General features: G+C 36.8%; 2 protein-coding genes across 2 annotated transcripts; both read right to left on the reverse strand.

The window, feature by feature from the left end:
* Positions 1-2,651: 2,651 nt before the first annotated feature.
* Positions 2,652-105,923, reverse strand: POLN (DNA polymerase nu). Its single transcript, XM_059817958.1, has 25 exons — positions 105,908-105,923; positions 104,616-104,759; positions 101,027-101,088; positions 97,310-97,798; positions 96,640-96,830; positions 94,663-94,775; positions 91,394-91,551; positions 85,153-85,221; positions 83,599-83,659; positions 83,325-83,389; positions 82,414-82,497; positions 81,922-82,011; positions 78,673-78,729; positions 77,961-78,014; positions 77,656-77,721; positions 61,737-61,794; positions 59,204-59,281; positions 58,658-58,772; positions 38,712-38,794; positions 34,485-34,616; positions 31,439-31,549; positions 26,490-26,568; positions 14,661-14,728; positions 5,618-5,679; positions 2,652-2,720 (listed from the first exon to the last, which is right to left on the reverse strand). Exons 2-25 carry the CDS (start codon positions 104,743-104,745, stop codon positions 2,652-2,654), a joined length of 2,544 nt encoding a protein of 847 aa, XP_059673941.1. The 5' UTR covers positions 104,746-104,759; positions 105,908-105,923.
* A 502-nt stretch (positions 105,924-106,425) lies between these two features.
* On the reverse strand, positions 106,426-113,426 carry HAUS3 (HAUS augmin like complex subunit 3). Its single transcript, XM_009818334.2, has 4 exons — positions 112,447-113,426; positions 110,886-111,322; positions 108,936-109,164; positions 106,426-107,651 (listed from the first exon to the last, which is right to left on the reverse strand). The coding sequence occupies exons 1-4, from the start codon at positions 113,371-113,373 to the stop codon at positions 107,418-107,420; spliced, it is 1,827 nt and encodes a 608-aa protein (XP_009816636.1). The 5' UTR covers positions 113,374-113,426; the 3' UTR covers positions 106,426-107,417.
* Positions 113,427-116,984: the final 3,558 nt, after the last annotated feature.

Genomic DNA, 116,984 nt, shown 5'->3' on the forward strand with positions numbered 1-116,984 from the left:
CATACAGGATGGAAGGCAGTGGGAATGGACTGCAAAATAAAAGAAATTGTCCTAAAGACTCAGCACTCTTCTCAATATCTGGGATCTTATGAGTTAAAAACTGAGGAACTTTGAAGCCAGTGCACTTCAGTGAGGTCTGAGAAATCTAATAATCCACAAAATCTATACCTTAACACAGTAGCACAGGGCAGATAGTGAAGACTATAGTGATAGTGAGTATCTATACTCTTCTGGCTATCCCAGGAGAACAGAACCAAAAGATCGGAGAACACAGTATTTGTATTCATAGTACAGCAGATGCTGGTTGCATGTACATCAAAGACCTCTGGTGTCCACCTCACTATGCCATAAACCTATATATGCTAATTCACTCACAGGCTGCAATTAGAAGAAAACACAGTATCTTTACTGGAGAACCTGGAGCACTGGAAAGATAAAGTTCATGGTATGCATCCTGCAACTTGTGGGGACTCAAACTGCACCAAGTCTTGAGATCTTGGTCATCAGCAACCCTCCAAAATTATGCCAGTTTGCCTTTTTCCACTCAAACCAGTGTATGCAGAACGAGCCTTTGGACACGTGTAATAAAGTGGTGCCCTTATTGCTTGGTTCTCTTCCTTTTGTTAGCTTACTCTTTGGAAATTTAAAACCAGGAAGAAAAATTGTAAAGGCAGAAGGGGCAAACCTGGTGCCCAGAGGAGCTCACAGTCCCTCTCTGGGAGACAAGGAGAACAAAATATTAACTTTGCCCACTGTATGACAATCTATACAAAGTGCATGCATCTGGGGAACTGTGACTGACAGTCTTTTGTGAAGGGCTGTGTTGAAAATTTGTTCTGTATGGTGACCTCTGCATTTCTGTAACTTCATATTTGAACAGATGTCAAATTCACAAGACAGGATCAAGGTTCTTTATGTTCTTAAGTGTGATCAAGGTTCTTTATGTTCTTAAGTGTGTATTTGGTTTTTGTTAGGTGGAAGGGTATGCCTAGTATTATTCAGGACTTGAAAAAATACACTATCCATCTAGTTTAAAAGTATGCATCCTAAGAAACATACACAAGTGGAAATCAGCTGGGAAACGTACAAAAATGTTGACTTCTTTCATATAGTAGTAAGGTTAGAAATGTAGTCTTAGAGAAGCAAGGCTTAATTAGTACCGGCCTCCTGAAAACATTAGGTCTTCACGAGGAGTGAAACAGATGAGAGAGTAGAACATGTCACATTTAGTCAATGCCACTGCAAATACAGAAAGCTTGAAAATGGCAAAAACAGAAGAAAATTCCTGCAACCTCTTCTCTGTTGGAAAGGTGGAATCAAACACTCTGATCACAGGACCTGGCACAGTGTCACAGCCATCCAGGCTGGACTCTCCTCCAGACAAAGAGCTGACCTCCAATTAATATGTAGAAGGTTCTGACTTGCTTACATGACCACTGCTAATTTTATAACTATAATAATAAATTTTTAGAAACAACTGACTCACTTCAGCTGACAGGTTACATATGATTAATATGCAACATAATAAAACAATGTTTAATAGTTTAATGCCTTTAAGCACAATGCAAAATTGTTTAATGATACAAATTAAAAATCCTGCAAAATCTCTGTAACTATACACTTTTAAAATTTTAATTCTATGACTTTGATCATTTGAGGTCTAATGCTGAAAGATAATGAATGCCTCTTAAAAGTTTTGTGCTTGACTTCAACTTCTGAATAATTAGTAGACTTTGAGGACAGTTTCATATTCCACAAGAACAGAGGCAGAATTTGACAACCAGTAATGTTATGAAACAAGAATAAACTCTACAGAAAACCAAAATATCAATAACAAATCCAAACATTAAAGTAGAAGCCTGAATCCTAAAAAGTATAAGGCTGAATCCTGAAATTTATCTAAACAATATTTAGCATTACATCAACAAAAAAAATAATAGATTAGGCAAAACTATAATACTTCTGCTGAAGTATGGTAAGGCTACAGTGTACAAAGTGAGTTTGAAATTAACTGAATTGACAACAATCTGGTTATTTTTAATGTATTTAGGCAACCAGTTTTGTTTACCTGTGTAGCTCCAAAATTCTAAATATCAATTAAAGTGGAGACTCTTCATTTCCAAAGAACTCTTTTTCTAAGTCTGTGGAACATGACATTTAATATGTGATGCAAACCAAGCAGCTGCCTTCTACTCACAAATTATAAAATAACTTGAACACAACAGTTAAGAATTTGCTGATACAGTTCAAATAGTGTCTTTCTAATGCCAGATTAGAAGTATTTTTACACAAGAACTTCACAAAATATTTAACATTAAAGTCTAATTATCCATCCAACTCAAATATATTTGTCATGTTCCCAAAGGGTTAATACTGTCTTGCTTCATTTCTTATATGAAGTAATTTAGCTCTGAACAAAAGCAGCTCCCTGCTGGTTACCTTGGCTAAAGGAAACACAATGAACTGGTAAAAACCAGTTTTATCTCACTGCTGTTGCCTAGGGCTACAGACAAAATGAAGTAAAAAAATTCACATGCAGAGTATTAGGTGCTTATGAAAGATCCAGCAGCGCTGTTGCCTAGTGATTCAGCGAGGAATCAGCATAGGCCAATGAGGTGTACGGGTAGTGAATAATATCCCCGATGACTGCTTTACATCTCCTGCAATTCTGTCATACACCCCCATGATTTCCCAGTGGTAAGAATCACTTTCAAGGGAACCTGTCAGAAAAAAAAAAATGAAAATTTAAACAAACAAACACATCACATATAACAAGATTACTATTTTTGCTTTTCCCTTTGGATATTGATACTGCTCTAGATTACACGCCTATCCAATACGAAATGTTCTTCAGATCTATTAATACTTAATTATCACTACAATTTTGACTAAAATACCTTAACAATTAAGACTAACCTTCAGTTTTGAAATTGCAAATACATGTTACTGAATTGCAAGGAATATGCTAAAACAAAATTCATCTTACTGAGCTTTTCAAAAGAGCTACAAAATCACAGTGTTTATAATCAGTAACTTTATCAGTAATGCATAAAGATACTAGGGGGTTTTTTACCATGCACTTTTCCAGTTCTGGGGCATTTTTGTTGTTGCTTTGGTTTTATTTCAGTTTGTTTTGCAGTTACTGGTGCTCTGTTACATAGTAGATTTTCTGACATGAAAGCTGCCTCATTAGCAAGGACTATATTTTGGAAAAGAAGCTACTTCAAAGATAAAGCATCCTTTTCCTCAAAGAAGAAAAAGAAATCTCTCCCCATTAAAACTATATGTGTGCTCTACTTTAGTGACATTTTTCTTCCATATTAAAAAATAATTTTCATATTAACAGAGCACATAATATATATTTAGTTGAAGCAAGTGTGCTGAAGGAGAGAAGGAGCATTTCACAAAAATCTTTTCATCTTCAACATCTCTAATCCTAAAAGACATATTCTTACTGTAGAGAAGGGTAAACAACATGAACAAAAATACAGATCTTTTTTTAGAAGATCACTCTCAATTTCTTCTCTGAGATCAAGCTGTTGGTACTTTATGTTTTCTATCTGGCCTCTGCCATCAATCCATTTGTGATGCTTCAGAGGAAGATGAAGTATCTTCATGATGCATGTAGTCTAATGTGCAGCAGGAGTAAAAGTATGTCATGACTCCTACAGTAATTTGCTCAGGAAAAGGAGACCAAAACAAGGGTAATAAAACATGTATCTCCAAATACTTCTACTACCTATTAAAAAGTCCTAATCTTTGAAACCCCCAGACAACTACCTATTGTCCAAGAATGTGTTTCTTTTCACCTATTAAAATGTAGTTGTCATTTAACAGAGGATTGCTATTCTCATAGGAATGACGTATTGAATCCATTTGCTAATGCATTGAGCTGAATTTGTCAGTGTGTGATAGCAGACACCTTAGGCAGAGGTGAAAGAAACTGCATTCTAAGATGGGGTGTCCCCTTTTGTCCATAGGACATTAAAACCTTCTGCCAATTAGTGGTTAGTCTGAAATATATAACACTAAAGTGATATTTTGCCCATATAACTGTGAACACTCTCATTAACCATGTAAACATCTGTCTTTCTTAGAAACCTATTACATTGTTCATCTTTTATTTCATGGCAATGACTTCCTCAGGCAAAGTATGAATCATGTTTTCTCTGACAAAGTCACCAAACAGAGTCTCCTAAAAATATCAAGGAAGGACTACAGTGTTGCTATTCACTTTATATACTGTCAGTAATACCATATTTGATTATTTTAATGAACCTTACAGCAGCATGAATGCCAGGTGTCATTAAAAAAAATTAGATGTAGTATACCTTGAAAAACAGTCTTGCTTCTTTTTTCAAGGAGTTTGTAACAAAAGAAGCTAGGCAAACACAGGTGTACAATGTAAGCAACCTAGAGAAATGCAATTTATAAAGCTTGGGAGTGTCAGTGTATAATCCCAGTACGGCCAAAAGGTCTTACTTGACCAAATCTGGTAAACAGGAGTGCAAGTTCTTACAAGGGTTAAGCGAACAGTGAGGAGGGGGTTCCAGCGTGGGAAGGAGAAAGAGTAATTTAGATCTCAGATACCCCTCCTTCTCTCCTCTCAGCTTTTGTGGGAAAGATGGGCTCCATAAGGACCCAGAAATATGTAACTGCAGGACCTCCAGAGAAAGCCTCACAAAGTGCCTGAGATGCTGAAAGAGATACAGAAGATCTGGAGGAAGAAATACAAGCTAGAACTGATCTAGTAGTTTTCTTTTTCAACCGTTTCCATTAGCGCCTCTGTATGTTGTAACCATTTCTGAAAAAAAATAGAATAAACTATTTTCGTCCCCAAATCTTATTCAGTAATAGTGCTGAATGAGTGATCTGGCAACACCAAGTACTCCATTTCCCAGGAAAACTGGAAACCCTTGGACTGTTGCCCACTTAATCAGTTTAGGGATTCCCAGGAACTATAGTCCTTTATTAAGCAACAAAAGCTGAGCAGTAGGCTAGGGTGAAAGGTACCAATCTTGTAGAGATAAAAATATGATTATTTTATTAAAAAAAACCCAATTAGGTCCAATACATAGACAGATGCAATAGCTGTGTAGCTATCTACTCAGTTTTTACAGGTGTTGTTCTGGTAGATGATGTCCTATACTTTAAACAATGACCAATGATTTTGTCTGCTTTATATGTTAGGCATCCACATGGAAATGTTGAAGAGACCAATTTTCTAAGTGAAAATTACTGAAGAAAGATCTTGTGCAATAATTTTTCAGCAGTAATGAATGCCCGGCACATTTAGAAAGCCTATTAAAGGCACATATTTCTCACTCTACCACAGAAATTTCATAGCAATGAACAAAATAGATTTTGAAATTACCATCCTGCATTGCCAAGACACAGAGGAGATGACAATCACACTTCCCAAAACAGAGGTTGAGTTTCTTTCAGTTATTTTCCTTTAGAATTTTAATAGTAATTTAAAAAAAGCAATTACCTGCAAATACGAAAATGAAACTATTGAAGTGAAAGGCTAGTTGTCTCTAGATTCTTAATATGACGACGATAACATGCAAAGCTAAGTATGCCTGAGACAGTAATGGAAATTCAAAACCATCCCTACCTTTAGTGGCATTTCCAAGGCTGTGGTTTGCTGCAGGGACTCCATTGTACTTTTTACCAGTGCTGTAAGGTAAATTTAAAAACAGCTTTACTTTCCATGGTAGAATTGTTATATAGAAAAAAAAAATCACATGCTTTATATTCTGTTATGTAATAAATACCTGCATTTCTACATAAAAAAAATTTAACCATTTAGAATTTTTTCAGATTTTTTTTTGAAGTTAAATTTTGTCTCTTGTGGAAGGTTCAATTCCTTATTTTAAATTGAATTTTAGGTTGAAATTTTGAGAATTATTTAACCTGTATATCCCATAAATACAGCAATACAGCACTAATATATTTTATATAGAGGTACAGCATGTCTGAGTGCTGTATTTCTCAGCTTTCAAGTTCAGTACTCTTAACTATATATTTGGTGACATTTTGTATATTTTATTGTTTTGTGCAGCCATAAAACTCCATCTGAAAAAAAAAAAAAACCCTAGGAAAAAAATACTAGAAGTCTGAACTGTCTAAAATATCTTATTCTTCAAACTTAAAAGATCAGGGCCAAATTAAAAAAAATAAAAATCTTCCCTGTGGGATAGTGGAGCTATCAAGAATCTAAACAATTAAACTTCAGTATGATTTATGTAACTTAACAACTTACTATGTCATAACACTACGCTCACTATTACTGTGAAAATGCATCTATAATTATTCCAAATCAATCATTTGGGACCAGATTTGTCATCCTTGGTCATGCCAATTAGTGTTTTGCTTGACAAAGATTGCTGATGCAACACAATATGGTTCTAATAAAAATCAAAGTGAGATTCAATGGGTAAACGGCTTTTTTTAAAAAAGTAACTTTTGGCTAGTGAAAGTGAAATAGGAATACCAGGCAGCCCCAGAACAAAAGTTGTTGAGCAACCTCCATTGCTGTGACAGGATGGCTGACTAAATAATATATGTTGTCATGTGCCTTACAGAATTGAGAAATATCAGGGTATGCAATATGTGGTGATAACTGCTGGACCAAAAACCACATGATTACTTAGAAGCTTTCTTTGAAGTTATCCCTTGATGCACATCACAGTTCTTTTGCAGCTGAGGTTAGATGCAAGGGAGCGACAAGAACTCCAAGAAGCTGTGTATGGCTGTTGCTCTGGCTGCTGCCGAAACCTTTTCTAACGATGCCAGCAATGAAGAGTAGTGTGTAATGTTTTGTGTCACATCTGTGGCATCTTGATAATAATGATGAGGATAACTAGCTTCTGCCTGAACAGAAGTGGAGTGCTCAGACTGTGCTGGCTCACTCAGACTTGCGTGCTAATGAGCTGTCATAAGATTTTCCATGAAGCCCAAATTATGCAGTAACTCAAAAGATCAGTGGCTGAAGTGCCAAGGCAGAGGAAACTGAGACATTTGTTGACACATCTACGTACAGCTACACCTATATATTTGCTTCATGTTAGATTTGGGGTAGTTTATGGTCCAGTGTAAGATGTAGAATTGGTTTTGGAGAACAGAAACGAACATGACAACCACCGATTGTGAAAGGGGAAGTGGTGGCCTAAATAATTATCTGTTTAAAATCTAGTCCAAGTCAACATGACTACTAATAGAGTTATAGGCAGTTGGACTGCCTCCGTCTTGAGAAGCCCACTCTGAATTTGAACAAGCTGCCAGCTCAGGGAGGTCAGCAATGCAGCAGACGTCGGGGAACTCCGACCAGGTGGCATGCCTTCAGAAGGCCAAGCGGATTGCCTGTCAGTCCCTGGGTAAACATCTTTTCCGCCGGTAAGCTCTCTATCAGGCTACGACTGCACACATCTTTTGTGAGAGCATTACATCTGGATTCTGCACTTCTCATGCAGAATCACTCAGCTCTGTGTGTTCCACCAAAGCACTTATGAACAACCTAAGGGCACACTCAACTCTGTGCAACTTCACATTTTTTGAGCTGTTAGACAAATAAACAGCAATAGAGCATCAGGGCAATGGGAGGAATAGGTCTTTTTGACAAAAAGAGCTCCAATGGACAACGAAAAAGCGAGCATGAGTCAGCGACATCGATTCATGGATTGAAAGACGTGAGTGGTATGATAAAGGATGCTGTCTGCATGTGCACTGAGTTAGACCACTTTTTCCCTAGTTCTCTAGACCTCTGAATTTGACTAGTTCTCTCCCATATAACTGTTATCCCCAAAAGGGGATTCATGATGGCAGCAATGATTGCAACACCTTTCTCTGTTGGTTCACACAGTTTTCGCTTTAAGGCATCTGGCACCGTCAGAATTCTGCTGCATCCTTAACTGCTCTTAATTTTAGAAAGCACAGATTAAAGTGGCCACATCAGTGAACAAACCTAATGGTTCCTCATTCACTTTGACAACCCCTTAAAAACCTCTCCACGGGTTTGCTCCGTTTTCTTCATTGTTTTTTTCTGTGTCAGTTCGGCTCCCTGTTCTCTTTCTCATGTCACACTGACTTCTCCATCTCTTCCCAGAGTTTAGTGGGTGGCATAGTAAAATCATTCATCTCAAGCAATCTGAAGTTGTTTTGCCTGCATTTCAGCCTTTTGAAATGATACCTTTGAAAGTATCCAAAACATTTGCCTACATCTACTTTACAACAGATTTTGAATGAAACAATAAATAAATAATGGTTTCAGAAATACCAAGAAAAAGCAGCTGGATTAACATTCCTATTCAGTAGTCTGCTAAGACAGTAAACAGCGAAGACAGAAGCATTTAAACTAAATGACAAACTTTGCACAAAAATAAATAGGCAAACTGGCTGAATACATTTAGTTTGGAAATTTAAAGTTCTAGATTTTGGAGAGATTAAATTCTAGAACAGTCTCTCAGTGGGAGTAACTTTTCATATGGAGATGATCATTGGTAAAAGAGACCATATGGCATGGTGGTATGTAATTGCAGGAGAGGTCCCCTTTAGTCCTATGTATGTAATATCTGATTCTCCTGCTACTCTCTCAAATGTCCTTGAAAACTCTCCTCTTTCTCAAGGCTCAAAATAAACAACCCAGGCATACAAAACTGTCTTTTCTTTATCTCATACAGAGTGTGGTCACTAACAAAAGTGACCACAATGTTTAAATAGATCTGTCTCTACAAGTCTTAATTTTTTATTTATTTTCTAAGATTTAGATTGGAGGCTTTTGTGGTAATGATTCTTTCTGTTCATTCAAGAATCTAGTCTATCTAGGGCACATAAATTATTAATTTTAAAATGTTCCTTTACAGCCAGCCATATACTGCAATGGCATCTGTAAAATGCTGTTCTCCCAACCTTTCCAACTTATCTTTCAAAACCCATAGTCAGCAATTATGGGATTTGTTGATTATGCTCATCCTGGTATGTTTTGTGAGTGCTAAGTATGTCATGTTAAAATATTATGTATAAAACAAAATTGGTGACAGCAAAGTGAAGAGATCACAGAGGAACTGAAATTTTAACATGTATTTTAACATCCGTTAGATTTTCTTGATACTGGCCAGAATAAATATGCTTATTGAAAGTGTTGTGAATAGGAGCAAAGACAAGAGATGCATGCCTGCTGTGGAACAAAAGCTTATTTGTCTCTATCGAACTGAAGACATTTTTCAAGCTCATTCACCTATGAAATTATGACTCCAGAAACATGTCAAAGTGGCCACACATATGATCTATGGAATAGGGATTTTTGCAAATTGAAAGCTATCTGGAGACATCTTTAGTTTATGCACCAGTGTTTTTCAAGTTAGAAAAAGGCAGCTCAGAGGACAGAAAATGTCACTACCTTGTGATGACCAGTTCATTCTTCTGTTCATCTGTTACTTGAGTCCCCTTTTGAATATGTGCACTTCTTTATGCAGCTGCCTCAGTACCCATTAACTGGGAAATTGTAGCAGAATAAAATGATATTTTATGGAATTTGTATATGAGCCAAAAATTTGTATTGGCAGATTTAAAAAAAAATCTAAGATATTGTTCTTTAGGTAGTAATAATCTTAATTGATCTTAATATCAAAATAAATAGGCTTAATTTATTCTGATTTTTTTCTTAGACTGGTCCTTTTGGTGTTCTTACATTTAAAGTAAGTATTTCAGCTGAAATATTTTATACCTGGTAAAATATAGAAAAATTGTTTAAAAGTGTATGTTTTACACGTACCAAATATAAGAACGGATGCAGAAATTAACTTTGTTAATTCTATCAATAATGTGTGATTAGAAATGATTTTTAAAAAAACACCTTTAAAAATTGCCCTAATGCACTGTGGTATCGAACGGTCCAACACGAAGTACTGGAATACACGTATTTCTACAAAAATATGTTATTTCAAGTAGCAAGTGTTTTTCATTTAATTATGCTTCTCACTAATGGATGCAATTAAGCAAGCATAGTGAAAAGGAACAATCCACAGTAATCACCAGTGGCAAAGTTCACCTTTCAAATCCACCAGGTATATATGGAATACACATCAGAAGTCAGATTTTAATAGCTGTAACTACAGCTATCCCTGTACTGTAAAAAAGAAATTATTCTGCATTTCTTCACCCCGAAGTGTGTTCCCCCTTTTAGCAGTAATGTATTCAGAATAATCCAAGGGCAAAGAGGCACTTCAAACAGCGCATGGAGAGGTAGTCTTAGAAATAGTCTCCACAAAATGAAAAATTGGGTTCGCAATTCCTGAATACTCTTACAGAGTCCCTAGACAGACTCACAGTTTGATTTGTGGACAGTCTGTCTACCTGATTACACAGACTTCAGCACTCAGAGATGCTGAGCCCTCTCAGATCCAAGAGCCCAGTTTTTGGCATTCCCAAAATATCATTTGCCTTTCTGCTTCCTGGGCTGCTGGAGAGCTCAGGATGTGAGGAAGCCAGACAGGCAAGCTGGCTAAAAACCAGGCATATTATTGACGGTATAGCTGGCAGTCTTCTGCCAAAACCAAACCAATTTCTGCCAAATGTTTTTATTTGATCATTCCAGGCACCCTCCAATAGAAAATGAGGATTTTTTAGAAGCTCTTTTGCCATCTTTTTTTTGCCCTAAATAGAGAATTGAGGCAAATAATATGCCATATCTTTGTTGAAGATTACACAATTCAGAGTAGTACATGCTTTATTGTATTTCAGAGTACATCAATGTTTGGACACTCAAAGCCTTGTTATAAATAAATGGTGTTTTGCCTTGTCCATTCAGAGTGAACTGTATGCATACCATAAAACTGTGGGTGATGGATTCTGTTTAAAGAAGGTATTCTTCCAAAATACAGATAACACCTAACTTAAGTTACATGCAGTATTTTGTGCAAAAATAGATATTAGAAAAAAAGAACACCTTATTGCTTGCCCCTTGTTTATCAAACTCAAAAGATTCAAAATCATCTATTGGGCATAGATTATTAGGTGCACTATAAATTGGATTTCTGTATACTGAAAAGTACTGAAAATTCTTATTGTGGCCTATGACATCCTAAGCAGGAATAGAGAAAGCACCAGCATTATGATTGCCTTGTGGCAATTCTCAACCTCCACTCAGTCTTACAAGCAAATAGACATTTTAATGTTGTAAAACAATACAAAAGAGACACTTCCATAAGAGAAATGCTGCTGAGAAGGCTTACATTCTGCACTACGATCTGATTGAAATAGTACTATTTACCTTTATGCTCTTCATTTCTAAATCTTTAAAGTATTTTAAGATTTCATATCCATTCTGCAAGTAAGAAAACTGAGACACATATATTTGCTGTTGTTTTCCTGAAAAAAGTAGACCAGAAGCATGACTGGAATCAGAATGCAAACACGCTGAATAGTAGGCCAGTGCTGCTTGGATCACACTAAGTGCAGGAGACTAACACAGCACTGAACTGTAGTCTATTAAAGCCATCAAGCACTGCTGTTTAGATTTAAGTCCACGTCTTTCCCTTTACCGAGCTTTGTGACTGTACAACTGAGATTTCTCTCTGGATCATTAAGCTGCAGGCTGGAATCTGCAAGTCAGCAGATTCTGTAATTTAAAGTTTCTGAATGGACAAAAGCTCATTAGATATGTAAAGACAAAGCTGACAGCTAAAGAATACCAGCAAATAAAAGTAAGAAGAGTAAGGACTTCAAAAAAGAGAGAGAAAGAAATTTGGGTAAAGCGATGAAAACCATATTTGGACTTTCAAAGCACTAAAGTGAATTAGGAGCACACATCCTACTGACAGTCCTTCTTTGGTTTAAAACTCACATACCTAATTTGTTACCTCAGTTAGCAGCTCCTGAAATAACTGGAAAAGGTTAGGAGAAAAGAGTCTTCCTATTTAGTTTCATCTGAAAGGAATCTAGGTCAACTGCTCTCAGACTGCTCCATGATGTGAACCAAAACTATTCACACCATGGACTGGGGACAATAGGGAGATCTGCTTCATCATCATACTCCTGACTGGAAGTTACATGCTGATGCAGATGCACCCTTTCTCTGCCTAGTCAGATCAAGCAAAACCCTTGTTAATGACACTGAAGGAAGAGCCAACTTCAGGCACTTTTAAGCCAGCTTGGATTAGTTCTTTTACCAGTAGCAGAACTATTCGCAAAACACAGAATCACATAATGGTTGAAGTCGGAAGGGACCTCTGGATGTCATCTGGTCCAACCCCACTACTCAAACAGGGCTGTCTAGAACCAGTCGCCCATGACCATGTCCAGACAGCTTTTGAGTATCTCCAGGATGGAGACTCCACAGCCTCTCTGAGCAACCTGTGCCAGTGCTTGATCACACTCACAGTGAAAAGGTGTTTCCTGATGTTCAGAGGGAACCTCCTGTGTTTCAGTTTGTGCCTGTTGCCTCTGGTCCTGTCACTGGGCACCACTGGAAAGATCCTGGATCCGTCCTCTATGCTCCCTCCCTTCAGGTATGTATGTACATTAATAAGATCCCCCTTAGCATTCTCTTCTCCAGGCTGAACAGTCCCAGCTCTCTCAGCCTTTCCTCATAGGAGAAGTGCTCAAGTCCCTTCATCATCTTTGTGGCCCTTTACTGGACCCTCTCCAGTATGTCCACATCTCTCTTGTACTGGGGAGCCCAGAAGTGGATGCAGTATTCCAGGTGTGGCCTCACCAGTGATGAATAAAGGGGAAGGAAATGAATGAAGAAATGAAGAAGGAAATGAATGTCTTAGGTTGGTCTTTAGTGTTAAGGAAAAGACATTTTTTTACTCTTCTGTTCTGAGGTAAGTGAGTATATCTGAAGGTTACTGTATTGCAGAATTCTCTCTTTTTCTTTGCCTCTTAGGGAAAAGTAGAGACAAACCTAAAAATCAAACGTCAGTCAGCAGAATGAAACAAACTTCCATCTTGAACACTCAGCCTTGGCAGCCTGTTACGTGCAATGACAATTTCCAAGGTATCTCAGACTTCTAGACTGCCCAGATCCATTTCCTAAAGGTCATTTTAGCAACCTCAATTACATGATGATAGGTTTGAAGCAGAATGAAGAATTTACAGGTATGTTTGTTCTGCAAACTGCAGCTAGACGTGGAGATATACCAACTAGTTAGTTACACTGTGGTGTGTAGAGCAGACACATCTTGAGTATTTGAACTGGACTCTTTTTGTGTTTTCAGAAAAAAACCCTCTAGTCATCATGCTTATATATTCACACGATGGCTAGAGGTTTTTTCCATTATACTGGAAAAGCATTGATTTTGCTGAATTTACTATAAATTCATACTAGTAACAGAGATAAGAATTTGATCCGATGAGGGCAGAATCTGTGATTTTCTGTATGTATAAGCAACCCTAAATAATTTGTATCTTTTGGGTATAATATTAGTTTTATACTTAATGCAAATTGATGTAAAATAAGGTAATAAAAATAATTCTATGCTGTCTTACAGATCTCATTCAATACACTATACTTCCTAACTCTGAAACTACGGCACTTTTAGACATTAGCCTTTTCTGAGTAGATACTGCAATCTCTGATAAATCGTATGGTGTTTTTTTAATTTAAACCAGATTTGAACTCCTGTATTTAGAGGTCAAATGTTAATATATTAACCTAATTCATTACAATGCCCCTAATATATTGAACTTAAATATTTCCCAGGTTCTTTGTTTTGATTAGATGGAGGTTTAATGTTCTCATTATGAACTAATACTCACAAGAGGGATCAGTGATGAAATGAGACTAAAACGGCAAATTGTACTGTTTAAATGAATGCAACCAGGAAGGTGAAATTAATTTTTTCTTAGATGCTTAGTTTATAATGGAATATATTCTTATATTGGTTCATTTAAAATATTTGTGACATTATGCCAATTATTTTAGCCAAAGGTATTGTTGAGCTTCAAACTAGACTAAAGTTTGTGAATAAAAGTTTGGTGCCTACAGGAATAAATCCACTGCTTACTGGAGAAGAGACTCGACAGCCTCCTATGTGCCCTTGTCTGCTAGCTAAATTTGTACCAGATGCTGAGACAATCTCTGGCTTAGGAAATAATGTGTGGAAGTAAGCCAGATGAGAGGATAAAAACGTAGGCAGGAACTTTTACTAACCCTTAACCTTGAAAGTTCCATTATAAAGTTCTCTTAATATAAAAAGGGCAGTAAACTAACTTAGAAATTACAGTACATTATATTCTTACATTAAGAATTTCATACTTCTTCATGTAACAGGCCCCAATCATAAGTATTTAGGAAGTTACTTTCCAAGCCATTCTTTTTAAGCTGATTTATTTCCTTCTAAAACCCTTTGAAACCCTGGAGAAAGTATTATTATTTAGCTTTACAGGATTCACACATTGGATGAGGGAATCTTGATAAGAAAACTAAATACAAATAAGCATGTTGATGAACTCCAGATGAGGAGTATATCACATTTGATCTACATAAGAGCCAGTGGTGGAAAACATTCAGAAAAATCTGCTTAGTATACATTTTCTTAATCATGAGAATCAGTGTGCTGCTTCTTGTTACATTAATTCTTTATCCTCTGAGAAATCACAGGTTATAGGGGGAAAAAAGGGGGTGGGGGAGAAAGAGAAAGAGAGATTGTATTTACTTGAAAATTCCTGGATTTGAGAATCTTCTACTTCAAACAACAACTCGTCATGAATCTGGGCAATTAACCTGAAAAATTTCAGAGACTTTAGATAACACATGCAAGAAATTTCTAACCGTGCTTTCCATGCATATCATCAACTAATTGTCACATGCACAATAGATATGTTAAAATGAAAATAAACATCCGAAGAAAATGAAAAATTCATTAATGGAGTTAAAAGGATTGCCACTCCATATATTCTGAAAACATAAAGGCCATGGTTGTAAACCCAAACTGTGCTTGCTAGCTTAAAGATGTCATTCAGGGATTTGATGATGTGACAAGGCATTACTTAAAACGAATGTAAGTTGCAGAAAATGGCAAGAAATTATAGAAACAGGCTATGTTTTGCTAATATACCTTGTTTTTTTCAAATTGAGCTGGAATAAATGTGGTTGTACATGGACGGTTTTACTAATGCAAGTTAGGTCAATAAAAAGAGTACTTGGCTTACTGGTATACCAATATTAACAGAGGGCTGGCCAGAGACTTGAATCCTTTCCAGGAAATAATCTTTTCACTTAATTGCAAAGTAGGTATCCTCATGCTGACAAACAAGTGTGTTGAAGAATGAAAATGTAGGCCTAGATACACAACCTGATCTGTTGCCTCTGCTATCGGGACAGTTGCCTTCATAAGAAAAAAGTGTACAGCTGAAAGCTGTAACATCTTGAAAGTCATGCAACTACACAGAATCACAGAATCATTAGGGTTGGAAAAGACCTGTAAGATCATCAAGTCCAACCATCAACCCAACACCACCATGCCCACTAAACCATGTCCCGCAATGCCTCATCCACACGTTCCTTGAACACCTCCAGTGATGGTGACTCCACCACCTCCCTGGGCAGCCTCTTCCAGTGTTTCACCACTCTCTCAGTAAAGAAATTTTTCCTAATATCCAGCCTAAACCTCCCCTGGTGCAACTTGAGTACCTGAGCTCTTAAATTAGAGCAGATCTGTAATGAATTTATACTGCTGCTTTGTTTTTCTCTTTGTCTGTATTGGTTCTGTATCGATAGGTCTCTTGCATATGGACTGTGACTTAATTGTTCAGTGCTTACAGGAACAGAACCCTAAATTGTTGGTTTGGGTGCAAAAGTACTTTCACAATAGAATTAATAAGTGTATTTGATTGAATCAAGTCCAAGGCGTAATAGATATAATCTAGCACATATGATCCCTGAGTGTAGTTCTCACTCAGGAAGGAAAAATACTGCATATCTGATTAGACAGTATACCTACTAGGTTTATTTTATTGCTTCTTTAATTATTGTAGCTGGGAGTCTAAGTCATGAAACTGTAACACCTATTTTCAGATTGCTTTGCAATTTGTATATAACATTTAAATTAAATGCCCACTGTAGACTTTTCTTAATACCCAGCAGTTATTCAAGTAAATATTTCTTTACAAATGGCTGAAACATCAATATGGTTACTACTTATAACTTTTCACAGCTTTCAGGAAAATATTCTAAGATAGTTTCACACTGCCTTAAATTACAATGTGACATTGACTAACAGTGTGGTAAGCTCTAATAATAGATCTTAAATTATTAGTCACTTACAACACGGTCAGAAGCAGAATGAAACAGATTAATATATTTCTAATAGGAAATTGGGACACAGGATACAAAAAGAAATAGATGAAAAGACCAGGATCATCTGTAGCAAGAGAATACAGTTACATGAAAAGTTATAATTTCCAATGCAAGTAAATTAATTAAAGCAAGAGATTCCTCATAATCATTGAAATGACATGTAAAAAGATATAAATCAGAAAGAACTGTGAACATTAAAACCTCTGAATATACTGTGAATCAATGGAATAAGTGAAAATAATTGATTAAACCACTGCAATAAAAATGTGATAGACTGGTTATTATTTGTACCAGAGTAGTGTCTCATGCCTTCAATCAGGATTAGAGCTCCATATATTCTGAATATTTGGTAAGGAAAAGTCCTTTCTTAGAAGAACTTACAATATAAATTTAAAATTTCATCATAAATATATCAGGATTTAGGAATGGAGGAAAAAGAATTGGATTTTCAAAACCACTCGGCATTGGATCAACTGATCATCTCATCTCCACGCTAAAAGTAAAACCGAGTTCAGGAGGAGCAGGGTCGGACCAGACAGAGATCAGCCCTACCTTATGTGAGTCAGAAAACCTGTGGAAGCAATGTGAAATGAACTCAAAATTTCTGTCTGGGCAGCGCAATAGACTTAACGCAACTCTGCATGCTCCAGTTCATCTACTGAAAGCAGCACAGCTATTTTGGCTTGGTTCTCCATCTGGGCTAAAGAATCCTCTTTCTCAGTGCTTATCATCCTGAATAGCACAGCCTATCAGCTCAGTTATATTGCCAGTTAACTGAGGAACTGCATAGAGTTGCAGAATTACATCGACCCCATCTTAAACATCCAGTGATTAATTTGAAGTTCAGGACAACATTCCGTCTGCTAAAATACTGAACCAGAAGTTAGCATTGCTGGTTCTTTGTCTAGCTCTGCTACTCTCCTGCTAAGAAATGCAGAATCAGTTAGAAAATGGGGATAATATTTATCTCAGATATGTGAGACCTAAGAAATAAGTATTCCTAATACACGTCTATTTTCGAATGAAACATACTACATAAGTTTTAATTAATGCTAAACACGCTTTCCTAGCTTGATGCCAAGAAGTGGAATAGTATACACTATTTCCTCCTCAATTTTCTTCAAACAAGTTAGAATTTTTTTTATGATCTCTTATCTCTTTTTCTTATCCATTTCACATCAACTTAATGGGTTCTATTCTTGCAGGTCTATAGTACAAGGCCACCTGTATTTTTTCAGAGTTCTTAAAGTAATAACATTCACATGCAATATGCTGTTCCAAAGAAGGAAGCATTCAATTTGACATCAATGCAGATGAAAGAAAAATCAAAGCAATTTATACATTCAAAATTCATAGCTTTCACCATTCCAGTGTGTGCACACACCCACCCATTGCACACCTTGAGTGAAATAAGTTTGAAAAAACCCCTATACTTTTGCTTAATAGCTTAATTGAATCATCTTCACTTTGAAGGAATATTGAAATAGCAAGCTCCTCTCATTATCTTTTGCTGAAAGGTATGGTAAACTAGATTAGAGACTGCAAACCAAGCAGAGGCTAGTATTTTTGTTGTTCTACAGATTATAAGAATGACTTTGATTTACAAGCTAATATTTCATTAACTATTTTGTTGATTGCCTGCAGATTAAGCGTCATTTTTTATGAGTACACACATGATTTCTTTTACTGAGAAACATGACCTGCGTCTGAGTATGACTGGTGGGGAATGGAGATACTGCTACAACCTGCACCTTCAAATGCAGAAGTATTTCTGTGATTGCCAGTCTGGACATGACTTTTGACATCAGTTTAGTGTGCACAGCACACAATATTCTTCTTAAACTTTTATGCTGTACTATAGAATTTTACAAAGAAAATATTTTTTATTTTCTTCAACACTACATTCATCGTTCTCCCAGTTTCCTACAAAACAACACAGAGACTAAACATCTCAGGCCTTCAGTGGATCCACCCAGTTATCATTACTATATCATAATCATATTATTGACTTAATATATGCCAAAATAAATTAAACGATCATCAAGAGATTTTTTTTCATAGTATTCTATTTGAGGCCATATTGCCTCTTTATAGTTTATTTTTTCCTAGTACCAGGCTAGTTCATCTAATACAAGAACAAATGAAGATTTTGTTTATTACTGTAAAGCAATATATTCCAGATCTGGACCTCTCTGTTCTGAAGTACAGAATTGCAAGTTTTTCCACAACTACTTCAAATGTGTTGCCTAGAAATAAGTACACTGCTGAACAGACTTCAACAAAACAGCTATTACCTTATTGGCGAGCAATTGTATTTCTTTACCATTAAAGGAAACAACATTTTGTCTAAACTGCAAACAAGAGTGCTGTGGCATGACATCCTGCAGACTCTGTTGTAGGAGTATCCCGTAGAAAAGGCGGTGTAGGACAGGGACAAAAAAGACAAGATAGTCATAGTAGTCTTTCTGTTTTTTAACAGCCATGTGCAGTGTTTCAGGCCATTACAAGAGATGCTCAAACTAATTAAATTCATGCTCCTTCTATAGTCAGGGGCCAAGGTAGGCTCTGACTTAGGTGTTCTGAATTGACATCTGGAAAACCCCAACTCTATGCATTGACTTTGTGGGGGTACCACCTCCTAGTACAGCTACCTACATTGAATACCTGAAGTTAGACAGAGAGAACAGCCCTCTGTACTTTTTGTGATACATTTTTGTATCACCAGGGAAATTTTTACTGCTGTTAACAACACATCCAAAGCATAATATGGTCTAGTTTTCCAGACTGGTCTGCATGAAGATAATGCAAAATATAAACGACCGATAAATTCCTACAGACTAACTGCAGGTTAATTTACTCCATCGTTTGGTAGCAGGCAATCTGGACCCACCACATGCCAGCTCCAGACCACTCAAAACTCACCTCAATCTCAATTGCTGTCTCTATTCACTTCCCTCACCTCAGCCCCTGACGCTCCCATGGGAGGTCTACCTAAGCGCAGGCAGCACAAAGGATGGGAATGAGACAGACTCAGTCACGGGTGTAAGGTGCTAAGTATATTGCTTAAAGCATATCTGAGAGGAGCTCACATATTACATTGAGCTGGCTGGTTTAAGAGTTTGAACAGAAAATAATTAAAGTTTAGAATTGGATAAGTGGGAAAGCTTTAAATAAGAGAGGGTCCAATTGTCATGCATAATACAGTTGGACTTGACGATCTTAAAGGTCTTTTCCAACCTAAATGATTCTATAAGGAATTAAGGGCACATTATTCTGACTAAGAAGCAGGCTGAGAGCCCAGACTAAAATAGTTTAAGATGCTTCCTGCTGGTTAGCTCTATGTCCTCAGAAAAAAAAAAAAGGTGTAGCACCATTAGCTTGTCCGATTCTGAGCTAGAGTACTCAAGTGTAAAATTTCCATGAAAAATTACACATTTTATTTCTAATTTGAAGACATGCTGAGGCTTAAATCATAACTGAACAAGAGATTTTCTGAAGCCAAAGGATTCTCTTTGGAGAAGGAGCAAAAATGATAAGTTATTTGAAATCGATCATAGCTTATTTGTTTGAGTAAAAATTCTAGTTAAACTTAAAAAAATTCCTATAATGCATTACTTAAGAACATAAGACAATGCTAATAGTTAAGTTTTTATATAGGTACAATATAAAATGTATAAACATTAAAAAAAGTTACTAAAAGCACACTACTTTAAAAAGGGTATTAATGATCACTTGGTAGCACCATAAACATTTAGAAATACTTCAAAAAATCATTAATTTTCTATACAGACATGGTTTTCTTCTTATTTAAAAAAGCACTATGTCCCTGATCATTGACATTAATACCATTTTCTGACAAAACAGTATCAGATTTATATTAATATCCTTATCTGTCATCCTATGTTATCCCCTTTTTTGACGAATAAAATAATCATCCAACTAGTAACATCACATTTTTTTCATTTTGAATTTGAAACTTCTAAATGCATAATGGGAGACTTCAAAATTGCAGATAGGAGAGTACATGGTTAAAACCTTTGTATATGATAAGTTTAAAAAAATTCCCAAAAGAGTGTAAGAGCTGTTAAGTGGTTAGAAAAAAAAGATAAAAAGAATAAGATAATTTTAAATCAGATAAATGGGGCAATATGAAAAAATGTATACATAATAACAAATGTAAAGATATTTTAAGTTCTGTAACTGAAAAACAAGAACTTAATGACTTGAAAATTTGAGAAATTAATACTTAATAAATTAATATTTAATAAAACAAAATATTCATTTACAAGTCATTTAATGAAACACATTGCCAGAAAAAGCCAGAATGGTTACTCATGTAACAAATACTTATATGCATTTCAAGAACATTTAGAAATGATGACATACAATGATTTTGGGAGAAGACTTTTAAATCTTCTGTTTCAGATCTTAGACTCATCCCCATAATCAGAGCAAGATGAAAATCTGCAGACAGACAGGATATCCTACTACAAATCTTACACCTTCCTCCTGAAGCATCTGCTACTGGCCACACTCAGCGATAATGGACCAGATGGATGTTGGATCCGATTCTTTTTAGAAATCTCTATGTTCCCTACACTAAAACTGTATTCGTTTTTTCCTGGTACTACAAATACTACCTGTTATTTAATTGCTGCACAGTTTCCCCACAAAAGTATACAGATTCCAGTAGAAAGAACGCCTATTAAGTTGTCATGTAACTAAGGAACAAGGTTACGATAATTTTGTAACATTTTGTAGATTTTTCAAGTTTCTTTTGAAGCTGCATTTATAAAGATTTCTAATGCGGTAGTATAAAAGCTATAGCTTAAGGTATATCATGCCTGCATAGATGTTACCTGCATTAACTTTAATCTACCTCTTTCAGTGTTTCCATAATAAAGAGCAACAAGATATTTTGACATGTTAACATTTTAACTACAAAAATTCAGCTAACTTGTGAAATTTGTTTTCTCAGCAGCTACATCATGAAGAGCAGGAAGCTGAACAGATGGTTAATTAAAGAGAATAGAATTTTCACATGTACCCAAAGTGGTTTAAAACATACCAATCTAAAAGGTGACCTACAAAAGGCTTTTATAAACAAAAATTATTTATTTGTGTTGAATGATCCACATAAAGTAACACTGAAAAACCTGCTACATCATGAATGCCCTTTTTGGATGTGATATTTAAGCATATTAAATATATTTAGCTCTTTCTATGAAGAATAAATCATTCTGACTTGTTCTGGCTCACTATGCAGTGAGTGTTCAGGTAACAGTTCACCATCTTGTGGATACATGCAAAATACTGCTTTGAATGCTTGAGGGAAGTAATTTTGCTAAGTCACAGAACACCTAGAAATACAATGTTATTTGGCCACTTTGGGAAGCAAAGAGCTACATACTGGACTGGCACAGCAGCTATGGAGAGCTCACAGTCATTTCTGACATAGCATTATGATCTAGGATGTTTTGTTCTGCTACTGAAACAAAAGCATATGTCTGTGAAACAAAAATCTTATTTCCTCTCAAGCAGAATCCAAAGCTTTTATTTCTTCCTTGAGATTGTATTTCTCCAGTATTAGGCTAAGGATAAAAGTTGACAATCTTGCTAGATTTAATCCTTTAGAGCAGATCTGCAATCATATACTGGGAAATGTGGGTGGAGTACCAGAGGAATAAGTATTTACTTGAAAATCCTGGATAACTGCTACAGAAGAAACATGAGTAAAACCAATTCTTTAATTCCTGAAGAAACAGATAAAGGGACATAAGATTTATGCCCAGAATTAAAGAGAATCATCACACATCGCAGCAGCACTAAGCAGTTTACTGAATGTATTTGGTTGAATGGTTGAAGCTATGATGTAATCAAGAAGTTGGTTTTATTAGTATGTCCTTTTGTATGAATCTGAGAAACGATAAGCAGTCAATAAAGTACTAATGCTTGAATCCTTACACACCTTATAAAAATGCCTCTAGGTTCTTGTGTCTAACTAAAACTGAAGCCACTTCCAACAAATGAATCATTTGTGATTTATCACATGATTTGTATCTGAAAAAAATCCAGGTCACATAACACAATGCTTGTTCCTGGGATGATTAGGGCTGTTTTAACTAATGTAGCTATCTGCGTAGAAGTGAACTGCATTCACCAACTCAGAAAATCATTAGGTTGATTAAAGTGTTTGTTCCTTGAGGAAGACATACAAAACCTCCAACATCCACTGCTATTGAAAAGCAGCTGGGACCAAGAAAATGAGATCGTGCCTTTTCCTTTTATTTGCTGGTGGCTCCTCCTTTTCAGATCATTCATTTATATCTGCCCTGTTGCTGAACCTGTCTCTTTAACTACACTCCGGACATGCTGAGAAATAAAGCTGTGTGTTTGTGGCACAGGTCCAGTGCTGAAGGAACAATAAATTGGTGAGAAAGCAGAATTGCTGGATTCACACCAAATTACTCAATAGTTCCATAGACTTGTTAAATTTAATTCGCATGTTGTTGGCATATTATCATCTTTAATGACTTTCTGAGAAGTCCGTGTAGCACCAGTTAGACTTTGGGTAATGTCAGTGCATCTTCAGCTTACAAAGTGAGAATTTTTTACAAGAATTGCTATAGGCAGCAATTCTTCCACAGTTTCCCAGCGCCTTTCTTTCTTACCAAGTTGCCATGCATCTGCCACTGCAATGATGTTTTAAAAACTGAAAATAACTACAACTGTCCATCTGAGTTCACCGAGTATCTTTCCACTCTCATCAATTCCATAAATCTTTCTTTCAGCTGCTACTATATGCCTTGATCTCACTTCAGAGCTTTCTTTGCTATCATCTGCCTGCAGGAAACATTGTGTGGAGGTTCTGTGAATTGTATCAGACAGGTAAAAGCTGGCACTTGAATAATTTATGTCAGCAGCACATTTTCAGTAAGCAACTTGGCCATCAGCGGCAGAACAGCATCTTAACAAAGATCTAGGTAATATGGAAGAAGTCTGAAGAAATAATTTTGATTACTCATCAGTGCCACACAAAATGCAGAGATGTTAAGACTGATGCCAGTAGCTAACCCATACTAATATCAGTTCCTTACCATAGGTATTGCATTTAATGCTACTTTTCCCCATTTCTGTAAAATTATTTCCAAGTAACTGATTGACTTTTTATTTTCAACAGCATAAGTTGTTAGGCTGGCATTTGAATTAAAAGATGAAGAAACACAAAGAGAAAAATGAGACCGCTAGTTGACAGAACAGCCATTGATCAGTCACAGTGGAATATACTGTTTCATCAAGAGGGCCTCTCTGATGAAGCATCATGAAAATTTGACTTGATTACCTTCCCCTGACTTCCAAATGCAATATCATTATGTGCAAACAATAACTGAAAATCTACTGACTACTAGTCCTGCAAAAATGAATCTTCATACTGTTGGGTCAGAGATTGCTCACAGCTGAACAGCTTACAGTGCATGCAAACTGAATGCCGTGCTGTCAGTGGAGAAGACTGCAAACATGCCTGCAAACTAAGACTAAACCCAGTAAGACCTTATTTAGACTTTACTTTTTTTTTTATTTATTTCCAAGGTAAGGAAGACAAAATGTTTAGTGTTAGCCACTGCTTGACTATGCCTTATACAATACTGTCTCCCAGTGTAAATGTGGGGTTCATAAACACTTCTAAAGCATTTATAAAAGTTATTTCTCTTTGATATGCTGTTCAAAGTGAAAACCCTGTTTCCAAAATTAGAAGTTCTTAATAGTGAAAAAAAAATACTAACAAGGGGGTGAAGATAGAAGAAAAGATAGTAGTGTGCTATCTTTGGAATGAATATGATCTGATGTGATGATAATAGGAGACTGATTGTATTTCTCATTTTGGAAGAGCTACTGTGCATTCCTACTCTTACAACAGGAGCACCAATTATGTACACACTTCCTTTTAACAATATTTTTCAAAGCGCTTTACAAAGGATGTTAGGAACATTATCTTGACTTGACTGGTAAGAAAATCAAGAAATAGACCCCTGGAAAAATAACTAACTGCATGTCACCTGGCAGACAAGTGGAAACACAAATTTTCAAGTTTCGGTCCTGTACTCTTTTGGTGAGACCACAGTGATGCTTTCAAATGCCTAAGCCACCGTCCAACCAGATGAGTGTTCACAGAATTTATAAAGGCATTGATTGTGCTTTTCTGACAAGCCTGGCTTGTAAGTACCTGCTAAATATTACAGCAAGGAGCCATTAGTGACTAGTAAAAGGCTCTCCTTTGGCAAAGCCATCCAGTTGTTAACGGCTGGCAGAAGTTCAAAATTCCAGTTTAAAACAGTCTGCCTCTTTTAGATGCCCTTGCAGTCTTGGTCTTTCCCAGCTGTGATATTTATGACAGGAATAAGAAGGATAGGCAGTGATACTTCTCTGATGTCTGGTGTAGCCATTCCTCTATGCTTTCACAACACAAGGAAATTCAACAATATTTCACTATGTCTGTTACCTCCTTAGCCATTTGGTGACATTACTTTAAAAGAATCAGTTTTGAGAAAGGATAATGAAGTAAAATTTTCTGTTGAGAGAAGAAAACATTCACAAGCTTTATCAGACGTGGCATTGGTCGCAAAAAACTTGGCTTTCACAGAATTACAACAAAGAGCTAGTTACTGAACCTAACGATCCATGTGCTAGGTAGGAACTGAAGAAGGGAGTATGTTCTTTGTCCTCTCACCACCTCCATTTGCCTCCTCCAGTAAAGACTGTTGGCTGCTTGTCCTGAAGGCAGCTGCTGTCTTGCTAATCTAACTCAAAGTTACACCTGCTAAAGAAATATTCAACCAGGCCACAGCTGCCAGATTCTGGCCTTTTCGTACAACTCAGGCAGCAGAAAGAATTACAGTCAGTGCAGAGAATCTTCCCCAAAATGTACAATGTAATACATTATAGCACATCATCCAACGTTTAATACATAAATGTATTATTGTCTGGCTGCACGCAGTATCTCCACCAAAGAACTATTTCCCATGTCAGATTTATACTAGAGGGCCACTTATTTTTCTTTGTTTGGTAATAGTTCAATGCTATTTTGCTCAAAACTTTGCAAGAACACTTAACAGTGTTACTCAGAACAAGTTTTATTTTTGACATGGGAGTGACTCTACCTTTGAATTCAACACATACAAACTATATTTGTAATTAGAAATTGTATTTTGAAATATTGATCAAATAAGACGACACTGCTCTGTGTAAATGATACACACACAAACACACATAGAGTATTTATAGTGTTAGATATTACATATAATAGCAAAGTCTATTTGGAAGGCCAAACCCTATTACTTTGTACTGACCTAAACTCCCACTGAAGTCCTTAATACAAGATTGGTACAGCTAAGTTTTTATGATTTCCCCTTCTGGACAACAACAGAAACACTGATGTTCTGCACTGCCCACTATCTCTGCTTTTATCTGAACTGCAAAAATCCGTATTCTACTTGATCATTTACTACAGCATTGCAAAAGATGAGAATCCATTTTGTTTGGGGTTTTTTTCTGCATGTATGCCTTCAAAGTATCTTTCTATTGCAGCAAATAGTAACGCTCACTGACTCTCTGCACCATCCCCTCCATTCTTTATTACAGGAAAAGCAGACTTCATTATTTCTGCTTGTGGTATGAAAATCTTGAGGACATTCTGTGATCTCCTACCCAGCTATGAGCAGTTACAACAGAAGAGAATCATGATGACCTAGCTTTTCTTTAGCAAAGGAAAGCCATCTATACAAGAATAAAAAATGTTCATTTATTTTCCTTGAGCACTGGTTTCCTGATTCCTGTTTTTTTCCCAGGCCATTGAATGTTCAATTCCCATTGTACAATACACTCAAAATACAGGAAGGATATGATCAGTGGGCTTGATTTCAAAGATGCGGAACTACCACTGAACTAGATCTGACTGAGTTTAAATGGCCCCAGGGCACTTCATCGCCATGGGATGGATTTATAGATCCAACCATTTAAGTACAAAGATATAACTTTGAATGTATAAAACCATCCCACAAGTCCTTGCTTGTTAAAAGATTCAGAGGCATACACAATATTTCTACAGCTGCTTAAAATGCCAAAACCACAATAATTTCAACTAATTTTGTTTTAAAATCAAAGAGTTTTGCAATCATTCATTACTAACCTGGCTGTTAAAGTCGGAGAAATTACAACAGAGGTAAAAATCTTCACCATAGCCATTTTACAAAGATCAGCTGCAGATCCTATGAAAGAAAGTGATCTACTTTTAATTTAAAGCATGCAAAAGGAAAATGTTCTTCTTGGAACTACAGCATAGGAGTGAAAAAGATCTGAAGATTCTGAATTATAAGAATTTGCAAAACTAGCAGATTCAATTCATGTAATACATGAAACAGATCATAGGATTAATAAATAACAAACTTATTAACATGTAATTAAAACCAGAAAATAATAATATGAAATTATGTGCTAATTAAAGGTGGATTTGTCAGTCATGACCATGAGTTGAAAAACTGCTTGTATAAAAAATGTCTGAAATTATCTAACTCTAAATTGGAATTAAAATTTACCTAGAAATCAATTAAAATTTAATGTCACAAAAGGTTAGAATGTGGCTTCAACGCTACATTTCCATTTGGAGATTTAATTTTATGCTTTTTCATATTTCCATATGTATGTAATGTATATTTATTACAGCACAGTGTTAAGAGCAGTGGTGCATAAAACAGTGTTATGTTACATAATAGATCATGCATTTCTGGTGATCAAGCGGCAGAATGATTCTCCAGGCCTGCAGTTTGGTGAAGGGGTCTGTTCTGAACCATGCAACGGGGGTTTAATACATTTTATGTAAAGATTTATCGGATAAAACACAGAAACAATCCTTTAAGTAAGGGTTGGAAGCCATAATTCTCCTTGTCCCATCAGATATCCTAAATGTACTAGGCCATAGACAACTTCCTTTTTGCACCCGCTATCTCAGTGAATGTTGAATTCTTTTTTCCAAATGGTTCAACTTCCACAGTAGGGATAAAGAACAGCCAGGCAGGCAAACAGTAAGGAGGTACTCTGCTGGGAGATAATCATAGAATCACAGAACATCTCAAGTTGGAAGGGACCCATAAGGATCATCAAGTCCAACTCCCTGCTCCTTACAGGCCTACCTAAAACTAAACTGTATGACTATGAGCATCGTCCAGATGCTCCTTGAACTCTGACAGGCTTGGGGCCATAACCACTTTCCTGGGAAGCCTGTTCAAGGACTGACCACTCTCAGTGAACAGATGCAGCTCCGTTCCATTTCCTCATGTCCTATTGCTGACCACCAGAGAGAGGAGAGCAGCATCTCCCCCTCTGCTGCCTCCCCCCAACACCACTGAGGAAGTTGTAGACTGCGATGAGGTCACCCCTCAGCCTTCTCTTCTCGAAGCTGAATAAACCAAGTGACCTCAGCTGCTCCTCGTAAGTCTTGCCCTGGAGACCTTTCACCATCTCGGTCGGTCTCCCCTGAACACAATCCCGTAGTTTGATGTCCTTCTTATATTGAGGTGCCCAAAACTGCACACAGTACTTGAGGTGGGGCTGTGTCGAGTGGGACAAACACCTCCCTTGACCGGCTAGTTACGTTGTGCTTGATGCACCCCAGGACACGGTTGACCCTTTTGTCTAAGAGAAAATATCCAAGAGATCGAGGAGATAGACTTAACACCTCTTCTTTCTTCATGGTTTTCTACGACAAACTGCCTCCTCTGAATCCCATACTGAGCCTCTGTTTTACTCACTAACTATATCAAGTGCAGATCCACAACTGATTATTGAGATGGCTATGTCCAATTATGAATTTAGGCTCAAATACCTATCTTGTTTTCCTGTTCAAATGATGTGTCAAACTGATTCAATACAACACAAAAAGGGACACATTGATATAAAAAGTAAGAAAGGATGTTTCAGCAAAGTTTAGGTAAATATCTTCTTAGTGATTGTGAGAATAAAATTATATAATTGAGCATTTAGTTCATCACAATATATATGTTGTATATGTATTCTTCATGAAACAATGTAAAGTAAAAAAATACAAAAGAATTCTCAAAATATTTTTCTTCTGAGGCATGATTTTTAGAGATATGCTATTTTAAGTATTTTAGAAGAAAATAATTATATCCTTCTAGTTGATTTTGCCACAATTATAAATAAATAATAAAAATTAAAATAAATGGTTTACTCTATGCGGTTAGGTAGAGCTGAATTATAACTGAAGAATATTATGCTGTACATTGGTAAAGACTGCAGAGGGATCTGGACAGGCTGGATCGATGGGCTGAGGCCAGCCGGATGAAGTTCAATAAGGCCAAGTGCCGGGTTCTACACTTCGGCCACAACAACCCCAGGCAACGCTACAGGCTTGGGGAGGAGTGGCTGGAAAGCTCCCCCGCAGAAAAGGACCTGGGGGTGTTGATTGACAGCCGGCTGAAGATGAGCCAGCAGTGTGCCCAGGTGGCCAAGAAGGCCAACGGCATCCTGGCCTGTATCAGAAATGGTGTGGCCAGCAGGAGTAGGGAGGTGATCATGCCTCTGTACTCGGCTCTGGTGAGGCCGCACCTCGAATACTGTGTTCAGTTTTGGGCCCCTCACTACAAGAAAGACATTGAGGTGCTGGAGCGTGTCCAGAGAAGGGCGACGAAGCTGGTGAGGGGTCTGGAGCACAAGTCTGACGAGGAGCGGCTGAGGGAGCTGGGGTTGTTTAGCCTGGAGAAGAGGAGGCTGAGGGGAGACCTTATCGCTCTCTACAACTACCTGAAAGGGGGTTGCAGAGAGGTGGGTGTTGGTCTCTTCTCCCAAGTGACTAGTGACAGGACTAGAGGAAATGGCCTCAAGTTGCACCAGGGAAGTTCAGGCTGGATATTAGGAAAAATTTCTTTACTGAGAGAGTAGTGAAACATTGGAACAGGCTGCCCAGGGAGGTGGTAGAGTCACCCTCCCTGGAGGTATTCAAGGAGCGTGTGGATGTAGCATTGTGGGATGTAGCTTGATGGGCATGGTGCTGTGGTGTTGGGTGGGTTGGTTTTTGGTGTGTTGTTGGGTTTTTTTTGGTTTTTTTGTTTGTTTGTTTTTTTGTTTTTTTTGGTTGGACTTGATGATCTTACAGGTCTTTTCCAACCTTAGTGATTCTGTGATTCTGTGACTATTGAGCTGGAAAATATTCAAAAAGAGAAAAAACACTATGAAAAAACTGTGGGAAATCCAGTTGTAGTAAGTTAAAGCTGGAACTCAAAGTTCCTCTCTATATTGTCATGCATCAGAAAAAGTCTTCTGCTGTCAGTTGCTGCTACCATAACCAAAACACAAACTGCTTAAATTAATTAGACTATTAGATATAATCATAAAACATATATTAAATGCAGTTTAGTACACTGCATCAAATGTTTTAGCATAATTCAGAAAGTTTTTATAGTCTTAAAATATTATCTCAAAGCTGAAATCCTGAAATTAAAAAATTGTTATAGTCTAGAATGAAATTTTTTATAAAATTTGGGAAAACTGAATATTTTAGAGTTTTTAATCCTTGCTTCATCACACCTTCTAATATTACATGTTCTGAATAACAGTTACACTATTTTTCATCAGATTTGTCCTCCAGTATTATTTGAACCAACCATGAAATATGATAATTGTAGGTACATATAAGTGAGCGTTTTGTAGACGGTCCTGTGATAGCTCTGCCTCAGCTCCGAGCTCTTTGGACAGATGGACATAAGCAAGCGCTGCTCAGAAGGCCGTGTAGCTTTATTAATGCTACACTGTACACTCAGCAGGACTCGCTGTATTAGCTCAAGCATTGTGCCTTCAACTGGAGAGGGCTGCTGGCCAGCTGGATGGAAACCCAGGTAAACTGAACACAAGTCTCTGGAGAAGGTTGTACAGGCATGCCCAGTGTTACAAATGTGCAAGCTTTGCTGCAGATTTTATAAGGATATTTTAAAGTTCTGCATTTGGGAGCTTAATACAGCAAGGCAGCCACAACTTGAGCACAACTATTATTCAAGCAACAGGGTATATATTAGAATTCTAGAGCTGTACATATCCTTGCAGAGATAGTACTTAAATTCAGTTACTAGTTATAAGGAGTGTCAAACCTGACATAAATACTTAAGTCATTTTTAAAATGAGCAATTGAAGAGGAAAAAAAAGAAAAAACACATGATCGTTTCAAAAGGTAAATTCAAATCACTTTATAAAAAGCATGCCATCACCTTGTCTAGAAAGCACTTTTTACTTGCCTGTAAACTGTACACGTCCAATATAACTTAATGAAAACCCTGTCAGCATCATCCAATTAAAAAAATAATTCTTCCAAGGGGTAGCTTAGTAGGAGAGCTCTCAGTCTTGGACTGCCAGCTCAGTTTTTAATTTTTTCTTTAGGTGGCTAAATTCTGTACAAGACTGAGCCCCAAGCGATTTAAACAAAGTATGTTAATGAACCAGTTAACTAACATTTGAACACTTCATGCTGATTTTTACATTTCTAACCTATATGGCAAATTTGCAATGTTTTTCTGTGAAAAAACACCTTTTTTCTTGCCCTCCACAGAATTAAGTTTGAATGTTCCTTACAAAGAATGAGTTGGGTTACAAAACAAATAATAATAATAATGCACGCTTCTTATAATATTGTACATTTCTTAAACTAAAGCCATCTGACAAAATAAAAGCTAGAATCTATACACAGCAAAATCACAGAAACTCTTTTGGGGTTACAAACTATCCAAGAAACCAGAAAGGAAAATGTTTTAAGACAATGATACATCTGAAGCACTGAATTCTAGATATTTTCTCTATACATTGTTTGTATCTATACCTATGTTTAACTACCACAGAGCACTATAGTATATTAGAACATTGTGTTTTATGATACTGTTTACCGGCAATTTCCAAGGTAGATAGAATACACCATTTAAACTTCTCTTTTATAGTAAAACTCATGTCTCAGTAGGCTACTCTAGTAGACTACTAGAATATTCATTCTTTTAGATTATCAGAGTCGTTGTCCGCTAAAGCCAAGCATAGATCAAGAGATCGGTAGGTAAGTAGGAAGGTAGGCAGGCATTTTTTTACCTTGAACGACAAAATTGACAGCCTGCCTCTCTGCTTGAGTGCGTAGTTTGTAATCCTGTGCATTGATATTAGCCAGTGGTCTTTTACGTCCCATTATGGAAACCACATAACCTTGTAGGATTTAAACAGAAATTAGTATTCTTAGAGTGATTAAAATTAAATTTCAAAAATTCTTTTTGAAGATAATATAGATTTTTGTAATTATGTGCTGCCTGAGTCAATTTAATATTTTGCCCTCTGAAAATAATCAGAGCTTCTCTTATTTAAACTTATTGTATTTTTGGTTTACGAATTATTTCATTCAGAGAATTGGCACATGTTATACAAGGAAAGCTTCTGATCATTAAAGCTGCATTTTCATTAGGAATGTCTACTGATATATCAGTGAACTCTCTCTCTGTGGGAGATGAAACTATAAATACCTAGCAGAATTAGCTATCTATTAGCAGCCATAATTAGAGCTTTCCATGCAATGAATAGTTTACTTGGGAATAGCAAAGAAAAATCAATTTGTAAAGCAATTAAATCATTAATGACTATTTCCCAAAATTATCAATTAGTTTTTGGGGAAAAAACCAAAGTTCTAACTTCTTTTTCATTTTCTTTAAGTGATATTTTCTTGTCCCTTTCACAGCCAAACTTCCTTAACTCTAGTGTGGTGGGGTTTTTTTAGTTTAAAAGAAACACATGAAAACACAGTAAAAGCTTTGTGTTAGGCCTAATGACATGTTTTGCCAAAATAACTATTTTGGAGGGCAAATGAGAGGAGTTGAGAGAGGCAAAGAGATGTGAGGATCCTCTTGTCAAAATAACACAAACAAAACCTTGTCTCAGCTTATCTTCAAAACTAAACTTCTTTTCTTATTTTAAGGAAAATGAAAAATCATCCATGTTAAAAATATATCTTGATAAAATCTTTTGTTATACTTCTGATCATCTTGACTATCCATGAATTGTCATTAGGTACCATGGAAGTTCAGATTGCCACAGAGTTTCATCTCCTTTTTGGCAACCAAGGTATGCAAGCACTTGTGGTAAGGAGACCTCTCCAAACAGAAAGTGATGACCTTATTATAGGCAACACATACCCAGACTTCTGTGCAGAGGATGAAGATGGTTCTGCTGAATCAATACAACTTTCTGCAAATTAGTATATTTCCACAAGTGCTGATACCAAAAATACCCATTTTGGGACGAGGAGCTGAATTATCTGGAGGGTAGGACACTCTTTGGCAAATGAGTCTTCCCAATTTAACTAAGATTTTCCATAAGGAACAGTATCTAAAGATGGAATTCTTGAAACATTGGTTTCTCAGGGAAAAATAGATTTACTGTAATATCCTTATTCCTGTGTGGTATGTTTCTGCAACAGAATCACCTTTGCAATACCCATAGCTGATTAGCATCCCCAAACAAATACCATCTTTCACATCACAGTGGCAGAGTATGCTTCTGCGGTCAAAGATTAATCTGCAAATACATATTTGAACGAGGTCTTAATGTAGTCTTTTTAATATGTTGATAATTTCATAAAATAACAACAACAATATAATAACATATATGCTAATAAAAATATTTGCCTCACAAATGAATGTTATTTATCTGTTTATCATGTCTACATGGAGTATCAGACATTCGTAACACCTAAATAATATTAGTCAGGTGGGTGCTGTTCACCTTTGAACCACAGATAAGTAAAAAGAAGTTACCTTATAATGAGCTCACTAGATTGGAATGTTTTTGTTGAAAAGCTGGAATCTGAGGTGGATTAACAAGTAAAATATTAAATAATGTTGATGTGCTGCAGATTTTTTTGAGCTTGTATAACCAAACCAGATTGTTCTTCTACCATTAACGGTTAAAACCATGGTTGATAGATGGGAGTGAGAGGAGGAGTAAGTACTAATTAGACAAGTGTGTTCTGATGACAATCAAGGACATCAGTTATGACACTCTTGTCTACTAAACTCATAAACACGATTCTTTATCACAGAAGTTTGGTTACTGAAACTCATTCACCTTTAAGAGAAGAATGCTATGTTGTTTAAATAGATCGAGGAAATATACAGTATATGTGTAATATTTTGCTAGATATGTTATGTTGGGCTTAATTATAGCTAAAAATAAGTTTTCAGTAACTTTAATTTTCTTTAGTAATATTAATGAATGAAGGAATGCACCTGCGTGACACAATGACAGTTCATGCTTCCAGTAGATTTTTAAGCGCTACAAAGTACAAAGAAGGAATACTATCCATTTTCATTACTAGAAATCAGTTACATGTTTCCATCATGACACTCACCCGTACAATGATGCGTAATATTATATTGCAAATTTATTATTTATTTCTACAAAATGTCTTAGTACTGTTTACTGTACTAAGAAACAAAAGAAATCAATTATGACAGTTTTGCTAATAAGCTTTTAAAAGAAAATATTTCAAGCAGCTATATTTTCTATCCTCAAATTACTGCACTCCTAGGATTCACTAAATATAAATGAATGTGTAGACTAACAACAAATTTGATGCAAGAAGAGTTTGCAGCTGCTGGCTCCAAGAAGCACTCTGCACACATCTGTCATCACAGATACCACCTGAAGTTCAAGAACATAAATTATGACTGATGCAAAGAAAAAATACGTTTAAAAGAATTGGCTCTGTAAATAGGCTCTTTGACTAAATGGCTGAACTTCCACGGTCCAGCAGCCATGTAGCATATTTAATAAGTAAAAGATTCCTTGGGCTTTTTTGTGTTAGAGTACATTATATGTCAAAATTATGCAGTGTAACTTGACATTAAGTAGGGTTCACTCTGAGAACAGATGTCTTATTCTGTTAGCATCTTTCTGAGAAAAGGCAGACGGGTTTAACCAGCCCCTTTTAGGGTTAAAAGAGAAAAAAAAACATGATTCACCAAGAAATGATATTCCATCTTTTTTCTTGTCCTGTAATTATTTGAGTTTTGGTCAAGCTGAATCTTTGTCTTCACCACTGTCATACAGTGCTGATCAGTAAACAAAAATCTGCGTACAGACTTTGGATTACCTTTATTTCGGCATTGCTCAATGGTTTTCTTTGTAAATTCATGTACTTTCTTGTATTTTTGCATAAAACTCTCTATAAATTGACTGGCTTGAAGAGGAGTAATTCCCAGGCAGTCAGCAAGACGCTCTTTACCTGGTGGTAAGGAAATTATCTTTATTATGCAATAAAGCAGAAGAAAAATCCGCTACATACAATAGCACTGTTACATTCACAATTAGTGGAATTAGTCAACTTTACTTACCTGTATGAAAGAAGACAGATCTGATATACTACAATCATATTTCAACAAATCAAATGTTTAACTTTGAGCTTGAATGCTTTACTGAAGTTACTGGATTAAGAATATACTTTATAAGAAGTATGTAATTAAGAAATTCCTAGTTATAATTTATACCTATAATGTGACTGAAATACCTTTTGTTCACAGAATAACTTTGTTGCTTTAAGTATCATTTCACTAGTTCAGTGTTGAAATCTGAAAATGTTGAGGAGCAGATAAAGAATTTGAAATCAATTTTAAACAAACACAAATTTGAATGAAGATCTAAAAAAGGTTGGAGATGTGGATGGTTGAGTTTAGCTACAAGTTTTAAAATTGGTGTAGAAGTCACAGAAAAACTTAACTGCTGAAGCAATCAGACCAAGTAGCCTGATTTTAGAAAGTCCGTTAGGAGTCTGAGTCCCACAGATTTCAAACAGTCTTAGGCTCCTCAATGTCTGTAAAAATCTGGGTCCAAGTGGTGAGATAAAAGGGTTAGAAAAAGAAAAAACAGAAGAAGTGTTTCAACAGAGAGAGAAAGGAATAACAGCTTTTGGATAAGATATAGGTGCACAATATATATTATGTTGGATCTAAGAGCATGTATAAGATAAATTGGAAAAAAGCTGAAGACAGTTTTCCAGAGTGTGAAAATATAAACTAAGAGCTACAGTTTAAACACATATATAAACCAAACAGTTCCAGTAAAAATAAAACATACATCTACATTAGTCATATGAGATTTGAAAGACAGATATATTTGTCAGTTGCACAGCAACACAAAACCAGCATGGTGCCTGCAAATAATGTAAGCTGAGGGACGATGTCTCAAGGCACCAAAGGCATAGAATAGTTACTGTCACAGTAATACTGTCAAGAAAAATTATCTAGCATTTTTGAAAGGGAGAAGATTTCAGCCACCTAAATGCCATCATTGTCAGTCTGATGTGCATTTCAGAACAATTCTGTAGCACTTAGTTCTCAGTCATGCCAGGATCTGCACTGAACTGCAGGAACACCAGTCTGGACAACGTGCTAGAAGAAATTCAGAAGACATCTAAGATGACTCTTGCTGAGCTATTACAGGTCTGTACTTTTATCTGATGTCTAATTAATTCGGGTTTTCTTCCTGGGTCAGCAAATCTATCTGCTAAAGCACACACTGTTAACAGCTAGGAGACTGCTGTGGCTTCCTTAGACAACTGTAACATCTAAGTTTGTCCATGTTATCCATCTAAAGAACTATTGATATACAGAACAAAGTATTGCATAAAATAGTAGGAAAATTAAGCCACAACATCAGTAAGGAAGTCTGAAAGGTTCCAGGGAAATGCAGTTCCTGGGAAACAAAAAGAGGGGACTGTACAGCCACGTAATTGTGTCAAATCATGTTCTACAACGCAGGAGCATAGGCCATGCTAAGCAACACTCAGGAGTGTACCAAAGCTTCCCTGAGCACTCCCCTTGAGTCACCTGTGCCAGGGGAATTGTTAGCAGCAGCCTATGAGTTTTAGTGTTCTTCATTCTGTAATATCATCTTTCAAAACTGAAAATATCATTAGTTTCTCTGCTTTTCATTTAAACAGCTTGACATCCCTCTGTGTCAATTCAGGGCTTGAACATACTGCCACTGAATAGAATTAATTCCTTATTTCACAGACGTTTAAGTTGTCTGTGCTTTGGTTTTACAAGATGACTGAGGCAGAAGCAGGTGAATTGAATTGCTCCAAACCAAGCAAAAGACGGTAATACCGTCATCCCTCTTGATATTTGGTGTATTTATTATAAAGTACCAGCTCCTAGACATAATGAGACTCTTCCTTCTTTATTATACTATTTTCTATCCTCCAGGGTTATAGAAAAGACCTTGAAAATATGAACCAAGTGTAACCTAAAGCTAAGAAAACAAAAAGAAAAAAAAAGATCACTACATGAAAGATTTTCATTAACTCCTATAAGCATAATACAGGCAAGCTCCTCAGGGAATATGTCTGTATTTTTCAATCCCAAAAGAAGTGAAATAAATGTCATTCACACCTTCCAGTTGTATCAAAATGTCTCCTCAATGAAAAGTTAGCCATCTTTTGAAGGGAGACAAATTGTGGCTGGAATTCAGTCCATCAGTTTCAGCTATCTAACCATTATTTTTTGTCAGCCCAGTTTCCATCTAAATAGTTTAATGATGTCACTCCATGTTATGTCTTAATTAGGATCTGATCACACTGATAATGAACTCAAGCATCTTCTTATCTTTCAGGTGCTTCAACTGCCCTCGTTTGAGAGAGAGGGAGACAAAGCATAAACAAATAAATGGAGATACTTAAATCAAGCAGTGCTGCACTGAAATGTTTAGTTCCTGGTACAGAGCAAGTGAGGGAGTGCCAACACTCTCCTTAATCTACTCATCTAAGCTCTCTATAGAATGAATAGACAGATGTAGGCTCTACTGAGGGAGGCTCTAGCCCCAGTAACTGAAGCATTTCCTTTTCTCCACTGACTATACAGAACTACAGGGCATTCAACCAGTGGTGATTCAGTCTGATTAAGTCACATATCTGCCTATTCGACCCAGAGTGAAAGGAACAGATAGGAAATGTGTAGCATCTGCATGGAGCAAGGGGCAGGGGTGCTAATGCTTGCATTTTGTAAAATAATCTAGTGATGGGAGATTCGATTCCAGTCTCAGCATGGGAAGGTCTGAATTTACATTGCAGGGAGCTAGTGCTGGGCTTTTTTGATATAGATTTTAAACACAGATGTTTAAAATGCAATACAGCTTAAATGTAAAAATGTGCATGCGTGTATGTATATCCTTATATGTGTGTATATAATCTACACACACGCCTATACATAAAATAGATATTCTGGAGAGCTGAAATGGAAGTGTTTTTCTCCCCTTCCCAGTTGAATGCCCTAAGCAATAAATCGAATGCCCTTGGCCAACTCTGCCTTTGGTTCAAGGACTATTGATGACTCACTGCAAAAGATGGTTTAGAAAGCATTCTCACCCAGGAACCCAAGATGTAGTTTTAAGTTCTTCCAAGTTAAATAAAGCCTGCAACCCATGGCTCTCATTTCCTAAGGAGTTCTTCCTCTGTAGAGCTTTTGGATTTCTCCAGAAGACCTACATAAAGTTTAGTTAGCTGTTTACTAAAACAAGAGCTTGTAGGCTGATGATACATATGCATCTGTCTTCCCAGAAAAGGTAATTCTAAGCATGTATGAAGCATAAGGAGAGATGGGCATCGTTTAAGAAATGGTAGGCAGTTTTGGAAAGCATGTAGAATGTCTCGACTTACCTAGGAGCCGGGCAGGACTTAGGCAGAATGGGTAACAGTGTGGATTTTTGCATTTTTTTTGCAGTTGTGAAGAAATGGCAGCAAACATTAAGATCTAAAGTAAGGAAACGCTTTTATAATGACAGTATGAGTGAGCACTGGCACAGGTTGCTCAGAGAGGTTGTGGAGTCTCCATCCTTGAAGACATTCAAAAGCCGTCTGGACACGGTCCTGGGCAACCCGCTCTAGATGTCCCTGTTTGAGGAGGGGGGCTGGATCTGATGACCTCCAGAGGTCCCTACCAACCTCAACCGTTCTGTGATTCTATAAATGTGTTTTGAGACAATATTGGAGTTCTTTTAATTTCATTGCAGTTATTCTCATCTCTGTCTATATACTGACAGAATGCAAAGTCCACTCAAAATTAAACTCATTTTAGATAAAGACAAATGCTTCACTTACATCAGCAGCAAATAAATACAAAATCAGAGTAATTTTTGTATATGTCAATGTGGCTGTATTAATTTGGTAATTTTGATACTAGGCAGACCATTTAATAATCCTTGATAAAAATAAAAATGTAATATTCTGACAAACTTTATTCACCTTTAGAAATTCAGTCTACTTATATAAATTATGTATAAAGTATGAATCTACCATAGCTGGTTTTTTTTTTCTAAAAATGCCTACCTGCTCCATAAACCACTGAGTAAACTATACGCTTTGCTTGCTCTCTGTCAGCCTGTTTCACTTGTTCACTTGGAATCCCCTTCCTAAACAAACAGACAAAAATCATACATTTTTCAGTTAAAACTAATTTGGTATCCCCACAGAAAATGTATTTAAAGTCAATAACCATTTAATAACTACAGACTTCTTGTAAGATATGAACATAAGCACTTAAGGGCTTTTGTCTTTGGCCAGGCATGCACAACTTCTTTGCAAATTTTGGTGGTGATAGTCCATAGTAAATTAAACTCTTAATTTTAATCTTCATCTTCTCCTTTCCTTTTCCTTTTAATCAAATTCTTGGCTAGGAAGAGTCCTACTACTATATTATTAGTTCATTAGGTTGAAGAGGATTCAATATTGACCCATGAGAAAAATTAAATCTTTCCAGCAACAACATTTCTTCAAGACATGACGTATATAGACACTCAAAGCATAAGTCTGACCTAAAACTTATTTAAACAAAGGCTATATCAGGGCTTCACTAACAGGAATATCCAACTTTTTATCAAGAATAATGAGTGATAAAAGCATGCACTGAATCTCTCCATATGTCTTACAGAGTTCCACAATAGAGATGCTTCATAAAACAGAAGCACTGGCTGTTTCTTAATTAGAGAGCGTAGCTAGTTTACTCCCAGCAAAGTATCATCCTTCCTGGTTCCCATTCACTCACCAACTGATCTAAACAGACCTACGAAAGGGCTAAGGGATTTAGCAATTTGCAAATAAAAAGCTAGGACTCTGCAATCATCAAATATGTGCCACCTATGCTTTTCCTTATCCAAATGTAGCCTCAGAAAGAACGCTGACATTATTGACAATTGACAACACTGAAGAATATTGATCACTTGGTTTAAATGGAAGAGCATTGGGGGAAATCTTGATCATCTACTCACACTCTGAAAACAAACACCTACACAAATTGTATTTGGAACATAGAGATGAATTGCTATCAGAGATACTTGATGACATACACACAATTTGTGAATAAGTCTCCTCATGAGCCTGTTCATGAGGATTTGATTGCATTTGTAAAAGCAAAGTTTGCTATGCTTTGTTATGAAAGTTTTTTTGCCATGAAAGATACTTTGTCGTGAAAGTTCTGGCTGATGAGCTTTGAGAAAATGGCATATTTCTGTGTATCTTCTTGAAGAAGAGTCTTTCACCATTATTATGATATTCAAACACCTAGAAAATCAGCAGAGCCACAAATTTTTGCTTGCTTGGTCCATACACTGATTTTAGCCAAGTCTATGCACAGTGCTCGTATAATTAGGCACTCGGAATGATAAACAGGTAGATGTTGAGTGCAATCAGATTTAAGCAAGTCCTTATGGCAGTACAGATTTTTTGAAGAGGAAAACCAAAATTTAGTATGATTTCAAACCTTTATTGGGCAAATAGTCTGGGGTTTTGTAGAAGCTCCCATTGCTCCTTTGATGCTACTAATTGATCAAAGATAAAATGGTCTTTTCACTATTCGTTTTAGGCTGAGAAACGTGAAGAACTGGATAATCTAATACACTATGTTTTCCATCTATAATGAAGACTATTCCCACTTGAGTCAATCATTCTGGTAGTTGGAGACTCTTATAATTTGCCTTCTTAGTTATGCCAGGTCAAAAGTTCATGTCTCTTTCAAATAGAGTAAGTTGAGATTCCCAAATGTACCTGAATAAGATGAAAAAGTGGCATTTGGAGCTAATAATTGCAGAATTAGGAAACTAGACATCATTAAGGATTTCCTGAAGCAACCTCTGGCAGAAAGTCCACAGGAATTTCCTGAAGAACCTGGCAGAAAGCTACATATACACTTGAGAAAGCATCTATCCAGAACCAGGAGCGAAAATAGAATCTGGTAAGAGAGTAGATCTTACCTGAGGACCTTTCTGAGATGAAGAACCAAGACTGAAGAATGCTGAAACTAGGGAAACAATACAAAAATGTAATACTGCTTTCCTAATACTGCATAATTTGAACTAGAGGCTTGGAGAAGGCAAAAGATAGGAGTACAGCAATAGAGTTTACTTGCAGGTTTACTTAAGTCTGAGGCTAGAGACAACTGAGAGCCAAGGGGTCAGCAGGGGGTGAATACGTTAGCTGCTCACTTCCGTGAAAAAGAAGGGCTATAATAGAAAGAACACAGTGGGTAAGAAGTCATGGAGATCTGTAGAGGAACATACATACTTATCAGATCATGGTAGTGGGGAAGACACAAGACTAAAGTCTTACTGGGAGGGACCGGTCGTTCTAGAGAAGCTTTAACAGTGAAAGATTACATTAGAACCTGATTATGTGCACAGCGAGACCCACTGCTAGGATTTTAAGGATGATTTTGCATTATCCAAGCTTCAACTTGAAAGGGCTGACTGGGAAAAACAGAAATAGACTTATTGCTGTAATCATGACAGGCAGTGTCAGGAGGAGGAGCCTGTGTTTCCATTGTAAGCAATCACAATAAAACCTTGCCTAACAGAGTTATTGGTGCAGAGGTACATGCATCATGTGAGCGTGGCAATCACAACAGTCACTTAGCATTTCCTGATCTTTGGTTAGTCATGAAATACATGAGAAGGAATTAAAATTTCAGAGCTTTATGTCAAATATTTTTTTAAGTATAATGCTAAAAAAAAAAAATGGTCAGTCAACACCTCCTGGTGTGTCAGAGTGGAAAATGTGAGCACTTGGCAGAGAAGCATTACATCTAGCGCTCTGTGTATTTGTAAATTTATGTACTACATTCAAGAGTCCAGAACAATAAAGTATGAAATTGCCATATAAATCACAAGTGCCTGAGCAAACAGAAGTCATTAGCCAAAACTATGCCTTTTTTTTAATAATGAAAATGTTTTTTTCTGTTTGTATTGATGATGATTTGTTTCTACTTAGGATGCTTGATTCCTTCTGTAATACAGAGTGGCATTCCTGCAGTTTGAGGTGAAGACTGTTTATTCCTTCGAATAACAAAATGCGGGCGGGAGCAATTTCTCAGAAACACAGCAGCCATGTTAGAAATCCCCAGTGGGCTTTCTTTATCCACTTGTTTCCTCTACGAACAAATTTATATTTGTGGTAATTAATTTGTTTTAATGGGTATCGTGAGAAGCTATTTAAAATAAAAGCTTTTATCTTGGCTTTGGACTCGTCATGGAATACCATGATATTGAAAAGGAAACATTGTTATATTCTTACTTGTGTAAGAAATTTTTAAGGTACAATCACTAAGCAAGCTATCTAATGCATGAAAATACACAGCGTTGAATTGTGGTTTGATTTACAATAAATCTATAGTGGAGATGCATTGTTTTTGAATAAATTTGAATCTGAAAAAGGAAGCTGAATGGGCATAAAAAAGCCTTAGCTGCTGGGCCCAGACAGTGACATGGAGGCAGACTTCTGCTCACCCAGTACTGTATGAACATCTGGAAGAACAGGAAGAACATTAATGCAATGTAATAGAAATTGATGCAGAAAAAAAAGCTCAAGAGAAGAAAGAATTTGCTGCAGGTTTTGCTGTGGAAATAGCCCAATTTCTGAAGTCCTGAAGGAAATATATATGCAGTTGTTGGTTCTAACATGAAATATTTTTCCATTTTATGACATCCTCCTCACTACTCTCTCTCTCTCAAATACACTATTTGTTCAAGTTCATAATCAATATTACCATCATCTTCAAATTCCTCCTGACTTGCCATCTTCAAATGTGCAATATTTGACCTCCTACATTCCTGTCCTTGCCTGCATACTTGTCTCAGTCTATTTCCACATCTCTGATTTGTTTGTCCTTTACCTTTCCTTGTTTAGTACTGTTTTGCCAGTACTTTGCTTTATAGCACTTGATAAACATCTATTAGGTAGAATAAAGAATGGACTTCAGTGCTGGAAGACATGTTCAGGATAACAGATCTCATAATTCTTGGAAGAAGTTAGCAGAGCTAAACAATCTGGAAAGGTCTGTGAGGACAGCAAAACTAACAGCCGAAAATTGTAGAAAATCTGACAAACATAGTGAGAGTAGAGATATACAAACCCTTTAAAAAGGTCGTTCTACTAACAATTGGGCTGTATGCCTAAAAGGGAATAGCTGCCTAATTCTTAGAGTGGAAAAAAAAAGGAGAAAAATTTTCTAGCAAAACAGTGAAGAAGGATAACATCGAATTATTAGTAAGAAACATACAGTGCAGATATGAAACTTAAAATCAAGCATATGTAATATATTACTTTTTCAGAGATAATACCCTGAATATTTTCTGTAATTTCTCCATAATTCACTATATTTTTTCATATATTAATGGGGTCTAATGGACAACTCAAGATTTAATTCATCAGAAACTCTTTAAGTCTTTAAAATATATGAATACCAAGTTTCTTTATCCCCAAGAAAAATACGGCGATCATACCTGTAATTTAAAAACAGCTTAACTATAAACTAGAATAACACATTTAATACGGAGTAGAGATCTGGACAGATTTATTTTTAACCAGTACAGAATATTAAAAAGAAAGAATTAATGCAAATTTTAGTATACAGAAATAAGCACACACAGCATAAAGTATATGAACACAAAAAATCAAAAAGGCCACAGGGCATAAAGTTTGAGCAATGCCAAAATAAAACTTTGAGAACAGGTAGAAATGGAAGGAAATCAGTCCTAAAAGAATGCGATAAGACATTTCATCATTTCTGGGAAATGTTGTATGGTGACGGAAGTCGTCTGTTTATGTACAGGAAAAGACAGAACAAACTTCTGAAACACAATATCTGGCAGACATGTGTTGCCTTGATCTGCATTACATTCCAGCCAAGCTAAGCTCAGTCATAATAGCCACAAAGCTCTTGGCCGCTCTCCTGCATCTGCCAATTAATCCAAGTCCTAGCTGTGAGTTGTTGATGTGGGAAACGAGATGGAGTGCCATTAAAATAATTTTATACACAGTCATTAATGTCCAATAAATGAGTGAATATATGAGTGAATACACACTCGTTCATCTGACTGCCTTTACAGCTTTTTTACATTTCAGCAGTGAACTATATAAACATCTCAATCACCTGTTGCTATTTAATAGCAGATGAGGTTTGTATAGTTTGTGCCTGGAACTTTGTGTTGGCATATGAAACTGGTACAGACAGTTTATGTAATCAGTGACAACTGCAAGCTTTAGAAAAGCTCAGTTTTACAGTGGTACCACCACTGGATAGATCACGTAGGAGGTAAATTCTGAAAGCTTACTTTTTCAATTACATTGGCTTTATTATTCCTAAGGCAAGCAGAATGTATACCACAATGTATGTGAGCATCCTAAACATACGGAAAAGATTGGCTACACATAACCTAGTCCACTCACTGTTAATGCAATGTGCAAGAATAAGCAATTTTTTTGAAAGTTGCTATTCCATGACTAATAGAAAATGCTGACAAGGCTCAGGCATAAGTTGTCTCAGACATTTTTAAGGTAACATGTGGAAGTGATCTTGGAACAACTTTTGCCTGCCTAAGCTCTGTTACAAAATACAGAAAAGGAAGAGGCTGGGAAACAGGTTCCCTGAAGCCACTGTCATATCAAAATAGATGACTACTTTTGCCTCATGTGTCAGTCAAGAGCCAGGCATAAGGTACATGCGATTAGCCCATCTAGATACTTTTATCATACACAGTTTTAATGTATGGTCTGATACAGAATGTCCAGTGAAAACTACATATATAACCACATATCTATGCCTAAAAAAAGGAAAGAAGCATCCTCAAAGACCTAAATGCAGATTAACACCTTGTCAGAATGGAAACTGCAGGTGAAATAGCTAACAGAAAGACAGACCTTTCTGATGTGACCTAAGTATATATTAAGTAATTTTTTCTTTTATTTCTTTATCTATGTCATTTCTACACACTTCTCATGTCTGATTCAGATGTTATGTGAAATGTTTGTATCTGGATTTTTATCGTACCCTTGTATACATAAACGAGATACAAGGTTACAGAATAACACAAAGAAACTCCTCACCCAAGGATATACACCAATAAATGAATCGACAGACTAGGGCATTGGGATACCTTAAGCAGTGCACCAGATTCCTCACATCTCCTCCTCCTTATCTAAAGGGTAATACACAGGGTCCCCATTTCATGGATATTTAGTCCCACCCTGGCATCGGGAGAGGCAGAGCTTCCAGCGGCCACTGCACATGTTGGAGAATGTCTGGCATGGATCTTCCATAGGGGTCATGCACTTAAACACAGAGGGAAGAGAGGGTCACAACCTCCCACTCAGGGAGCTTAAATTTGTGTTTTATTTAGTTTAGAGGTTTTTATAAAAGCTTTTAGTTGTGTTCAACTTCTTTGAGTTTAAGACTACAGCACTGTTAGCTTGATGTCATCCTTCCTGTACTACAGCCAGCTCTGCAACATTTTCATCATTGTGTCTCTTTTCTGTCTTTGTACGCCACCCTACCAAACTGCATTTTCATTTGTTTTATATCTATTTAGCACCAGGAAAAGCTTTATAATCCCTGTAAAACAATTTTGCAAGACTCCAGAAGCACTTCAGGATTTTAGAAGTCCTTCCAGTGGTTAATCATAAAATAATTTGTTTTGTCTGAGTAGCTTCTATAGTCCATTGCATGAAGATTTATTTCATTAGTCCTCAACCTTCTTTTAAAGAGCATGATATCTAGCTTTCATGTATTTTACAGAAGATAAAGACATGTCTTTGCAGTTTACTCTGTACGCCAGAAGTCTTCTGTTGCTACATTTTAAAGTAGCAGAGAACCAGATAAAGAAATTGCAACAAGGTCACGTCATAAATTATAGCTATCATCAGTAACAATTTGTTGAAAGATCAATTTGGGAGTAAAGTGATCCATTATCTTTATTAAGATATTTACCTGCATGTTGATGTCCCAGATATTGGATATTGAAGAGTTAAATTAGATAGCACTTATTTTCAGTGGTCTTGACAAAATAGGTAACTTAGAGTTTTTTCTTTAAAAATGCATAATTCTGACATCTGTCAGAACAGAAAATCCCTGACATCAATGAAGGTGCTTGAATGAGCACATCCTACCCTGCAACCTTCACCTTTTCTCTTCTTCATTTCTGCAGGAACAAAAAAAAAGGGCTTTCTTCTCATATCCTTAGTCTCTCTTACATAATGAATTACATGGACAAGTGATATTTATTTCTGAGTCATGTGATTGCTAAAGGAATTAATTAACTAGAGGGCATTTTTATTTTAGGGTCTTCAGGTCTACGAGCACAGAATAAAAGGAAGTCAGGGTAATTAACTCCCAGCTTCAGGTGCCAGTGTGAACATCAGTGATGGGCACAATCACTGAAAGAACAAATAAATGTAAACAGATTAAGGGGTCTATACAAATTAGGATGACATAAAATTTGTCAGAGGCCATTTGTATAAAACAATAACATCAGCAATCAAATGCAAATTAATGTTCTTAGAGTTCTTTCTTCACTTATCATATCTACTTTTCAAGCTTTTCTATAAGAGGTTTCAAATAGTTAAGAAGGAACAGAAGCCATTTTGGGAGATGATAAAGGTAGCTGTAGCAGAGTATCAAATAATTACCCATCTTGGACCTGTTAGAAGTCTCGTAACTTTATGAAGAAATAAATGGACCTTCAGAGTAGCCTTTAGACAAATACCAGAAAAGTGAAACAGAAGGAAACAGAGTTCTTAATATGTAATCAAAAGATGATGTAACTGTCATGTCAGTATGAGATACTTCATATCCCATCTCTTTCATTCTTCACTGAAAACACCTCTTGCTGCAGCTTAAATTTCTATTATGCCTATGATCACACTGAATTAAAGGCAAAAGTAAAAGTGGAGAATGAATTGCCTTTGCATTCTTGATTTCATCAAGATTTAGCTTGACACTAAAGTTAAAGTTAATTGAGTTAAATGAAATAAATGGAAACATTTTATTAAGCTCTGGAGTGTGCTCATAAAATGTAGCATTTTATCAAAGTCACTCTAGAAAGAGATGACTATTTGGAGATAGCATTTCACACACAAGAAAGCCTCTCCATGAAATTAGCGAAGCCAAACGTTATCAGACAACATAAAACAACTGAGGACTGTTCAACCTCCTCAGAGCTTGCTTTTTCACTAGTTTGTGTGTTAGCTGGGGTGGTGACCATTCTAAAACTTAATTTTTCATTTATTCTAGAATGCTAAGGAAGCATTCAATGTGTAAGAATAATAAGCTTCCAGTGTGACTTAAAATTCAGCTGTCTGGTTAAACTTGTAGTTAACAACCTGGTTTATTTAAAGCTATTGTTTACCTCTTCTAAAAACAAAAGCCATTATACTTCCTGAAGACTTTATTCCCTCTGCCTTATTATCTACTAGTCTAAACAAATGTCACAGCTGCCCTTCTCCAAGGGACTGTAAACTACAAGGTGAAATTTCCATAAGCTGCCATACAGACAGTCTGTCAGAGTGCAAAGCAAGACAAGTGTTAAGTTTCATTAATATCAACTATTGCAGGTGAGCTTTCAAAACAGATATAGAAATTGCTTTGCTGTGAAAGTAAAACTGTTAAAGTATTCCACACCAACACCCATGAGGCATTGAACTCAGAGCTGAAAATGTTTTAAAACTCTGATTCTGAGAAGGCAAACTGAACATCCTCCCTTTTACTAAATTTCAGCATTTACAGTAGTTATTTTGTGGTGGGGAGGGATGCGACAAGGGAGAAGGGAGTAGGTGGAGAAAGCAACAGCTAATTAAACCATTACAAGAATGCTCTTTGAAAAAACATACTGCAATAATTAAACATCACAAGCCAAAACCTAGATCTGTCTCCCATATCTCAACAGAAAAGTTCAAATATATATACATATATATATTTAAACCCTCATTTGCGGAGGCAGAGCTACCTAACAAAAGTTTTCCAAAGGCAAACCAAAAATTATTACAGCTATCATGCACATTATATTTGCAAATGCCACAATTTTCAAGTGTTTCCTGTCAGAATCTTTTGAGGAGTACCCTTTAGTACAATTCTTTTATTATGCAAAAATGTGACAGTTACTAAAATCATTAAAAGACATATTTCGCAAGTGATGTTTATTGAGAGGGGGATGAAAAATCTCAATCTAGAATTAGTGCTTTTTGCCTAATGCAAACAAACCTGATTTAAATAATGGTGCTTCTTCAGAACAATGATTTATTCTGTTAGTCTTACAGAAATTTAAGGAAAAGTAATGAACTTTACCATTAACGACATACCAGGCTAAATACTCCCAGGCCAAAACTGGAGACGTAATCTGAGGATACAATTACAGCTGATTTCACAATGTTTTCAATCAGATATAAGAGACTGCCTAATCTCAAAGTGAGTATAATAATAGGACACAAAAGAGAAACAGAAATGCAATATACCGAGATCTTAGAGCTTGTCTTCCAAGCTATTTCACAACAAACTCTTCTCCAACACAGCAGAGAACAAAATTAGACAGCACCCTGACACCATTTCCCCCCTCCAGACTGTAGTAATTGTGAATCTATCCCTACATGCCGCACAGCTTGAGAAATAAAACCTTTCACAGAATCTAAAGAATAATAGAGACTATTGCTTTTCTGCAAGCTATTTTATTTGCAAATAAGGATTATTAAAGCATAGACTTTTTGTATAAAGTAGGGGATGAGGAATTAGAAACAGAGAAAAGATGTAATAATTGATCATGGAACAATTAGGAAACAGTGTGGTTTGGCTATGGAAAAACAAATGCACTTTCAGGATGTGTCAAGTGAGCTATTTCCAATGACAGGACAGTATTAGTACTGCTGTACAACATACTTGTGAGATTTTATCTGAAGTAGTTAACATAATTTGGTTACCACGGTCAAGAAACATTAATTTGGTGGTGGCAGGCTACCAGAATATTGAATAGAGACAAAGAATCAACCATGCGAAAGCAGACACTGACTATGTCAATATTAAGAAATTAAACCTGTCCATAAATATTCTGCAGCACTGGGCTAACTGGAAAACAATAACTCATAGCTATACTTTAAAACTCTCTTACCATCCAAACATGGTGCTGCATCCAGCAGCCTGGTGGAAATAATCCCTGGCTCATGCTAATTCAGGAACTGTGCCCAGGAACTGTTTGGTCCAGAGCCACAACCATGATAGGGACCAATTTACCAACCAGATTTTGAGTGCCAACAACCAGAACTATCCCTGGCACTGGGGGTTTCTGGACCATGATACAAGTATTCCTGAGACTCTGCTCTGGTGCAGAGATTTCAGATCTATCTAAGAAAGGTAACTAAAGCAGTTTAGTGTAACAGTCAATCAGTGCCACAGAGGTTCATTTTCCTTGCCAAGAAAAAATACAGATTAATGTACATGGAATTGCATGTAGTCATAACGAGCTGCTCTTAATACTAGTTCAATTAAGGTATTTTGATGACAAATACTCTAAGAAAGCTTGTCTTGTTTCCTGAAAGAATGAGGGTTGAGAACACAATTGATTACCTTCCTGAAGTATTTATACAGAGCAAACACTGGGGGGCTAGGAAAGCTAATAAAGCTAATGGGCAACATTGGCAAGAATAATGTGGGTATATAAACTGTAGGAATAAGTGTAAGGTAGAAAGTAAAAGGAGTTTTCTAGCCCGAAGAGGAATGGGGAATTCAACAGCTCTTCAATAGCATTATGTAGGTTAAAACTAGTTCTAGGTTGAAACCCTACCAATCTATGAAAGGGAGTTTATGACATTGTCACCTGCAATAATTTTGTGACCAAAAAAGTCCTTCTAGTCTCATATTCCTGTGTAAGAGCAGGCATACTCTTACCAAGCATAAAGCACTAACCAGCAGTGTGAGAGATTCTGCCTTACTTTTTTCTTAGAGCTTCTCCTCTGAATGCTTCTCTGTTTCTTAATAACTGCTGTCACCTTGTCAGCATCTATTCCTGCCATAAGAGATCACATTTATTCTCACAGGAATTTAAGCTTATACTATAGTATGTCATAGGTTTAAAAACTTTCTCAAGAAAGATACAGCTGCAGGAGCTGCAAATGGTACAGCCTCACTCACAACTATTTTACCAAATAAGTTACTATTGAACACCAGATTAATAACAAGTAGTATCTCCACAATTACACCTTCTGCCACAGAATGCCTGCCCCTGAATGTGACTTGATTTGGAAGAACATGCCTTCCCATTCAAATTGAAATTTTGTCTCTCTCTAAACCGCATATATGAAACAAATTCTTGATTCCTCACTTTTTATGAGTAACACCCTGAATAAAAAGAAAGATACAAGGTACAAAATGAGAGATATTTTAGATATTGATCAGAATAGAAATGATACATAAACAATGAGATGATGAATAAGTAGTAATAATTATTCAGTTAAAAATACTGCAAAATTTGTTTCTTCAGAATGTATTTCACAGAAGAAAAATAAGCAGAAGCCTTGAAAGTAATTAAAAAATCATAACACTATTATGAAACCAGGTAATCCAATGATAATGAAAGAAATGTTATGTTAACCCTTAGTGAGACTCCTAGCAGGCAGCACTGAGTTTAGGACCTCCAGATTTACAGCAACTCAATACTGGCTGAGTTAACATATACCAATCTTCAGAGCTGAAAGATGACAACACAGCCATGTATTTCTCAATGGAGACTCCAGCAGGGATATTCAATTACACTTATTTAAGGGGACTGCCATATAATACACATGAAAATTTTTCTCCACTCTCTTCAAAGGCAGGATTCTAGAGGTAACCCTAAGTACTCCATGGTGAAGAGCAGATATGCTTGTAATTTGTCTTAATACTGCAAAACATAGTTTCATGATCTTATACGTGCTCAATGGCATGGAATGTCTCTTATTCATTGCAACTCCAAAAAACAAAGATTTCATTATTTTGTAATGTATGAAGTGAATTAACCCAAATTCATTTTAGACTTGACATTAAGCTCAAAAAGTGGAGAAATTAATTCAAGACACTACATGTTCTAATATCTGATTAGAAGTGTATGAAATAGCCTGGATTACCTAAAAAATCTTTAGACAAAGATGGAGTTCTAAGAGTCCTAAGATGGTATATCTCATTATTTAGACAATGAACAAAACCGAGTTACCTCTAACTGGGGGAAGGGGAGCTGTGTAACCCTGTGGCTGCATCTTGTAACCATATGTCTGCTAACAGGGATGGGAGGAGAGCTAAAGCTCTTCCTGTCTCCTTGGTAGAAGTCCACCTGGATAAGCATGATTAATTCCTTAATCACCTCACAAACACCCAGGTGACATCTCTTGATTAATAACAACTCTTTCAAGAACTTGTTGATAATATTTTTATAAAATTAATATAGAAGAACAAATATTCATACCTGTTTAAAAGCCATTTAGCTACAGATGTGGTTTTCACTTCTCAAAAATGTATTTATCTCATTCCTGATTTACTGGCCTTTGCTCTTGCTATTTAAGGGAGTAGGCAGCTTAACTGAATTCAGTGTCTGCTATACCATACATTTATATGAAGTAACCTTAAAAAAGACTGTTTTGCCGAGGATGAACCTTTAATCTATTTGATACAAAGAATGTATCTGAAACAAGGTTGTATAAAATGGGTATGGGGAAGTGTATATATATTTAGTCAGCCTACCACCAAGCATTTGTGCATACTCGACCTTATCTTTTTCAAACAGACCCAGTACACTGTCTTGTTGTATACTTCAGTCCATGAGGACTTATTTTGATTTATTTCAAGAATATCCAAAATACCTCTGCTTATTTCCTGTGTTCTTCAGAACTCAGCAGGATATCAACAGATAGAGATATTGTCAGGAAGCATCCTGAATTGCCAAGTGGCTGGAAAAACAAGAATCCCTATTTTGCCATAGTTCCTGCTGGACCAACTTGCCAGCGTGCAACAGTTTGGCTCACCTTGCCATTATTAGATATAATCAGTTCCTTGAGTCCCCTGCTTGGCAGGTGGTAAAGAAATGAAATTTCCCCATCTCCTGGAGGAAGACAGTCTGCAAAGAACAAAACAAACCTTTCTGCACTGTGGTCTTTTTATTCAAATCTGCTTGAACTTATATTTAAAAAAAAAAAAAAAAGACTACTTTTGTACTTCCAATATGGTAATCCCAAGTAGTTCTATGCTTTGTCTCTCTCTAGGCTTTTTCTCAAGTAATTTCCAAAATGGTTCACAACAGATATTACCATGATCCCACATACACATTAGCTGAGGAAAGATGGACTTTTATGTTCAGTACATTTTATAAACAGCCTGCAGTTCCCAAGGTTATTGAAAATCAAGTGTTCGAGTTCCTCTGATTCTGGCAAGGATAGTGTAAGCTAAAGACTCTTCCTTGTCTTAAAGTGTCATCCAACCAAGCCCACACTACAAAAATGGAAAGGAATGTTTTTCAAAATTATTAGTGGCGAAGAATTTATAAATCCCTTGGAATTCCAGGATAGCTACACACTTCCTGATTTTAGATACTAACTGCCATTGCTACAAAGAAATAATAAGATAAGTTATGCCCTCTTATTCTGCAGCCATTCTTTTTTAACTCTCTGAAAGCCACGTGGACTCAGGTGAACGATTATGTCCAGTATTTACTAGAAGATAAATTCAATACTTGGAAGAAGGACATGTATTCATGCTGTTCTCCATCATCACACAAAAGAAAGCACTAATAGCATGAATATGAGGAAGCAGATGACAGATGAGAGAGAAGGGAGTATTTTGTGGTTTGAGGTCTGAGTTTTGTATAATCCAAAGTGAAACAGGCACAACTAGACCACTATCAAATTCTCCAGCTTTCTTTCAAGTGTAGCCTTGATTGTAAGCATTGTAGAGAACTGTCACAAATCGTCCTTTCATTGGTATTATCAGAGGTATTATCAGAGTAAATATCACCCTTAAAGAGTATCCACTAATTACCTTGTTACTTTAATTCACTATCAGGAGTTAATGTGTACAGGTTAAATTATAGTTTAGAGGTAGAAATTAATAGTTTAAAGACAATGCCTGTTTTCATACTGGAATGGCAGCAGTTATCAGATTATTCAGGTAATTATCTTTTAATACACAATACATCTGCAGATAGAACAGTATTAGAGATATTCCTTTACTACATAGTACTATCAGTATTAGAGATATTCCTTCACTACATAGTACTACATAAGTATTTTTAATAGAGATTATTAAAATTTCCCTACTCTCTTACTCTTCAGCTGCAGAATATAAGGAAAAGTCATTGCATATGGGCAAACTTTTTGTGTGTTCTCTGACTCATATACTGTGATTTCCAAACTGAAAAAAGTTAGAGTACAGAAGCTAAAATACTAAGTCACAACTGTCCAACAGTCTTATCTGGGATTTTTCTGAAGCACAGACCAACATGGATTTCATCACACTGGATCTACACTGGCTCAACAGACAACATATGACACAGAATGTATGACAGAAAATGCCTAAGTAATTCATCACTGCATGGAAAAAGTTTGTGCACAGGGACAATTATCTTTCTGCTCTCACAGAAATGAAAACACACTTTATAGTGGTAATATATTTATGCTTACAATTAGATCATACTGTAAATAATTTACCAAAGACCCTTCTGAATTTCTCCCCTTCTCAAATAGTAAATATCGTCTACAGAAAAGGTATATTTACCTTGAAAAGACAACATTTAATAATGTCTCTAGATTAAGTTTGCATTGTTTTAATCTCAGAGAGATAATGTGGTCAAAAGAAGGTTCTTCGTTTCATATGCTAATATTGTTCCTAGAGACTATAAATCACCTCGACAGTCCCATACCTAAATTTCTGGATATACAAGTACTGGACTTTCACTTCAATCCATTTGTAACTAACCTACTTATAGGGTCTTTCCTCTGAACCTCTTGGTTTATGAGGATATATAGTCTACATTTTTAACATCTTAGTTCATAGTCATAATTTAGAAAGGGCAAAATATTTTCATAAATGTGCTACGACATTTATGACAAACACATCTAAATAGAAACTAAGAAAATTAGAGGCTGCAAACATTATCTGTAATACCTTGTTGGTGCCTGCCAATGTGTGCCCTAGGAATCACTCACCAGATAAAAGCATAACTGAGTAATAATTTTCTACAGACTAAAACAGAAAACAGACACCCGAAGCTCAATCTACCCACTTATTTTAAGTGACTTGGCCACTGGGATGATGCTCACCTCAGAGCAGTAAGCCTACCTTTATTTTTTGGCCAGCTCTCTATTACACAGTCTCAGTGGAAGTCCATTTCTCACAAATCTGTACTGGCAATTGCATAAGGAACTGTGAGACCTAGACAAAATTCAAGACATGAACATGGATGCCCGTATCCAAAACTGCGAACCAACCCCTTTCACTCCACTAAGTGGCCCCTTAATCCTGGATGTCCTTGAATTCTCTGGGTACCTCAGGGAACTCTTACCTCCTGACAGTTCAATAGGCTCCCAAAATTCCACGTTGTGCACATGCTCATCATAGACCCACTCTGAGCCCACCTGACTTCCTCTGTGATTCCTGTAGGACCCAATCTAGGAAATGTAATCTGATTACGTCACTAGTCACACTGATAGCTTCTGGCTATCAGGTTTGGATTTGTTCGCTTTTTCTTAGTATAAGGTGGAGGATGTACCACCCTGGAACAGTTGCCTGGCTACTGAGGGACAGCAACTCAGCTGTCTCTTCACCTGATGGGATTCACATCCGCAACTCTGCCTCCTGGTGACATGCAATTAAAGCATGCTCTAATTGCAAGGCCACAAGCTTTTTAAATACAACTACTTATTTTTCATTTATTGTGTAAAAGCTGGATTAAAGAAGTGAGAGCAATTTCATTCTGAGATGTGTTGTCATTTGGACGTCTTGTGGCAGTTAGGTCTCTTGGCTGGTCAGACAGCTGCCAAGACAGCTCTCATCATCTTCAGCACTGGGATGATGATTTGGTTTTCAAAGGACTATAACTGTCATAGGACATCAAGACAATATAACACAAGGTGATCTTGCAGGTAGCTGGAATCCATTATATGATGAATTTTCAAAAGTTTAGGCAAGCCTTGAAACTTTTCTATGTGTTCAGTAGCAGGTAGGTCATTAACATTACGCATTCTTGGTGTTCTTGTAATAGCAGGTGTTGACCTGTCATTTAAGGCTTACTCTTCGTAGGCTGTGACACAGTACTCACTGTAAGATAATGTTTGTAATAGCGTATGATCATCATTACAGACAGGACAGGACAAGAGTAGGAATAGTACTAAGCATATACAGGTGAACATTAAAATCTATTTATATCATCTTAGTTTTAGCTGGGGTAACCATGTTAGATGACCAGAAAATATATTGGATGCACAAGGCAGAGATGAGCTTGGATTTTCACTGACAAAAACAGCCAATAGAAGCAAATCTATTGCAAAGTAGCCAGTAGACACCATTTTTATTTTATTCCATGAACTCCATGGAACACAATTCCATGAACTTTTTTCCTGTGTGAGAAAAGCACTTTAAAGATAAAACACATGAGACCAAGCATGACGTTACCCATAAACTCTCATTAAGTGACTAGTTAACACCAGCTTCTGAGAATTTTATCTGAATAGCAATTTCAAGACAGTTCTGTCAAACAGAACACACAATACTTAAAAAACTATCTACAGCAAGCAGTATCTACAGCAAACAGTCAGGCATAGTGCAGCGGAGCCCAGACTGGTGGAGGCTGTGTGAAATGAGCTATCTCTCTAAGCTAGCCATAAGAGTACGATATTACAGCCTAGTCTTGCAGAGAGGATTGCCTCTCAGCTAGGTTTATTGGGTTGGGTATGGTGTTGCACACGACGACACTGCATTTTAGCATGAAAGTTTGTAGCTCCATTAAGGCTTTTGCTGTAATGTATAGACATAGTTTGGGTTGACGCATACTTATGCATCTCTACACTGCACTGTTGACCAGCGTAAAGATTCCATAAGAATGATGTTTAATAGAAACATGGATCCAACAGGTTTCCAAGAGAGATGCATCTCTAAGATCCCAGAGATAGACTGAGTCACGGTAGAGCATGCCTAATCAAATTATGAAAGGAAAGCTTTTATACCTAAGAGATCTTAATTCAATCAGAAACTCATACAGCTAACCTCTTTGCAGAAACTGCCCATCATGTGTATGTGTTGCCAAATGCTATAGAAAGCCTGTAAAGGTTTTTCAAAAGGTCGGATCTCAGATAGAAGGCTTTAGCCTGAAGGACAGCTAAGGAATAGAGGTACATTTCAGTGGAGAAGCCATGAAGCTTAAAAAAATAAAAGTGAATGAACTGGTATAAAACTTGGCTGGACTCTGGGTTGTGGCTCAGATTTCTGTCCAATAACATATTCTTTACTATTTATGGTTTAATAGTCATTAGTCTAAGGACTTTTAGATGCAGAAAACCTGCTAAAAGATACTAACTGACATGCATTTAGAAGCTGGAATGCTATCAGACACTAACATTAACTTAATTGTTTTTCTTCCGAGGGGGAGCTTCAGAAACTAATTTATTCTTTATAGATCTCTTAGAGAAAAAACCTTTTTTGTCAAGGTTTTCAAATTGTCCAAAATGTGTTAGAAAAGATTTACAAATAGCAACAACATGCAATTCCTTCAAACAGAATAAAATAATTTGGTATGCCACTTGGTTTATCATTTGCACAGATTTTAAAGGATTAAGCCCCAGAGAAAATCAGGAGACCAAGAGGAGATAAAAGGTTTGTTATTTATTTTGTTCTTCCTTCTCATAACTTGTTTTAATACCAACGGGGTGGAATCAACTACAATAAAGTCAATGAACTGATTGTTTGCCCTAAAGATTTTATTTATCAATAGTGCACTATGAGAGATGAATAAGTATCTGGAATGGGCAAGTATCTGTGAAGCTTGTGATTTTATGTCTTCTCTTTGGTGCTAAATAAATTAAGGACAAAATTCCAAAACCCAAGGTGAGTTCACTAGGAACTGATCCAATAGGAGGAATTTAATTTGTCAGAACAAATACAAGATGCCTACATGTGAGCTGGTCACCCCAGACCTACTTGTTCTCAATTGTGAGAAGTCAACACTTTTATTGTGCAATTGATCTTATTACACAGGGGACATCAACAATAGGTCAAATGAATCTCTCCAGGTATATAACAGATGTCCAAGGTTAGATGAGATTGAACACACCCTTTGTGTTTCTGTAATTAATAACAGTCATATAATAGATTCAATAGAAAGTTACTTCCAAGCATTAGCTTTCTTGAAGCTTAAAAGAAGAGTCAGCAGAATCATTATGTAACGATTTTGCAGACACACCATGACACTTCTGTCTGATAAAAATATTTGCCTGTAATATTTCATTAAATTTAAAGTTACTGTGTAGCAACTATAAGAGGTTGACGGCTGCCAAGAGCTGTGAGGTTGCTGAATAGAATGGTATTTCTGGAGCCTTGCCCAGAGTTGAGACAAAATTTGACTCATCTTCATGCATACATTTGCTATATACCTCCAAACTAAAATAAGGATTTAACTCCATCACGAGGTTCTAGTGATATCATGTTAGAGCTAAGAATTTATTATAATATCAGTAGAAGCTTCTAAGCGACTCTAAAGAGAAAGGTGATCTTTCCATTGCTATATTCATTGGGATGTTTGTGACCTTGAGTTGTGTTCTCCCAGAATGCACATGCCTCAAGTACTGATTCAGTTGTTGGTAGAAGGATAATTATAATTTGAGCTCCATTTTGTTTCTTTGTTCTACTTCAGAGTATATTAGCAAATATTGCAGTGAGTAGGAAATACTGTGGTTGGGAAGGCTACGCCTGCAAAAATTTAGAAACTGTAAGATAGGAATTGAGCTAGATCAGGATGGATGAATTCATCATATCTATTTTTGCTTTCATTTTCAGCTAACAAACTTCCAACAAAAATGGAGATAAAAGATTAAAAGAGAGAGAGGGGAACAAAGAGAAAATATGAAAATTGCATGACATTTAAATGACATAATTCTGTTCAATCTGCTTATATGTTATAGTATTTTATTCCATCTTTTTCTGACTTATCTGTTCAAACTGTAAGCTTCTTGACAGCTATCTGTCACTTATTGAATGCTCATGCACTTTTGAGTACAAGGGGAGTCCCAGTCTCAAGTAAGGTTTTTCAGCATCACCATAATACAAACAGTAATAAGGAACACCTTCAAACAGCTAACTAACTAATATTCCATCTTTGTTGATAGTTAATCTTTTGATCTGTATGCTGAAGAGATCAGTAAATAATAATCTGGGAACGGAGTTAAGAAATATTTTTTTTTAATTACTGAAGTATCACATCATCCATCAGAAGACGGAAGCACTAAACCCTATGAGTTCAAAGGAATCCCATGAGCTCTAGTCTCTCTGTTTCTTGTACATACATAATCTGATTCCAATACTTGTACGGGATACCCAAGCAGGTTTCAAAAATGCTTGTACTTTTACTGAGAAAAGTTGTTCTGCAGTTTTTCAGATGGATAACCTACTTAACTGCTGCTCTGGATTTTTAAAAAGAATTGGTGAACAATAATACAGTGAGAAAGTTTTCAGCATGCACTATTTGCAACATATTATTGCACCAGCTTTATTCACAAGGCTCATACTGGTCAGCTGGACTGCAACATTTTGACATATGGTAATTACCACAGTGGAGAAGAAAAGGCTCAGAAAGACAGAAAGGAATTATAATTCATGGTGTTAAAACAGTACTAACAATAGCTACTGTAGCAAAATACTCACTTCTGTTATCACTACACAGTAATACAATAGTTTAAGTTATTCTTATTATTTTGTCTAATTACTATCAAAAAAAAAAAGCAACATTTACTCTTACCACTGAGAAGCCAGTGTGGAAAAGATATCGGTGGTTTCAGGTTCTTGGAACAGTTTCAAAAGTTCTGGTTCAGATGATAAGTCAGCAAGGATCCTTAACTCGATATGGGAAAAATCTAGAAAACAGAGTGTTAAAATGAATCTATTGCTCTAAAATAAAAACATACCTGTATTTTAACCAAACTACCACAAATTAAAACGCAAGCCTGGACTGTTCAGTTACTTCCTTGCACTCAAAGAAATCAGATGCCTCTAAAAAGCTCATGCTGAGGAAGTTATGTTCCAGCTACAGATCACAAGGTGTCTGATTCCTTCATTATCTTCAGGTGTCAATTAATCTTATTAGCTCTTATTTTCTACTGACAAGGCTTACATATCTTCTACTTCCAAAGCATACTAAGGAGCATACATCATATAACAATATTAATTGATACTAAGGGATTTGACAGCCTTGTAAAATATAATGCCATCCAAAGGAGAGGGGAAAAAAAGATGACAGAACTGTGAACATTAATATGTATGAGAATAATAATACATACTGTCTTACCTGCTGCTAAAAATGTATACCCTTTTTTTGAAACAAACAATGTTCTTGGGGAAATAGTTACTATTTCCTCTTCTTTTCCTAGAGAGGAGATAGACATTTAAGTCCCAAACCCCAGTCCAAAAATATTGTGTTGCAAACCATAGGACGTTGTAAATGACATACCAAACACACAACTAAAACCACACAAATGGCAATGTAAGCAACCTAGCAAAGCACCAACTGCCAGCATCACAATTATTTTACTCTATGAGTCATGTACAACATCTTTATCTCTGCCATCCTTGCAGTACCGCTTACTTCTCCTCCTTGGTCAAAACCAAACCCTTCCCAAAACACTAGCTAACAAGTATCTACAATAATTAACATTATTCACAGATCACTTAATAAAGGAGGCATTCAGATAAGGAAGGGTCTACAGAGATGAACTAAAAAATATATTTTCTTATCTTTGAACGTGCTGCAGCAATGTGTTAATAACCAAATTCTGAGGTACAGGTGGTAGGGGAATACAATATTGAGAACATACAGCTGATACAGTCATCCAAATTCTAATGACAGAAATCCCCTATAATACCATAAAGCAGTAACGTGCATTGACAGGTTATTAGAAACTCAGTGCATCCTGGGAATACCACTTGTCTTGCTGTAGAAAGGGATGGTGGTTTGAAATACAACAGAATTAATCTGATCAGCATAAAAGTGGAAAAGATAAGTGTGTCTTGATACAGGAATGAAAAACTTAGAAATACGTTTTTGAGAAGCACATATTAGAAGATCATTAACAAAATTGATTGGACTGTTTCCAGAAAGGCCTATGTGCCACAGTTATGCACAGCAGCTCAGATTTACACAGCCACTGCTCACTCATTTTTTTATAACAACTTTTAAAAAATACTTATAAAAATGGATCAGATAGATAAAATAAAACTGCTGTCAAAGTTTTACATTGTTTTCAACAGATTCCTGTTTTATGATCTGTATTATTTCAAATGGAGGGAGTGAATAGCTGTAAAAAGGCAAGCCTGCCCTTATCTGAGAACCAAGTGCAATAAATAAATAAATAAACCGGATGAAGTTCAATAAGGCCAAGTGCCGGGTTCTACACTTCGGCCACAACAACCCCAGGCAACCCTACAGGCTTGGGGACGAGTGGCTGGAAAGCTGCCCCACAGAAAAGGACCTGGGGGTGTTGATTGACAGCCGGCTGGATATGAGCCAGCAGTGTGCCCAGGTGGCCAAGAAGGCCAACGGCATCCTGGCCTGTATCAGAAATAGTGTGGCCAGCAGGAGCAGGGAGGTGATCGTGCCTCTGTACTCGGCTCTGGTGAGGCCGCACCTCGAATACTGTGTTCAGTTTTGGGCCCCTCACTACAAGAAAGACATTGAGGTGCTGGAGCGTGTCCAGAGAAGGGCGACGAAGCTGGTGAGGGGTCTGGAACACAAGTCTTATGAGGAGCGGCTGAGGGAACTGGGGTTGTTCAGTCTGGAGAAGAGGAGGCTGAGGGGAGACCTTATCGCTCTCTACAACTACCTGAAAGGGGGTTGCAGAGAGGTGGGTGCTGGTCTCTTCTCCCAAGTGACTAGTGACAGGACTAGAGGAAATGGCCTCAAGTTGTGCCAGGGGAGGTTCAGGCTAGATATTAGGAAAAAGTTCTTTACTGAGAGAGTAGTGAAACATTGGAATAGGCTGCCCAGGGAGGTGGTAGAGTCACCCTCCCTGGAGATATTCAAGGAGCGTGTGGATGTGGCATTGTGGGATGTAGCTTGATGGACATGGTGCTGTGTGGTGTTGGGTGGGTTGTGGCTTGTTGTTGTTGTGTGGTGGGTTTTTGGTGGGTTTTTTTTGTTTTGTTTTTTGTTTTTTTCCTCCAGGTTGGACTTGATGATCTTACAGGTCTTTTCCAACCGTAGTGATTCTGTGATTCTGTGAAATGAGCAGCATTTCCCAGCCATGGCTGTAGGCGTTCAAGAAGGAGAGTTCACACTGGCAAATCTCTGTGTTGTAGTTGAGTCTACTATTGTGGGTTTCTCTCTTTATCACTTGGGTCATGCTTTTCTACACTTTACTCTGATTCTCTCTGAATCATCTCCCTTAAATCTGCTTCTGTTATCAAAACCAACATATCTGACTAACTATTGGTGTTTAGTTGTGAGTTTGATTAAAATGACCCAGCTTTAACATCTCCTCAGGAAAAGCCTTATGAGCTGAATGCACATAAAATCATCCCTAGGATATTTAATGCAGTTAAGATGCATAATTTCATCTGAAAAAGGAACAGTGAGATAGTTGAAGGAAACAAACAAAAAAAAAAATCTAAAAGCTTGTGACTATTTAGATCAGTGCTGAAACAGCAAATTTTTTGCAGGAACAACCAGCAAAAAGTAATTGGTTTAAATGATAATGTATAACTAAGCATCAATAATCTATTCTGTTCTTTAATGCTGGAGCAATTGGTCTGCTTTAAAATAGAATATAGCTCAGTAAAAGAATAAGATAAAATTGCCTTTTCATGTTAATATAAACATAGTTTACCTTTTACGTACTGTTTCTTCATAATTCTAACTGGATGTTTAGATATACCTTGAATGTTCTACAAATAAGAATAAAAAATGCTTAGTAAGTAAAAGTTTATGAAAACGTGTTTACAAACAGTTTGTAAGCAGCATAAGAACGTTAGTGATACTAATGCCAAAAGTTTTTCCCATATAATAAACAAGATTAACCACTTTGCCTTTCAAAGGAATCTGCACACTTCTGTAACTATAGATACTTTTTAATATTTGCTCTTCCTTGCAAACTGGAAGCTTGTAAGAATGATTTCTCACTGGCAGCCTTTCTAAATCCTAATCTCTGGATGCACCATAGAACATAATTAGTAACCCCCCCAAAATTTTTTTTCTTATTTTAACCTGTATTTTTTAGATATGATGCATTACTTTCAAGAAAAGAATACATGTGAACCTTGCCTTAAGCTAAGGAAACAGATTCTTCTTCAGCCTCTAGAAATTTTTCTAATATCTATTCCCACTTTTTTGAAATGCATAATAAAATAAAGGAGGAGTTCTTTATTAACTACAGCACATCAGCCAAGGTTAAAAGTGACAGCTAAGTTTATCAACAAACACGCAAGACTAGGAATAACAGAAGATTTTTCTTTAAATATCTGGGTTCATACATCTCCAAGCATGAAAGATGACATATGATAGCTTCCTTCTGTTATTTTATGTCATTATGCCTCTTCATCTAGAAAGGTAACACATGACAAGAGATAATGTGCATCAAGCTCAACTTTTGTAATTCCACGCAAATAATCTGCAAGCAGTTCAGGAATTAGATGAACATATTAATATTACGTGAATTCAGGAGATGGGAATAGTGCTATATAATTTCCAAATCAGAATTATCATTTTCTATGTAATTTTGAACTCAAAATTGTTACTTTAAACTTGAGGGATGTAATCAGACTGCAAAAACTATTGAAATTTAAAGCAGAAGCAAAAGAACAAAACCCCAAAAACAGAACAGTATCATTTCCAGTCTTAGTATCACCCTTAAAGATCTACAAACAAATGTATTAAAATTGAACACCCACCACAGCACCACAGAGAGAGAGAGAGACAAGAAACTACCACATAATATATATCATATTTTCACAGCATGGGTAAACTAGGAACACAGCTCTCAATCCATCAATAATGAAGTTTGACCCAGAATAAACACTTGCCATCTTAAGTCCTTTACTATGTACCTGGACATGAATGTGGGACTCTAATTTTACACATTTAAAAAAAAAAGAAAATCACAACATTTTAATTCTGACTTGAATAATTTTAATAGTAGAAATCATTGTATGGACTTTACATTGGGCTCTATATACTGGTATTAACACGTACTTAATAAGATAACCTCCATCACAGGTTAAAGAGTTTGTAGTTACTCTCACTGATTATTGTTCCTTAACTTATTAGCTTCAAAATCCTGAACAAAGTAAAATAAATAAAAAATTATTTCAAAATCTATCTACAATGGTAAAAATAAATCACTACATCTTGTTTTCACTGACAGCATATGCAGAAAGTCTGATTTTAATGCAATTTTAGAAGTGTTACTTATAATTTTGAAAAACACTAGTAAGTAATTGCAAGTGCAAAATGTACTTTCACTTGTAAATTAATTAACAACTCTTAATTTGACTAAATCTTCAGAAAAGAAGTAACTCAAAAAACATGGAAGTGGTAATGCTCATCTTTAAGCTATTGGAATTGCTTAACAGATTCCTCTCATCTAATTTTGGACGTCTTTAGGCTAGTCGTTGGTCTAAACTAGCTTCCTAGAATCCCTCTATAGTCAGTAGGCAAAGACAGGAATCTCCAGTGGGTAGTTCAATCTGTCTGTATATGACACATACTTATAACAAGTTGACCTAAGATTCCCCTGGAGATGATGTTTTCTAAGATTTAGATTACCACATTTGATGAGATAAGTTTACTTTAGATATTTAAAAGGATAGAGAAATAAAGAGACAATCTCAGAAGAGTCCTCCAAATGGAAAGCTTTCCTCTGCTTGAGTTGAAAATTAGGTGACAGTTTTATTATATCAAAAATGGAAGATTGATGTGGCTTCGCTAAATGACCATTACCACCTTGAACTACGTAATACAGCCTGTATTTTTGCTTTTCTGTATTTATTTCAAGTATATTTCTACAAAACCTTCACAGATCCAATCTGAGATGTGACTGTTATCCCTTATTGTTAGAAAAGAGCATCCACATCTTGTTAGAGAAACAAAACTGCTCTCTGAACAATTATGCTCCAACAGAGAAGAAAGAATATACTTGAAACACTGTGATGGAAAAGCTGGTTGTAAAAGTTAACTATTAATACTTCTCCTCATTGTTTTGGTGGGGGAGAATCAAGCTATTCTAGTAGATGATTAACAAGAAAATCCTAGCATTGGTTAAAAAAAATAATTAAAAAAACTTATAAAAAACCAACACCATAATCCACCATTCATTTCCAGAGGTTCCAATTAATAGAAAGATAGACGAAGACAAGGTCCCATTTTCAGTTATGTTTGAAAGGCTGTGATGATCAGGGGAGGTTCCTGAGTGTTGGAAGAGAGCAAGCATTGCTCCTTTCTTCCAGGAGGGCAAGAAGGAGAAAACTACAGGGCAATCATCCTCTCCTCAATTCCTGGGAAGGTGATGGAACAAATAATCCTGGAAAATATTTGCAAACATATTAAAGTCAAGAAGATGATCTGGGGCAGTCAGCATGGATTTACAAAGGGGAAATCATGCTTAACCAATGACAGCCTTCTGCGATGAAGTGACTAGCTCGGTGGATGAAGGGAGAGCAGCAGATGTTGTTTACCTTGACTTCGGCAAGGCTTTCAAAACAACCTCTCATAAAAGCCTCATAGACAAGCTGATGAAGTGCAAGCTAGATAAGTGGACACTGAGGTGGACTGAAAACTGGCTGAACTGCCAGGTTCAAAGGATTTTGATGAGTGGCACAAAGACTAGCTGGAGGCCAGGTGCTAGTGGAGTACCCCAGTGGCCAATACTGCTCAACACCTCCATTAATGACCTGGATAATAGGACTGAGTGCAACATCAGCAAGATGGCAGACAATCAAAAACTGGGAGGAGTGGTTGATACATCAGATGGTGGCTCTGTGATTCAGAGGGACCTCAAGATTCTGGAGAACTGGGCTATCAGGATCTCATAGAGTTCACAGTCTGGAAAGAGCTTTGCAGAAAAGGACCTGTGGATCCTGGTGAAAAACAAGTTGAATACGAACCAGCAATGAGCCTTTGTACCTAGGAAGGCCAACAGCATCCTGGGCTGCATCAGGAAAAGCGTCACCAGCAGGTCAAGAGAGGTGATCCTTCCCCTCTGCTCAGAATGCCTGACGGAAGGGTGTAAAGAAGATGGAGCCAAATTCTCCTCACTTGTGCGCAATTGACAGGACAAGAGGCAGTGGTGACAAACAATTCCATTTAAACATAAGAAAAAAAACCTTTTCTACTGTGACAGTGGTCAAGCACTGGAACAGGTTGCACAGAGAGGTTGTGAAGCCTTCATCCTTGGAGATATTCAAACCCTGACTAGACATGGTCCCGAGAAACCTGCTCTAGTGGACCTCACTTTGAGCAGAGGGAGGTTGGACTAGACAATCTCTAGTGGTCCTGTCCAAACTCAACTATCTAGTGATTCTATTTTTATAACATTACTGTAATTGATCAACCTACATATCCCAATGCCAATCCATTACCTTCTCTCTACTTCACATGATTTCTGACTGAGACACAATTGAAGCCTTCAATGGTATCAGGCAGTGGAAAGCCATAGAAAGACACTGGTTTCACTCCAAAGAAATTTTTTAAAAAATAGATATCTATTATATATAATAGCTATATAAAGTAGGCTTGTAGCATAACATTAAAATTCAAAGATTAAAGACAGAAACAAATATTTTGCAGAAATTGTAGTCAGCTGGTGCATAATGTCTTAAAATGCAGGCTCTGAGAAAAAGAATTGTACGTCTTGATTATGGAAAACGCATGCAAAAATGTACATCCAAGCTTCATAAATAATTTTGGTAAACCTGAAACACAATAAATAAGAACTATTCGATTGTAAAAACAGAAATTACCATTTTTTATGGTTTTCATAGAATCATAGAATTATTTAGGTTGGAAAAGATCTTTAGGATCATCAAGTCCAACCTTTAACCTAACACTACCAAGTCCACCACTAAAACACGTCCCTAAGTGCCACATCTACATGTTTTTTAAATACCTCCGGGGATGGTGACTCAACCACCTCCCTGGGCAGCCCATTCCAATGCTTGACAATGCTTCCAGTGAAGAAATTTTTCCTAATATCCAGTCTAAACCTCCCCTGGCGCAACCTGAGGTCGTTTCCTCTCATCCTATCACTTGTTACTTGGGAGAAGAGACCGACATTCACTTTGCTACAACCTCCTTTCAGGTAGTTGTAGAGGGCGATAAGGTCTCACCTGAGCCTCCTCTTCTCCAGGCTAAACAACCCCAGTTCCCTCAGCCACTCCTCATAGGGCTTGTTCTCTAGACCCTTTACCAGCTTCGTTGCTCTTCTTTGGACGTGCTCCAGCATCTCAATGTCTTTCTTGTAGTGAGGGGCCCAAAACTGAACACAGTATTCGAGGTGCGGCCTCACCAGAGCCGAGTACAGAGGCATGATCACCTCCCTGCTCCTGCTGGCCACACCATTTCTGATACAGGCCAGGATGCCGTTGGCCTTCTTGGCCACCTGGGCACACTGCTGGCTCATCTTCAGCCGGCTGTCACTCAACACCCCCAGGTCCTTTTCTGCGGGGGAGCTTTCCAGCCACTCGTCCCCAAGCCTGTAGCGTTGCATGGGGTTGTTGTGACCCAAGTGCAGGACCCGGCACTTGGCCTTTATGAATCTCAGGCCATGACTGGTAGAAAGCTGAAAAAACCCACACACTTACAACTGTACCCTTTTCTTTTCCACCTTTTTGTAATATAGTGATCAAACTTAAAAGAAAAAAAGCACTGAATCTGATCTGCACTAAAGTCACTTTGGGTAGGACAAACACACACTAGCTCTCCTCTTCCTGGGTGTCCAAAGCTGACATCTTTCTTTGGCAGTGGACCTGCCACACAGGGACCTAGCACTCCATCAATTCATCTTTTACAATTTCAGTTACTTGACACATTTTCCCAGCATCTAGACGGTTGTTGGATCACTGGTTTTTAGTTAAACTCTTCAGAAAATATCATACTGGAAAAGCAGGGAGCATAGACAGGGCAGAAAAAAAAAATCACTAGGAACACTAGATTAAAACTGTACGTGTTGAAAAACAGACAGATGATTTCTTTCCTCCTACCTCCATAATCTGATTTTTTTGCCACTATAATCCATCCTGACTGATGATCCTGATGCGTTCCTTAGTCTGGTGTTTTAGCACAGGTTAGAAATCCATTTTTCTGGTTCTGAAAATACCTCTATTAAAAGTCGTTCTACTTTTGTCTGTTGTTTCAGGTGAAGACAGCATAGATTCTTGCCTACACTATTAGCTTCTGTATACAGAGCCATTCAGAAACAATGACAGACTTCACTTTGGCAAGGAGACTCAGAATTGATGGACTCTTGATGTCTCTGTTAGAGCTTCATAAACACAGCTTTTTTATAAAGCATTCAAGCCTTGCAAAAAGGATGCTCTAATCCATAAAGAAAGTAATTGTATCAAAGAAGAGTAGAATTACCAATGAAAACAAAACCAAATCAAAATCCAACAAATAATATACAGTTTCCAGTTTGACGAGTTTATTCTCCATCAGTTACACTTTCTGTTGAGCTTTCCATTTTTGGTATCCAAAATTCTACATCTACATTTGCCATGGATTTTTGATTCCTTCCTAGGTTAAAAACCAGTATGTTATTTTGGTTCTTTCAAAGGATTAGAGTATACAGATATATATTGGATAAATTACCTTTGAAGTCAGCATAGTTAGACTTCACCTAATCACAGAGGCTGGTGGTGCATTTTAATTGTTTCTTACTTTAGGTCAAGTAGAGTTGTTGATCATATTTCCTATGTTAAATTCCCCTTTAAAGTTATTTATATTGATTCAGCTAACTCATACCTCTCTCTTCCTCTCCATATACATTTTCAGTAGCATAAATTGTTATTTTTTGAGCAAATAACCTCAGTCAATGATAATAGACAGGTAGATGACAACTCCCTTGAGCTTTATATTCTATCTCTCTAATTACTTTTTTCTTTTTATTCTTGTAGTGGATTTTTCCCCTGTTTATTTGCTTCTTCGAACTTTTCTCACTCCTTTTCCATCTTTTTCAGTTGTCTTTTCTTGCTCTACATGGGACTGCACCTATTGATAAATTGTGCTTTCATAGCTCAGTTAATCAATTTGAGAAGAAAAGTAAGCACAGGTTCAGTGAGCTACTTCCTTAACCGTCAAAACTCTGCTTGCTCTTTTGTTAAAGAGCAAAGCTGCTGGAAAAATAGCAAGGAAAAGTGCACACTGCTCAAAGTAGTATTCTTGCAATGCAGAACAACAAGACTGAGTCGTGAGGGCACTCACAACATCAAATTCACTCAATTTGTCTGGCACCTCCAGAGTTGGTGGCAACTCACTCATGAGAAATTATACAGTAGAAATTAAAAAAAAAAACCAAACACCTTCATGATGTCTCTTTTGGAAGATTGTCATATTTAATCATTGTCCATAGCAACATTTATTTATTATTGTAAAGGAATAAATAGTTATTTCCTGTGACTTCCACATGAGACACAATTTCAAGACAGTCTGAAGATCTAATTTTTAAAATACAGCTCAATAAATAGAGAAAATATGAAAGTGAACAAGGTCACCATAGCAATACCAGCCTGGTATGTATGTGTACATGCATTCCTAAGCAAATCTTGACTTGTCTGCAATTGCCATCTAGTGGCTAGTTAAAAATTAAAGACATCTGTTTTCCTTGTCAAAAAACACGGAATCATACAGACTTCTGGTAAAGGATTTCTTAATTTTCAGTACTAGTTACTGTTTTTCAGCAGTGAACAATCATTCAAAGGTAATGCACTCCCCTCTTGCCTTACCCAGGAGCACAGAATTATCAAGGTTTTAGATGTCAGTCAAGTGGGAGACTTAGAAGTAATTCATCATCTTCCACAAGCTTAAGCAGCTTTCAAAGTGAATACAAGGGGAGAATCACAGAATCACTAAGGTTGGAAAAGACCTGTAAGATCATCAAGTCCAACCATCAACTAACACCACCAGGCCCATTAAAGCATGTCCCACAATGCCTCGTCCACACGTTCCTTGAACAAGAAGAAAAGGGCAACTGAAAATACTGACTTCTTACTTTAGAGAGTTGGCCATAAGAATAGTGTATTTGATTATGACTAATCCTCTTTCTGCCATATTCTTTGAAATTTAGACCTGGCAATGACCTCAGGTAATAATGTTGTAGCAGCACATGAGAAAGGACTCGGTAAGTGATTTTTAAAGTAACAAAAACTCTTTTACTTTACTAATGTTTTTGACATGTTCTGTGACAAATTATTTTGTCAAATCATGGGTCAGCCCAGATGCTTGGTTATATACTGACAGATTACTAACCTTTGCACAGCAAGCAAGGCAGTTTGTATATACACAGCTCTGCACATCTTTCAAAGAGACAAAGACTGGTTTTGTTTCCCATATATAAACTGACTAAATTTAATTATTTATTTAATTTCATTTTCCTGAAAGAAAATTATAATCAGAACATAAGTTCTGTTAAACTAATGTTCATTAATATGGGAGGCTATTAAACTCTGGGATGAACTCCAAGAAGATATGATTTGGTTTTGGTGAAAAAACAGTGCGAAGGCATAGAGATAACAACCCTCTGAGTGGCAGTTGGAGCTAGTAAATATTGTACTACTTGTGTATTAGCTGTATATTATAGCTTTAAAGTAAACCGTGTCAAGGGAATATTGCCCAAAGGTACAAATACTAGACCTTTAAACACATGAAAAATGACAAGATTTCCAGACTGGAGGAATTTACTTTCTAAAGAAAAGATGTAACAGTTGTTTTACGAAAAGGTAAAATTTAGCATCTCAAACAAGATTGTTCTACATACTGAGGAATTTATTGAGCATATGTTAGCAGGGAATTCCTCCTAAAAGGCTACAGAAGACTGAACAGGAGACTGATTAAAGGAGTTAAAGGAAACCTAAATAACCAATGTCTCTTTCTTTGCTCACAGTGAGGAAAGGACAATTCTTGATTCTATAGAAGTGGTCCTTAACTGTAAGTTCCTAAGAGCCACAGCCAGAAGATGATCATGTTAGTATGGGAGAACTAAGGGCAACAAGGTCATATGGGATTCAGCAAGATGACCTCTGTCCTATTTTGTCTATCTTCAATGACCCTTATACAAACGACTACTTTTTTTGTTGTTGTTCCAAACCTGAGAGAGTGCATCCATCTTCAAAACTCTGGGTGAAATTTCCTGAGGTTTTATGAAAGGATACCGAGGAAATAAAGAATTGGCAATTTTTCCACTTATTGACAGAGGAAAAAAAGAACTCTCAGCAGAGAAAGCTGAAAGTAATAGGGATGTAGAGCTAGAGAGATCATTTTCCTGAAATTCTTTGGGATGCCAACAACAAAGCTTTTGAAAATCAGTACTGTCTGAAAACTGGACCATGCAAGACAAGAAGTCTCTTTTGCTGTACCCAACTATTGATCTTTCCCTATAAACCATTCTCTTATCATTCTTCATTTCTGTCTCCTCCATTTTTTGTTTTGTCGGAACTCTCAGATTTTTTGAAGTAATTTTTGCTGACTGAGATACAGAATGGGAGAAGAACAATGTACAGTAGAAGAACACTGTATAGCAAAATAAACTATTTAAATAGTTTTGTTAGGTTAAAACATAATGAAACCTATGCTGAGATCAGAATTAGACTTTATTTTGTCCTTGCAAAAAGGAATTCAGCCATTAGAGGAGTATGCTAACACCTCTCACTTTTGAGCTTGTAAGACAAGACATAATTTGTGTGCCTGAGATACTTTTTTTTTTTAATTGTCCTCTCGGAACATAAGTCTCCAAGCTTTGAGCATTTCCTGAAAGTGTATATCTAAAAGTCCCACTAATGGAATACTTCACATGAAGAATAAAAAAAATTCTAAAATCTTAATCAACTCACAAGAGGTACCAACAGACAACTTCATAACGAATAGGCACACAAATATTTAAACTTATATAAAGATCATACATGCGTTTCTGCACATGGCTGAAGATTCAATCTGAGCAACTGTCTTACAGATGAGGACAGTGAAAATGAACTCAGTAGGACATGGTGTCTATTGAACTCAGTACAGAGGTACGATGACTGTGACCACATTGAGACTTCAGGGGATGCTAGCACATGCCAATCTCGAGCATAAGAAAAGAGTTGTACGGATAAACAGTGGAAGAATAAAGATTGTGACAGACTACATGTGAATAGCACTACTTGTTTCCTGTAACCAAAATACGATGCTAACATTGCTCTTAAACTACTCTAAAATTACATGGAATCAGACTTAATAAAATTCCAAGAGACACAACACAGTGTACAGATTAACTTCTGTAACAGAATAGTCTTAAGTAAAAGATATTACTATAATTACTTCACTTCAAAACACCTATCAATTTGTAAGGTAGTAAAAGCTACATGGCTAAAAACCCACTTGTTTTGATCAAAGATGACGCTAATTTTGTTTCTTGTTAGCTATGTGCTTCAGTGACACTCATATTAGAGAAAAAAAAAACTGGCAGTAGCACTAGCTGTATTCCAGCATGGATTTCTAAAAACATGATCAGCGCATAGTTTTGGCTTCTACCGGCAGCATTGCCAAAACATCGCTGGCAAAGGCCATTCCAAGGATAAAATTAATCAGCATATAACCAACTACCTTAACAAAGCCCACTCAACAGCAGTAGGCACTCAAGTGCCAACAATTTCATTTATACACAGTGCATTGAAACGTAGTATCTTCAAATTTTAATGAAACAAGTGGAAGTATGCAGTGCCATCATCTCTCTAGCACGGGAAAACCTTACAGTAAGTTTTTTTCTCCCATTTCTACAAGTCTAAGCTTCTCTGAGGAGCTTTTTGCCAAAAACTAAAGGAGAATGAAGGAGGAATTCACCCTCCACAGTCAATATTTCATACGTGCTAAAAATATACTTTCATTGATATTATTGAGTTGTATAGCATCTTTCATTTTTGAGCTGTTAATTTTAATTGTTTTATGTATTTCTGTGCTTATGTTTAGTTTGTAGAAGAAATAATGACAGACTCCCTATTTTGTCCTGCATAAATAAAATGCAAGCATTTTGTATGTTGATTACTGCATAGAAGCAGATTTAGACTGGCTACACATTATCTTTCTTTAAATAACACACAGATCAATTATACATCCAAAGATAATCCCAAATAGAGAGAAGTTATATACATGATTGAACTGCTCTCGTGACTACAGAATTACAGCCCAGATGATGCTCCAAGCTTTACTGAATCAAATGGAAAACATTATGCTACAAAATGTATCCATGTATTGGATACACCAGACTCACCATGAGATTAATGATTTTATACTAATCAGGAGTATTACTACAAAGAATGCCAAAGACATGCATATATCATAGAAAAGGATACTACATGTACTCGAGATGCTAAGAGAACAAAGGTTTATGATGCGGAAACCTTATTTCTGCGTTTGGATATTAAATCAACATGATGATGTTCTGGAGCACCAGACATGAGTGTTATGATACGACTAACAGTGACTTCTCATACTGTAGTTGTCACACCAATAACTAAGAACATCCTATTGTAATGTTAATGTAGTGTAAATTTTCATCATGAATGCAATTGAGCTAAAGTCTTGTCAACATGCTTATTCACTCATTTTTAAGTAAATTTTCCCTATCATAAAAAAAAAAACCCTGTGATGAGTGAGGAAGAAAGACACAAAAATAAGTTCTGAATGCAAGAGGTACTCAGAGAACACAGACCAACCATAACAAATGGCATCTGCTCTCTAATAGCACATCAGCTCATCTGAGTGATAGTTGTTTGTACTGACTAGAAAATATGACACTAAATTGCCTCGACGCAAAGGTCCAAGAAAATGCATAGACTTTCTCATCTCTGTTAAGACAACCTACCATTATTTTAGTGAAGCCCATATCAGAGCATATTTACCTAGAAATGATGTTGTTAGCCTAGATGACATTATAGAAGACTTTTGACAAGATGTTTTATATGAACCTGTAATATGTCTGACTTGTCTCTATCCCCAGTGCTTTTCAATAAACATACTTTAAAAAAAAATAGAAAACACACCCAAGTAAGAGCAATGCAAATGTAAGAGCCATACTGTCTGTCCATTTTAAGTGAACATTCATTTCAGTAGGACAGCATATGAAAACAAGTTTACAAAAATTCTACTCCTAATAGTGCAGTTTCAAAAGCAGCCAAGGCATTCATTTCTGCTAAAAAATGGAAGATGTGATCACATCCCTGCTTCCAGACTTGGTGTCTGGCTCCTTACATTGCATCAGCTCTGCAAAAGCCTTCTAAAAGCTGTGAAGGAAAGAGAAAGGGGAGAAACAGGACACTTCAAATTTGTACAGCAGCTCACCACTATTGAAATACCTTGTAAAACATCCTGTTTGTGCTGGAATCCAGCTGTGACTATAGATTATAAGCTTTCAGAAAGAGTATTGGTGGTATCACAGATCAGCCTGTAGCCTTAATGAGGCCTGGGACAAAATGCCTGAAATTTGAGAGCTGTCACAATTGATAGCACGATTCTGACAGTCCGCCTTGCTTGGTGTGCGCGTGTGGGTATGCTAAGGATGTAAAACCTATTAGAATAGAGTTGTGAAAGGGAGACATACAGGCAGCATCTCATCCACACTGTCCATAAACAATCCCAAAACTATTCCAAAACTACATTTGAGTTTTATCTCAGAGAGAATTAGTCCATTCACTCCAGAAGACAGTCCAGAAGGGAAGTAACACAGATACAGTGCGGATAATCAGAAAAACTGATTTGCTAAATTAATTGACAGAACAGACTCATTTTTGATGGCAATTGCTCAGAAGGGTCTCTACTCTAAGATATTGTCTCTCCCAGTAGAATGAAAACCAGATGGGTAATTTATTATTCATACTCCAAACACTATTAATAACACACATTATCTAATAAACAAGCAGGCAATTCTCTATCATGCATTCACTATCAGAAAATATTACTTATATCTGTTAGAGAGACTGAGGTATATTCAATATTTCATGTTTTTTACGGTTCTTCTGTGAGCACATTATCATTCAACATACCCTAATTAGTTTATCTTTCAAATTACATTCCTGCTTTCCAAATTAAAGGCTAACATGCTTCTTTCATTGACAGGTTAAATTATTTTATTTCTTTGCCTTTTTGGACAAGCTGGTAAAAGCATTTTTCCTGGGGTGAAATAGGAATGCTTTCCCCCCCTCCCCCCCCCCCATTTGGTCTGAGAAAGTAAAAATATTTATTTATCTTCAGCATAACTTTTTGCTACTAAAAGGAAGGAAATGCCCCCTGAAACCTACCACTTCATGCTTTTTAGTTTAATGATACAAAAATCTTCTGAAGTATAGAACTGTAAACTCATTGCTAGCATTTCAGTTCTCTCTGCTGCAGAAGCCTGGAGGAAAGAAACCTGAATACAGAATATCTGATTCTAGCACTGAAGTTTACATCTTAAACCAAATTATAACATCCAATTATATGCAATCTTTGTATCTCAAGTTAGCATTTCTCTCTGTTCATTCTGAAAGAGGCTTGATCTTAATTGGCTTTATGCATTTCTACCTCTGTCATGACTTATTTTAGCTTTAAAAGGCAAGAGGCTAGAAAGTGATATTTCAAGCTAGGTTTGGAGAACATAAACAAGTCTTTATGAATGTAATAAATATACTTAATAGGAATGTTATCTATGAGCAATATATAACAGAGTATCCTAATGCAGAAAAGACTAATATATTTTACAAAAATTAATAAACATGTTTAAATAATAAACCAACCTAATTAACTTCCCCTAATAGTCATAAGCAATCCATCGTTGAGTGGAAAAATTAACTAGCCTGTAGATATATTACAAAATAATTTGACTGAAGAATTTTAGGGTTTATATTTACTTTTAGGTTTCAGATACACAGGTTCTCATGGAGCAGCAAACATACCGTTACAGGAGACTACAATATCAAATGTGTCCCTGTTTAATGATGTACTATATTAGTATATAACACACTGTTATTTGTGAAAAGTGCATTAATTATGCAGCACACATATTGTAGAAGAAGAAACCAAATGAGAAGAAATGGAGTGCACAGTTAAACTAAAATAGATGTATACATGGAAAGCCACTGAAATAAGAAGAAACTCCCTCTAAGTTGCTGCAACACAGAAGTCATAAAAATTCATGTGAATAAGCTTATCTATTGAGAGAAACCCACTTAAAGCCAAAATATGTATCATCCATACATGAGATGTGGATTTGTCTGAAAGATCACAGAAGAGTTTATCTGAAAAAGAAATCCTGCTCTGTACCCAAAGTCTAGTCATCTTCCCTTAAACCTATGAGCAAATCCCTCCTGGACTCCATTTAATGCCTTAAAGGAAAGAGGACAGATACTTTTACAAAACAAATGAAAGATAAAGAAACCTTCGTTTGGAACCCCATCTCCTACAACCGCTGCAGCAAATGAGATGTTTTTTCTATTTGAATTCTTACTTTATCTGATTTACACTTATCTTTTGCTTTAATCACTCCTTAAAGCATTTTAAAACGCAGTTAAAAATAAACTACCTCAGCAAATATTCGGCTAAAATTTGACATAACATCATAGTAGCTGCAAAAATATCTACAATATTTATGATTTCTGGCAAGAATCTTCCCAATCCTTTAACACTTAGAAAAGTGACTAGGCACTGCAGTATATCTTCTATATCAATAAATGATTCAGAAACAGATGGTGTAAGTTCCATAAACATTTCACACAAAAAAAGCCATGCCAATGGTTTTCCTTATAAGGAAAAGCCAGCCTGAGGCAACCCTGGATGCTAACTTTAGCAGAATTATTTTGGAGAAAAACAACCTTTAAGGAAAGTAGATTTCATGTCATTTTTAGCATGACGGGCTAAAGGTCACCTTGTGTTGTACACGGCTGTTCAAGACAGCTGTCTGTTCAGCTCTGACTTGTAAATGTCTGTGCATCACATCAGAATATTAGCAAACTGTGACCTTCATGATCATCTTTTCCATTCTCTCCCATCACTTTCCCCAATCTGGGTGCAAGAGAAGCGGGAGCAGCAGTAACACTCCTCCATTCCATTATTAATTTCGAATCCTAGACACTGTTTTTTACTCAGCAAAAAGCACAAGCACTTCCTATAAATTGTTTGATGACAAATTGTATGGAAATACATCCCATGAGGGTAGGAAGATATAAATGAAACCTGAACTGTGAAGATATGTAAAAGAAGAGCTAAGGAAGTCACCAGTATTGTGAGGATGAGAACCTCCCAGGACAGGTTTTTGCCAGAACTCCAAAAGTCACCATACCAGCCAGGACTTGCAAGGAGCCACATGAGCCCACCCATGCAAAGCGGTCACAACATAATGGTTATGTCTAACATCTCTAGTTCTAGATAGAGCTGTGGAAGACCATTGCCTTTCTCCCAAGACTACAGAAAGCTTCTAATGCCATTTGTACCTGTGAAGCTTAACGATAGTACCTGCACAGATAAGCAGTACTCAAACTTGCATGGATAAGAACTGACAATACTTTTGGGCACAAGTTAAAAGCACAATGGCCTTGTGGATTCCCTTGGCCTTCATACGCCAAGTCCACTTCTGCATCTATTCTCCCTCTCCCACAGGGCCAGAGGTCAGGTCTTTGGTAAGAAAGGCCATGATCAAACCAAACAGAACATTTCTGCACAATAGGTAGTCACTACTTTTCTACTGCTATTCCTCCACCTACGCCTTGACTTGAGCCCCTGAAGCAGTCTGGAACCCTCTCTCCTCCCACACTAGGTCCTGGCACACTCATCCATGCACCTATGGGCTGTGACAGAAGCAGAACGCAGAAGGCCTCACCAGTGCCTACAGTCAAAGGTCAGTGTGCTTCCTAAACTCAAGTAAAATGGTATAATAAAATATATTCAAATATGCCCTTAAAAAGGCCACTTTGGCTAAAAAACCCCAAGCCTCTAGCAGTCCAGAAAGTCATATAAAACATATTTCAGCCACAAGCATGTACATGGAGATCATTATAGTCAAAGACAGGAAAGGAAGCACAAAGAGCCCAAATGGCACAGCCATATAAGCATCTGGCAAGAATTCCACAGCACCAGCATGAACAGTCTTGCCCTTCACTGCTATGAGGCCTGAAGCCAAATTCCAGAAGAGAAGAGCTTCCTTTTTTTCCATAATCCCCAGGCTACCTTCCAGGGCTCACCAATCCTTTACAAGGAGTGGTTCACGAACACCAGGAATTCATTACAAATAAGTAGTCAGTAGAAGTCTAGAGGGTGCGTGCATGGCTCACAATTCTACCCCTCTACTTCAGGTAAACTTCAGGTAATAATATTAAATTCTGATCCACAGATAACAGAAAATATTCATAAGAATAAATGTTCTGGAGTAAACCACCCATTTAATAAACTTTTTCTGTCCACCATTTACATACAATATGGCAACTGCTAGACTTAGATGAAAATGAACATTTCATGTGTTAAAAATACTACATATTTTATATAAATAATATTAATTTTAATCCTAATTAAAATGTAAATCTTCTAATAGGCTCACTTACTGGATGTTTGGCTGAAAGTCTGCCAGTCACAGTTCCTGTCTGATTCCATGTAGAGGAAATAAATCCCTGTAGTCAAGTAAAGTAGAAATCCCCCAAAAGAAAAGGATGAAGACATACATCTCAATTTTATTTAATGTAAGTATCAGTAATAAAAACGCACTGCAATCAGGACTACAAAATCAAGAAGAAAGACTCCATAACTTTCCATATATAAAAGTTCTTAAACTGTAAACACTGCAATCATTTCACATCTTTATCATTTGTTTGAAATACCATACTTTACAGGCTACTTTTTGTATTTCTACCTTTCTCATGCATGTTCGTAGTCCATCCACATAAGTTGACTTCATCTTATGAACCTAAATTACATAAAAGTTTAGATAAATGCTTATTTATAAAAAAAAGATATTTTTCAAATTAAAGATCTTAATTTTCCAAATACATATTAGCTTGTTTTGTAGACTTTTTTTAAAATATAGTTTTATATTAGTAAATAATGGATGTATACTCACTAATAGATTGACCTATTAGTGTAAGTTAGGTAAGCCAGGTCTTTGCAGATACTAGTAAATGAACTATTGGAATTTATTCTTCTATATCTTATATCCCCAGGTCATTAAACTACACAAAAAAGCCACACACAAGAAAACCCACCCACAGATTTTTTTTTTCTTTTTTCTTCTTCTTTTTCTGTTTCTTCAGAACTCAGAAAAATAAATGTTTTTCCCTAAGAGTGTGCTTTATAGCACTAGACAAATTTAGCAGTGAAGTTTTCCAATTGTTTTTGTCACAGTTATTTGCTAGCTATAATCTAGCATAGTGCAAAACAGAAGTATAAACATTAAATTTAAAAACCCTTAAGAATACCTAACAAATTCAAAATTGAACGAATCAAATGAATATTTGAATGAACTTACATTAGTGACAACTTTATTTTTTTATTTAGTTGTGAATACATTCTCTTTCTTGCTAATTTTGCTTCAGTGCAACTACATTATGTGAAAAATATCAGCTCACCTGACGGTATTCTAAAATGATCTTAGGCAAAGGATGAAGATCTTGCAACTTATTTAGCTGCAAAATAAAGAATGTGAATTACTGGTATACTCTTCTGTTAAGTTATATTATTTAACAATCTTAACAGAGTAAGTTTTGGAGGAAGAAATTCTCTCGCCAAGCTAAACACACAAAATACCACCTAAAGAACAACGCCCTTCAAGCAATCTCACCCTAGGCCCAAAGAAGCCTTTATTCTTTTCTGCCTTCAGCAGGAGGGCTGGAGAGTACCCCTTCCCATTTCATTTTCCTTCCTGTCCCAGACAGGAACAAAAAGACATGCAGATATAAAAACTTTTCCACAACAACATTGAAAACACTGGGGCATGGGGAGGGGGGTTACTTACGCTCCTTTGTTTATTTTTTGTGCTAGACAGCATCAATGCAAGAGAGAACATGATAAAAGTGTACAAAATAATACATATACACACACACACACATATTTATACACACACACAAAATGCAACAGGAGAATTTCTCCTGTTCATCCCCTAATACAAGTTCCAGGAGACCTTCAAGAAAAATTGAAATTGTCAAATCCAAATACAATAAAATAAAGCATATTTCTGATTACTTTGATTGTAACGTGCCATAAAATTTTGTTAAGAAAAAGAATGAAATTATTAAAATAGAGATTGGATATTTTTAAGTACAACAAAAATATCTGGAACTACAACAATTCAGGGTGAAAAACAGATGCAACTGTACTAGAATGAAGATTTAAAAGCATAAGTTTTTTTCTTGCTACCAGGGAGAGAAAACATATTAAGATCAATTATCTCGTATTTATCTATTGGAAGGTTTCAGCCTACTTTTCTCTAAATAAACAAGTCTCAGCAGTTGTTGGAAAGACAGAACTGGACTAGATAAAAGCATTACTTTGCTTACTGCAACAAATCTTATGTTCCCACAAAAAGATTACATGCATTCTATTTCACTGATCCTTCTCCTCTCCCAAGGCTCTCTGTCACTCTCTAAGATTACGTATTTGATCTTTGAAACCTCCTTCTCCTTGAGCAGTGTGTGGTTTTTATGGTTATACTGTTGACATTAACTCAGAGATTGTATCTGGTAGTTCAGACACTTGGCCCAAAAGCTGAATTTCCTCTTTCACCATGAGAAACAAATACTACCTTTCTACCTTCCCCAGAGGTGTTCGTTCTCAGCAATGAGTTGTGTACTTTAATTTGACTCCCATGTAAACTAGAGCAATACAATTGTGGCACCAAATCACAAACAGGTGCAGCTACACAGAAGCTTCTTCTATTCTAACAAGAAATTCCATTACTATTATTATCTTAACAAAATGATCTATTAATGATCTGGATGAGGGGATCGAGTGCTCCCTCAGTAAGTTTGCAGACGACACCAAGTTGGGTGGGAGTGTTGATCAGTTGGAGGGTAGGAAGGCTCTGCAGAGGGGTCTGGACAGGCTGGATCGATGGGCCCAGGCCAATTGTATGAGGTTCAACAAGGCCAAGTGCCAGGTCCTGCACTTGGGTCACAACAACCCCATGCAATGCTACAGGCTTGGGGAAGAGTGGCTGGAAAGCTGCCTGGTGGAAAAGGACCTTGGGGTGTTGGTCGACAGCCGGCTGGATATGAGCCGGCAGTGTGCCCAGGTGGCCAAGAAGGCCAATAGCATCCTGGCTTGTATCAGAAACAGTGTGGCCAACAGGACCAGGGAAGTGATTGTCCCTTTGTACTCAGCACTGGTGAGGCCGCACCTCGAATACTGTGTTCAGTTTTGGGCCCCTCACTACAAGACAGACATTGAGATGCTGGAGCACGTCCAAAGAAGAGCAACGAAGCTGGTAAAGGGTCTAGAGAACAAGCCCTATGAGGAGTGGCTGAGGGAACTGGGGTTGTTTAGCCTGGAGAAGAGGAGGCTCAGGTGAGACCTTATCGCCCTCTACAACTACCTGAAAGGAGGTTGTAGCAAAGTGAATGTCGGTCTCTTCTCCCAAGTAACAAGTGATAGGATGAGAGGAAACGACCTCAGGTTGCGCCAGGGGAGGTTTAGACTGGATATTAGGAAAAATTTCTTCACTGGAAGCATTGTCAAGCATTGGAATGGGCTGCCCAGGGAGGTGGTTGAGTCACCATCCCCGGAGGTATTTAAAAAACATGTAGATGTGGCACTTAGGGACGTGTTTTAGTGGTGGACTTGGTAGTGTTAGGTTAAAGGTTGGAGTCTATGACCTTAGCGGTCTTTTCCACCCCAAACGACTCTATGATTCTATGAAAAGGAAGGGGCATCCACATTTGCCTCAAGTTACCAAGAAATGTGCAGTTTGGTCTTGACTTCATCATTTTTAGACAAATGTTTTTGGCAGGTTTTTGCACTTGTGAGGGATCACATATGAACCTCTGCGTTCCTGAAAATTATCTGCTCCAACACTAACAGAAGACAGAAATGGAGTAGTTTCATATGCGCAATATTTATTGCGCTGAATCCGAAGGTACATTTGATCTCTTGTACAGGTGTATCAAAGTATCTAAACTGTTTGGTCATTATTGCTGTAAGGGAGCAAGATTCTATTAAGATGCTGCAGATCTGACTCCAAATGCAACTACTCTTACTGCAGACAAGCATCTCCACAGAGGAAAACAAAAAAGCCCGAGGAAAATTCATGCACACAACAAGTAAAACACTGAACCATACAAAGAAAAGTGACAACTCCCAATTCAAACCACAGGTATCAAATTATTTCCTACAGACCTCTTTACCTAGCATGAATGAATGAGTTAAGGGTCCATAAAAAGATAACAACAAGGTTTTAGCCCAGATCTCCTGACAGCAAAGAGAAAGTCTGGGTTGCTATTTCCTTCACCAGCAAATTCTACATTGATGTTCTTTTCTTTCACCAGTGGTCTCTTTCACCCAACCAGTCAGTCATACTGAGCTACCAAAATCTGACCAGTAAGAAAGTCTCCCTCCTTTGAGGAAGATGGTCATACATACATGCTGGTACTGAAGTTTTTAACCCTAGTTTATAGCTGAAGTTTAGCTTCAGTAGCTAGTTTGTTTCTCCCCATAATGGGGTGCAACTTTCATTTCTGGCATAAGTAAATGAAGTGTGATTTGTACAATACAAAAATAAATCAAGATTGTTAGGAAAACTTCAGACAAATGACAATTTCACTGGAATATAACTTAGAAGTTTTGCTAAATCATGCAGATGGTTTTAAAACCCCTCCCCATCTCACCACAACTTCTGAGGTGGACACAAGTTGCTGTATTTCAGTTCTGTGAACTTTCTCACACAGTGCATGCAGTTTTAACTTTTCAAATAGAACCTACAGTAAGAAAAAAACACAAGAGAAATGTTTCAGTGTTTCAAGTGCTGAAATAGATGGATTCAAGGAAATAGAATGGATTTCAAGGAAAATAGAGCATACTGTAGAAAAGAGAACTAACACAGAATTGAAAAGATCAAATCTTTATTTTTGAGCTATTGAAAAAGTAGTGTATTTACCAAAATCAAATGCATAATTTATGTAAATACATTCAAATACAGATTATCCAACATGGCCAATTTATGAAAAACTGATCATTAAAAAAGAAAATAAGATAATTAATATGGGAAAAAAAAGAATTCTGAAGTTGTAAAGACAATTTTGTATGCTTTATAATTCTTCTGTATCAATAACAATTTACAGAACTTACAACTTACATACTTATAGTAGTATAAATATTACCTCTCTGAGTTGACTACTGCTAGTCAAAAGGAATTGTTCTCCAGCAACTTGATGAGCTTCCTGTTCAAGCTCGTTGAGTCGCAACTATAAATTAGTACACCAGAATTATTCTGTTTATATTATTATTTTCTTCAGTATCTGCTACTTCCTAGGTTAATGAGTATATTTGACTTCTATTTAAAAATAGGGTACTTGATAATGTGTAATCATTGCTGGCTATCAACTATTGGTTTAGTAGATTGCTTACATACTCTTTAATCTGTATTTCTTCATGATCTGGGAAGGGGATTTACTGTAGTAAAAAGTACTAAAATTTGTGGGAAAATAATTTAGGTTACTGAAACTGTAGAGATCTGCGAGAAACCCAGCTATGCAAATTATTCTGGTAAATTAATAATCTGTCAGACCATTATGATAATCTAGTCAGATTTTATGGTACAAAATAGGATTCTCTTGTAGCTATTTTTATCAATGAGGAAATGGCAAACTTAGAACTCTCAGAACACGTAAGTCGTAAAGAGTGTTTTGTTTACAAAGAGAGAGAGTAATATCTATCATTTCTCAGGAAGATGATTACTGATAACTGTAAGTTCAGAAAGGGTCATTACAATTTTTACTCTACAACACATAACCCAAAAGGACCTGTGTATTTTGCAAAGCAATTTCAGTTCTGGGGCAAGGCTAATGAAGCAAATATGTCTTTTTTGCTTGCCTAAATAAATATGGAAGTATCCTAAAATGTAAATATCATTAGTTATATTTATAAAAATAAAAATACTAGAAACCCCAAACTGTCATATAAAACGTGACAAAACAAAGAGATTCCTCCTCTTTTTAATCAGTTATTCTCAGTAAAAGTAGAAAGATGATGCTATACCATTTCCAAAAGAAAAAATAAAGACAAAATTTACCCCCAGAATCTCTGATGTTTTTTTCAGTTCTTGTTTGTTCACATGTATTTTGTGTGTTTCCATCACTGTAAATACAATTATATACTAAGAACACTTACAATTGACAATTCCTGTCTTACATGCTGCTTAGACTGTAAAACGGAAACTCAAACTCACACAGCTGTTATGAAACTAAGATAACATTTAGTTTTCTGAGGTATAACATTCTACTTGAGCATAGTCAGCAGCTGTGTGAAAATAGCGACTATTCACATTTTGAACTGAACTTTCATACCTGCCAGAACTTTGATAAGTGGAAGCTCTAATGTGCAAAATAATTTCCACAAACCTTGAACCTGTAAAGCAAGATACAAATAAATTCTTCAGTATCAGCCAATTGTAATCTTAAAACATATAGTAGTGTCATTATGTGGATCTATTTTCCAGTAAGCAGTATTTCACTTTCTGTATAATCCCTTTTTATATGACAACACTGTTTGAAGAATGAAATACTACTTAGTGTGAATTATAGTATCTAAATACTGTAGTCCATTATCACTTCATTTTGTGAGGAATAGTAATACATTTTGTAACAGTAATCATTTTGTGCAGGAATAGTAATAAAGAAATATACATACCTCATTTTTCTAAATGGTTTATTTTTAGAGCAAGCTCCATTATAATAGGACATACAGTTATCCCTTTTTCTTTATTCACTTGAACAATTAAGCAACCATTCAGAAGTCATAATTTTGTTTTCATTAGGAAGAAAATAAAAGATGATAGGGTTATGTACCCAATTTAGTTACAAAGAACAGGAAGTGTGTTTTTTCTCTAACCACGGAAGAAATCAGACAGCAACACCTACCTAAAAACTCCTGTAGGCTGGCTCTCACTATTACTGCACCTTTGGTATTTCTGTGCCTTTGGTGTTTCTCTGTTGCCTTCCTTCACAGATTGTTCCAAGATACTGCTAGGCCACTCAGATATCCAGATTAATATGGCTTCATCGACTAATGGTCTAAGCCCTACACTTGCTACCATCAATTTCAAGGAAAACCCCCAGGATTCTATGATGTACCTTCCACCAGAATCTGAGCATATCCCTAAATTCTAACACTTTTCCAGGTATATTATTACAGGGACAAAACAAACATGCATAAAAAAAGCACTAGAAGACTAAAAGACTTCTTAAGATGCATTCTGAACTGCAATAAGGGCTAAAATAGAACAAAATAGTTCACTTGGAAGGGACCTACAACGCTCATGTAGTCCAACTGTCTGACCACTTCAGGGCTGACCAAAAGTTAAAGCATATTACTAATGGCATTGTCCAAATGCCTCTTAAACACTGACAGGCTTGGGGCATCGACCACCTCTTTAGGAAGCCTATTCCAGTGTTTGACCAGTGTTTGGCTAATACAATGCAGAGCAAAAGATATGCTAAGAGTTTTTGTACCCAAGGAATACATCAAAAAAACCGAGCTACACTCTGTTTTAACCCTGATAACACTTTTTAGACTGTTTCATATAGCTTTAAAATACCAAAAGAAAAGTCACAATATTCTGAAAATTTCACGTTCTTGGAATCTTCATTTAAATATTTAGTTAACGGCTGCAGAGAAGTTTCTTCTAAAGATAAACCATTTCCTCCTTCCGGAAAAAATGGCAAATTTTATGGGCAACTTTATTTTAAATGTTGACCAGCACTGTAAACCAGTAAGGACTGAAGCCTTCTATCTAACTCAAGTAGAGATTCTGATTTGAATGAGAAGCACATCATTAACTCTCTTTAATTCATGATAATACCTCCGAAGTTATATCTGAGTAACTACTTTTTATATCTTACCTGTAAGTCATGAGCAAGGTCCATCATTACATTATAAAGCTTCTCCAAGTTCACACGTAAGTTTTGATACTGATATAAATAAATTTTAAAAAAATCAATAATTTTAATACTAATATGAAAATATTTAGAATACCATCTATTTTAAAAAGGTTTAAACTATATAAATATATTTTTCCATATGTTTCCTGCTATATTTAATATTTTAATAATGCTCTTAGACCTCTGACAAACACAATTCATGAACAGAGCAGTACAGATCATGAATATTCAAGATTTTACCTGTTCCTTTAGTTATATTTTGCACAGACCAAGTATGGAGAAACAGTATCACTACACTGCCTTTGACATTGAAGTCAGAATTCTATTACTACTTGTAAAACGAGGAAAAATTCCTTGCAATTTTCTTTCTCCTATCAGTACTGGCGCTCTTCTGTGCCTGAACCATTCACTTCCTTCCCTTCTGTTCCAGAGGTGCTCTGCACAGAGCCACGCCACCTCATTCAGTTGGCTAGAAGACCATTTTGAAATGCATACAGACACTGAGAATATGATCATTAGCTCCAAGAACATGATCACTAAAAATAAATTAATGTCAACCTATTAAATCTGTTTATCAGACTAATACACAAAATGCAAACAATAAAGTGCTGCTTTTCTTTACTAAATTCCCGTGAGGAAAGATGTGAATGTGAAAAATGCTGCAGATGTAGATTTTCTTTCCTGCAGTCTGTACCTTCAGTGATGGCTGAACAAACAAAATTATGGAATAAATTTACATCCAAGCCATTAAGTGCAAAAACACTAGCACTGTCCCATAAAATTCCTGGGCCACAAACCATAGAACCTAGGACAGCATTCCAGAGGACTAAAGTTATGTGCTTGCCTGTCCATATACTCTTCCCCAAGAATCATGTACTGGTCTGTGTTGGAGGCATGAAAATAAGTTACATGGAATTAAGTATGACATGTAAAACAGTGAAATTAAACTAAGGGTTATTTGTGTAAAAAGGGGCATTTACTCTACTTTGATAAATACTTCTGATGATATAGCTGAAGTATTGGGGCAACTTGGCCACAATACTTTCAGACATTAAGAAATGTCAGATAGGCTCAAGAAGAGAACCAAAAATAATAGTAAGTTTAGAAAACATGACCCTACAGAGAAAGAGATTAATCAGCTTTATTTAGTTTAGAAGAATAAGTTGAAGGAGGAGAACATAATAGTTTTTATAAAGAGAATCATGTATCAATTATTTTCACGTACATTAGGTGTAGAACAATTGGCTTAATGGAACCTGCTTAATCTGCAGACTACAAAGTTTTTTCATAGACTAGCATCTCTAAAGGACAGTCCAGGTTTTGATTGCTTCAAAAATATGTTTAATGTTTTCTTGTTTATCTCTAGATTGCAGACTTCATTGCTAACCACATAAAAAAAATAAGTTTATCAGTTTTTAACCCCATCTGCTCCTAGTTTCATCAAATGACTCGCAGTTATAGTACTGCAGGATTTGCCGAATAGTACCACTGCATTCACTTTATCCACTACCTTCACAATAATTTAGAAAACTGCTAGTATAGTGCCCTTCAGTCTTTCCGTCTCCTTCTTAAATAACCACAAATTTTTCCACATCCTCCTTACAAAGCACCTGTTCCATCCTCTGACCTTTTAGAAGCCCACTGTGCCTTTTTTGAAATGCAGAGACCAAAACTGCATAGTCTTCAAGACATGGGTGCACCAAGGTTTTCTATGACAAAAAAATCACGCCCCTTTTCTTGTTCTCAATACCTTTTCTTATAGTGCCTTTATTTTGTTGGCTTTTTGGCTGCTGCTACACATTCAACCAACATAAAACTGGCAACAATGATTCCATGATCTCTTTGTAAATTTAAACTACTCTGCATGCATTACTTTCAATTTATGCTCACTCAATTTAGTGAGATCCTCTAGAGTTCCATACCCTGAGCTCAGCATCTGACTATCCAAAAAGGTGAATGTGCGATTGAGTCGACATAAGGCATTATTTTAATAAGGGTAATTAAGACCTCTAAGAAACATTCTAGTATGTTCTGGTTTTATATAATAAATGGGAGATTTGGCTAGATTCTTGGTGAACAGGGTATTCCAAGATCATTTCTACTAAATTAATACACATAGGCAGGGTTGAAAATGAATTTAAAATCTGCTTCCCAAGTGAATTACATCTTTCTGTCAAGAACAGTAAAAAAGTTTTTTTTTTTTTAAAAAAGATATATTGACAGGAAACCAAATGGCCATGAAATCACATGGAAAGCTCCTCAATGGAAAAAGCACTGTGAGGGTTCCTTGGACATCTTATAAGTGGTCTATCTTCAGGTTTATCAATCAACCTATATGTATTTTAAAGGAATCCCAATTATTCTATGCTCACTTTATTATTTGCATTCCTACCTTGGAGCTGATGGAACAACTAAGACGGGCTCTCATGCTATGAGCTGCAGAAGTCTCTCTTTCCTCTACAGACCTGCAGCTATTCTACAGGCTTCTTACTCTACTGCTCTCATGAAATACCTACAGTTGGGAGAAAAAATCTGCCCCAAAAGAAATACATTCTGCTTTCTCCACTCAAACTGAGCTAGAAAGCGTTTTCCTTACCAGAGTAACCTCTCAGAAATTATGCTACCAAATCTGACTTTGCTGCACATTTCACAGTTTCATGTTTTTTGATATATTCAGAATCTTTCCTTTGGTCCTTCTGTGATGAGAAGAAAAGGACATTTCTACTTGTTATCAGATTTACACTCTCCTCTAAGATTGCATAGAAAATGAAGACAATGCTTCCGTTTGAATGAAACATCCAATATTTTGTAAAGAACAAAACCAATATTCTATCATCCAGAAGAATATATGCCATAAAACTGGATATGGTATCACTCTACAAAACTGGATGTCATTAAGCTATGAATTATGGACTAAACCAGAAAGATTGCCACTGAAATTGTTTCCAAGAATATTTTCTTAATAACAGTCCTGATGTCAGAATACTATGGTCCTCCAGGGCTTTTAATCTGTCCAGCCAGAACAGTAGTTCTTTTGAAGCTAAAGCAGGTAAGAATAAACAAAGGAGTTGGGAAAAACTTCAAAATCCTTCCTAAAGGAGAGTCTATATAGTCTAAACAGGTCTCCAAATGAAAGACTTTTCTAAAATAAAAAAAAAAAATTAAATTCATATCAAAATTAATGGATGGGGAGGATCTTCCTCTCTCTTCAGGGAGGTAAGGACCCTTCTGAGTTTGTGAGAAGGTATCTCTGGACACCTTTTTCCATCTGAACAGGGTCTTCTGCAGAAACTGCTCCGTGAGCTAGATGCCATTATCTCCTTGTCATCCTTCAGGATGACTCTCAGAACCTTCTCATTGTGTTTCTAGGGAGTGAGGGTAGGCACAGACTGAGACACCAGTACATCTAAACACTTGATCCTGTGCCCTCACAGTGCAAGAGTCAGCTGTAAATCAACAGGTAAATGTAATCCATCCTCCAAACAGTGTATAAAAACCTGCCTTGTACACAAACCTCACAATTTTGGCCTACTATTTGCAAAACAGCCCCATTATTTGAAGAAAAACAGAAGTCTGGAACCAAAGCATTACAGCAGATGCAGACTGACAAGAGCAATGCTTCATCCATTATTTGATCCAAACAGAATGCAGAAGGAATCCAAATTACTTGTTGCACAAACACAATAGAACCAGAACTGACTGAAAATTAGTTTATATTAGGACAAATTATAAAACATTATTGCTGCAGAGGCATGAATTCTGGTACGCAACTGGGGAAGAACCATCACAGGAACTTTATCATATTGGTCCAAATAATTTTTAAGAACCATGCTGAGCATAACAGAAGCGTGAGAGACACCTGTTAATTACAAGAAGTTATGTTTCATGCTAAAAACAGAACTACCCGAGTTTTGGGGTAATCTTTGCTGCAGACACATTTTCCTACCACACACCATAAAACAAAGGGGCACTAGTGTTGCAGTCATTCAGAACATGCTTAAGCCTGTGCCATAGTTGTTTTTATCTTGAAATGATCATATGACTCAAGATAACAGCAGATAAAACTAAAGAGATTCTACATAAGCTTATGTCTGTTAGTGGGAAGTACATCCCAGCAAAGCCCCAGCAGCAGAAAAGAGTTAAAATGGGGTAATGAATTCCACTGACAGCCCATGCAGGTTCCCCATCTGCTCAAGGGCTGTTAGTCTATACAACTTCAGCATTGTCTGTGTCGGTCATTTGTGAGTAGACAATACGGACACCTACTGTACAGGCTTCCCCTCAGCCTACAGCAGACTTGAACACTGCAAGACTGAGAAATGGTAGGTCCTTGAAAGTAGGATGCAGAGGGCTCTCTTCACAGTTGAAGTATCCAGATCCATTGGTGGTCATCCTTGTTTTATAACAGTCTAGTCCTATCAGTGAGGACTTCTCTCTACCCCAGACAGATTAATTTAAGCAGGCCCATACTCCAGGGAAAAGCCATCAACCTGTCTCCAAAAAACCTTGTCCACACCCACTGGTTCTGGAACAAAGGAGCTGTCTGTGAAATACTATGCTTTCAGCAACAGACAGCTTACTTGATCCCATTCTGGAGGTGGAAGAGAGGTGCTAGAGTGGTATGTGGGTGAGTAGCAGGCTACAGAATAAAATAGCAGTCATTCCAAGTACTATGCCGGGTGGACAAGACTAGCACAATACAGAGGGAGCTTAACTGAAGCAGTGGGGCACAAGACATGATATATCACCTGGCATGGATCCCTCTGGGAGTAGAGACAACTGTTAGGAACCTCCCAGTAAAGTCAGAGCAAGAAGGCTGAAGAGATAAATCTCACAAAGAGCTAGGAATCACAGAAAGAACTGGGACTCAGTGAGCAAACAGAGAAGCCAAAAAGAAAGGGGGAGAGTCCAGGGAACAAATTAATTGCATGAGGAATGGGGGGAGAATAATCACAGGATGTTAGAGGGAGGCATTAACTGGGACTTGGATGAACAAATCAGTGTAAAGGCACTGGAGATGGTTGGGGCAAGGAAACAAACTAGACCTGAAAGTAGGGCAGGAAGGAATTAAGACTTCAATATTTAACTCAGAGCTAGGAATCAGCACGACAAAGTTGAGAAATTATAACTAAGAATAGATGTGATATATGAAGAACAAAAGGCTGAGTCAAGCTAAGGGAAGAGACAAGATTAAGGATGCTGACTCACAGGAGGAAACATCACATACAGAAATAGCCAACAACTTTATAGCTTCTGCCTGTTTGCCTGTCTATTCCCTACACTAATAGCTTAATTCATTAAGTAGCTTCTGAACAACTGCAGTTTACAGCTAGTGTTTTAAAGTAAACTGGCTTTGGTTTTTTCAGAAATGTCTATTCTGATGGGTACGTGCTGATACAACTGACCTCTGCCCATGCTCTAAGCTCACTTGACATCTGTGGATTTGTATCCTAGAAGCCCTATATTCACGTTACAATCTGAAAAGGGAAAGGTTTCAAAACCAGCTTCATTTAGGTTGCTGCACATCTATTTTTATCATTCAAACAACCTCTGAAGGCTAATGTGTCCAGAGAGGATCACCATGGCCCAAAATACAAGTACCAAAATTTTATAAGATCCAGTAAGTTTCAACAGACAGTAAGACATTTCTATAGTGCTAGGAATAACTTCTCAAAAAGTTCATCATGCATTCTCTCTAATTGAGAATAAAAATTCACAGATTTGTCATACACATGCTTGAAGGTTCACATTTGACTCCCTACTGTCCCTCAGCCTATGATGTGAAATTCAGCAAAATTGTTAATAACAATGAACTAAATACAGACTACAAATTCACAGGAATTAGAGAACAAGGCATTAGACATTTTGGAAAGGAAAGCTGGAAATCAGTTTGCAGGGAGGTGGAAAGAAAAATTATCAGATTATACACTAATTAATATTGTTACTGAACTTTATGGTTTTGAAGCAGAATTTTACAGCTGTTCCTGGAGAATATGATCTCATCTTGGTAGAATGCAGTGAACCCTTCCCTTCTCCCCTTTAAAATTAGATTTCCAACAAGTAGTACTAATATAATAATTTTCTTCCATCAGAAAAGCATTATCTGTCATTTTTTTGCAATATTTTGTAAGCAAAAGCAATTCTTTCATCATTTCCTTCCCCTTTTAACCCCACCACAAACAATTTAAAACAAAGTACTTACTGATGCATTTCTCGGAGTGCCTGTATCTGTATTTACTGTTCCCATAGAAAAAGGCTTTTCAAAATACTTCTGTATTAAACATTCAAAAGAGGGAACTGTGTCGCTGGGGTTTATCAGCCATGCTGCAATCCTTGGATCTAACACGACACTATCAGCAACTACAAAAATAAGTCATTTCTGACAATCAAAATATTTAAATTACCTCCCATACTGACAAATACCTCTAAAGGTTTGCCCATCTTTCCTGTAGACACCCATCATAAATAGACAAGCATTTACACTACGAAAATGTTAAACATTGAATTCCCAGCTGTAACAAACGGTCAATATCATGACTACATAGGAGTAAGTTCAATATTGAATATTTTTGAAGAGGGTTTTTTTGTGGGTTTGTTTTTTGTTTGGTGTCCCCCCCCAAGTTTTAAAATGTAAATAAACCTTTGGTTCTTAAGATTGACTGCCAAAGCCTCTCTTTCTTATCACTGAAAAAATTTAAATTGAAGTTTTTCTTCTGAGTGTGTCCCTCTGGTACAGTTTTGTTGTTGCTGTTAACTTGATTGATATCCACAAAATTGCTATGGAGGGTTAGGGAAAAGAAGATTTACTTCCTAGCAATCAGACTTCTGAAATCTTTAAGGTATATACGAATTCACATATGGGTACACAATGCATTGTTCCCAAAAATCAGAACCTTTTGTCCTCTAGGATCATATGTGCTTATACTGCACTTACTCTCATGTTCATATAGATACATAGGATGGAGCAAGCCTAGTGCTGTTTCATTTTCCTTTTAACTACAATCTCAACATATGTACTGTAGTACTATAAAGAAGAAGAGAAAGAAACTAGTAACTAGAATGCTTTGTGATATATTCAAAGATAGATCTAAGTATCCTCTTCAGTAACCCCCAAGTAAGTTCAAATGACAACCCACAGGTACATTTATAGAGAACTCCATGCTACCCAACCTTACAGACTCAGTTACCTGGAAGCAAACTTTAATGTCCGTAATGCAAGTTACAGCTGCAGGACTACTCTAAAGAGAACCAGGCTTCTTTACCTCCACTGATATAACTGTTGCTGAAAAGTGGCTGCTCAGCAGATGTTAGGGAAGGAGACATCTTGCCCCTGAAACAGCTTGAGCTCTGCTGGAGTGGCCAGATAATTGAAGGATACTTCATCTGCATGGTCTTATACCAGGGTTTTATGTAGCTCACTATCCTTTTCTCTGAATGCAAACAGCTATTCACCTGAAGAGCTAACAGATGCTAAGGAACAGCCTCGGAAATTGTCACAAGGATACCCTCCTGATAGTACTACTAAGAGTCTTTCTGTGATTGGAAGGACAGACTTAACCTTGGAATCATGCAGCTTAAGAAAGTATGTCAAACTCTGCATCCACTCCAAAACCTAACATTGGATGTGTCCACGGGATTTCCACTGCTCTTTCAGCAGGAAGTAATCCCTACAGGAATTAAGTGAAACTGACAACTGTAACAGACAGATCTGCCATGAACTCAAATGATGCATTGTGAAGAGGCAGACTAAGCAACTCAGCCTCATGGATGGGCAGTAACACTTGGTAGCTGATGGCTGTTGGAAAATGCCCAGAGGCTGCAGGAAGGCACTGCCTAGTGAGATGCTGGACATTCACAAGCTCATGGGAAGACTGCATTAAGTGATCACTGACTTTTCTAATAATAACAACTACATCTTACCAAGGATACATGAAAGAAGAGAATCGTGTTACCAAACAGTCTCTGAGATACCTCAAAGATCCTTTTCTCATATCTCTATTTACAAAGAGCATGAGACAGTCTCTAGCTGAAAAAAGGATAAAGAATCAAACCCCCCAACCATCCATCCATCCCTTCCTTCCCAACTAGAATTTTCAAAGCTGAGGGTAGCAGTAATGAGTTATAGCCACCAGTTCAGTCCTGGATAAAGGATGACACCTTCAAGGTGAGGAGGCACGTATGGAACTGAGACAGAACAAAGCTGAAAGGACTGAAGCAATACCAGGGTCAAGCTGGGATGAAGTGAAGAATCTGTGCTGATAAAAGCATACTTTCCTCAAGACTGTGAAATGGTACTCAAGTCCTGTTCTCTTTCTACTCCAAAACATTAGTGAATCCCAATGACAAAGCATGCCATATTTTACTAGTCAGACCTCATGTATCTGTATGTATTCCACTGGTTAGTACACTAGAGTTTGAGAATGACTGCAATCATTCAAAGTGATTGCAGTCAATAATATGACAGAAACAGAAATTTCAGTGTTTGCTTGATTTACAATGATGGGATTTTTTACCTTAAAAAGGGCAAGGGTTTTGTGCTGTTTTGTTGTTTGGGGTTTTTTTACCCTAGCAGAAATAATGGGTGAGGAAGCATCAACTTCCAAATTTCAAGAAAACCTAGACAAGAATTCTTTTGGATACTAGAAACTTCAGATTCAAATCCTACGCATCAGCTAGGATCTAACCTAGATCTAGTATTTCCTGTGTGTACACGTTATAAAACTCTCACTAGTGCCAGTATCATCACGACGTTTCTTCCCCCCCCTTCCCATTCCCAGGGCTAAGTGTCTTTTGAGTAGATCTTCACACCAGATTCTAAATCATCATCAGTTTTTTGTGATTTACTGATGAAACTTTTCAGATGCTGAATACAAGCTGAAGGCTCTCCATAGATGGAGTCCTTCCTGAAACATCACACTTATTTTTGTAATTCACTCCACAGTAATCCAATACATAAAACCAAGAAAAAAAACCACCACATTATATTTACATCTTATATCTTCTATTTGTAGTTTTAAATCCATACAAAAGAGCCTTATTTGTTCCTATCAAAAAAACAAAGACCCATTCAAGTGATTCCTAATTCTGACAAGTATGAGCACCTCTGGAATTTATTTTAGCCTTTCCTCTTGAGCAGAGAACATTTTTCTAGAGAACATGAAACATGAAGCAGTTTGACCTTTTCAGCTATAGTCAGGATTGTGTAGAGAGTTTTTGTTTCCACTGGAAGCTATGCTTAAATTATTCAATGATTTGATTCCTACTCTGAGAAGAAATACATCATCTTGACATGCCAAGCCTCTGATCACAGCCTCCCCCAAGAAGAGTGTTCTTTTCCATGGTACTAAAACCCTGTTTTCCAATATATTACTTAACCACCAATTTAGTTACTTCTACACCTAGTGATTTTAACAGAAACATCAAAAGCAAAGAGATTATAGGATTAGATCATAGATTAGATTAGATAGTTACCTTGTTTCCAGCTAATTTCATTACCATAAACTTGAAGTAAAGTCCTCAGAAAATCTTTTGCGTTGAAGCAAATAATTGGAACTTTGCAATGTAGCATTTGAAACAACACTTGCCTGCACAGAAGCAGTTCATTAACACACACTATATTGCTACCAGATTTAGTGAATCTATTTACTTCATACATTTAATTAGCACCTAACACTGAACAGTTAACACAAGACATTTCTTTATACCTATAAGAACAGAATATTGTATTTCAATATTAAATTCTCAATTCAATAATACTGAAGCTTCATTCTATAATAAATTAAACATCCTAGCAAATATGCCTTATCACGCATTCACAAAGAAAACAAATCCTTATTTGACACTCAAAATAAATGCAATCTTAATCCGAAACAGCAACTGGCATGCCTGTAATACTTTAATACACCCAAATAAGATCACAGAGGCTTTGAGTTAATGTAGTATTGCAAAATCATTATTTAAAAGTTACTAGACAGCCTAAATTGCCGTAATTGCCTAGTGTTAATGCGCTGTTTAAATCTAGTATGCTTCATCTTTGTCACATTTTTCCATTCCTTTTGAAAATGTCAATAGTTCTCACATCCATGCTATTTTAAATAGATTTTACCAATTACATATATTAGTATATAGATTTTACTAATTATTTGTGTCTTTTTTTTTTATAAGCTTTATTTTGGGCAATATAGAAAAATAATAATTTTTTATAGAGCTTTTAATTTTATTTATCTCTGGTGGTAAGAAACCACACTACCACGTTTTTGGACATATTAGAAATTGTGTAGATTGTAAGGTATTATTGTATACAGTGTAGATCCACTGTTAAACTGCACCATTCTTACAACAAATAGGTTTCATCTTACATTTCTTACAACAAACCTATAGGTTTCATCTAAATGCTAATGCACTTATTCAACTTGTTTATAATTGAATTTTTACTGTTCAGATGTACATGCTTTATTAATATCCTATTCTCAATTCAGAACAACCTATATTCAAACTAACAAGAAGTTATTAAACTAGTTTTCATATAACTCCAATATTACAGCTGGAGGAGTACAGGTTAAGTGAAGTGATTTGTTTCACGTCACAGTGGAGCAGTGCCAGAGATGCAACTACCAAGCAAGTCCAACATCTTGAAAATTGAATGCTCTGTAATTTAATAACCTAAATTCAGCAGTTTACAATAAAGTAGCTATTACTGAAAGTCATAAAATATTCTAATGAAGTTTTAACATGTGACTATTATATCTAAGAATAAGATTCAGTTCTCATTTCTCCCTTTATGGGATACTATTTCAAAGTTAATAGTAAGGAATAAAAATGGATTTTGGGTATACTAACTGGAAGGTTAAAACATAATCCAATTTTTTTTTTTAAATTTAGTCCAACTATGAAACAGACACATAAAGCATTTATTTTAAAAAATTACAAGATCATTTTGATGTAACATTATTACTGAATACTAGGAAAACTATATTTGGGATGTCAAAAGCCATTAAAAAAGCCTATTGTGCTCAAAAAATTAAAAATATTAGCTGAGCTCAAAAAGGATGTTTACTGTAATAATGTCCATCAAAAGTGTACTAGGTAAGAAACGCAGTTCAGGAAATGGAAGATAAGGTACAAGAAAGATAAACCTGGATGAATCATATTTTTTGGTGCCGTATAGCTGTCAGCTTTCATAAAGGATTTCTAGGTGAATGTAGACAGCTCCTACCAGAATCCCAACCTAGTTCTGCAGGGCTGCCGTTAGTGATATGCTGAGCCCAAAGGGATAGTCTATTCCTCTTTGGTTTATATTAGCCCAGGCTTGACACAGAACTAATACAGCTAATATGAAATTCAATGAGCTTGACGTTTAAGGAGATTAAGCCTGTGCCATGTAACCAACATCACTGTTGCTGAAAGCATATGTAAATCAAAACAGTATTTTTTCCTACATACTCTCACCAAGCAAATTTCTTGTGAGCCTGTTGTTCTTGTTCCCAAAGAGATGACCATTCAGTTTTTAAATAAATTAATTTATTATTTTCATTAGCAGCATTCCAAGTATAGTCAGTTGAAGAGTAACTGGGATGGCAAGGGTGATCAGTCTGATTCTTCACTAACACAACAACTCCTTTTACTGATGAGGTTAAGACCTGTTAAGTATAATTACAATAGTGTTTCCTCTGACAGATTTTATGCAATCCTATAAAGAAAATTTCCCAAATATTTTATAATATGAAACCTACTATGTACACTAGAGTTATTGCATACACCATTGACACAGTAGAGGAGCATGCAAGTGTTTCAGCCTTGAAACAAAAATCCAGTGATAGACATAGTAAAAAGCAGGAAAAAATATTCTAATTCAAACAGTCTCACTTTAAGTATACAAATGGCTGTTTAGCCAAAGTGGTTTCATTTTTTTAAGTTTTACTTGGTAACTAGAAATAAAATGTAGTCAGAAGTATTAAGGTTTACCTCATTTTACACTTACATTTTGGTAAGCAATAGTACACAAAACTGGTCCAGATCTAGGCTCCCAATGAACACGGTTTTGTGTTTATCAGAGTCATATGCACAGTTCAAATGGTTCTACAAAACTGACTCTAAACAAAACACATCATTCACTAACCTGCTCTGAGTTGAGCTGTGAAGAACCATCTTGAAATATCATAGTGGTTACAAAAGCCACTGCCTGTTCTATGGTTGCAAGCAATTCTCTTTTTTCTTCACATCCCAAACTCCTGATATCACAAGGATAATTTTCAGATGACTTTGTTTGTCCAGAAGTACAGTTATATCTTCTTTCATGTGAAGAAGTGTAGGTCTTTACAGGTAATCTTCTTGTTTTCTCTGAACAAGATGTAAGCACATCTTGCTTTCTTTTACGAGGAGTAGCTATACTCTTTTCACCATCCTTCAGGTTTTTTGCTTCTACTGAAAGATTTCTTTCTCTATATCCCCATGTTGGCAAGTCTAAATCCTGGTAATAGCTCAGTATTTTGGTATCTTGACAGCAAAGCATTTCATTGGTAGGTACTGTCCTGACTATCTGACCAACAGTACTTTTTTCAGGGCTGGCAGATGTTTTTAATAAGGCAATTGTGGAATCATGAATCTCCTGGAAAAATTGGAAATTTTTTAGTGAACCAATTATTCAACTTACTAGGAGAAATAAAGTAAACGTACTTGAGTTAATTTAGATAAGCTTTGAAGGAAGTGATACTCTATGAAAAAAAAATTAACAAAACAGAGTCAGTTTAGGGGAACCACATTACCTAAAATAAAATTCAAGTATTTATCAGTAAAGATTATTTTGTTGATTTATATTGCTTACATCCAAAACCACCACTCTCTTTTTAATCTAATATTAATCCAACACTAAAAATGGCAAATTAACAACTGTAAGATGCATCTAGTCCAGTAACCTGCCTTCCATAGTGACTAGCTTATTAGTGACCTTTGTCTGAAGAGAGACGAGACCATTAATTTCCATCTTTAGTTTCAATATTCAGAGCTTTTTTCACAACAGCTTAGTTTATTGAAGAACTTTTGGCCATAATGACTGCTTTGGAAATTCAAGTACCCTGAGTCAACTGGATCTCCACCCATTTCTTCAAACAACTTACAAGATTGTAAGATGTAACAAAAATATATATGAAAGTCAGACTGAAGAAGTATTATCAGGTGTATGAATAAGTTTTATATTCTATTTTGTTTAATCCACTATGCCCAGAACAGCTTTCCTCCTCCAGATAGTCCCTGGATCCCTTTACAGCAGCATGCTATTAAATAGCATTAAGCAAGAAGTTGCATGGTAATGTTATGACTCTACTCCTTCATCCTTGATTTCCTTGAGAAATTTCCTTGGTATGCTACTGGCCCTAGTATTTTCTTACTGTTTATTTTGCTAGTTTCTTCTACAAGCTTTTCAGCTAAGACAGATACTCTCTCTGGTTTTCATAAACAGGACTCTGGAAGGGCAATCTTTCCAGGATTCCTCAAGGTAAATGTGTGTTTAACTATTCACAGATAGACAGAGTTGTATCTTCCCTCAATACTCCTCTTACGCCTTGATCATCAACAAGTCTTACAGGAGCTGGCAAGTTTTCGACTCCTGAGGCATTTGAAAAAAATATGTATTATTAGTGACGCATTTACAAGCTGTTTCTCAAAGTTTATTTAGACTATACTATTGTATATTTACATTTAACTTACTCAAATGAGGCAACTATGAAAGAATAAAAATTCTGGTAAGTTCAGCTTTTTGCAAGATGACATTTTTTAGTAGTCTCCTTTATACTGTCACTTAGCCATACTTCTTCCTGGACAGATTTTAGTATTCATTTTAAGTCTCCAATATTCTGTTTTGAATAAATCCCTATACTACCTACAAATGTTTTGGTGGGGAAATTCCATATAATTTCTTTTAAAAGCTCCTTCATTTTTATATAATTTCCTTTTTTGAAATGAAGCATTCCTGTAGTGACTTATCTATCTTTTAATGCCTCGGAGAAATTATAGTCGCTGACAGAGCATCTTTCAGAAGAAAGATTTTGAACCTGATCTCACACAGAATCAAATAAAAAACAATTTCTCCTGTGAGTTCTCTAACCATTCCACAAAGCAGCTGTCTCTTAAATTTTAGTCTCAGCATCATGCATAAGTGTAATATCCACCGTTAAAAAGTAACTGAAGCCTCTCTAATTACTATACTTTCTGCTCTTGTAGCACAGCCAGTCTCCATCAGTACCTCTGCTGTCAGTACCATTCCAAAAACTAAGGCCTTCTCACTTCAAAAGAACCACAAGTTACTGCTGTGCAGGGCTCCCATCCATTCCCCAAGACAACAGTTTTCACTGATCAAAGGATATCATCCATCTCTATTCAATCTGTATTGATTGACCAAGCCAGAATGACAAAGCCAGTAATTTTTTTTTTCTTCTAGTTTTGCAATATTCCTCAACTCAGTTCCCGTATTCCCAAACCTCAGAACTATGGAGTCAAAAGATGAATCCAGCTTAGACTGCTTGAGATCATACTTCACAGGATCAACTCTACAGCAGAAGTACAATTACCAGGTTCTAAGTAAACAGAAAAAAGGGAGCTAATTAAGCTTTTGCTACTACCGAGATGAACAGTGTTGTTCTGAACGAAGACAAATTAATTGTACTTCGGCAATGCTAATCAAAAAGTGGACACTATAAAAAGTTACCATAAGTGGAAAAATAGTATCACAGAACAAATGTTTAAGAGCCGTAGAAAGACAACTAATTCACTCAAGTGTATTCTCCAGTCAAACTGCAAATAGTTTTATTGTTTAACACAGCAGAATTTGAATTAGGACACTCAAGTAATTATAGAATCAGGAATAAGCAATTCTCTTTTAAAGGTTCAAAAATAAGAAAAAAGCAATTTAATTATCAAGTCAGAATAATACAGCTGGAACTACAATTAACCACAGAGAGAAGCAGCAGCTTCCAGGAAGAACTTATCTTCTACTAGAAATAATGACATGGCTGGAAGTAGCAAAAACGACTCCCAGGACGTAGTTTCATAATTTATGTGAATGGAGGAAAATTTCACTAGATGCAGTGAGTGAAAATTAGCACCTCATCATCACAAAAAGGGGCTCCACTACTATCCATGTGCACCCACAGCTGCATGTCTGTCTATAAGCCAATTTAATTTATAGGAAACTATCCCACCACAAAAGACAGCAGTTTTCTGCATCTTGAGCAACCTGAATGGACCTTAAGTGTGCAACATACACCAGAGTGAGAGAAAGGAAAGCTCTGAAATTTGCAGCTGGGACAGGAATACACTTGCAGTATCTGCAACTCATCGATCAACTCAGCGGATCTTACAATCACAGCCTGAGTTGGAGCTGCCACAGTTATCTATTCCCATTCTTGTACTGGCACTCACTTGCATGCACATTAAACCAAATTCCGAGAAAAGATTAAACCAAAAATTAAACTTCCTAATACAAAGCAATTTTTCATATGAGTCAGCTCACTTTATGATTATGTGGTAGTGATTGTTCAGTGACAGAGGTCTGAGAACATTTTTAAACCCTGGTAACTATTAAATGTGGCAACCTCATTTATTTCGGATCAATCTGTCACAAAAGACTGACTTCCTATAAAAAGGATAACAGAAGTGGGGCCAAGACTCTCATAGGTAAATAGATGCCAAGTGCAAAATAAGGCAGAGGAAAGTTATCTGAACTATGAGTGTATACAATATATTGTGATAAAGCTTTTTATGAAAGAACCAGTCTATAACAACTTCAAACCTGCTATAAAAACACTGCTTTTAGTGGTCTTCAATCTTACAATATGCTTGCCTTTTCATTTTTCAGATGTGCATCCTTATCACCTAGGTTATCTTCCTTTGTCTTCTCTATACCTTTAAAAAAAGAATGGGAAACATTTTACAATAGAAATGAATCTGAGAGTAGTGCACAGAACTTCGGTTACATACAGTGTTAATTTGCTGAAACTTTTACAACACCTAAAATAATTGCAATAAAGTTTTCCATGATAACCATTTTCCTCAAATTAATATCATTCATGCTTAAAAGGGCCCTGCTGGTTTCTAAATACACGTATGCAAAAGCATGCTCTGTTCCCATTAAGAAAAAAATAATTCAAACTTGCTACAAAGCAGACAAACATTTTCCACAGTATTCAGAAGAGACATTATTATAATACTATAAATATGCACATTTCCTTCTTTCAAGAAAACACATCCTGTCTTGGTCAAAGTAAAGCTGGGGGCATGGGCAAGAAGAAAAAAACAAAACCAACAAAAACCAAACTCTACACACTTCACACAGTTTAACTGTTTTCTTGGAATTAGGCAGTATTAGTCCACAACAATTTTCTTCAGTAAAACACTATTTGCATATACATCTTTAGCATATCATGCCCTACAGAGAACTGACCATGCTTCATTTGCAGAGGATAATTTTTTCACATTGTTCATCCTCACGATAGAACAGGTATTGTAAGACCAGACAAGAACAGAGAGCAAGGAGAATTCAGACCTATCAAACTGACAGAAAGATAATGACTAACACCGCAAGAAGCAAGATGGCTGTCAGTGTTGGGTCAAGATAGAGCCCTGTGTCACTGCACAGCTGTTAGCCTGGGCCCACCACTGAACTACCAGATATGTAGCCTACAGATCTGAAAACAGACAGATGCTGTCATTTAAGCAAGGCTTTGTAAACGCACCTCAGGACTCTGCACCATGCTAAATGAAACAGTTAGGACATGCCTTATCTTTTCTGCCCTCAACACTGCCCAGCAGCCCCAAGAGGAGAAGCAAGTGAAGGACTGGAATAAAAGAACAAGGGGCAACAGGCTAGCACTAATTACAAACTCAGTAGGTATGGGAAGAGGAACAGGGAAAAAGAGAACTCCACTGAAGTGCAGGTCTCTCCAGAGTTTGCAATTAGTTAGGATTCCTTTATCTCTAGATTCTTCTACTGCCCAGCCAAAAGACACCTCATGGGCAAAATATGTGGTTTTTTGTGCCCTTCTAACTCCTGGTCCATACCGAGTACAACACTCCATTGCTGTTTTCAGCTACAAAATTTGCATTACCAGCAACAAGACACTTTCTGAATCTAATGTGCTGATGACCAATGTAAAACAAAGCATAAGGTGATCTATTTCTATTTATTGAAACTGTTTTAGAAAAAATTTATCTAGGCAAACCAGGACCTTGTGCTTAAAATAATAAAAAAGCATTTTTAAAGACGAGCTTAGTCTCCAGAAGAAACTAAGCTTGTTACTTTATAGTATTACATGAAGGTTCATGTCGGTGTATGTGTATTTTCAGTTATTTATCTCCACCACAGATTTCTAACCTGAGCTGTTAGAATAGCAAATATGGCATAGTTGTACTTGTAGCTTCAAACATTTTAGATTTGGTTTTCTTGACACTTTCTACATCAATAAAATTATAATTTAAGAATGATAGTAACTGAGTTTACATTCAGTGCTTTTAATTGTTTCACAGCTAGATACTTTTTCTGGACAAATTCACCCTCCGGAGAAGATGATGAGGATTACATTTCTCTCCTTCAGCACACAGTATCCAGTATTTCAGTATTTAAAGAGCTATGCAACCTCAAATTTCTGGTTTATGGAAAAGTATCACCAGGTGGCAGTAGAAACCCATCCTTGCCTTCAAACTCCTTCAGTCTAGATGGAACCATTACAATCTCCACTGCCAAGATAACCACAGAATTTCACCCGCTAGTTTAACATCACAGATATTTGTCCTATTTGAACCCAATACTTACCTTCTAAAGACAAACAGGTTTTCCAGTAAGTAGAATTTAATCTTTAAGGACCTACCAATAAAATACAGTTCAATACAGTTTGAAACAGACCAACTAACATGACAGGTTTTGTTTTTTTTAAGGAAGGCAAACTTTTTCTTCACTCCAGATCCACGCTGATCAGCTAAAGCTATATATACAGGCAATTTACTAAAAGCAATTCAAATAAATTTGTTCTTAATCCTATACACTAGAAACAATTGTAATTACTACATGGAAAACAAGAGCAAGAAAAGCTAGTCATGTGACCTGCTGCCACTAAATGCTTATACTGTTCTTTCACTCCCCAGTGAATAAGGATGTAGCAGCACTACAAAAATGACAGCAAGCTCATCTGGCTAAAGATACCAGGCACCTTCATGGTGTTTTTAAAAAAAAAAAAAAAAATAAAAAGAAAATCAGTAATTTTACAGCTTGACAGAGAGTGAATGGATCAAGAGCGGACAACATAACCCTACATAGGTATCACACAGTATAGAGAGTTTCCAAGTCTAAGACAAAAAAAAATTACACAGGAGAATTAAGGAAGGGAAAATGACAAGGTAGCAAGAGAAGTAGAAGGGCAATTAAACTGAATCTAAAAAGATATCTGATTTTCTTTAAAATAAGCTGGGTTTTGGTCCAAATGTTCCATTTTAAAATGAACCCATGCCATATTTCTTCACATGTGTATCACTGATTTACACAGCAATGAACTACTACCCTTTTCACTGCTACACCATCAGGCTCCACTGATACAATACTTTACTACTTAAAGAAGAGCCTGAATGGTTATTTATGTAAAACTGAGGCTGCAACAAACACCATGTATACAAAAACAAATGCTAGATTTAAATCCCATTGACCAGATAATGTTCCAGGATCTAGTTCTCAGGAGAAAACAGACAACTGAAATTGAACAAAACTCTAGCTTTCTATCTACTTCTTTCCAGAGCTACAAGACTGGCAGACTATGAAATACACAGAATTGAGAATAAAAATTCCATCTTGTAAAACCTCCCTAGTATTCACAACATTCTGAGTAAGATTTGCTCAACAGAGTCAAAGATCTGCTGAGGCAGTTTTGACATTACCTAGTTTGCTCTACCACGGGGACTTCTGTTCACTTTTCCCCCTAGAATTTCACAAGGAGCGAGTTGTTAATGAACATGTGTTTAAGGGACAGACATGAGTCGGGAGAGTTCACAGGCCTTCTGGCAACTTCCCAGTACCTCTAGTGATCTTTAAATATCTAGTCCAGAGTCAAGTTAACATATACATTTAATTTACAGTATTAGTTAATTAATAGCTTGAAATTCTCATCTACTTCTATACTACATAGCAGGAATAGGAAGAAAAAAAATAATGAAATTGAGGGTACTGGTAATATCCTAGTTCCATGCACTCACATAGTGGTATTTAATCAGAAAAGTCCCAGCAAATGTCACAGTTTCAGCTTAATTTCTTTTCTAAACCTGGAAACCTAAACTCTCACTTTTTTTCTTTTTAAACAGGGACTAGAGGTTTGATATTGTTTTGTTTGTTTGGATTTCAGTTTTTCAACTGAAAATAGAAACACTTCAACAGGCTAAGATTTACTCACTCTGGTTATTTCTTCTGCTAGTCTGAACTCCTACAGGAATAGACTGCAAAGCTGTCATAATCCTCTGAGCGATATCAGATAAAGGCACTTTAGAAGTCTCACATCCTATGTATGATGTGTACCATTCCATTTTTAAGACTAAACCTAAACACAGAACACACAAATTATGCATTATATCAGGGCCACAAAACAATCTGCACTTACATTCTGTTGAAATTAAAGACAAACACATTCAGCCATTCATTCTCAATAGAAAAAGACATTTCCTCCCTGACATGCCTATCAGTTTTTTAAGTAATGTAAATAAACATTAGCAAATTGTAATAACTTACAAAAAACATTAAGTGAAACTTCTTTGAAATAGTGTCCTAATACACTGATAAAAAGATTAAGCAGTCCTATTAAGTAAAGCTAGCTTCTAATAAAAAACCTGACAAATAAAACAAGATTTATCATTTATGTCTGAAATACTTTCCCCTTCCTCAATGTCTTTAAACGAGTCTAGATCTACTGTATGCATACATCTAATGTTATTGGTGCTCAGATTTTATCAAGAAAAAAACCTTTCAACTGCCAAAATAGAACCAACACAAGATGAAAGAAACAAGTATTACTATCATGATATACAAACATTAGTGATGTGTTATTTCAGAAAATACTTATCATAAAAGACCTCTATTCATTAAACTTTGTGTAATTGATGTACTCAAGCACTATTAAATATTAAAAACATTAAAAGTTACCATAGTTTGTCAATTTAAGAAACAGGTCAGCAACACCTAAAGTCTCTACAAGCTTTGACTGCAGCTATTCCTGTTCTAAATTTTACCCTTTTTTGAAAAGTAGTTGCTTTTCCAGTTGACCTGTAGCCATACTCTATAATACATACTAAATACTTGGAGAGCCCCTAGAAACAACACACATGGGAGAATTAGAAACAATGGTGTCCATACTGATGACTATTGGTTTTACATAGTTAGACCAGAACAATGCATAAAACATACCACAAACACAAGATAGATACCCATACAACATTTTCAAAATATTTAAAGAATTCAAAGTGTACAAGTCAATTGCTCTACCAAAAACTGTTGTTAAGTAAATTATTCCTATACAAGTTAATAACTGGAGTCCTGTTACTCTGGTCTTCTCCCACTAAATCAAGTACATGAATAGACTTTCAAGTCAAGTTTAACAGTTTAACCATCAAGTAAATAATATTTCCTCATGCTTACATAGAAATACTTTTCTTAGCTCAAGATCATAGGCAGATTGCAAGTTTGGATACTTACAAGTACAAACATCTGTATCCAGATTCAAAGAGGAACATCTATCAGGCTGCATTAGTATTGGCTATATCTATCTAGCTCAAATTTTACAGTAAGCATGTGAAAGGGAGAGAGGGGCAGAATGGCTTTCTTTCCCATGACATTCCTGAAGACAGAAGTATAATCCTTCCCCATGCACAGCTGTTCCTAACTCATAATTAAGAGCAACACTTCCTTCCTACACAGGGTAAAAACACTCCCTGACTTCTCAGGGTGGGAAGCAGCAGTCTTAAAGCCTCAGGGGCGTATCAAAATGAGAACCTAGCAGACTAAATATAAACAAGACACTATGCATGAGAATACGCCTAAAACCAACACACAGATTTACCATAAATATTGACAACACTGAACTGAATTTATAGTGTTCGGCATTTAATAATAGACACAGTGTATAGAATTAAGCAGCATGAAATCCAGATATAAAGACATCCAACCAGTAAGTTTTAAAAAAATTAAACATTTAAAAATAAGTTATACTCACATAAAAGTTAAAAGTCTGCATTAAAATAGTTTTAAGACTATTGTTACTGAAGTTAAAACTCATTTACTAACCTTCATCAATATGTACAACGCTTGAAAGCAAGCACAGCTGATCCCATCAAAATATAAAAGACTGGAAGTTATCATACTATAAAAGAGTGTTTAGTTCCATTGGTATATTTAGGAAGCTATATAAAAAACTGATAAACAGTCTAACAATGCACATGAAAGCAGAAGCATGAAAGCATCAGGACTCTGAATTGAAATGCCTATCATTATAAATTATAGAGCAAACTCAAAAGTCCAAAGGGTAAATTTAAAATTCTTTTTCTTTTAAGAGCCCATATGGGTATGAACTGGTTTCAGTGGAGACGATAGGCCATAAGTTAAATTAACAGATATCAGAATGGTCTTAAAACAGATGGTCTTGGTACTTGGAACAGATTCCAGCACATATTCCAACACATTTCTAACAAAACGAATTCTTCTTCGGAGAACTGTAAGGGAAACAGTCACGGAGTATCTGCCTTGGAGAACTCTCTTCAGAAGGAACACATTACGTTCATGTCCAAAACCTGGAATGCCTTCTCCGTATTTATTTTTCAGTTCACATATCAAAGGTTCTTAGCATGCAAGAAAAGTTATCTCAAGCATTCTGCTATGCTGCGTGCAGTGGAAATCAACGTACAGGCTAGCAGCAGAGCAGCCTGAATGTAATTCGTTCAAATAACCAATGTATTACTTCTTATCAAAGAACTTTGACAAAACTGAGATTTGAACTTGGTGGGCAGATGCCAAAAGCCATAAAGCAGCATACAATCCAAACTTGGTAACTGTGGCAGCTAAACATAAATTGCAATGATAGATAAATGTTAGCCTTGATAAGCTAATACTTATCATTCCATAAACTCGTGGACAGTTTACATTAACATGTTTTCCTTTCTTAAGAGTACACTGAAGTTTAAACATTAAGAACTTCACTGGTGGTGAAATTCTAATCTTCCAGACCACTGGCTTTAGCCTCAGACTGCTGCTCAAGCTTCTCCACCATCTCTTTCAAGTGGTCTTCATCTTTGAAAAAATACACATACAAGTTTCTTTCCATCTGATGCAGCTTATTGGACTCTAAAAAGTTTCTCTTTGACTTCACATCAGCAATCAGATCCATAAGAAGTTGATTTAGTTTATTTAAATCAACTTCTAGTTGATGAAACTGCTCAGTAAGCTCCTAACAAAAAATACAAGACAAAATATTATTACTTTTATATTGTTAATACAATAGCTCAACTAGAACTATAAACACGTTTTGCTTTTGGAAGCCACTTTCATTTGTAAGTGAAGAGTCATCATAAAAACTAGAAACACGTTATTTCATTTACTCGTTTACTATACCAGATGAGTTAAGACCATAAGAATCTGGCCCTCAACTAGATAGATGGTTGAATGACATTTCCAAATCAATTACAAGTCTTCATAGCTAGTTAAATCTTAAAAGGGAACAAACAAAACCCACAAGAAATAAGCCAATTCAATTTTAAAATTAAATCAATAATTACCAGCTACAATTTTCCCAACTGTTATTCTTACGATAGTTCAGTGTAAGTAGGCTAGTCATCTACTTGCATGTTATTTCCTTATTAAAGGAATTACTTTTCTTGATAAACAGTAGCAATAGAAAGAGATGTCACTATGTTTTAAGAGGTAACTTGAAGAGGTAAGAGAATCAATAAAAAGGTATTTTATTGATTTAATAATGTGTAATCCCTAAATACTTGTTGTTCCAATTACAAAGTTTCATTTTTTAATAAAAACTGTTCTATATGTTGCAAATTCACTTGACAGATGGAAGTGTTAAATACATTTTTATGTATTTAACCAAGGGAGTATTATGTAACAGAAGACATCCCTCAATCCGCTTTTGAGATATCTACAATTATTTAAAAAACATAACAAATTGCATTGAACAACCCCTATTCCCATTTAAAAGAGACTCTAAACCCAGCACCTGGGAGCTCTGTAGCAGGATTGTCCTACTACAACTGTCCTTCAAAATTCTGATACTCTTATTTTGTCCAAATGAGCTACCCATGGCCAGGCTTTTTTGGGGGCCAAACCACAGTATTCAGGGGTTACAGGTAACAGGAGAAAAAAAGCCCATCTGAAATAAGGAGAAATTTAAATGAATTTTCCAGTGACATCATATCCAAACGACATACTTCCCACACCATAAACTTACTAGTAATACATGACTGTATATGCCTTTGAAAGAAAATAAAAGTTAGATGCAACAATTTGCTCAGAAACAAAAAAATTATTACCTGCCAACATTTACAAAATCTAATATTTGGTAAGAACAATATAAATACTGGGCTCACCATCATTATGCTAATAAATTTGTTGCTGACATGTTGGAGCCAGTTTGTGTGTCTACAGCCTTCATACTACATTTTTCTCAGTAAAACAACATGACACACATGAATGTAATAATTTTACTAACTAGATAAGGGCTTACCTGACTACTGAGCTGTATCTGATTTCCTCCATGATACAGAGCATCATGAAGGGTATCTACATCACTTTTTAGCTTGGACAAAAGGAGAGACTGTTCTTGAGAAGATGCTGCTAGCTGATCTTGTACTGTAGCACAGTCCTGCTTTAACTTCTGAGCCATTTGCTCCAGGCTTTTGTATGTTTTAAACAATTGTTGTTTTTTATTTTCTCCTTCCAGAAGCTGATATAGCCTGTAACAAATGAAGTTAGACACAAAAGCATTTTTAAGTTTCCTAAGCACTCCTGGCATTATTAGTCAAGAGAAGATTTTCATGTTGAGAAGTCAGACAGAGGACTAGTAAAGGACAGTACTGCTCAGGCTACTCTTACTACACTGCTGTATCTCCCACTGATTTAATGATTCTATCTATATATAGCTAGTACGTGATTAATAGGACTCCAAAATATTTCAATATTAAATGAACATCAGTGAAATACCAAAGTAACAGTTAATAAGTACACAATGAATGCCAATAGAAGTTGACAATGTGCTTTTGCCAACTATTTCTCCGCATTTCAAGGACAGCAAAGTAAGATACAATTTTTTAAGTGCTGAAAAACAGCAAACTTCAATGGCCAATAAGAAATAAGAGAAATCTTTATGACATTTTCAAGCTTACTGGAGTATTTCCCAATTCCTATCTATGAAAAGACTGCTAAAACATTCTCCAATTATTTACGGAGTCATGCAAAAGACAGCAATACTTGATGTACCAAACTGTACCCTTACACTGCATCAGGAAGAGTCTAATACGATTACAGATAACTTTGCTTGGTTGCTGGTACCACCTCTGCATATTAAAATCTTCAGCAGTTGAGCCCCAATATAGAATCTGATTGGCTTTAATAAGAGCAGGAGCTATATTTCAAAAGTAACTGAGTTTCTTTCAAGTGTCTTTTGCTTACAAACCCTTTAGGGTTTCTAACTCTTTCAACTTTCCTTCACAATCATAAATACTAAGGCATGCCTTTTTAAAAAAAAAAAAAGGCAAAAAAGTAGCCAGACAACATTGTGATTCAGTGATTTGGAGACTTAATAATAAACCTGAACAAAAATGTTCCAAGTTGCCAATGCAAACACACAATGGGCGCAAATTAATGCTGCCTAATTTTTGCAGTTATTCACTGCGCGAGACCATACTCAGCTAACACTCAACAATTATCAAAAAACACTTAAAGCACCATTTTAAAGGAGGAGGAAAAGTCTGACATTAACACATCTATAATTATACAATACACCTCATCAAAATATTTAGAGTCTTGAAGTGACAGCAACACAGCACACATTCCTACTGTATCATGTGAGCTACAGGGAGACCTAATTAATTAGATGGTGAAAATCCAGACTACTACATGGGTGACAGGACACTGAAGCCAGATGGCAAATCAAGCAGCAAAAATGAGCTAAACATGTATCATATATTCAAGGAGTCACTCCTCTCTTCTACCACATGGGCGTTTTCGCAGGCTAAGCTGATGAGGCCATGCATATGATCTGGGAAATCATTGCTATTAACAGCTGTCTACATCTATACTTCTAGAATAACTTTCAAGAGGTCCTAGATCAGGGCACCATATAAGACAGATCTGGCTTTAAACATCCATTATATTCTGGATATTGCTTAGGAATGCTTCAGAAATACTAACAAGACTGATAATTGAACAGTTTTTCCTCAGGCAAACCTGAAAAAAATTTCAAATGATAAGAGGTAAGTCTCATATCTTGAAGGCTTCAGTTTAGAAGAATTCAAAATACTAATTAGCTATAGCAAGTAATAAGAACTTAGCAATAGAAGTAATAGAATAAGAACTAAGTAATAAGAACTTAGCAATAGAATAGGCAAGCTAAGCCTTTATCTCCCCAATATTATTTCAAAGTAAGTCAAAGTTCAATAGTGACTATAATGCTTACCTGCAAGAGAAACCATCCTTTGAACTAATAGTGTTCCTTGGCTTTGCATGTTCAATTTGCTCAGTTATCACCTGTAGTCTCTGTTGCAACTCATTACCACTCTCTTTCAGAGATGCTACCAAATTCTCAAGTTGACAGCTGATCTCCTTATGTTTCTTCAACTCCATTTCATAGGCTAGTTCAATAAGTTCAAATGATGATTTCTGTCTTACCAAATGCCTGCATATTTCATCTTGTCTTGAAGCATAACAGTCCTGCTGAGCAACCTGACGATCCAAGTATCCTTTCACCACCGGCGCACTGAAAAGTCGTGCATTCTCTTTCAGAAGGGGAAGCAGCTCTTCGTTGTTTATCTGAGTTATTTCTTGTTTAATTGTCGAAATTTCATCATTTAAACTAGATATTTTGGCATCCAGGTTTTCTTGTTTTCCAATATCCTGCATAAACCAAAATATTTGTCGTCAGTTTCTTCATGGTTCTCTCCAAGCCACTTCCCTAGCACATTTCTTCAGTTCACACAAGATTCATGTACTTATGTTACGTTAAAAATCACTGCATCTTTGGTATCTACAAAATTAAATGAAGACTCCACAAGCAGTTTTACAGAACTTTACAACATAACAGAAATATGGATTTAAAAAGTAGATATCAAATAAATGTATTTCAATAAATAGTAATTTCATTCTATTGCAGGACCAGGACATAGTATATTGTGGAAAAAATAGAAAAGCTGTATTTTACTTAGCACCCAGATTTCAAGCATGTCTAACCAAAACCTCACATGCAAACACGATTTTTTATATTCCGTCGGATGACTATCAACACTACTATCAGAATCGATCTTTTTCAAATTACTCTAATCAATCAAGCCCTATATGCTAGTCATCCATCCATAAATGAAAATATACAAACTGACATGCCTCAAGTTAGTCCATGACTGGCAAAAGCTAGTATTTTTCTTTCTGTTACAATTTCTTCACATTCTTAAATTCCAGTAGTCATATCTGCTTGTCATTCACTTGTTGAGAGATTTCTGGGGCTTCAACTATCCGATCCAGTTATTTGGGATTTAAAACATGTCACCATAATGTCACCGTATTACAAATACTTGAGTTTCAAAAAAGTCAGTGAACTGAAACTTTTCAATTTATGCTATGAAATATAAACAGGAATACATTTATCATATTACCTCCTCAATACCACAAAATTTCAACCAAAGTTAAACTTTTGTTTGTTGTATAGACAACTGAGAGTCAATTATAATTTGAAATTTCAAAGTTAAACTAAACTGGAAAGGTACTACTAAATTCTACGTTTTTTAAGGTAGTAATTCTGGAAAGTAGAGTTAAAGGTACTCTGCCATACCGATGAATTTCTAACCATAGAAACTGGAGCTATTTCACAAGAGGAGTTTTGTAAGCAAGACTAAAACTTCATAAAAGTGCAATTTTACTATGTAAAAATAGCTGAAATAATAATAACTCTGCAATTCCTTTTACTCAATCCAGTTGAACATGTCGGCCTGTTTAAAATTCCACTACCTTCACTTTTTGCGGCTTACCTTGTTCTTTAAGGACTGCAGCATGCTCTCCGCACATTTTATAGCTGAATTCATGCTCTCCTCTTCAGCTTGCATCTCAATTAGCTGATGTTGAGCACAAATATATGCTGTCTGGAGCCTGGCAATCTCTTGACTCTCTTCACAAACTTGATTAGTCTCATCGCAAGTGACTTGTTTGCTTATATCTGCAAGCTGAAAGCTGCCTTCATGTGAATTTTCAACCCATTCAGACATATCTTGATAAAAATGTTTTTTTATGCATGAGGTAAGTGCTGCAGTGCTTTGTTCTTCCTGAGACAAATACTTGTCCAAAGAAAGTTGGGAAAAAAACACTGGATGTGGACCTGACCCTTGTTCTGAATCTGAAGCAGTGAAGAAAGAGGCCAGTTTCTTAGCTGCATCCATAAGAGACAGCAGTTCCTTATTAAGCGTATTATTTGCTGCAGTAAACACTTCCAGTCCTTCTTTCAAATCTTTATGTGCTTCTTCCTCTTTGCTTTTTAATGTTTGCAACATATGGCTATTTGCAGAAACCATCATTTGAAGCTTATTATGCCGATGAATTTGAAGTTTTTTTAACTTCTGAAGAGTTTGAAGCTCATCCTCTAATTTCTTTAGTTCCTCCTCCTCTTCCTCCTCCTCCTCTTGGCTACTGTTCTTTGAATCCACGGGCTTCAAGGTTTTAAGGACTTCATCCAGTGCATTTCCTTCCAAAATGGGCTTACCAGACTCCAGAAGATTATCAAAATCTTGTAGTTCTTTTTCAGATACCACATGCTGCTCGTTTACATATCCACAAAACCACTCCATAAATGATTTGTCTTCCAAAGACTCAAACAGCCAGTCAAAATCTTCTCCATTAAGCTCATCTGCTTTTGGATATCCAATTTTCTTAAGAGTTTCCACAAAATCATTTCCACAGCTCATGGTTAAAATATTTTTTGTAAGCAGAAAAGTACAAGTACATGAAAAAATCTGGGGTATTATTCCAGTTGTAATTTTTTTGTCATTTTAAATGAATATTCCGTATTTTAATAAAAAGAGTCTGCACAGGAAAAAGGAAGTGTCAGATCACACCAGAAAACTGAATGCTGTTCTGGATTAGAGTGGCTATTCGAAGACTAGAAAACAATTTTTATTTCAGGGATGTCCTAATATTTCTTGTTCATCAAATCAGGACACATATTTTTACATCGATTAAATCCCTGATCTTTGCAAACACTTATGTTTTTCCTTAACTCACATAAATTTACTATTAAAATAGAATACTGCCATTAATTTAAAAGCAAGAGGTGTAAATATTGAGTAAATCATTGGCCTGCAAAAGTGATTTACGTATATAGTTTTCCTCACATTAAAGAAAAAAAACCCACCCACAATCATTTCAACTCTTCCAAAATGAGAGCTTTCAGCTTGTTCTAAAAACAAAACTACAGTGATGTTACACTGCACTTCAAGATCTTGCTTATAAAGATTTTTTTTTTACTTCAGCGGCAAGCAGAATCTTGTCTTCTAAATCTCCATTTTAAAATTTCCTCTGGAAATGGAACAAGAAATCCTTTAATATAAAAATACCTCAACATAATAATGCAGGTTTTCGATCAATTATAAAAAAAAAAAATTAAAATTAAGATCAGTGTGAATACTCTTGTGAAAACAGTCACAATTTAAAAGTTGCAAGAAAAAGGAGTTTGCTGTTTCCGAGCATACAAATCATCAGCTTTGGGATCCTAAAGTGAGCACAACAGACAGCAAAGAATAGGATAAATTATCAAGAAAGTCAGAATGCCTTGTCTGCAATACTCTGATAATATCCGGGGGGGGGTTAGTTTGGCATTACCTAATACTTTGTTTCTAGAACATAGATTCCACCAGAAAACCCCACTTTGCCAGCCGGCCAAGAGGGCATGAGTGCTGAACAAGTAAATGCGTCCTTCTGAAAGTCTGTGTGTATTTGATTTACCTTAAGAGTTACAGATTATATAAGAAACACAATTCGTTATGCAAGTTTCATGTGACAGGGCAGCCTTCCAACTGCCCTCTGCCTTCCATGCTAAAAAAGGGCTGCCGTCAAAATAAATAAAAAGGAGCGCACATAGCTTTATGTATGTATATGCAGATCATTAAGGCACGCTGGCACTGCTGCTCACGCCGCCATCAAACACCAAAAGTAGTATCTTCGGACCCTTGAGGAAGCTCCACACGATCCCCCTCCCCAGCACGGGGACGCCCGATCGCCTCAGCCCGCACGAGTAGGGCCCTCAGGGGCTTTCTCCCAGCGCCGATGAGCCCAAACGCCCGCCGGCCAGGTCCCAACTCTGAGGCAGCTGCTGCCTACAGCCCCAAGGGGATCTCAGCTAAAAGCCGCTCCGCAGCAGGACAGGGCAGGACGAGGAGCCGGAGGGGAGAGGGGACGCTGCGGCGGCTGCCCCCCTCCCGGTGCGAGCGAGCCCCGACCCCACACCGCTCGGTACTCACCACAGCGCTCTGCCTCAGCGACTGCACGGAGGGGGGGAGGGGGGACACGGAAAACGGCGGGAAGACTGAGGAAGCGCGTCGGCAGCGTCCCCGCCCCAGGCAGAGGGAGCCGGGCCGAGCCCCGCGCGGAGGGGGCGGAGCCGCCGGCCGCCAGCAGCACCAACGGCTCGAAACGCCCGCCACGCGCTACTCTCGCGCGGCCTCCCGCCGCAGAGGGCGGCGCGCTACCGCTCAGCGGCCGACTGCGCCTGCGCGCCCACGCCTGCACCGCCCCCCCCCCGGCGTCGTTCCGCAGAGGCACCCGCGCACGCGCGCCTCGCCTGCCTCGCGCCGACGGGGGACGGGGGGCGTGCGCGGGAGTTGGCCGGTGCCGGCCCGCTGACCAGTGACGTCACGTGGGCGGGCGACCCGCGGCGGGGCGGGGCTCTCGCAGGGAGCGGAGGCGGGGTCTGCGCGGAGGGGCCGTCCCTCTCCTCAGGGGGGTCGCCTCAGCCCCGCCGCCGGGAGGGCTTCCTGTGCGCCCGCAGCCCCGCTCCCCGCCGCCGTGGGCTGTGCTCGTTCCGGGGCCCGTTGCCCGCAGCAGGCGGGAGGGAGGGGGTGAGGGGGACCTGACTGCGATTAGGTTGGACTTGATGATCTTACAGGTCTTTTCCAACCTTAGTGATTCTGTGATTTGGCGTTGCTTAGCTTTGACCAAAACCGGGCCTCAGGCCCGCGTGTGCGCCAGCCTCCCCGAAGCTGAGAAGACAAGACGGGGCCAATGGTGGCCACCACCCCTCTCTCCGCAGTTGCTGTATTAGTGACTCATCCCTCCCGAGTCCTTTTAGTATTTTTTTTCATGGACTTCATGTCCATGACTTCGTCTAATCTCTTCTTGAACGTGCTGATACCCCCAAAACCTCACAAGGCAACAAATTCCAGAACATCACTACCTGCTGCTTAACAAAGCACTTTCTTAATTGTTTTTTAACCCATTTCCGAATCGCCTCAAATGACCCTCAGCTCTAGCACAGCAGGATTTGGTGAATGCTGCATTTACCTTATCTGAGGCCGCCATAGCAATTGAGAAACCACCAGTAAATTTCTCTTTAGCTTTGTCCTCTCCAATTTGGAGACTTCCAAAATTTGCAAAATTTGCTGCATTCCCTCAATAATTTCAGTTGCCCTCCCCTGTACCTTTTATAACATCGCTGTGCCTTACTTGAGATGCAGCGGTGAGACGGCACGCAGTCCTCAAGGTCCACTGGGTGCACTGAGGATTTCTGCAGCAGCGAAATCCTTGTTTCCGACACCCTTCCTTACAATGCTCCCTGTTCCCTTGGCTTTATGGCTGCTGCTGCCCATGGAGCCCCCAGAAAGCTCTCGGCAATGATTGCGGGACCTCTTCTGCATTGCAAGGGCTAGTTCTGAGTAGACCATCATGTAAACTTTTCACTAACAGTTTGAGCATCCTTTATCAGCCGCTCCTCCAGTTTAGCCATCTTCGTTTCCTGTTTACATTTCACGTGTCACGTTTTTCTGGGCTTCCCTACTTGCCTCGTGATAGCATCCTTAACTTTCTCATCAAGTCATGCACGGTTTTCTATTTGCGTCAGACATTTTACCTGGGCTTCTAGTAGAGTGTTTTCTAAGCCTTCTGCGTGTTTGTAGGCTGACTTCTTTTAAACTGCTCATTTAGGGTTTTCTGGCATTTTTCCCCATTTTTGCAGAGGTTGTTTTCTTAAAATTGAGGAGCCGTTTGCTTTATTTGTCTTGCTCTCTTTTCTGACAGTGTTAAGCTTATTATATTGTGGTTGCTACTGTGGAGCAGCTCACCCACTAATAGCTCTTGAATTAGATCCTCTGCACTGCTGAACACTAAATTCAGCATGGCTTTTTTTTTTTTCCTTGTGGTTTCTAAGGCCAGTTATTCTAGAAGGAAATCATTTACTGCATCCAGAAATGTTATCTCCACAATTCACCCTGATAAGGCATTGGCCCAGTCTGTATGTGGGTGGCTGAGCCCTCCCACTACATGTCCTAAATGTGCACCTTCTCTAATCTCACTTAATGCAATTGTT

The sequence above is a fragment of the Gavia stellata genome, chromosome 5 (assembly GCF_030936135.1).
Source record: "Gavia stellata isolate bGavSte3 chromosome 5, bGavSte3.hap2, whole genome shotgun sequence".
NCBI classification, from domain to species: domain Eukaryota; kingdom Metazoa; phylum Chordata; class Aves; order Gaviiformes; family Gaviidae; genus Gavia; species Gavia stellata.

What these genes read in the sequence shown, in the direction of transcription:
- HAUS3 (XM_009818334.2), bottom strand. Translation starts at nt 113,373, where the DNA reads ATGAGCTGTGGAAATGATTTTGTGGAAACTCTTAAGAAAATTGGATAT. An exon ending in AAGGATGGTTTCTCTTGCAG is followed by an intron (nt 109,165 to 110,885) that starts GTAAGCATTATA and finishes CATTTGTTACAG; the next exon opens with GCTATATCAGCTTCTGGAAG. An exon ending in AGATACAGCTCAGTAGTCAG is followed by an intron (nt 107,652 to 108,935) that starts GTAAGCCCTTAT and finishes ATTTTTTGTTAG; the next exon opens with GAGCTTACTGAGCAGTTTCA.
- POLN (XM_059817958.1), bottom strand. Translation starts at nt 104,745, where the DNA reads ATGGAATGGTACACATCATACATAGGATGTGAGACTTCTAAAGTGCCT. An exon ending in CACATCTGAAAAATGAAAAG is followed by an intron (nt 97,799 to 101,026) that starts GCAAGCATATTG and finishes CAATTTTTCCAG; the next exon opens with GAGATTCATGATTCCACAAT. An exon ending in TGAAATTAGCTGGAAACAAG is followed by an intron (nt 91,552 to 94,662) that starts GTAACTATCTAA and finishes TTATTTTTGTAG; the next exon opens with TTGCTGATAGTGTCGTGTTA.